This window comes from Haliotis rufescens, unplaced genomic scaffold, assembly GCF_023055435.1.
Source record: "Haliotis rufescens isolate VD_foot unplaced genomic scaffold, xgHalRufe1.0.p SCAF_4, whole genome shotgun sequence".
NCBI classification, from domain to species: domain Eukaryota; kingdom Metazoa; phylum Mollusca; class Gastropoda; order Lepetellida; family Haliotidae; genus Haliotis; species Haliotis rufescens.
In genome coordinates, this window is record NW_025964112.1 from 8,632,771 (window position 1) to 8,776,949 (window position 144,179).

The 144,179-nt window shown below is 40.0% G+C and overlaps 7 protein-coding genes across 9 annotated transcripts in view; 4 read left to right on the forward strand and 3 right to left on the reverse strand.

Annotated features, from left to right (window-relative positions):
- Window positions 1–5,480: 5,480 nt before the first annotated feature.
- LOC124135888 lies at window positions 5,481–7,445 on the reverse strand. The gene is made up of 3 exons (XM_048382338.1): window positions 7,134–7,445; window positions 6,063–6,109; window positions 5,481–5,907 (listed from the first exon to the last, which is right to left on the reverse strand). Exons 1-3 carry the CDS (start codon window positions 7,373–7,375, stop codon window positions 5,603–5,605), a joined length of 594 nt encoding a protein of 197 aa, XP_048238295.1. The 5' UTR covers window positions 7,376–7,445; the 3' UTR covers window positions 5,481–5,602.
- A 15,071-nt stretch (window positions 7,446–22,516) lies between these two features.
- On the reverse strand, window positions 22,517–40,071 carry LOC124135840 (GTP-binding protein Rheb-like). The gene is made up of 8 exons (XM_046501453.2): window positions 39,904–40,071; window positions 37,434–37,505; window positions 36,041–36,108; window positions 34,981–35,063; window positions 32,422–32,478; window positions 30,414–30,461; window positions 28,172–28,253; window positions 22,517–26,943 (listed from the first exon to the last, which is right to left on the reverse strand). Exons 1-8 carry the CDS (start codon window positions 39,950–39,952, stop codon window positions 26,854–26,856), a joined length of 549 nt encoding a protein of 182 aa, XP_046357409.1. The 5' UTR covers window positions 39,953–40,071; the 3' UTR covers window positions 22,517–26,853.
- A 205-nt stretch (window positions 40,072–40,276) lies between these two features.
- LOC124135839 (nuclear envelope integral membrane protein 1-like) lies at window positions 40,277–62,508 on the forward strand. Its single transcript, XM_046501452.2, has 8 exons — window positions 40,277–40,411; window positions 42,270–42,400; window positions 42,751–42,958; window positions 44,481–44,553; window positions 45,998–46,091; window positions 48,882–49,228; window positions 55,006–55,167; window positions 56,914–62,508. Exons 1-8 carry the CDS (start codon window positions 40,330–40,332, stop codon window positions 57,053–57,055), a joined length of 1,239 nt encoding a protein of 412 aa, XP_046357408.2. The 5' UTR covers window positions 40,277–40,329; the 3' UTR covers window positions 57,056–62,508.
- A 1,949-nt stretch (window positions 62,509–64,457) lies between these two features.
- Window positions 64,458–83,540, reverse strand: LOC124135838. 2 transcript variants are annotated; one of them, XM_048382570.1, is made up of 6 exons: window positions 83,255–83,539; window positions 73,231–73,372; window positions 70,401–70,547; window positions 69,592–69,618; window positions 65,338–65,651; window positions 64,458–64,905 (listed from the first exon to the last, which is right to left on the reverse strand). In XM_048382570.1, exons 1-5 carry the CDS (start codon window positions 83,316–83,318, stop codon window positions 65,600–65,602), a joined length of 432 nt encoding a protein of 143 aa, XP_048238527.1. In that variant the 5' UTR covers window positions 83,319–83,539; the 3' UTR covers window positions 64,458–64,905; window positions 65,338–65,599. The 2 variants fall into 2 exon arrangements, with proteins under 2 accessions (XP_048238527.1, XP_048238528.1); XM_048382571.1 differs by lacking the exon at window positions 69,592–69,618 and having other exon boundaries at window positions 83,255–83,540.
- A 289-nt stretch (window positions 83,541–83,829) lies between these two features.
- LOC124135837 lies at window positions 83,830–115,466 on the forward strand. Of its 2 annotated transcripts, none has more exons than XM_046501448.2 (15): window positions 83,830–83,967; window positions 86,025–86,682; window positions 87,643–87,834; window positions 90,771–90,873; window positions 91,559–91,704; window positions 91,965–92,117; window positions 103,819–103,910; window positions 104,085–104,249; window positions 105,000–105,059; window positions 105,493–105,563; window positions 105,995–106,125; window positions 109,869–110,223; window positions 112,567–112,812; window positions 114,094–114,280; window positions 114,636–115,466. In XM_046501448.2, the coding sequence occupies exons 1-15, from the start codon at window positions 83,919–83,921 to the stop codon at window positions 114,959–114,961; spliced, it is 2,934 nt and encodes a 977-aa protein (XP_046357404.2). In that variant the 5' UTR covers window positions 83,830–83,918; the 3' UTR covers window positions 114,962–115,466. The 2 variants fall into 2 exon arrangements, with proteins under 2 accessions (XP_046357404.2, XP_046357405.2); XM_046501449.2 differs by lacking the exon at window positions 114,636–115,466 and adding an exon at window positions 113,471–113,524 and having other exon boundaries at window positions 114,094–114,226.
- A 2,734-nt stretch (window positions 115,467–118,200) lies between these two features.
- On the forward strand, window positions 118,201–129,754 carry LOC124135887. The gene is made up of 9 exons (XM_046501557.2): window positions 118,201–118,310; window positions 121,620–121,839; window positions 122,607–122,752; window positions 123,539–123,668; window positions 125,258–125,376; window positions 125,826–126,015; window positions 128,577–128,716; window positions 128,958–129,051; window positions 129,500–129,754. The coding sequence occupies exons 1-9, from the start codon at window positions 118,262–118,264 to the stop codon at window positions 129,648–129,650; spliced, it is 1,239 nt and encodes a 412-aa protein (XP_046357513.2). The 5' UTR covers window positions 118,201–118,261; the 3' UTR covers window positions 129,651–129,754.
- Window positions 129,755–137,135: 7,381 nt separating this feature from the next.
- LOC124135836 overlaps window positions 137,136–144,179 on the forward strand; it is an 8,802-nt gene continuing 1,758 nt past the window's right edge. Inside the window, exons 1-8 of the mRNA XM_048382430.1 lie at window positions 137,136–137,280; window positions 137,932–138,133; window positions 139,019–139,152; window positions 140,519–140,648; window positions 141,130–141,248; window positions 141,853–142,027; window positions 143,216–143,355; window positions 143,775–143,874. Coding sequence (XP_048238387.1) covers window positions 137,232–137,280; window positions 137,932–138,133; window positions 139,019–139,152; window positions 140,519–140,648; window positions 141,130–141,248; window positions 141,853–142,027; window positions 143,216–143,355; window positions 143,775–143,874 — 1,049 coding nt within the window. The 5' untranslated portion in view covers window positions 137,136–137,231. The remainder of the gene's footprint in view (window positions 137,281–137,931; window positions 138,134–139,018; window positions 139,153–140,518; window positions 140,649–141,129; window positions 141,249–141,852; window positions 142,028–143,215; window positions 143,356–143,774; window positions 143,875–144,179) is intronic.

The window sequence follows — 144,179 nt, forward strand, 5'->3', positions numbered from 1 at the left end:
TTTATGTTATCGGGGGTACCGTAAATATATACATCATACCTAATAAACTGAGGGCCAAAAGAAACATTACCAACACTTGAAACAAAGATGCCAACCTGTTCAAAAACAGTAAAGAACACATCTCACGAATACAGCCTTCGTGTTCTCTGTCGTTTTTTGCACGTGCTTTGCGGATTTTGGGAGATTTTGAACTGCTCCAAGATGACCATTACCAGACTGGTCGCACGTCTCCGACAGACTGGCAGAACCGCAGACAGACCACGGAGTGGCAGACCAAAGGTCACGACCCCACAAGATGGCCGCTTTTTACGGGTACTTCATCTGAGGAACAGATTTCTTACTGTGACTAACAGTGACCAGACGACTACGACGACATAATGGTCTCCGGGCTTATCGCCCTTTGAACGGCATGACCTTGACCCGTCAACATCGACGTGCGAGACTGAAGTGGTGCAGGCAAACTCAGCGATGGCAACAAAGGGAATGGCGGCGAGTGCTGTTTAGTGACGAGAGCAGGTTCCAACTCTTCAAACCTGATGGGCGGACGCGAGTTTATCGACGACGTGGTGAACGTACGGCTCCTTGTTGTGTCCAGGAGGTGGAACCTTACGGGGGCGGAAGTGTGATGGTCTGCGGCGGCATTTGCGGGGACGAGAAGACGGAACTTGTCATCATCGAAGGCAATCTGACAGCACAACGCTACATTGAAAATATCTTACGGCCAGTGGTTGTTCCTTTCACCCAGCGTCAACAACGGACGGTGTTCCAACAAGATAACGCCACACCCCATAAAGCCCGTATTACTAGAGACTTCCTCAACGCCAACAACGTGACTGTCCTGCCGTGGCCAGCTCGATCACCAGATCTGTCACCCATAGAACAACTCTGGGACCAGCTGAGGCGTCGTCTTCGGAAACGTAAACATCCTCCCTTCACGAGACAAGCGTTGATCGTTGCCCTCCGTGAGGAATGGAATCGGATACCTGCAGTCGATGTGAGGACGCTTGTCTACTCAGTTCGACGCCGCATTCGAAGATGCATTGCCGCTCATGAAGGTCATATCCCGTATTGAACGGTCTTGGCCGTCGTCACCTTAAAGTTGTAACCAATGTTGTTGATCGAATACTGGACGACTGACCCCTTGTCAAGAAATGTCCCTGTTGGAGGTCAAGGACTTTGTTGTTGAATTAGTAAATTCGCATTTTACTGTTCTGAATGATGAATTTCTACACTACAATTGTTATTGCTGCTTCAAATTGTGTTGGTCATATTTGATCCTAGAAATATCGTTGGTAAGGTTTCTTTTGGCCGTCAGGTTATGATATTAATTTAAAGTTTTATATATACTCGTGTAAGATAAAAAGATGTCATCCATGCGTGAACGCCTAAATAAAATTATTTAAATTGGAATATTCAATATTATTTTTGCAAATCAGTAAGCTATTTATACGGAAGCATTTTAGGGCCATTTGTTTTTTCATCTTTTCTTGAAAATTCAAGATACAAACTTAAAATTTCAAGATGTTATGTTGAAATTTCAAGGTACTACGCTGAGATGTCAAAATAATGATCTTGAAATTTCAAGAAAATGAGTTATTATCTTGAATTTTCAACTTATGTATCTTGAAATTTCAACTTAGTATCTTGAATTTTTAAGAAAAAAAATAAAAAAACCAAATGGCCGTTGAAGGCTTACGTATTTTTTTATGACTAAATAATAACGTGGCCATTTTAATTGAAAGTCTCATGGTTGTTGTCAGTATTGTGTGTGACATTGAGACACGAATGAGTGAGTTGGGTTTTACACAACTTTCAACAGTATTTGAGCCACGTGGAGATTTCGGGCCCATACTTGTATGCACGACTCAGTGGATTGGGTGGCCAGGCTCGACGTGGGTCGCTTTTGATAATATTTATCACTGGTTTGCCTGATCCAGACCCGATTATTTACGGGACTATCATATAGGTGGACTACCGGTGTGTGCGGCAAACAAACAAATAGACAGTTATATCAGTGAGACCTCCGGTGTTAGCGCAGTGTGAGAAAAACTGTTTCTGTGTGTTGTTTAATGCCACACTCAGCAATTTTTCATCTTCAATCATACATGTATATGATGGCGGCCTGTCAAAAAGGCGAATCTGGATCTGCCTGGTCCAGATTCACTTTTTTTGCAGGCCGTCGTCATATACATGTCGTCGTCTGAAAACCAGATGGTCCTATGTCCACCTTTGGCCACAAACGATGTTTTTGTATTTTCCAGGGATTGATATTGTGTGAAACTATCCACGCCGTCGGGGTACGATGACACGCCACAACCAAGTCATTCATCGAGTCACCCATATGGTCGCTCTTGTTATGAAAGATAGTGGTCCTACAAATTAATTTTGTTCGGCTTTTAGTTTTGACTTTTCGCATACCATTACCAATTTTCATAGGTTCAAGTTTTGGTGGGAAACAATTTTAAGATGGCAGCCTCCACGACATTCTGTTACCGTGTGCTCTGGACAATAACTCCTTGAAAATAAACTTCTTTTCATGGTTCCGCGAGGCGGATAGGTTACAAATGGATGAACAAGCGCTGACCCGTGTCTTTAGTGATACATCGCTCTTCTCTAACATGGATAGACTTACAAACCCAGTCTCCCAAGCAGTTACCAATAGCACCACTAGGACGACCCAATACTGGACATCATCCACCCCCTAGTTCATTCGAGCACTTTGCGGCCTCACATTTACGGTATTCAGTTTGAGACTCGCGAAGACCTGGGGTAGAATAGGTCTTCAGCAACCATGCTTGCCATAAAAGGCGACTAACAGGATCGGATGGTCAGGCTCGCTGACTTGGTTGATGCATGTCATCGTGTCCCAATTGCGTGGATCGATGCTCATGATATCAATCAATGGATTGTCTGGTCCAGACTCGATTATTTACAGACCGCCGTCATATAGCTGGAATATTGCTGAGTGTGGCGTTAAACAACAAACAAATAAATAATAAATATTTAGTTTGATGCCTACATTTGTATTTGATCCTAACAAAACCCTGGGGTTGCGCTACAAGAATGTAAGACCAAGTCAGCGTAACGCTGGGTATTAAGATTGCCATCAATGACAACCAGTTGAGTTATGTCCTTTTTCGACCATGTATCCCACCCAAACCATCACACAGCCATCGCGGGGGCACGGATGGCCCAGTCGTCTGAGGCGCCGCGATTCGCAGTTCAGAGTTGCGTCCCTTGGGCACTTTCTTTCGCGTGGACTTCTGCTGCTGTTACTGCGATGTTGTGGTGATTGGGCAAACAAGTTCTGAGTGATATACAACAGTCAACACGGATGTGTTTTTGTGATGATTTTTCTTGGTGAACCATCGCAACACTTCACTCTTCTTCTTTTGTATTGTCGCAAAGCAAATCATCAATGACTACGAGCCAATAAGGGTCTACCCCTTTTTCTGGCAATGCACTATCAACTTCTTTCATACACTCTTCAAAAAAAGAAACGCATAGGTGTTTTGAGAATTCCAAATAGATTGTTTTCCCCAGCAATCGTCATAAAGACAATTCTTATGTTTGATTCCTGTTCATCATGTCATGTTTGTTGTGCATTCAACGCAAACACATCTCAAAATGTTTTTTTGTAAACGTTTATCAGCAAAAATGCAAAGGATGCAAGGAAATTGCTTTCAGAAAAAGTTTTCAGCACAAAGCACATGCAAAGTGTTGGAAACAAGAGTAGAGACACTGACTATAAAAAGACCGTACAAAATTCATCAGTTCATTACAAATCCTGACGTGAACGGAGATCGAAAAATGCCAAGATTAACTGCAGCTGACCGAAATATCGCCATTGGACGTTTGGAAGCAGGGGAGTCCCAGTCTGCCGTTACAAGACATTTCAACGTCAACCAAAGCACCATATCTCGACTATAGGATCGATATACCCGCACTAATTCGACTCAAGATCATCCCAGAAGTGGAAGACCAAGAGTGACCACCCCTGCCCAGGATCGGTACATCCGGTTGCATCACCTTCGGAATCGATTTGCTACAGCAACGGACACTGCAGGGCAAGTGCCTGGTATGCGAAGAATTTCCGACCAAACCATCAGAAATTGTCTGAGGGAAGTGGGAATTCGAGCGAGACGATCAAAAGTTGGATCTGTCTTGCGACGTCTACACCGTCAACGACGTGTCCGGTGGTGCAACAGAGTACAGGCATGGGATCTCAGGAACTGGCGACGCGTTTGGTTTCTTCAACGACGGGATGGAAGACAACGTGTATACCGACGTCGACATGAACGTTTTGCGCCGAACTGCGTTCGACAGGTGGACCGATGTGGTGGAGGGAGTGTCATGGTGTGGGGAGCCATATCCTACACGGGTAGATCACAGTTAGTGGTTGTCCAGGGCAATCTTACAGCAAACCGATACATAGACACCAAATTCTGCGTCCTCACCTCCTCCCAACTTCGGACTGCCAGAGGGAGCTGTTCCAACATGACAACGCTCGGCCCCACACAGCACGTGCAACAGTTAATTTCCTTGTTAATGAGAACATCAATGTCCTTCCATGGCCGTCCAAATCGCTTGATCTCAACCCAATTGAACATTCGTGGGACGAACTTGATCAACGCGTCCATCAACGTCACCACACATTGGCACAACTCGCCAACGCCTTACAGGAGGAATGGCGAAAGATTCTGCAATCTGTGCCAAGGAGTTGTCGAGCAGTGACGGCTGCAAGAGGTGGTGTGACCAGGTACTGACCATGACGCCCCCTTGTGGCTACACATGTGCAATGACTGAACTGAATTAATGCTGACAATGACAATGCTTTTGTCGATCACTGTGTCTAATTTCATTCGATTGTGTTCACGCATATTCTGTGTAGATACTTTTACATCCGCTTAATAAAATTTAACTTTGCGTTTCTTTTTTTTAAGAGTGTACTATGCACAAACTCAAGTGTGACACCTAAGGGTCTGCCATCTCTTCCAACTCAAGGAGTGGTTGCCATTCACTGTGCAAATGTTGTGATTTATCAAACACCTCAGGGCGATGCATGTGCCCCATACATGATTTTACAAAGGAATTTTTTCCTGGCCCTGTTGGCCCAGCAATTAACATAGTGGAAGGGGGTAGGGTCAAAGGTGAGGTCCTGACCTGACGTGACGTGTGTTCTTGGTGACTTGACACAAGGGCAACTGATACTTTCACAATTAACATAGTACAAGGGTGGCATAGGTGAGGTCATGACATCTTCATCACGTGTTCTTGGTGACTGATACCTTCAAGCATGACCTTCCTCTTATCTTTTTTGTTGTTGTCAAATTAAAGTAGTGTTTTGCAAAGAAAGAAACCTCAAACATGTTCAACTAGCACGAGCACAGACATGACAGAGCATTTACATCTCAACTCAGCCTCCACCCTCGGTTTGACACCCTATTGGAGTTGAGATAAGTCAAGAGACAAAGAGTCAGTTTAATTAATCACTGTTTAATGAAAAACAACAACAACATATATACATAGGAAATACGAATCAATGGACAACTTAGGAAGGAGTGCTTAACATGTCCCTCAAAGAACGTGAAACCTTCAATCTTTAATTCCAAACAGTTCTGACCATGTTAATGGCCATGTATATCCATTCAAATCCCTGAAACAGACAGGGCACATCACATGACCACTGGTAGTGGAGATAGCCGCCATGGAAGGTATCAATCGGTGATGGTGGTGGCACAACATCAAGCAGGGTGGGTGCGTCCACTTCCATGGGAGGTAGTGCTGCCAACTTGCGTGCTTCATCATCATTATCACTGATCATAATCACAGGTGGGTTAGGTGAATATGTTGGTTTCCACCACTGACTGTGTTGACCTGACATCGGGGGAAGGAATGATGGGTGTCCTGTCAATCATACAAGAAAAAGAAAAGTATACCGATGATAATAATTCATGCATTCGTAATAATAATAACAACAACAACAAGAAGAGTGTGCCACTAACGTGGCTATATCCCCCGCCCCTGTTGCAGAATTTATGACAATCTAAACAAATACCAACCTTTTTTAAGAGTCATCAGAAAGATGGCATATCCCCCAGGCAGCTGTCTGTAAAGTAACCACAAGTAAATGTGCAATTCTGTATTCTGTGTTTTTTTTTTTGCAAACAAATGACAAATTACAAGAAACAATAACTAAACAAGCTTTTAGTCACGAAGTCATCCATATTACCCGCCCATTTTAACACGTTATGGTCCCAAACCAGGTACTTACCCAACATTTCTCTTAGCCCATGTCAAAATAGCTGCAATGGAAATTCTAAAATAAACATTTCTAAAACTCCTTAATATCAAATGGCACCAGTTCAGTATGTGCTTTATATATAGACATGCAATCATTTTTCTGAATGTTTGGCAAAGAAACATTTGACAGTTTATTTGTTTTACTCCATAAGTAAACCCACCCTATATTAAAACTTAAATCCACCTTGGTGCCATGCAAAGTTTTGTAAGAAAGTAAAAAAAAAGTTTGGAACCTAATTCCATCTTGTTGCCATGGAAACGTAAAAAATAAAAATTTCTAAACATTCTAAATAGCAATAGGCATCAGTTCAGCATGTACCTGACAAACCTGCAAAGTTTCATGAAAAAATATTGAACTGTTTATGATATATGCTCCGGAAACGAACCCTACCCTCACAGAACCCAAGTCCATCTTGTTGCCATCGAAACGTAAAAAAAAAAAAAATTCTAAAATTTCTAATTAGCAATAGGCATCAGTTCAGCATGTACCTGACAAACCTGCAAAGTTTCATGAAAAAATATTGAACGGTTTATGATATATGCTCCGGAAACGAGCCCTACCCTCACAGAACCCAAGTCCATCTTGTTGCCATCGAAACGTAAAAAAATAAAAAATTCTAAAATTTCTAAATAGCAAAAGGCACCACTTCAGCATGTACCTGACAAACCTGCAAAGTTTCATGAAAAGATATCGAAACGGTTTCTGAGTTATGCTCCGGAAACGAAACGTGACGTAAGGACGGAGCCCCTTTCTATATGCCCCGCCAACTTTGTTGGGCGGGGGATAATAATAATGGCATACACATACAATAGAACAGAATGGTACTTACAGTTGTTCTTGATGAGACAACTTCCGTTGTCGCCTTTTTGCCGGTTTCTTCTCCGGGTTTTCTGTCACTTCCGTTTTCCTGTCTGCTGCTGTTGTTGAAGGTTCAGTCTTTTTCCGCTTCCTGTTTCCCACAATCTTTTCTTTGTTGGCCACAAGTTGTTCCACGCAGGGCACCCAGATGGCATACTCAGGTGGCAGCAATTTCGCTTCGACTATCCTTGTCTTGTCAATAAGATTGGACATGACTTTGCTTCTTGGACAGCAGCCGAAAAGTGATGACAAGACAGCGTCTGTGGTATTTAAAGAACTGAAACTCTGCTTCCTGATTGGACGAAAACCCAGGCTTTTCATTGGTTAAGAAACCAAGCTTCTCATTGGTTGGTTTCTGTCCCACACTCAACCCAGTTTGGCACAGACGTTGTGTTTCTTTTCAATAGTAAAATGCATTTTCAATGGGACAGAAAGCACACTCACTGTTTTGGCCTCTGATTGGCCGAAAATCCAAGCTTCTCATTGGTTGAATTTCGATCCACTTTTTCTGACCGTTGTTTCTTCCATTTGTTTGTTTGTTTGTTTGTTGTTTACGCCGCACTCAGCAATATTCCAGCTATATATGACGGCGGTCTGTAAAATAATCGAGTCTGGACCAGACAATCCAGTGATTGACATCATGAGCATCGATCCACGCAATTGGGATCGATGACATGTATCAACCAAGTCAGCGAGACTGACCACCCGATCCCGTTAGTCGCCTTTTACGACAAGCATAGTCGCCTTTTACGGCAAGTATGGGTTGCTGAAGACCTATTCTACCCCGGAATCTTCATGTTTCTTCCAAGTCTTCACGGATTTGAGTAACCCCCTGGATGCCACAGGGACATATATATATGTCCCTCCTCTACAACCCTCACTTTGAAATCGAATAAAATTCAAAATACATCATCCACACTTATACACTTTACAGTTTTGAATAAGGTGGGAAATTCCCTGTTCTGTGATATCATCCACTGGCATTTTAGGCCAAGCAAAAGTACTGAAAAGGACCTCTGAAAATTAGGTACATCGTAAATGTCGCCATTGTTTACATATTACTAAATCACCACTCTCGGCGTTATTTACAGCATGTTCTAAAATCTAAAATTTCGGATATTTACTCGGAGAAATGCATTTCAAAAACTGCATATTAGTGATCACCGGTATCTGTCTTTTATGAATTCACTAATGATCATTCCAAAACGTCTCCGATTACCCCAGAATCGTTTCGAATGTTTTGGAAAATACGCAAACACGAACGCCGAAGTGAACTCCGCCATATTGGATAGTGTTTACAAAATCACGTTTACGTACGCCGGTTATGAGAAGCCTGTAACATCACGTATATTTCAAATTCAGTTGCACTACATACATCCTTGAATTCCTCATACATTTTAGTATGAAATGATCAATGGTCTTTGTCAACAATACAAAGTGCCTAGATGAAATCAAGCAAAAAAAGTTAGGAGTGAAAACGAACGCTGTGCTCGAAAAACTGCACTTGTTGGAAATGTAAACAAAGCAAAATTCAGATTTTACACAGTGTAGCATTCTCTCCTATTTTGTGCTATCCATTCCTCTATTTGTTCAAGATATTGGCTCAAAATTTTCAGAATATGCATGGGAATAGGATTGTAGGAAAATTAGCGAAATTAAAATAGATACACTGCAATGATTTGATATTTTTAACAAAAATTGTCAAAGTTACCGTCCTGTGTGACGCCATGACTGACGCAAAATCACGCACAACGACAACGGTATTTATCGGAATTTCTGACTATTTCCGTTGGTTTCAATGAAAAATATTAACAACAAATAAGAGTACAAATATTGTCAGAATGTTTCTGATTACTTACATGTCACATTTATGTAAATACGATCCCTGAATCAACGAAAGTCCCCTCGTAAAATCCCGCGTACTGTTGACAGTGAACATGTTGTACATATTTGGTAATTTCTTTGAGGTGAAGGTCCTTGAATGAGAGTGCACACGATCATTGAATCATGCTGTTTACAGTTTCAGTTATGATGTAGAATTTGCATATCTTTTATACATTTTTTCTCACAATTATTTTCACTTTGGATATTTGTCAATGTTCAAAACGATATCATACGTAAATATAGGCCACAACATGTATGAACGAACCTTTGATAATCTCCTGTTTGTTTGAACATTGTTTACCTAAGAATTGAGAGGTTTATAGTGTCGAATACGATATTTCTTTCCTTTGGACAATTCTTAAGTGTTACAAGATGAAGTGTAAATGTAACTGCAGCATATGTACGTATTTCTTGGGATGTGTAATAGTCAATATCATAAGTTCATATAACCAATGACCATAAATGGCCGTTTCATTTTATTTAATAACTAAAACTGATTATATTACTTTAACAAAATGGATAAAAACAAATTGGTAAAATATATGCACACATTTCTGAAAGAATTGTTTTGGTCTTGGAATTGTTTTTTTTATGTCGTTTGATACACAGAACAGTGATATCTAACGATTCGCCAGGTGTGCGTTAGTCACAAACAATTTTCGAAATATTCCTCTCGTTTTGCTTTATAAAATCAATGGGCTCATTCTTTTTTCAATATTGTGATCACAGGATAATAAACTGTTTACTTTATTTCTCCAGGAATTGTAAAAAAAGTATCAATATAAAACCAATGCCAGGTACCCGTTGGTTCAACCTTATTCGATTATCCTGTTAATTCTATACCAACAGAGCTTTCTTCGCATCTTTTAGTGTGTAATTCTGAGACGAGATGAAGAGAAATACTGACATAATAATGAACAAATATATGTAAACTGAATATGTAAACAATTTGATAGTTTATCGTGTGTCTTAATTGGTCTAAACACGCACCTGTTTGGCATCAATTTACTTAATGAAATACCCAAAAGAATATTTCAAAACAACCAAAATTATATTCAATATTTCAGACATTATTTACTTGGTGAAAGCAGTCATTTTATCTTACGTCGAAAAAGCGTGAAATTCCGTTTTACATATCGAGATTGTCCTTACCATGAACGAAAATTAGGGGAGATATATATTAATCAAAATACCAGTGTCGTCTTTCTCCGACGTTATGAAAGACATAAAACAAGCCATGACGTAAAAAAGAATGGTGTTATTTTTTGGGTATTTCATTACATTTGATGATAAGGCTAGTGCTCCATTAATAATGGTTCAACATAAGTCAAATTGCACTTACACATTCAGGAGAATGTTGGAATCTAAGGATTAAGTTATAGGTTAGATAGGAGATCCATTTCTCTATTGCCTCTTTTTTATGAAGTACGATTTCATCATTACTAAATGTAAACAGTTTCAATATCGATATTGGTGTTGGAATAGTTTGGTTCCTCGAGAACAAAACACCATGAAAATATATTTCCTTATCCACAGCTAATTCTCCCCAAGTGACGTGAGTTACAATATACTAGTGCTAAGCATAGCGGAGTTATGCCCCCTTTTCTTTGTATGTGTGTAACCTCTCTGTCGCCTTTTGACGTCATAGAGAAAAATCAGTTTTCGTCATTTACGGCATGCTATTTTTGGAATTGAATGTTTGTCGTCATACAAACGCATATATAACATCATTTGATATGTAGTTATGTCGTTCAGATAATAGACAGTATTTTGTTCGCTCACAGTTTCCGCAAAGCTTCTAAATAAAAACAAAAAACGTCGCACAGTACTTTTATCGGTGTACGATAAAAAGCGGAAAAAATACTGTTTTTCAACACAGAATAAATTCTCGGAGAACACTTAGAAGTGTCTTTTTTTAAAACCGGTTTAATAATTACAGTTAAATTTACAACATCAAATAGGAACTTTACACCAAGTATGCGTTAATACACGTCATACACAAGTGACACCACGTATGTATGTATACACGAGTTACACCACGTATGTCCTGATACACGAGTTATACCAAGCATGTGTTTATACACGTCATACACAAGTGACACCACGTATGTATGTATACACGAGTTACACCACGTATGTCCTGATACACGAGTTATGCCAAGCATGTGTTTATACACGTCATACACAAGTGACACCACGTATGTATTGTTACACGAGTTACACCATATACGTACTGATACACGAGTTATGCCAAGCATGTGTTTATACACGTCATACACAAGTGACACCACGTATGTATGTATACACGAGTTACACCATATATGTACTGATACACGAGTTATGCCAAGCATGTGTTTATACACGTCATACACAAGTGACACCACGTATGTATGTATACACGAGTTACACCACGTATGTATTGTTACACGAGCTACGCCACCTATATGCTGATACACGAATTATACCAAGCATGTGTTATTATTTATGTGTACGTATACACGTATGTTTGTATTCACGAGTTACACCACGTTTGCATTTAAACAGACTAGGGCTGCAGCGATACAGGAAGGTCACGATACGATACGCATCTCGATATTCTGGTCACGATACGATACTCGATACTCAAGGATAAAAAACAAGACTTAAAGCATGTCAAGATTGAACCTTTCATGATTTTGGAACAGTCAAAATTATTCTATAATAACAAGACTACTGAAGTTGTTAAGCTTCGAAGTGGAACTTTCTCTAACTTTCCCTCAAAACAATTCAAAGTTCAAACACCAGAAAATAATTAATGTACTTCACCAGTGATACAACTTCAATGAATTTTGATGCAATAGTCGAAGAAATTGGATCTGAAATTATTGTTTTATCAGGAATAATATATTCCAATATCGTGTTACTTTAGTTGCAGCTTTTACTATATATATATAGTATATATATATATATATATATAATTATAAGAACCACAAGCGTAGCATTTTAATACTGGTATTGCTGTTGCAGGATATTTTTAGGTATGGAACAATTTGACCAGTCAACGTAGGGACTTCCCGCGCTACATGTATTTCGATTGCGAAAACGTTATGTTGACATATATTGGCCAAATTGCCACAAATATGACTTTTGACGAATCAAAGTATGGTATTTGTAATATATGTATCCATTCTGTAGCAACTAAAGTTCGTTTCAATGCGTCAAAAGCGGTAATCTGACCGTGGTTGCTGTATCTCTTCACACTCGATTTCACCTAACTTAATGAAAACAATATTAAATGAAATTTTGAATAAAAATGATGAAATATATTACGAACGCAAGTCCAGATATATAATGAACACGTTTTAATATCAAGATAGTATAATAATGGTATTGAATTGCGTACTTCAGTTCGGTTTTGCTGCCTGGTATTTCCGATGTTATGTGCTTGCGGTGATCAGGTGATGATGTTTTTTGAGGTGGCGAAAAACACCTGTCAGTGTAAAACCTGAGCGTATTAAAAATGTAAGTACAGTGGCTTCCATCGGTGTCCTCCCATTAGTTAGACGTCCCAATAGTTAGACAGCTTATAACAACACTTTAAACGGTTGAGTGCACACTAATCCTTAGGCTTGTCACCTCAGACTTTAAAATGGAATAGTCCAGATAAGATCTGACAAACAAAGCCAAGTACCTTTAAATAGATACTTTAATATTATACTTAACATTTAATAACTTTTACAGTTTATTTATCCCAGACGAAGCAAGTGTCCACAAGCATCTAAATATTCAATAGCAGACTTGTCACCCTGCTGCAGCTGATTTTTTAGGCTTACCAGGCGGTTCTCTGTCTCTCTGTAGATTCTCTTGCGGCAGCGTGGTGCCGCACCAAAGTTCAATTGCATCATCTTAGTCCTTTCACTGAACTCGACTTTCTGGATGACTTCAATGATTCTGTAGATGTTAGGGTGAACATGTGGCAGTAGGTAGTTCAGTCGGCTGTGGAATCCCTCAAGGTTGTTGTTGGTTCTGGGTCCATCAGTTCCGAAATGGTTCCACATCTCCAATGTGTGCAGGTTTGCCTCTCGCGGTTTCTGTTGTAAATATATCCATCTAATATCAACTGCTTACTTCCACGCCGAGAGGTGATGTACTCTACTTTCCTTAAACCAGCCATATCGATTCCGATAATGACACATACCCCAAGGTCATTTTTATTTGTTTGATGAGTAGATAATCTAAACTCGACTCCTTCAACTGATCATACAGTAAGACAATTAAGCTACTCCATAGTTTACATAGTTAATCTCATGCCTATTGAACCTGTGCTGAGAGTAAGGTAATTTAGGATAATTAAATGAAATTTTAACATACATACTCCCTAAACTGTGAGTCCCCTATCCCTACTCAGTACTTTAATCTAATTAGGACTGATCCATTACACCTGTAGGTATATTCCGTCTTTGCCCAAATAAAAATGTCTAACAATCGGGACGTCTAACTAATGGGACGTCTAACTAATGGGATATAACCAATCAACACAGAGTATACTAGCAGTGTAAACAAGCAGACTGCTGCTTGTCTGCTTGTTTACACTGCTAGTATACTCTGTGTTGATTAGTCATCCACTGGCTTCCAATTAGCTTAATCACCCCTCTGTGTCCATCAACTAGTCACTGTAACAACTTAGATGTCAATAAGTGTATATATACCTATGTTGTTTAGCCCTATCCATCACTTGCTTGATAAAGGTGTTAGGATCTACACCGAAACGTCGCACTAATTGTAATAAAGAAGTTGTTCATCCATAGAACTCGTCTTACTTAATACAGAGTGACAACACGTATGTATTGATAAACGTCATACACAAGTTACCCCATGGATGTATGTATACACGAGTTACACCATGTATGCATTCATACACCACGTACCTGTATGTATATATAAACGTGTCACCTTTTACGGCAAGCATGGGTTGCTGAAGACCTATTCTACCCCGGAATCTTCACGTTCCTTGTCGTAAAAGGCGACTAACGGGATCGGGTGGTCAGGCACGCTGACTTGGTTGATGCATGTCATTGATCCTAATTGCGTGGATCGATGCTCATGATATTAATCACTGGATTGTCTGGTCCAGACTCGATTATTTACAGAGCGCCGTCATATAGTTGGAATATTGCTGAGTGCGGCGTTAAACAACAAACCAACCAACCAATATATAAACGTGTGTATGTATACAAGTTACACGGCGCATGCATTTATACACGAGTGGTCAACACGTTTGTATGTATACACGAGTTACATCAAGTATGCGTTAATACACGTCATACACAAGTGACACCACGTATGTATGTATACATGACTTACACCACGTATGTGCTTATACAAGAATTACACCACGTCACACAATGCGAAATGCACACCCGGAAAAACGGGATCGAAAATGCACCAATCAGAAGACAGGACCAGAGTTGTGCTTTCTCTCCCATTGAAAATACCTTTTACTATGGAAAAGAAACACAAGGCTCGAGTCGGTTTGAAAAAACCTTGGCTCAGACCAAGCACTGAAACGGACCAATCAGCTTGCAGAGTTATCGACCAATCAAAACATGGGGCATTGCGATCCACTCCTCTACTATAAAAACAGCGAAGCCACTAACACCGCCACATGTTACTAGAATGTCGAGACCATGCCCCAGCCAGGGCTAGGTTAAAACAAGAATTGCAGTTAGATCCGTTATCTGTCATAGATCTCCTAAAGCCAAGAGATGCAATAGCGAAGGCCAAACTAACTCTATTTCTGAGAGATGGACAGCTGCTCGAACGTATATAAACAGAGCAACCAAGGATAAAAATGAAATCATATCAATATAAGAAAATAGAAATCATATCAATGAAAAAACAGAAATTATGTGAACACCGAACTCACAATAGATATGTGAACCCTTCTCACACACAGGAGTCCCAAAGAGGGACAGGTCAGCCGAAATTGCCTAGGCAGAAGGCGACCTCTTAAACACCTAATGCAACAACAACAACAACACCGCCACAGTTCTAGCAGAGAGATCAACATGGAGAAGTGGGAACTGGACCTTGTTTCGGTTGAGGTACCTCCTTCATCAACAGCATTGCCATCGCCTGTCAGAAAAAAGATGACAACCCATCCGTGCCTGTGCAGCGCAGCAAATATGTGGGTGAGGAGGTAGTCTCTCACGATCAAACGGCCCTTTTCAGGGCCACCCAACTGTTCCGATAGAACACTTTGATCATTGCAAACCGAAAAAAACAAACCCCCAAAGAACCCCACCCTCCCCGCCATCTTGGATACGCACGCCTCCTGGAACCGAAAGTGTCACCATCTTGGATGGTTACCAGAACCACTTCCGGTACTAGGTTTGCTCCGTACTAGGGTACACCCCAATACTACTGTCAATTGGCCCTAACACATGCTCTGTAACCACTTGAAGGTCCTTGAATGAGAGTGCACACGATCATTGAATCATGCTGTTTACAGTTTCAGTTATGATGTAGAATTTGCATATCTTTTATACATTTTTTCTCACCATTATTTTTACTTTGGATATTTGTCAATGTTCAAAACGGTATCATACGTAAATATAGGCCAAAACATGTATGAACGAACCTTTGATAATCTCCTGTTTGTTTGAACATTGTTTACCTAAGAATTGAGAGGTTTATAGTGTTGAATGCGATATTTCTTTCCTTTGGACAATTCTTAAGTGTTACAAGATGAAGAGTAACTGTAACTGCAGCATGTACGTATTTCTTGGGATGTGTAATAGTCAATATCATAAGTTCATATAACCAATGACCATGAATGGCCGTTTCATTTTTTTTAATAACTAAAACTGATTATATTACTTTAACAAAATGGATAAAAAAAAATTGGTAAAATATATGCACACATTTCTGAAAGAATTGTTTTGGTCTTGGAATTGTTTTTTTATGTCGTTTGATACACAGAACAGTGATATCTAACGATTCGCCAGGTGTGCGTTAGTCACAAACAATTTACGAAATATTCAGCGATTAGTTCTTGAGATATAGCGGCAACCCCCGTTTTCCAACTCCAAAAGCAGATTTGCCTGCTGTGACCTTGAAAATGGGGTCAAGGTCACCAAAACCGACTGGTGTCTGCGGAGTCTGTATATACACAATAGTTCCAAATATGAAAACAATCCAGTGTTTAGTTCTTGAGATATCGCGGCAACACCGTTTTCCAACTCCAAAAGCAGATTTGCCTGCTGTGACCTTGAAAATGGGGTCAAGGTCACCAAAACCGACTGGTGTCTGCGGAGTATGTATATACATGATAGTTCCAAATATGAAGACAATCCAGCGATTAGTTATTGAGATATTGCGGCAACACCGTTTTCCAACTCCAAAAGCAGATTTGCCCCCTGTGACCTTGAAAATGGGGTCAAGGTCACCAAAACCGACTGGTGTCTGCGGAGTCTGTATATACACCATAGTTCCAAATATGAAAACAATCCAGAGTTTAGTTCTTGAGTCCGTGGCAAAACCGTTTTCCAACTCCAAAAGCAGATTTGCCTGCTGTGACCTTGAAAATGGGGTCAAGGTCACCAAAACCGACTGGTGTCTGCGGAGTCTGTATATACATGATAGTTCCAAATATGAAAACAATCCAGAGTTTAGTTCTTGAGATATCGCGGCAACACCGTTTTCCAACTCCAAAAGCAGATTTGCCTGCTGTGACCTTGAAAATGGGGTCAAGGTCACCAAAACCGACTGGTGTCTGCGGAGTATGTATATACACCATAGTTCCAAATATGAAGACAATCCAGCGATTAGTTCTTGAGATATCGCGGCAACAAACAGGTGGGACGTACGGACGGTCGTGAATACTATATCCCCCGCTCCGCGCTTTCGCGCGGCGGGGTACAAAAAGAAACGTGGCATATTCTGTGATGTTCTAGTGACACTGGACTGGTCTAGCATTGTGTGCAGGAAGCAAGTTAGATTATACAAGTGGTGCCTGCGTGTACCTGTCATCTCACATTTCATCTGACATTAAATCAATGTAATAATTTTTATTGATTTGTAAACCTAGTTTTGTAATACAATTGTTGATGTATGCCATTTGTTGGTTGGTTGTTGGTTTCACACAAACTTCTTATATGTACAGATTGTAGGGTTAACCGACATGTAACTCGTGTGTGTGTGTGTGTGTGTGTGTGTGTGCTTGCCCACTTGAGATACCATGCTGGAGTTTAAGATGAATACCCCACTCAGACACAGTATACTGACTCCGTGCCGACCAGTCCTTGTTTTAGCCCCTTAATGCTGAGTGCCAGGCAGGGTAACAACAAGTACCATCTTTAAACGTCTTTTGGTATGACGTGGACGGGCCTTCCACTCTCCAGGCAGACGCTATTCCACTAGACCACGGAGTCGGTCCTAACACAAACAACACAACAGACCACCTTTCAGAACATTTATTACTAATTCTAAAGACAAAGTCTTCTACACAAATTTATTTACAAGAAATTTTACAAGGATTATGATGAATCAGTGTATGATACACGAGCAAGGTTTTTCTGGAATCAATAAAGCTACTAAGATAGATATTATAGTCATCACAGGAAAGTTAGAAAGATGTGATATAATTCTGTCTTTTAGGAATTCTTTACCAACACCATTATTATAATTCATAAAATCTTCAAAACCTTTACTTGTACATATGATAAATAAGTAAGACAAACACTAATTGTAAATAATCATAAATATTTATGAAATCTCATTCAATAATGTCAACATGCACCAATATTCCGCCAATCAAACCTGGTGAACACAAACTTAAATTGCACGTACCTAACTTAAAGTTAGTGAATGAATGCTGTTCAAAGTCACAGTCCAAAATATTTCAGCTTATTGCTGCAGCCTGTAATTAATCAATTCTGGACCAAACAAACCTGTGATCAAAAGCATGAGTCACATGTCAAGTCACCTGGGTGCAGTGACACAGTCAAGCCATCTGGGTGCAGTGACACAGTCAAGTCATCTGGGTGCAGTGACACAGTCAAGTCACCTGGGTGCAGTGACACAGTCAAGTCACCTGGGTGCAGTGACACAGTCATGCCATCTGGGTGCAGTGACACAGTCAAGTCACCTGGGTGCAGTGACACAGTCAAGTCATCTGGGTGCAGTGACACAGTCAAGCCACCTGGGTGCAGTGACACAGTCAAGCCATCTGGGTGCAGTGACACAGTCAAGTCACCTGGGTGCAGTGACAAAGTCAAGTCACATGGGTGCAGTGACACAGTCAAGCAATCAGGGTGCAGTGACACAGTCAAGCCATCTGGGTGCAGTGACACAGTCAAGCCATCTGGGTGCAGTGACACAGTCAAGTCATCTGGGTGCAGTGACACAGTCAAGCCATCAGGGTGCAGTGACACAGTCAAGTCACCTGGGTGCAGTGACACAGTCAAGTCACCTGGGTGCAGTGAAACAGTCAAGTCACCTGGGTGCAGTGGCACAGTCAAGCCACCTGGGTGCAGTGACACAGTCAAGCCATCTGGGTGCAGTGACACAGTCAAGCCATCTGGGTGCAGTGACACAGTCAAGCCATCTGGGTGCAGTGACACAGTCAAGCCACCTGGGTGCAGTGACAGCCAAGTCACCTGGCCTGAGCACAGGTACTCTTTAGTTTGCTCCCATCACAAATTTGGCTTGTCAAGGACTTTTATAAAAGAATGTTACACTTAAATATAAATAGTATCAGCATACATCCAACTGCAATGCTACAGGATTCACAATGCTGTACTGATGGTCAGACACATAACATACTATCACGTGGCTTGTTTGCATGCAATGTGAGATTTATTAGCCAAGTTTGTCATGCATCGTCATTGTGAATGAGGATAACAAGTCCTAATCCATTCTCTTTTTGACAAAGAAGGTTAAGTCTGACCAGAAGTCTAACTCCTTGCTTAACATGTCTGAGTGAAGAAACTATTTCCATGAAAATATAACAAATTTGGGATCTTCTTTTCTCCCTGACCATTACTCCTATAAGATATGAGACTTCACAAATACAAAAGTTTGATCTAAGTTTCAGTGCAACCAAATTCTGAAAACTGAATTTATGTTTACAAAAGATAAAATTTAAGTACATCATATAAATTGCATGTAAATTTTAACGAACATATCACCTGAAAACCACCTATGATGAGATGTTATATGATGAAACTATATGCACACTAGATACATGTCCATTGAAATGGCTGCAAGCATGGGAAAGATAAGGCAAACTATCTGTTAGCAATTCAAACATACTTGTTGATCACTGTATCAAAACATATCCTACTTGTCTCCCCGAGTTCCAATACAGCAGCAACAATGGTGGCCTAGTAATGCATTTTTACTCATGTTTTTATTAAGTATGGGGCAGAAGTAATTAAAAAATTAGGAACTTGTGACTCAATAGTTTTCCCTTGCTAACCATCTTAAAAATGTATGTGCAGTATTCTCATCAATGAATGATATGATGTATTCATCTCCCATTCCAAAACTATCTGACAAAACAAAACACTTGATTATCTCCAAGTAAAAAAATGTGATCGGTTTGCCAAACCGGCATTTTAATGTCAAGCTCATTTTGAGACAGGTCTCAGTAAAGCATGTTTTCACAAAACCAGCTTCTGTTTCTTATAGGAACAGTCTTCCTTGTCAAAATAATATTGAATATCACTGAAGCACCAAAATGCCGGAGCTGACATGTAGGGAAAACAAAATGCATAGTGGCAGCCATCTTGGATGAGGGGAAGCTTCCCTCATTCGAAACATGAAGTTCAAAGTTGTAAGTAGCATGGCTTTGAATATTGTGGCTAAATTCTCGATTGTGGGACATTTGGGCTGTAATTATTGATGACATATTCATATTATTTCAGCGTATTCTTGTAACAAATTAGTATTGTAGGATACATTGTCACTGAATAATTTGTTTGTGTTAAAGTGTTGGGATTACTGGATACATTGAATTAATCTTTTCGTCTTCACATTGAAGGCTGAGGAAATCCAAAGATACATCATTAATGTTTTGCACCACATAGAAGTGTGTCTTAGGAATACATCATCAATGGTGCCAAACCCTACCCAGAGCATCTGGCATTGCACTTAATTTGTCTCGGCATCCAATTCAATTTTTATTTAGTCATATCAGTGTATACATCTTTAACTAGTAAATTTGGCTGTGATTTTCACATAAAATGTTCATACACTTAAGGGTGAATTTTCTTGATTTGTCACTCTTTGAATCCAAAAAAGATGAAAAATAAATTACGCAGGGTACAGCCCAGAAGTATTGGCATCCATGTACAAGATAAACATATCATGGCATCCAGTGTACAGCACTGCCTCATCTGGAATACCACTTAATAGGACTTGGCATCCTGCCAATCTCATTAAAATCAGACCTTAGTTCTCTTGCCAGATCATGAAAGTGACAGTCAGAATGTGGTTTCTAACCATGCATCCTCGAAAACTTTAACACAGGGTATCCCGAACGATAGTTACGAGTTTAACGACTGAATCCATACAATCTAGACCATCTATTAGCCATTCCAGAATGTTCTCTTGTTCAGGTTTCATATTTTTAATCGAGAATTTCTCAAAATATGTTCCGTAGCGTAGTCTCCAATTTGAAATTAGCTGCCTTCTGATTGGTCATTCCACTGGTCGGTCAAAATTCGCACAAGGTCGGTCTGACGTGACCCGTAATGGGATGTCCTCAGATCTTTGTTTAGCTGTAGCGAGAACTAAGATCTGATTTTAATGCGATTGGGCATCCGGCACATAAAAGTGTGTCAACACCCTCATAATCCATGTGGGCAAACAGTAAGTGCATCCTAGGTCATCTTGGAAATGATATTCCGCAAATGAAACACAAGGGGTCATGACCAACGGACAACCAATCAGTAACCACAAAAATGACTACCAAATGTATCCCAGGATGTTCTCACCCATAGTGTAATAAATGTAGCAACATGACACGTAATACCAACAAATGTGTAATCTTGATAAACGATGTATGATGTCATGTCTTGAGAGTTATTTGTTTCTTGCTTAAGATAACTTCTCACTCGGTAATCTCAGAAATATTCCAGCTATATTACAGCATCAGCCTGAGAGGTAACTCTGAGAGACACATTTCTGAACAGTGAAATTGCCGTTCCTTAATCAAAATAGTCTTATAGTCTATTTCTCCCACTGAAGAGTCAAGATGAAACAGATTATTATTCATGCCTCAGGCCATGATAACTTAATTATTAGATTTCCATCTAACTTTGTAAAAAGTTGAAATTGGAGACAATTTAGTTTATATGTATGAATACTGGTGAAAACCTTATAATTGATTTATTAAGATTTTAAGCATAGAACAGGTTCACCTCAACAATCACCATACAAAGAATACAATATTTCATGATTACTTTTTGTCCTAACGAACAGAACAGCCTGCTAAAACACAAGCAAACTAATATCCTGTAAAGTCAAAGTATTTACAAAATGATAATACACCAAACAAAAAGTTTAGGATCCCCTGATTCTTACATACCATATTACTAAAGTTAATTGGTCATGTCATGGCAGATTAACTATAGTGATATGAAAGAATCAGGTGATCCTTAACTGTGTTTAGTAGTATACATAAGAACGAAGAAGCTTACACGAGGTAACTTTATCAGCAGATGACAGAATCCTTAACAATCAGCGCCACAACCATTCTACAAATCTAAACCACAAGTACAGTGTACCCTTGTCATGTAGAACTCCACAGAGGAAATATGCAGTGTTCGAAATACCTGCCTGCCCGACCGTCCGAGACGGGTTGATTTTAACTCGGGCTGCCAGATTTTCAAATCCCCCTGCCCGACGGTCGAGTAATATTTCATATGTGAAAATATTCCGATGATAAGCATTAATTCACATGTAAAGATGAATGATAAAATGTAACCAAAAAGAAACCCTGTTAGCTTATCCTGAGAAACATATGATTATAGTGGGCAGGCAGGTTTTGGTCAGGGCTGGCAAGTATTTCAGCTAGCCAGTCCTGTGGTCTGGCTGAAATTTTTGGGAGTTTCCTACCCTGAAATATGTAGGTGATATAACATCAACAAACCATATCATCTCTGATGCCCAGTCCTAGAACTCCAAGAGAATGTAAGGCCAGCCTCCCGCACCCCTCACTGGAGCCACGGGCATAACAGCTGATGAGTTTTGTCTGACCTCGTTACACCCCCATCAGGTGTTTGACTGATGGAGATTGGGAGGATATGTGTGCTACTGTCTAGTGCCGAATGTGATCAGCTCACACGTACTGCATGTGATACATGTATGAGCGAAATGTGGAGTTAAACAAAAAAGGGAGTGAGTCTGGTTTAACGCCCCTTTGAACAGTATATATTCCAGTTGTGTCACCTTGATGTTGGAGGAAAGCCCAAAATGATGCAAGTCTAAGATCCATACCTTTTTAATGAAACCCACAGGTACGTGTATGGTGCTGACAAACCAAGAAACATTATCAGGGCAAACTGGGATTTGTACCCATGATCATAGGTTTCTGACAAGCCTAAAGGACGCAACTCACAGCATATTGCAACGTCTTAGAGGAGTGGGTCAAACAAAGGAAAGCTAGCGCAGCAAACATAGTACAATATAACATAAATTAGAATATGTATATTAAGAACTGTATCACTATAAATGATTAAAAAAAACATGTTTCAATATATATGTTTTGGCAAACTGTTGCCAAGTCCAAGATTTATTCACCTGTGGTATGATAAAGCTAATGAATATTATGTCGTGATGATTAGGTAGCTCCAGATTTAAAGCCATACACTGACACTCTTTTCAAACTACACTTAATGTGATGATACATTTCCATATATATGTCCTTAATTCATTATCATCATCATCATCATCATCATCATCACTCTCATCATATTCATCATTATCCACATACACTTCATGTTCCCGTGGCAAGGAAGCTAACGGACTATAAACGTCCAGTTTCTACCCTTGCCGAACAAGGCTGGAATTTCATGGCTCAATTGTAGCCCCACCAGTGGCTATTACGAGTCATGTCCCTTTTATTTCTCTCCTATTGACCAATCAGATTCCACCACTCATATCACTTGCATTAGCTTCAAACAAAACGGCGGCGCTCATTCAAAACATTCTGATAGGTTAAATTGAAGAAAGGTTTCACAATCCCTGCCACACAGACACCCAGTGCATGTGGATTGGAACAAAACACTTAAGCACCTTGATTAAACACATGAAAACATTTCGAAAAAATGTCGACGCTAAGTTGACAGAAAACATGCTTTGCAAATCTGCAAAAATCTGCTAACAGGATGTCAATTTTGTTACGCTATTTTGATTGGACTCCTTAGTCCAGCCAAAACATAAAGCAGAAATTCCAGCATCGTTTGGACTTTTATTTAACTCCCTTGCCTTGAGAAGATGCATATACTTTGAAACTGAGTATAGGAATCTGGAGTAAAATTATACAAACAAAGAAAAACGTTTGGTTACATTAAAAATATCCAGTTGATTTAAATTTAATACACTATTAACTTCACATTAAAGAAAACATCAGGAGCAAACAATAGACATCTAGGAATATTAAAGATCAAAATCAAAGGAAGCACATTTTTCAATGATAAGTCAAACAATGTGACTGTCCAACAGATAATAAGGACCTTCACTAACACAAAGTGTCTCATATTTAGATGGTGATAAAGTCATAGCATCTTAGATCTACAGCACTACCTGGAACTGTCACACACAGTCATAGTACCACGGCGACTGTAGTGAGTGGAGTGAGTGAGTGGAGTGAGTGAGTGAGTGGAGTGAGTGAGTGAGTGGTGTGAGGTGGGTGTTACACCGCTTTTAGCAGTATCTAGCAATATCATGGTGGGGTTCACCAGAAATGGACTTTCTATACCCACGAGGGGCATCAAGCAAGGGCCTTTGGTGTGACAAGAAACTTACAAACCCTCGTATCTGAACCTAACATTGGCCATCAGGGAGTCTGTCTGAACCTAACATTGGCCATCAGGGAGTCTGTCTAAACCTAACATTGGCCATCAGGGTGTCTGTCTGAACCTTACATTGGCCATCAGGGTGTCTGTCTGAACCTAACATTGGCCATCAGGGAGTCTGTCTGAACCTAACATTGGCCATCAGGGTGTCTGTCTGAACCTTACATTGGCCATCAGGGAGTCTGTCTGAACCTAACATTGGCCATCAGGGAGTCTGTCTAAACCTAACATTGGCCATCAGGGAGTCTGTCTAAACCTAACATTGGCCATCAGGGTGACTGTCTGAACCTTACATTGGCCATCAGGGTGTCTGTCTGAACCTAACATTGGCCATCAGGGTGTCTGTCTAAACCTAACATTGGCCATCAGGGTGTCTGTCTGAACCTAGCATTGGCCATCAGGGAGTCTGTCTGAACCTAACATTGGCCATCAGGGTGTCTGTCTGAACCTTACATTGGCCATCAGGGAGTCTGTCTGAACCTAACATTGGCCATCAGGGAGTCTGTCTAAACCTAACATTGGCCATCAGGGTGTCTGTCTGAACCTTACATTGGCCATCAGGGTGTCTGTCTGAACCTAACATTGGCCATCAGGGAGTCTGTCTAAACCTAACATTGGCCATCAGGGTGTCTGTCTGAACCTAACATTGGCCATCAGGGTGTCTGTCTGAACCTAACATTGGCCATCAGGGAGTCTGTCTGAACCTAACATTGGCCATCAGGGTGTCTGGCTGAACCTAACATTGGCCATCAGGGAGTCTGTCTGAACCTAACATTGGCCATCAGGGAGTCTGTCTGAACCTAACATTGGCCATCAGGGAGTCTGTCTGAACCAAACATTGGCCATCAGGGTGTCTGTCTGAACCTAACATTGGCCATCAGGGAGTCTGTCTGAACCTAACATTGGCCATCAGGGTGTCTGGCTGAACCTAACATTGGCCATCAGGGAGTCTGTCTGAACCTAACATTGGCCATCAGGGAGTCTGTCTGAACCTAACATTGGCCATCAGGGAGTCTGTCTGAACCTAACATTGGCCATCAGGGAGTCTGTCTGAACCTAACATTGGCCATCAGGGTGTCTGACGTAACAATAAGGTCCGTCACTAGACTGAGAAATGAGTTGATTGTGACACTAGTCACTCAAGCTTTCAAATATACCTAAGTCGGCATGTCTGAGACTTGTAAACTTCATGACATTTCCTTGTGGCCTACCATGTTTACCATTATGAAGAAGACAACAGTCTAGCACATCATTTTTCGGACTTGTGAAAGGATTATTATTTCTGACACTTATATGTCTTATCTGCCTGGCACTATGACGGCGTTGTGGGACAGTTCCACACAGTGGCGACAGAGACACCAAAGCAAGCTGATCAACAGACAACTCCTATGTTATTATCCTTTACAATGTTTCCTGCATATGTCGTCCTGCCCCTGTCAGCAGTACATCCGGCAGGTCCACGCCTCCATGCTGCATAGTGATGAAGTGGGGATCAGGTTCACCATCCTCTTCAATGCCTAACAGGCTAATGGTTTGAAACACAATCAACATTTCTCACATGGCAATGATAGTACAACCACTAACTTTAGTTGGTGGCGTTCAATGACCTAAGCACCCCACCGCATCCCCTATAGACTAACATTTAGTCTCTGAAATCTTATATTACACAATATCCTTTTTGACTCTAAAAATATAAAAAAAATCCCTATGCATCCCCTACAAAAAAAGAAGATATTCTTCTGTCATACATTTTTTCATTCCAGAAAAGCAAACCATGTTAATGTCCATAGAATTTTAAGAGTTACATTTTCATGTCAATTTCATTTCATTTTTTTCCCATCTACCAGCTGCCTCCTGACCAAAGTCTTTAAAAAAAAAATAGACATGAAAATCAAGAACTGAAGGACATACTGTGTACAGAATATCAACCTAGTTAAAAAAAAACAGTTTGCAGTCTGAAATTTCTGTTCAGGCTTCCCTGGGTGCTTCAGAAAGACACAATAAGATGCATCATCCATTGTAATTGTATAAGTTACCTGCTATATCGGGGTCTTGCTAGCTATGTCATTAACTCAGGAAAACGTAACAGAAAGTTGCACCGATTCAGTTCACAATGACACTGATAAAGAAAAGTTTCCATCTCTGAACACCGAAGACAATGAAGTTTTCATGCATAACACCCTTCCTACTTTACACTTATTCCATTCAGAGAGAGTATCTGAAAATGTCTCACAAGCTTCTAAAAAATGATTAGTAAAGTTTTTTTCACCACAGAAGCACTGCATATTTGATGAGCAAACTGTAATACAATCAATCAGAATCACAGCTATATACACAGGTAGCAGAATCAGCATTCATTGAAGGAGAGGACTAGAGTTTCTTTATCATGATTATATACTTTTAATTTAGATACATGTTATGAAAAAATACAATTCAAGTCACAAAAAAGGTTTATTAAAAATAATATTATATTTTGACATGATAAGGTAGTAATAAGTAATAAAGTGAATTATTTTAATCAATATACTGGTATTTAACAAGAGAGTAATGTCATATAAGTCACATATAAGGGAGAAAAATTAGATACTCTTATATATATATATATGACATTCATCATAAGAAATGACAAGACAGCGTTTCTGAGACATATGTTGCCATGGTAACTGTAGACCCTCCTTGGTTCCAACTGTCCTTGTCTGTTGCAGAAGCATGTGATATGATGTAACGTGTATAACTACCAGAAGTCTATGATAACACACATCCACTCTTCTCTTGCCCTGTGTTTTCTGACCGCTCTATTCTTGTGATGATGGACTTGAAAATTTCTTCAACTCTCTGAAACGGAAACTAAATTATATCAACATTCTCTCTGGCAACACACTATCATCCATTTAAAACACAGCAAACAGCATGAGTATGAATACTGCAGCATGAATATGAAATTATGAATACTGTGAAATTAATGTGAAAAAATGCAAATACCTCTTCGATTAATAAAGTAATGCATTTTTATCAGAAAATAATTGAGTTGTCATGTCAGGATCACTGCACATTATGAAAACAATTTAATAATCTATTAAATTACAAAACACCAAATAAAAAATTTAGTGCTAGGCTGGGCACCATGTCAGAGTCACGTTGTTATTACAAATACATAGTTGTTTGATAGGCATTACTTAGAAGTTGACGGATGACAAAGTAGACACAATTTACGGATAAGAACCTCTTCTTACAACGGTATAAGGATATATACCAAAACCTCGCTGTTATCCATAAATTATGTCTTTTTTTAATACATAGCATTGATAATTTACATGAATTTATTTCATGATGATTCGTGTTACAACACTTAGAACCTATAAAATCTTTATCAGTTGATGTGCCCTATCTCAATTTAATATGTCTTTGTTGAAATTTCCTGCTATTGATTTCAAATGTCGGAGAGAAGTAAGTTTTGGTGAGGAAAGTAAACACTACTGTTCAATGAAACTGGTACTACTATGGTATTCAAATGCCTGATGTTGTTTGCTGATTATTGAGATGGCATTCATAAACTTCAAAGTAGGACTACTCACATTAATTTCAAGACAAAGTTTAGGCTAGGGGAAGGCATTTGCATTGATTTGGTGCTGCATTAATTTCATGATTTGTTAAAGTCACGTTATGACATTACAGGTGTAATGAGTATGGTTTAATGTCGCTCTGAACAGTTTTTCAGGTTTTCAGCTTAATTTGGGAGGAAAGACCCAAATGATTCAGGTTTCAGGTGTTAACCACCTTGGTGAAACCAACGAGCACGGGTATGGTGCCGACAAACATGGCAATCCAGGGTTCGAACCCACAACCATAGGTTTCTGGTGTGTGCAAGGGATAGTTCATGGAAAGAAAACATATTTGATCATATTTGTACGTAAAGCAGTGGCAATGTCTGTTTTATTGATGTGAGCTGAATGCACACATACTGATATGTTTTATTTATTTTCAATAATGAATTCCTACTTTCCTATTAATAGTTTACATAATGATGATAATAATCAGCTTATGTACAGTAAAAATATCCCACCTGATTTTCTTTAGCTGAAGATTCCAGAAATGGCGCCTTCCAGGAATCTGCTAATTCTTTGCCTTTTTCAAAGGACACCTCTCTGGAGCAGGAACATATACACATTCTACACTCTTCATATAAAACTGGACAGATATCATTATGCTTACTGATATTTCATGCATTCAGTACGTACGTCAAGTTGATATCATTTAAAGGATAGTGAAACTAGTCTCAACTTAATGTCTTCAGCATAAAATCCTCCACCAATATAACATGTCCGGTTGTGTGCAAGGGACAAAATATTGTAAAGACCTGCTCCGGAAATGAGCACTACCTCCATTTCCAGTCTTAGTCAAAGTCGTTGCTATGGAAACTAAAAAAAATCTTTTTTTTAAAAATACCAAACTATCAAAAGGCACCAGTTCACCACTAGACCTATCTATGTGCCAAGTTGGATGAAGACATATTGTACAGTTTTCAAGATCTGCTCCGGAAAGGAGCACTACCTCCATTTTCAGTCTTGGTCAAGGTCGTTGCCATGGAAACTCGAAAAATACATTTGTCAAAAATCTGAAACTATCTAAAAAGCACCAGTTCACCACTAGACCTATCTATGTGCCAAGTCTGGTTAAGATATCTCTCAAGGTATTTGAGTTCTGCCCCGGAAACGAAACATGATGGATGGAAGGAAGACAGATTGAAGGATGGACGGACAGCACCCATTCCTATATCCCCCTTCCACTTCTTGGTGGGGCTTAATAAAATCTCGGACTGTGATTCATCCCATTACCTGTCTTAGCCATACAATGTAAGTGTGTCCCCTGTACCCCATGTTGGTGGTGTAACGTTACAGGGACACAGTATTGTATCCCGATAAGAAGCCAGCCATTGACACAATACACCATTTTACAACCCCTGTATTGCGATACATACCATACATCGTTTCAAGTTATATTGATGTAAAAACATGTGAATAATAACAGAAACTGTTCCACAACCAGCTTAAGCAGATTCTCTAGCATACATGGCCCTCAAGTCTATATGTTTCTGCCCTACAATATCCCATCTTCAATCTCAGAAATGTAAAAACAAAGGATTCATGGTTGTGATTCATCTTAAAAAGAAAAGAATATCAACTTATGAAAAGAATGTACTGTATACCATTAAGCATTTGCGATTCTAATGATATAAGTTTTATTACAAAATTCATCATGTGAGGTGAGGTGAAATTGGGTTTAACGTCGCGTCCAAGATTATTGCACTTATATAGCGACATGCATGCACATGTGTCTGTGTGGTGTCTGTCTGTGTGTCTGTGTGTCTGTGTGTCTGTGTGTCTGTGTGTGTGTGGCTGCTTGTACTAGTCTGGACTGATGCCGATTTATAGTGCTAACTCACTGAGATACCATGCCACAGTTTAACATGAATACCCCACTCAGACACAGTATACCGACTCCGAGCCGACCAGTCCTTGTTTTAGCCCCTTAATGCCGAGCGCCAGACAGGGTAACAACAAGTACAATCTTTTAACGTCTTTTTGTATGACGCGGCCCGGGATCGAACCCTGGACCTTCCGCTCTCCCGGCGGACGCTCTACCACAAGACCACGGAGGCGGTCTCATCATGTGAAGTTTGCAGTTACCAATTGAAATTACTCTACAGTTTTGCATCATTTTTTTTAACGTTTTCCCTTTCTAATTCAAGATTACTGTTAAAAAAAATTCAAAAGTACATTAATACAAACATAATGAATGTATGTTACTATTTGTGTCTTTCTTCATGCAAGTTCATACTTTTTTGATAACAAAAAGGGGAAAAAACAGGCCAAACTGAATTTCTACAGAGAGTTATGGGAATTGAATTGCCGCGTGGGCAAGAAGCCACCCTAACTGTATACTGTACCTATAGTATCTGTATACCTATCATGTTGTTGAGACCCAACGGTTTTGTCACACCAGGTCTGTTGGTACTGATTGTGTATCATTGTGCACACACAGTGTAGAACGTTACTCATTCTGCCAATCACTGGTTTGCCTGACCCAGACTATTACAATGCTGAATATTGTTAACTGAGGCATAAAATTACGTTAATTCGCTCATGTACAAGATTGTGATGAACATGTAATACATGTGCTCATATTTAATAATATTTATTATTGTTGGTGAACTTTAATGTGAGTGAAATCACTGCTAAAGCTACTGCTGTGGGGGATGTCAGGTGTTTCTACTGATGTCCTAGAGTATTCTTTTGAATACATACCTTTCCATTCTAAGGTCACTTTTGTTACCAACCAAAACCACTGGCACTCTGAAACATCAACCACAAAATACATCTACATTATCATCATCATCATCATCATCATCATCATCATCATAATCATCATGACAACAACAACAATAATAGGATAATAATAACCTCCAGGTCAATTCATAACATGTAGTTGTTGATGATGTCCTCATGACAACAACAACAACAACAACAATAATAGGATAATAATAACCTCCAGGTCAATTCATAACATGTAGTTGTTGATGATGTCCTCATGACAACAACAACAACAACAACAATAATAGGATAATAATAACCTCCAGGTCAATTCATAACATGTAGTTGTTGATGATGTCCTCATGACAACAACAACAACAACAACAACAACAACAATAATAGGATAATAATAACCTCCAGGTCAATTCATAACATGTAGTTGTTGATGATGTCCTCATGACAACAACAACAACAACAACAATAATAGGATAATAATAACCTCCAGGTCAATTCATAACATGTAGTTGTTGATGATGTCCTCATGACAACAACAACAACAACAATATATAATAGGATAATAATAACCTCCAGGTCAATTCATAACATGTAGTTGTTGATGATGTCCCTACATCCTAACACATCCATACACGGAAGTCGACTGATCATTCCCCAGATACATTAGGTAAAGATTCATTTCCAAAACAAATGCTGTATTTTCCTTAAAGAGAACAATTATTATTAATATGATAATATTCAACTAAATCATAATGTTAATGGTACCAAAGATTGAATGTGTAATAATTTGTAATTTTGCTCATGGGTTGATTTGTTCTGCCAGCTGAATTTTTGTTTCAGATAAAAAAATATTTATTTATAAGAGTTTTGCTTTCTTAGTTATTTTACTTATCCTAAGAACACAGAAAATGAAAGATTTTTCTAATCATGCTAATGACATTCAGTCATTAATCAATCATTGATTGCTTTTTCAAAAAATGATTAATTTTCAAATTTCCACCAGTTCCCAACCCTACAACAATCATGCCCACTGCTCTCAGATACAGGGAACTGCTACATCCTAGTTGACACAGCTGATTCACCATGTCAAGTTTGTTGGTGGGTTTTTGTTTAACGCCGCACTCAGCAATATTCCAGCTATATGACAGCGGTCTGTAAATAATCGAGTCTGGACCAGACAATCCAGTGATTAATATCATGAGCATCGATCCACACAATTAGGATCGATGACAAGAATAAACCAAGTCAGCGAGTCTGACCACCCAACCCCGTTAGTCGCCTTTTACCACAAGCATAGTCACCTTTTACGGAAAGCATGGGTTGCTGAAGACCTATTCTACCCCGGAATCTTCATGGGTTACACCATGTTAAGGGGAGGACTGAAGAGGGGCCTTCAGGGGATTCTGGGTTACAATGGGTCCCTATAGAACTGTGCAGGTCATAAGAGGTGACTGTAGATCAGGTGGTCCCACATAGTGACTTGGTCCATAGTGTGTCATCATACGCCGGAGGCATGGTATGTTGCTCTCAATATCAATCACTGGATTGTCTGGTCCAGTCTCGATTATTTACAGGCCACCATCCTATAGCTGGAATATTGCTGAGTGTGGCATTAAACAACACCCTCACACTCACAGAGGCACACACACAGGCACAAACACACACAGGCACACACACACACCGGGGCGCGCGCGCGCGCGCGCGCGCGCACACACACACACACACACACACACACACACACACACACACACACACACACACACACACACACACACACACACACACACACACACACACACGCACGCACACACGCACGCACACACGCACACACGCACACACGCACACACGCACACACGCACGCACACACGCACGCACACACGCACACATGTACACACAGAGGCACATGCACACACACAGGCACATACAGACACACACACTGGCAGGCACACACACACACACATGCACACACAAATGTTTGTGTACTTACGTGTTTGTTCCCTTCATGTCCAGGATTCTGTCATACACAAACTGCACCACTTCAAAGCTGGAAATGAGAAACAAAACTGTCAAATACAACAAGAAAGTCATCCACATCCCCCTATAGGTTCAATAGAACATAACTTTCTTAATCTGGTTTTCACTTGATAACAAAATATATTCAAATATTTATCCTTGAAGGGTTTATTAAAATGTCATCACAAGCGGTTTCTGAGAAAACGTTTCCTGGAGTAACATGACTTCACTTTAGCATGTTTAGTTGATTACATGCAAGGTACATAAACACCACAAACAAAGTACGTACCTTGTATCAGAGAAAATCCCAAACACAGACAAAAATGATAAAACATATTCTGGGAATTGTAAGTTTTCCAATAAATTGTCTATCTATATATATTTATTCTATCTAACAATATGCATTTCATCCTTCTTCTTCCATCTAATGAGAAACATGCTTGAACAGAGTTTCCAGCTTCTAAAAAAACAATCCACCTGAACACATCCCAGCATCACCATGGTCACCTCCCAAACAAAAGGGTCGTAATCCTGTGTATGGTGACCTACACACCCTGATCACGTGCCTCCTTTGTCTGTCACTTCTTTCTCTTTCGTCCGAGTTAACAGGCTATAGGAGATAAGATGCAGGGATGGCCGGGTGGGCATGTAGCGTGTGAGATAGGACAAGTATATAAATATACACTTTAAAGGAAAATGTCCAAATTTAAAAACTTACCCTATCTCACACTATGCATTTATGCCACAGTTGGAAGGTGGGCGCAGATACCCTAGCCTGTAAAACTACACCCGTGAGACGTACACGAGGAAGCTGGTTCTCAACAGTTAAATAAATTAAATAGTTACACCACTGTCAAGTGTCGTAAATAACAAGAACTTGTGAGCAGGAAATCAACCATCATCTGGTGATACGATCCCGATACGCTACTCGAACGTAACAGAATGAGTTTGGGTACAACTTGCACAACGTGTTTTCACGTATGTCATCGTTCAAATGAACAACTGCGTAGCTGTTAAGAAACAAGCGATACAGAGTATGACTTATAATTGATCCTGAAGGGGGCTCCAGTCAGTCGATTCTACAAGACAGAGCATAACACTATCTCCCTAGGACAATAGCATGCGTCTGCTTGGCATCTCTTTCAAAGCTTTGCCAAGGCTTTTAAACATACCCAGGTGATTAAAGAGTGCCAATCTCATTAAAATCAGACCTTAGTCCTCACTATTGCTAAACAAAGATCTGAAGACATCCCATTAGGGGTCACGTCGGAACGACCTTTCATCCGACCAATCAGAGCGTCGCTTACCAGATCATGAAAGTGACAGTCGGAATGTGATTTCTAATCATACAACCTCGAAAACTTTAACACGGGGTATTCCGAACGATAGTTACGGGTTTAACGTCTGAATCCATACAATCTAGACCCTCTATTATCCATTCCAGAATGTTCTTTTGTTTAGGTTTCAAATTTGTAATCAAGATATGTTTCGAAGCGTAGTCGCCAATTTGAAATTAGTGCCATAAAGCACGAGAAAGGTGCCTTCTGCTTGATCATTCCATTGGTCGGTCAAAGTTCGCGCAAGGTCGGTCTGACATGACCCGTAATGGGATGTCCTCAGATCTTTGTTTAGCGGTAGCGAGAACTAAGATCTGATTTTAATGAGATTGAAAGAGTGCCATCACAAGAAGAGGATATCCAACATCCAATCCGATCTTCGAACCAATATCCGACAACACAAATACTCAAGGCAGGGCTGAGCGGAATAAATGTTCGTTTGCAACGGTCGTGCCTTGCGGCGACTTCGATGTTGAAACCAAAGTCTCTACAGACGAGCAAATCCACCCTCCAATAGGGAACTCGGTCTGGGAAACCTGAATAATAAAAAATCAATAAACACAAGAGGTAAGTTTATTTAAGATATAAGAAAGAGAAACAAACACCAAAATGTATTCTCTAATGATCAAACACATCACCACATTGTGGCAAAGAGAAAGAGAATGAAGTAACAGACAAAGGAGGCACATGATCAGGTTGTGTAGGTCGCTATGCATGGGATTAAGTGACCCATTTGTTTGCGGGGTGACCATGGTGATGCTGGGGTGTGTTCAGCTGGACTGTTTTTTCAGAAGCTGGAAACTTTATTACCAATCTCACCACTGCCACACTACCTGTAGATTAACAGTGCAAAATTGTACATAAACATCTAGCTAAACTTTCAACGAGGTCTCACGGCAAAGTTTTCTCTGAGCTCACATTTGTAACACCCTATACCAATCATAGCAGTCCAGGCAGGCTTTGAGTTCAATTTTGAGACTTACGAAAATGTAACAATGAGTGATTTACAGATGTATGAACTTTGCAACTTGTAGGAAAAAACAATTATTATTGACCAAATTATTATTATTGACCAAATCGATGTTCATTATGCAAGACCACTTACCTCATCACCTTGATTCCAGGACTCAGATCTACATATGTTATGACACACGGCACTGGTAAGTATTATAACAAAGCCATGTTGCAGCACTGACCTTTTCTGTGAGTTTGTCGAGTAAACCAGGACGTAGCCATCAATGTTGACATAGTAAGACTGAGGAGGTAGAGAGTATTCATCCTGTTCAAAGAAGACAAAAAATAACAATAACATGACAACTCTTGGACTAAGACTTGTACAATAGTGATGGTCTTATTAGCACAAAATGTGTGCAAACAAATTGCTATCAGTACTATTTTAGCCTGAGCATCACACTTACTCATTGCTATCAGTACTATTTTAGCCTGAGCATCACACTTACTCATTGCTATCAGTACTATTTTACCCTGAGCATCACACTTACTTGTTTATTAACTCTCAGCACGCTTGACTACCAAGCATGGTCTACCACAAGACCACAGAGGCAGTCTTGTCAGTCAAGTGTCCGCCCAGAGAAGCAAAAAGCTTGAAAGATGGTACTTGTTGTTACCCCGTCTGGCGCTCGGCATTAAGGGGATAAAACAATGACTGATCGACCCAGAGTCAGTATACTGTGTCTGACAGGGGTATTCATGTTAAACTGCAGCATGGTATCTCAGTGAGCTATCACTATAAATCGGCATCAGTCCAGACTAGTACAAGCAGTCACACACACACACACACGTGCATGCACGGCGCTATATAAGCGCAATTAACTTCGACGCGACGCTAAACCCATTTCACCTCACCTAACCTTGACTGACACAGGAATGTGACCTTCTGGATGACCTAAGCTTTCACAGGTAAATGTTTTCTTGCTTCCTTTCTTGGCACAACATTTCAGTTACCTTGCCATTTGGAAGCCTTCCCATAATAATGTTTCAAAAACTGCTGTAGAATTCACATTGATGTTTTTGCTAGCGATCAAGAAATTTCAGTATTTCCTCTCTGAAACAGACCCAGGGTTTCAGATGTTCATGTTCTAGGACACTGACTTTTTGTAATCCAAAATGTCCAAAGTGTTTTATTCAAATTTGTTAATGAAACAGAAGACTGTTGATCAAAATGTATCAAATATTGATAACATCACGAAAATATCCTAATAATAAAGTAATGCCATTTGTCACCAGCAAACGTACCTGACCAGCAGTGTCGACAAGCTGAAGGGCAAACTCCTGGCCTCGAATTGTTATCATTTTCTGAAAAGCTGCAACAAAATGTGTGAGATAAATGTCAGTGAACACATAATCATTGTAAGACTTGCAATAGTCATTGTAAGATTTGTAATAATCATAGTCATCCTGATCGTGACAGTATTTCGAAGAGCAGTTTCCTGAGCTGCAAATTGCCTTTGATTCTAGATCTCATAACCTTAAAATGATTACCCAGATAAGGGATTTATCTTGATCTGCTTAGAGGCGAAAACCATGCCCCAAATCTGCAGCAAATGTCAGTAAAACTTCCCAAACTGGAAGTAAACATTTCCCAAATCATGCTGTTATAGTTGTAACTAATGTTAAGGCTTTGTAAGTTGGCTTGTATTTCACTGACAGCAGGACCAATTCAGAGGAAGAGGCTTTAAGGATTAGCATTCCATGCAATGTTAAATTCAGTGTTAAATTCAATGTTAAAATACCTCTGAATTTAGGAAAATAGGAAACTTTAAAATAAATCCAAATTTGACAAAAATACTGATTTTCCTAATTTGCCAGCCCAGGGCACTCAGTTTGGAATTGTAGATAAATCTATGCAGATTTAACATTCTATGACATGCAGGACCATGAGGCCCGTAGTTTTTGACGACCAATGAAGAAGGAGCCTTGGCTGTCAAACACTATATTCCCTATTGTATTACCCATAAGGTTAGAAATAACCAAGTTAAAAAAATAGTAAGTGCACCAGTGCAAATATCACTTCATTATCAACCAGTGTATTGTTTGCGCCATGTGGACTGCATTGTTGACGTCCTTTGAATCGTATTGTGACATAAGGTCAGAATGACGTCACACTAGAAACGACGTCATACCTGGAGATTATTGACGTCATTTGACAATTGTGGTTTTCTAAGATGGCAGTCATGATCAGGAAAGGGGAACGCAAAAGAATTAAGAACTAATGGGTAATAAAGAAATTATTATACTCGCATGTGTTACACTGATTTTACAAAACTTGTGAAAGAATTCACGTATAACCCTCGCTTTCGTTCAGGAAATAAAAAGATTTGGTAACATCAGATTGACACACATGCTCACATAATAATCTCTATAAATGTAATGTTTGCACAGCAACTGAAATGAGTAGGGAGTGAGTATGGTTTTACGCCGCTTTTAGCAATATTCCAGCTAAATCAGGGCGGGGACACAAGAAATGGGCTTCACACATTGTACCCATGTCGGGATTCGAACCCGGGTCTTTGGCGTGACGAGCGAATGCTTTAACCACTGGGCTACCTGACCGCCCCTAAATGAAATGAATAATGAGAAATGTAATTAATATGGTTAATAGAATATTTGTGTTTCTAATTCTACTTACTGTTTTCAATAGTTGGGTCATATGAGTCGACAAAATGGTTCTCCACGAACTGGATTGTTAATGACGATTTACCTGAAATAAACCATCAGTGATAAATACATATTTCATGTGATATTTTGAAGTTGCTCTGACTTGCTGGAGACAATTACCCTAACTGGGCCATAGGTAGATCGCAACAATTCAACAAGGTATTGGTCCATCAAGTCACTTTGTTTCATGATTCATGAATCTTATCATAAAAAGATCTTTAAACAAAGAATACATGATATAATTAGGAAATCTTTCAAAAGTAAAATGCTTATATAACAAGGTGGAATATACCTCTCATGTCACTGGTCTTTAAATTGTCAAATGTCTATGAAGTGTGTCTTGGTTAGAAGCCTCTAGTGAGTAAGTTTGATGATGTTGATGGTGGAATATGGCAATACAGTGTTCCCTCTTTATAGCACGCTTCAATAAAGCGCTAACTCGGTTATAGCGTGCGGTAAAGTATGGCTCCCAAAATTTACCAACGTTTTTAAAAGACTCGAGTATTCCAATGACACAATGTTTCCGCCATCTCAGAATACATTATCAGCTGATCACCGCGATCACGTAACACCGGATATACCAGTCAACAAATCCGAACTGAAGTACGCAATTTAATCCTATTATCATGATTATTATAATTTCTTGTTTATTATTTATCTGGACTAATGTTTGCAATATATTTTATTAATTATATTCAAAATTACATTCAATAGCCGATTGCTATTTCGAGCTTAGTTTACGAGAAAACACACACGGTAAACTTAATCTCTGTATATAAAACAATGCCTTGGAGAGCAGGAAATATATTTTAAATGGTAAATGATCATGTCCAGTGATGTTTTATATAAATTTCATACTTTTATTGACCAAGTTTGTTATATACCTGTTTATGCACCTGAATTCGCTGAACGGATATGATGTGTTTTTTTGAAAGCGCATATTAATACTCAATAAATCTTTTTTTACACTATGAATCATAAACAACTTCTATTCTAATCTTTTTTTAAACTCTGAAACGTGCAACGTAGATCATGTTAGGTAGGCACAGCATATACACTGTTTTGTTGGTCATCTACCACCTTCGACTAGACCTCCGTTAAAGCACTGATCATCTATAACGCTCATCACTTATTTCAACCCTGAAGGTAGCGTTGTAGCGAGGGATCACTGTATAACATTGCTTACATTACATCAGTCCAATTACACACAATGCATTGTGCATTATGTCATGACCATATCATGCTTATTTTTGAGACACCATGGATATTAATTGCATCAAAACAATACATATCATTACAGTATCTAGTCATTGCTAGGTTAATGCATAGTAAATTTTATACTGTAAAGGAGTCACGGGTGGCTTAGTTGTCTGAGGTACCGCAATTCGTTGTGCAGAGTTGCGTCCCTTGGGCACACCAGACACCTATGATTACGATCGTGGAATCGCCCTGATTATCATGTTTCTAAGTCTGTCAGGACCATACTGATGCTGTGGGGTTTTACCAAAGTGGTAAACGTCCAAGACCTGCATCATTTGAGGCTTTCCTCCAACATCAAGCTGACACACCCTGACATAACTGGAATACTGTTCAAAGCTGCATTAAACCCAACGAACTCACTCTCACTGTAAAAGTAGATGTTAAAGGTAGGCAAAACTGACTGTCCTTTGGCAAATTTGTAATAAACCTTATTTTGTATATAAAAAATTGGAGCACCTTAAGAATTAAGCATAACAAATTCTAAGATATTTCATTTCTGACTAAATGGAGTAAGTAAAAGTGAAGTTCAATGATAAATTCCTGTTGTCAAATTATTTGATACTAAACCATTTCATCCTGCTCTCTTTATGTTTCTGTGTATATATATACACATGTCATGTAATGTGATGTATATGCACCTCTCATTACTTGGTTGTAGTCACTCCAGCGTGATAACAGTGTAAGAATCTACATTGAAACGTCACAATATGCTATAAACCAGAATTTGTTATCCGTAAAGTTGTATGTGTTTTTAATAGTACATATTTTGCAATATGACCTTGACTTTTCTTATCAGTAAATATGATCAACAATAAGTTTCATGTTGTAAGTCATAACAATAACACACTGCTCATTCATATTTTTTGGCATGTAGATCATGTTTTTGGATGAATGCCAACACTGCCACCTCGTCCCCCCTTACATGCCCCAAATACCTCACACAATCTCATGACGGTGAAGATGTTTTCTGGTTCCTGTCATTGTCCATGCATGTCTAAAAGTATTGCATACATGTTGCCAACGTATTTTTTCCCATTGTCCATTCCGATCATTTCCTAGGTAGATCTGTGAAGCTTGATGTATAGATTTACTACAGAATCCAGGTCAGGAAAACAGCATGATCTTACTGCACTTGTAAACAAGGTGGCCAACATTAATAAATCTTAAAAAATGACAATTACCAACAGATCTGTAGCCCATAATGGCTATTCGTCTTTGCTTGGGGGGCATTTTGGTAGACCCTTTCCACTAAACCATCCGTTCAAAGTCAAGAAAACGGTAAAAAATAACTCAATATTGTCTGTGACTGGATTTTTGATGCCGGAAGTCGAACTCTTCCGTTGGAGGAAGACAAATTATTATTAACCTCTAAAATAATGTCTGAACATGTTCTTGTTTTATAACACACGGTTGTCCGAATAAATTAGATGATGTAAACATATATACGATTTACTGTTCCATATGGATAAGTTTTCTATGACAATTCCGTATTTTTACACTGGCGGCTCTTTGATTGAAAAACTCATGATTTTGGGGTTTAGAGATTATCAATAATGGCGCTCAACTCGAGTGTAGGCGCAGTGAATCTTCTCTTATTTATATTTTGCATGCTAACTTTTAAAGTTAGCATGCAACGTCAGGACTGGTTAAATGAGTGTCAAACAGCGATGCATAACGGTCAAAAAGGATGTAAGAATAACCGTTCTTTCCATAACAGTGTTATAAAACAAAGTTGTAGAGTTTACAGATTAGGTTAGAACCCGAGATTCTAGTCGACGCCCAAAGTTTCCAAATCATGTGAAATTGTTGTAGCAATTTTATACTTGCCGTCTAAATGTCAATCACGTGTCTGATAGGTCATGTTAGCTAGTGCATAATGTATACAGTAATCTTACAATGTCGATGTGTTATTTATCCACAATGAAACTAAAAGTAATCTTGGTCAGGCTCCGATCAGCAAACAATGTATCAAACCTGACGTCTCCCAAGCACTTCAGTGGGAGATCGAAATGAATCTTGATGAAAACGTCCATTATAATCCATGCAGACTATTTGTGTTGAATGCTGACTTTTGTTTGTAATTGCTTGGATACAAGTGTAGGCCTAAACCAATATGCATATGGGATACTTCATAAAAATCTTACATGTTTTGTGTCTGCATTTTGAGCAGCGTTAGAAATTGGCACTAGTCCTATAGTCTTTGCAAATCCGTCCAATAGTTAAGGTATCATAAGGACGAGTAGAAATTTGCCAATTTTAAGGGTTTTTCTATATGTTATCATTGTAAGGACCAGTTGACTATAACTGTTAGTTTCTACCCCTGTTGAGTGAGTGAGTTGGGTTTAACACCGCTTTTAACAGTATTCCAGTTATATCGTGGCTTGTCAGCTTAATGTGGGAGGAAAGCCTGAAGTGATGCAGGTCTCAGACATTAACCACTTCAGTGAAACCCACGGATATGGTCCTGACAATCCTAGAAACATAATATGCATTTTGAGAAGGACTATAATATTTGTTGTTTGATTGTTTGTTCAGGGATTTGTTTTTGTAGTCTTTTCCATTGATTAGCAATATTTTGGAATATGTACATCATACATGCAATATTATATATCAGAAATGTGTTATTGTAGTTAAACAACAAATCATCATTAGTATAAATTTAATAGGGAGTAGTGCACTTTACCGGGTGCTATTTTTCAGATCCAATTCGCACTGTGGGGGCTAATCTAATTAATGCGTTAATTAGCTGACGCTCTACAACTGGACCACTAGCACTATTACATGTAATCAGTGCTCGTTTAATGGGTCATTAGCACCTCATTAACAAGCATGCATAATTCAGAAAACAATGAATTTAATATTTATTTCCTAATGAACTTAATCTTATTTTCTGTGCAAAATCATCTCTCAGGGAAGAAAGGAATGTCAAGAGCACCTTTGCCGTATTTAGAAGAGATGTACGTGTGATAAATTGACAGTCATATGGATAGATCATTAGATGAATGCACAGTACAGACTGTCCTATGTGTAACCATTGTAAGAATAAGAAAAAAGCTTCTAATACTACATGTAAGATAAATGGATTTGCGAAGCTATCATCGCAAAACAAAAAATAATGAATTATGAATGCGAGTTTCTCAAGTTAAGGAACCTTTATCGTGCTGTCTCACAGAGTCTCTTTATGCATCCGTCTAAAATGTTCCTATGGCAGAGGCAATACGAGGGAATTTATTATTCTTAATGTAAATTGGTTTGGATAGTGTGCAAGTCTACTATCAGTGTTATTCTCCATTAAAAAATCTTTGTTGGAAACTCAAACTGAATCCTTTTCCAGAATGGTTTAGCACAGTACTTCAAATAGAACACTTACAGCATTATGAACAATGATAAAGAAATATTAGTTCAAACTCTACTCATCGTCATAAATCTGTTTTACTTTTTATCATTAGTCGAAATTTAGAAGTTCAAATAAATATTTTTAAAAAAATACTTATGAAAATGTGTAGATGAGATCCTGATGCTTATGAAATGGCATAATATATTCCAGGTTACGTGTTGGGAGAGCAAGATGCTAAACTTAATGTGGAGAAGAGTAAGAATGTATTGGAACAACGACTGTTTGTCTTCTGTCATCAAGGTTACAAAAAGGAGTGGTACAGACTCTGGCTGAATCCTAAGGTAAACTGAATCAGGGACCATATCACATGATCATGTCTTAGTATGATGGTTGACAAGATACATGATTTTCCTGTATACTGTTGAATATATGGAGTGAAACATGGTGCTCAACGAATAGGAGGCCTTCAACCATGTCAACTCTTCAGATGGTTTTGGAGCAGAGATAATGAGTTATTGCTTACCTACTAACACGAGCATGTTGAACTATTATCACTTCAAAACGTGTATTTAATTGCATTCATCTATATATTAGCAGAATTGAAATAAGAACTTTGTCTCAAAGTTATGTTTGTTATAAATTACATCTTTTGAAAAAGTAGGTTTGTTCATAACAGCGGTGGTGATTCCAGATCCGAGTCCTGGAGTCTGAGCTGCACCAGGAGTTTAGTTTTGTGTATGGTGACAACTTTACCGACGTGAAGGAGCGCCACAAGTCCAGCTACTTCAGTCTGTGGAACTGGTGGAGAATTAAGGAAGAGTTCTCTTTCTTACCTTTCAATGTAAGCTGTCTTGGCATTGCCTCTGACAAGCATTACACGGTTGAGTTCAAAATAAAGAGTAAGTATGTTTTTTGTGAATAAAGTATTTTTAAATATCTTCCTAATCATCAGCTGTTTTGTCCTAGTGAATGTGAATATGGTGAATAATAGAAGGTTTTCCAACTGCATGAGGTGATTATTTATCTTTGGCACCATTCACTCGCTGTCTTATGAGTTATGTTTAGCAAGTTGCCAGAGCTTGCTATTTTTTAAAGTTATTTTCATGCTTCAGTTAGCAGGTTTAGCTGTGAAGCCACAGATGGCTGAGAGACCTGTGAGGAGCCATGTCTCGCTTATACAGAGTTGCCTCCCTTATCTATTTCAGGCCCAGGCTCCTTCCCAGAGCCTGACTCTTTGTTACCCTCCCATTGTGATCACTGCCCCCATTGTGCAAAAGGCCATTACAAGAATCTTGAAATTTACCCCAAAACCCCTAATGTAGTGACATTTATATGTGTGTGTATGTCTTTGGGAATGCTGTTATTGTTAATTGGGAAAGGCTTTTTAATTTTAAGACTAAGTTTATATTTCACAGATGAATTTCACTTCGTTTAATCAGATTGGTTTAACATGTTTAAGATTGCAGACTAATGGAAAATCACTTAACTTCTTCCATTCATTCTCACTATATTATTTACATGATAGTTGAAATGAAATAGAACTTCAAATTGACAAACCAAACAATTTAGCTGAGGGAAGTGGTTTCAGCATCACAATAATCATTGCTTGTTTGTAAACATAACCATGATATGGGATGGATAACTCGGGTACAAGGGTTGGGAGGGTCCTGAGAAATACCCGGGTACCCACAGGACTACCTGGACCTGTGGTTTGTCAAGTGATATCTTGTACAATGACAATAACAATCAAACTCCACGGTTAAACTTTAAGTGAGTGAGTGTTGTTTTACGCTGCTTTTAGCAATATTTCAGCAATATTACAGCGGGGTACACCAGAATTGGGCTTTTACTCATGTGGGGAATCGAACCCAGGTCTTCGGTGTGACGACCGAACCCTTTAACCACTAGGCTACGCAATCGCCCCTACACTTTGAGTGACTAATGTTTGCATTGCACACATTCCTTCTGACTTTCAGGTTTGAGTTAAGATAACACTGCAGTCAACTTCGGTGTATGCATGATCAGATCATTTTATACATGTATCTGAATAGGTTTTGCCAAGGCTCTAATAAGACAATTCCCAATCAGACAATTTGTACACAACTCTTTAGACCTACAGCGGGTACCTGGGTAGGGTCAAATAATAGGGGGTCTGTTACTGTGAAGATCATCTTGTAAGCCAGGATCCACAGTTTGCAGGTTCAATTCCCATTTATATCTCAGTAATGATCCTGAGTTTGTTAGCACCAAACCGTGCTTGTGGGTTTTAACATGTACCTTATGACGTGATGAATTCTGACTGAAATACTGTTCGACGCTGTGTTAGACCCAAATCACTCACTCACTATGCAGTGACCTTGAGTCATCTAAATGATGTTAACAAAGGTTTTGGGGTCTAATTTTCCTTTTTCTACAATGCAGATCCTGAATTATGGTTTGTCTTCTTTGTTGGCCTTGGCGTTGTCATCTTCTTCTATGCCAAATCCTGGAGCAGGTAATGTGCAGTGTTATCAACATCATGATGAACTTGATAAAACTTGTAACATGTTGCAATGAATACTTTCCATTACATCACATTGGGGGCATGGGTGGCCTTGTCGTCTAAGGCGCTGCCATTCGCTGTGCAGAGTTGCATCCTTGGACACTAGGGGTGAAACAATGCTCTGGTGCATCATGAATTTTCATGCGATGATCTATGCAGGATATATTTTTTCCTGTGTCGATACAAGAAGATACACTTTCTTAAATATATTACTTACTACTTGTTTAATGACACCCATCTCCCAGTCCAGCATTTTTGTAAGTAAAATATGGTAAAATGTGTTGTAATTGTCTTTTCAATTCACTATTAAAGATGGCTGCTACAAAAATGTCTCTACAGCTAGCTTTTCCTTTGGAACCTACTCTGAAATATTTATCAAGAAGTTTCCACGTGATTTGACGTAAATATGCGTATTGCGATATAAGTATCATATCCTGACGTGTGTATTGTGATACATATTGTATCGTGATTGTACCCCTATTTGACATGTCATAAACCTATGATTGTGGGTTTGAATTCCAGTTGCCTTGAGACATGTTTTAGGTTTGTCAGCACCATACCCATACTTGTGGATCTCAGAGCAGTCGTGAATGTTGGAGACTTGCATCACTTCGGTTTTTAAGCATTAAGCAGACATGCCGAGATGTGACTTGAATACTGTTCAAAGCAGCGTTAAACCCAACTCACTCACTCACTCACTCATATTTTCCTCATCTGCATCGTTTCATATTGGCCAAGAAGTTATGAAGATTTTTTTATAATAAATTCATTACTCACTCGCTCACTACAACAGGATATCACTAAAAGGTTTTCCTTTCAATGGCGGACCGCCTCCGTGGTCTAGTGGTAGAGCGTCCGCCCAGAGAGCGGAATGTTCGGGGTTCGATCCCCGGCGGCGTCATACCAAAAGACGTTAAAAGATGGTACTTGTTGTTACCCTGTCTGGTGCTCGGCATAAAGGGGCTAAAACCAGGACTGGTCCACTAAGAGTCAGTATACTGTGTCTGAGTGGGGTATTCATGTTAAACTGCAGCATGGTATCTCAGTGAGCTAGCACTATAAATCAGCATTAGTCCGAACTAGTACAAGCAGACACACACACACACACACACACACACACACACACACACACACACACATGCACCCCGCTATAAGTGCAATGATCTTGGATGCGACGTTAAACCCATGCTCGATTCTGCATTATACCAACACCAGTTGTACAAAAATAATAATTGTTCTTTTCAATGCCTTACCTTCCATAATGCTATGCTATTGGATTTGTTCAAGCCGTTAATGAGTCTTGTTCATTAAGTAATGTACAGAGTAGTCATTGTGCACTGTTGTGGTCTCATACTTGTTTTAAGAATGTAAATGTATCTCTTTTTGTAATTTCCAGAAATGTGGCCCTTCACTATGGTACTGGTATATCAGTGGGCGTGTTTGCCTCACTTCTCATCATTGTCTTCATCCTTAACAGATTTATGCCACAGGTAGGTGTGCCAGATGATAGTCAGTCTCAATACTGGCCAGACAAGCTTGGTAGTCAAAACAGTACTGGCTAGACAGGCTTGGTAGTCAAAATAGTACAGGCCAGACAGGCTTGGTAGTCATAAAAGTACTAGCTAGACAATACAGACTGGACAGACTTGGTAGTCACAATAGTGCTGGCTAGACAGGGTTGGTAGTCATGTTGGTACAGGCAAGACAGACTTGGTAGTCAAAACAGTACAGGCCAGACAGGCTTGCTAGTCATGATAGTACAGGCCAGATAGGCTTGCTAGTCAAAATAGTACAGGCCAGATAGACTTGCTAGTCAAGATAGTACTGGCTAGACAGGCTTGGTAGTCAAAACAGTACTGGCTAGACAGGCTTGGTAGTCAAAACAATACGCTTGGTAGTCAAAACAATACAGGCGAGACAGGCTTGGTAGTCAAAACAATACAGGCGAGACAGGCTTGGTAGTAAAAACAATACAGGCGAGACAGGCTTGGTAGTAAAAACAATACAGGCGAGACAGGCTTGGTAGTCAAAACAGAACAGGCCATACAGGCTTGGTATTAAAAACAATACGCTTGGTAGTCAAAACAATACAGGCGAGACAGGCTTGGAAGTAAAAACAATACAGGCGAGACAGGCTTGGTAGTCAAAACAGTACAGTCCAGATAGACTTGGTTGTCAAAACAGTACAGTCCAGATAGACTTGGTAGTCAAAACAGTACAGTCCAGATAGACTTGGTTGTCAAAACAGTACAGTCCAGATAGACTTGGTAGTCAAAACAGTACAGGCCATACAGGCTTGGTAGTCAAAACAGTACAGTCCAGATAGACTTGGTAGTCAAAACAGTACAGGCCATACAGGCTTGGTAGTCAAAACAGTACAGTCCAGATAGACTTGGTAGTCAAAACAGTACAGGCCAGATAGACTTGGTAGTCAAAACAGTACAGGCCATACAGGCTTGGTAGTCAAAACAGTACAGTCCAGATAGACTTTGTAGTCAAAACAGTACAGGCCATACAGGCTTGGTAGTCAAAACAGTACAGGCCAGATAGACTTGGTAGTCAAAACAGTACAGTCCAGATAGACTTGGTAGTCAAAACAGTACAGGCCATACAGGCTTGGTAGTCAAAACAGTACAGTCCAGATAGACTTGGTAGTCAAAACAGTACAGTCCAGATAGACTTGGTTGTCAAAACAGTACAGTCCAGATAGACTTGGTAGTCAAAACAGTACAGTCCAGATAGACTTGGTTGTCAAAACAGTACAGTCCAGATAGACTTGGTAGTCAAAACAGTACAGGCCATACAGGCTTGGTAGTCAAAACAGTACAGTCCAGATAGACTTGGTAGTCAAAACAGTACAGGCCATACAGGCTTGGTAGTCAAAACAGTACAGTCCAGATAGACTTGGTAGTCAAAACAGTACAGGCCAGATAGACTTGGTAGTCAAAACAGTACAGGCCATACAGGCTTGGTAGTCAAAACAGTACAGTCCAGATAGACTTGGTAGTCAAAACAGTACAGGCCAGATAGACTTGGTAGTCAAAACAGTACAGGCCAGATAGACTTGGTAGTCAAAACAGTACAGGCCATACAGGCTTGGTAGTCAAAACAGTACAGTCCAGATAGACTTGGTAGTCAAAACAGTACAGGCCATACAGGCTTGGTAGTCAAAACAGTACAGTCCAGATAGACTTGGTAGTCAAAACAGTACAGGCCATACAGGCTTGGTAGTCAAAACAGTACAGGCCAGATAGACTTGGTAGTCAAAACAGTACAGGCCAGATAGACTTGGCAACTGATTATATAAGTCCAGTTTCCACCCTTGCCGAACTAGGCTGGTATTATGGAGTTACATTTTCGCTGGACTAACGAGCCTATGCATAGTCCACTGACTATGCATTGCGCACCGAAATAGAAACCCGTCGTGCAGATTTCGATCCATTGCAAAGCATGTGCACCACCAACTCGTTGTCAGCAGATATTTTCCAAATCCTTTCATGTTTTTAATCAAGGTGCTCACGTGATTTGATGCATTTCACGATGTAAGACCTGTTGTATCACAATATAGATCTTGATTATCGATCAGATCGTCCTGACTGGGCGCCACCATTTTGTGCGAAGCAAACGCAAGTGATACGATAGGTGGAATCTGATTGGTCCATAGGAGAGGCTTAGAAGGGACATAACTGGTAATAGCCGCTGGTGGCGCTACGATCGAGCCCAGTAATTCCAGCCTAGTTCGGCAAGGGTGGAAACTGGACTTTTAAAGTCAGTTAACTCTCTTGCCTCAGGAAGATGGAAGAGTGAAGAACTATTTTCATAGAAGTCTACATTGAGAAACAGGCATTCATTTATTGAATATTATGTCCCAGTCTTCAAATCTATGACATTTCAATTTTCTTCTATATTTTCGCAAAAACCAAGAGGACCAGAAAGGAGGAATTTTGAACATGTGATCATGATGATGACCCCATGTAATTTCAGGTTTCTCTATGGCATCAGGGGCGGTCGGGTAGGCTAGTGGTTAAAGCGTTCGCTCGTCACGCCGAAGACCCGGGTTCGATTCCCGACATGGGTACAATGTGTGAAGCCCATTTCTGGTGTCCCCCGCAGTGATATTCCTGGAATATTGCTAAAAGTGGCGTAAAACCATACTCACTCACTCACTCACTCACTCACTCAAGGCATCATGATCGGCAACCAATTTGGGACTTAAAAATATGTTCATTTCTCCAGAACTATTTGAACGATTCAGCTAAAATGCTTTGTATTTGTTTCAGAGATTAAAGACCTTAGGGTATGGAGTCATGCTAGTGAGTGGATCAGCCTCTATGTTCATCCTTCAGAAAGTGTCCCACAAATTCAATGATATCCTACAGAATCACTGGCACATTGCCCTGGGTTATGTCTTAGCCACAGGGCTTGTGAGCTTCGCAGTCGTGTACAGATACGGCCCTATCAAAGATCCAAGGTCTCTCAACTTGGTGACGTGGACATTGCAGCTTGTTGGACTATGGTTTATATACATTGGGACACAGATTCCAGAAGCATCAATTGCAATCATGATCATTGTGCTGTCTGTGTATAAGTTCCCCAGGAGAATTGTCACAGGATTCACATCATTTAGGTAAGTCTTGCAGTAGCTTCACATATGTCCCTGTTTCCTGTCAAAGTAAACTTGTTCTTGTTGATTATTTTTCTTTTGTTGATGGTTGATATTTTGTGTGATATGGAGGACCTTTTGTTCTTATGTGTTAGAAGAAAACTCTTAAACTATTAACTCCTGGGGATTGTCTAATGCAGTCTGTATTATTTTGTGTTTCCAATATCCCTCCTGCCCTGAATTTTCCATCTTCCTGAGGCAAGGGAGTCAACTGACTCCAAAATTCCAGCTTCCACCCGTGCCGTACTAAGCTGGAATTTCCAGGCTTGATGGTAGTGCCACCCGTGGCTATTACGAGTTATGCCCTTTTATGTCCCTCTTTATTGACCAATCAGATTCCACCTCTTATATCATTTGCATTTGCTTCGAACAAAATGGCACGTCCAGTCAAGACGATCTGATCGATGATCAAGATCAAAATTGTAATAAAGGGTCTTACCTCGTGAAGTGCATCAAATCATGTGAGCATCTTCATTAACACATGAAAAGTTTTTAAAATAGAGGCGATAGAAACAAACTGTTTTAGTCCACTAGTCCACTAGTCCTTTTAATGATAATGTATAGCAATACCCTTAAAATGGCACATTTCTACAAGTCCTTATCATGCTTATAATACCCGGTACCCTAACTGTTGGGCAGTTTGGCAAGGACTACAGGACTAGGGCCAATTTTTAACGCTGATATCTGTCAACGCCCAGTTGACGGTATATTTCTTTGCAACTCCTGCCAAAAAAAAATTCCAGCCAAAATATAACTCCATTATTCCAGCCTAGGTTCCGGCAAGGGTGGAAACTGGACTTTTACAGACAGTTAACTCCCTTACCTCGGGAAGATGGAATTTTCATTCTCACATCAAAAAAGTTTTTTGGTCTCAATTTTCCCTGCCCTTGTGGAAATTGATGCCCTCATGTGACAAGAATAACACTCCCAGCATAACCAGCCGTGAAATCCCAAGAGGAATGTCTGCCCTATAGTAGACCAACCTCACGGGACCACCACTAAATATTCATCAGTGCATTATCAAGGTTTGTTGTTTTATTGGATCACCTCTGACCACAGGTTCACTCCTTCAATCACAGTCGAGACACATACTGTCCCTACACTCACTCACACCCTAGCCAACCACAGTAAAGCACTATTGATAGCAAACACACCACTCATTCCAATGACAATCGATCTATGTGGCTGTAAACAAAAGACAGAACACCAAATTAAACTCATGACGCATCTTTATTCACTAAAGTATTCGTACAACCACAAAACTTCATTCTATACCAGCAGTATTCCAAACGGTACATGTCATCACTTCACCGCTGATACGATGGGTTCCCACCACTGGTCCACAGCTGGTCCATGGGTACATGCGCCCAAGAGACCCTGGGGTCTGTCCACTGGTCCACAGCTGGTCCATGGGTACATGCGCCCAAGCGACCCTGGGGTCTGTCCACAGGTCCACAGCTGGTCCATGGGTACATGCGCCCCAGCGACCCTGGGTTCTGTCCACAGGTCCACAGCTGGTCCATGGGTACATGCGCCCAAGCGACCCTGGGGTCTGTCCACTGGTCCACAGCTGGTCCATGGGTACATGCGCCCCAGCGACCCTGGAGTCTGTCCACTGGTCCACAGCTGGTCCATGGGTACATGCGCCCAAGCGACCCTGGGGTCTGTCCACTGGTCCACAGCTGGTCCATGGGTACATGCGCCCAAGTGACCCTGGGTTCTGTCCACAGGTCCACAGCTGGTCCATGGGTACATGCGCCCAAGCGACCCTGGGGTCTGTCCACAGGTCCACAGCTGGTCCATGGGTACATGCGCCCCAGCGACCCTGGAGTCTGTCCACAGGTCCACAGCTGGTCCATGGGTACATGCGCCCAAGCGACCCTGGGATCTGTCCACTGGTCCACAGCTGGTCCATGGGTACATGCGCCCAAGCGACTCTGGGGTCTGTCCACTGGTCCACAGCTGGTCCATGGGTACATGCGCCCAAACGACCTTGGAGTCTGTCCACTGGTCCACAGCTGGTCCATGGGTACATGCGCCCAAACGACCCTGGAGTCTGTCCACTGGTCCACAGCTGGTCCATGGGTACATGCTCCCAAGCGACCCTGGAGTCTGTCCACTGGTCCACAGCTGGTCCATGGGTACATGCGCCCAAGCGACCCTTGAGTCTGTCCACTGGTCCACAGCTGGTCCATGGGTACATGCGCCCAAGCGACCCTGGAGTCTGTCCACTGGTCCACAGCTGGTCCATGGGTACATGCGCCCAAGCGACCCTGGGGTCTGTCCACTGGTTCACAGCTGGTCCATGGGTACATGCGCCCAAGCGACCCTGGGGTCTGTCCACTGGTTCACAGCTGGTCCATGGGTACATGCGCCCAAGCGACCCTGGGGTCTGTCCACTGGTCCACAGCTGGTCCATGGGTACATGCGCCCAAGCGACCCTGGGGTCTGTCCACTGGTCCACAGCTGGTCCATGGGTACATGCGCCCAAGCGACCCTGGAGTCTGTCCACTCGTCCACAGCTGGTCCATGGGTACATGCGCCCAAGTGACCCTGGGTTCTGTCCACAGGTCCACAGCTGGTCCATGGGTACATGCGCCCAAGCGACCCTGGGGTCTGTCCACTCGTCCACAGCTGGTCCATGGGTACATGCGCCCAAGCGACCCTGGAGTCTGTCCACTGGTCCACAGCTGGTCCATGGGTACATGGGTACATGCGCCCAAGCGACCCTGGGGTCTGTCCACTGGTTCACAGCTGGTCCATGGGTACATGCGCCCAAGCGACCCTGGAGTCTGTCCACTGGTCCACAGCTGGTCCATGGGTACATGCGCCCAAGCGACCCTGGTGTCTGTCCACTGGTCCACTGGCTCACCGAAAACTATCAACCACCAGTTAAATTACTACCGGTGTGCCAATACGGGACCACTGGTAATATACATGTATAAAAGGAGGATCCTAACCTAACCACATCAGTCCGGCGAGAGCACCAAGCTCGAAGCTAGTGTCTGATAATTTAGAGATTACCTTCAGCATGTTTAGGTGTGATCCCACACTTAATTGCAGGGATGTGAAATCTCCGCGGAAACGCAGAAAATCGGGTTTTTTATAACAGTAGTCCTCGTAAAAATATAATCAAAGATTTTTAAAAAATACTACGAAAAATATTATCATGTTTCTGGACAACCATCGCGGATTGTCCTGTTTTTGATCAGAGCTTTTTAGCATTATAATATGCCTTTATTATTATTCATGACACAATACTTTTATCGTTGAATCATAGGTTTTCGGACATCATAGGTTTTCTATCACGTGGGGGCTGGCATCACACAGAAATTGTAAATACTCAGAAGATGGCTTGTTTTTAAGATAAAGTTGTCTTTTAGTCTATAAGTGAATGTGACCCCCCAACAGTTCTCCTCTTTTTGGGGAAAACCTGCTCACACCCCCTAATTGTATCCTTAAGCTTCATATATATCGATAATAGCCATGATAGCCAAGTCCCTTCCACTCATTTACCCACCTGAACTAGAAATAAAGGAGATCAGTGAAACCACCTCATCTGTGTCATGATCAGATATATCCATGACAAATGTTGCCTCAATACTGCATGACAATAGGGATGACTTCCACTTTCAAATAGTCAGCTCTCCCTTTATCATGTTTATCATCTTATGACTCAGGCGCATACCGTATTCGACGTAATAAGCGCCAAGGGCGATCTCAAAATTAGAAATAGGGGGCTCTTATTAGAATATTATTTTAGTGGAGAAAAAAAGCAGAGTTAAAAGATAAATTTCATGGTTTATGCTGACAGCCTGAAATGTTTATGTACGACAGATATATTTTCCCAGAATTTAATTGCCCATAATTAAGTGTGCATATAACACACTAGTGCGTATTAAACGCGAATAAATAAGTCTTGTGTACATTGATCAATCGGAAGGGGTGCTAATTAGGATTGTTCACTGGCCAATATATTAGCAAATATCGCCGTGGGCGCTTATTAGAGCGGGGCGCTTATTACGTCGAATACGGTAAGTTGTTTGGTCAAGGTTACAACCTTCAAGGCCCCCGTGAAGCTTTCAGAAAGAGTTATGGTTGACATGTGGAGGACATTTCCAAGTTAAACCAAAGGTCACCTCACCACCATCATCTGGTATCATCATTATTTTATAGTAGTTCATTGCCACATGTTCATGATATAAATGGAATTGTACAATCGACTCAGCTTTTAGCAGGGATTTCTCATGCATATCTGAAGGGTTTTGTCGCTGGTTTTCAAATTAATATTGAATATATTTTGCCTTAATCCATTTATCACGATACTGAGGGCCGAGTTCAATGTTTTCTAAACTATGTGGTAGATATTTACAAGAACATTAAGAATGTGTGTTATTTCTGGGAGGGGAAATATTTAGGTTCGGGCCATCAGTACAACAACAAATTTGCGATACAAGTAACAAACTTTGTGCAGCATTATCTTTGCCTGTCAAATTAAAATCAATTCGTTTTTGGTTGTTATTTTTCCAAGGATGATTTTTTCAAACTTCACTCTCAAAACGGTGTAACAGAAATGCTAAATTAACTCATGTCTCAGAAATCACTGTCCACCAACTTCCCATGAGCTAAAGCCAAACAACTATTCTTTTGACGGTTACAGTCTTAGAGACGTATTAGCTTCAATACAATTCCAGGAATGTTAAAACTGGAGGTCTTGATCATATACAACGGAGCCTGACAATTACAGCATCACAAATACCCTGTACAGATTATAGTAGCTTCATGGGTTGATATTTATCTGTATCCATAATGCTACATGTATATGTGGTACTTACTTCATAACACAGAACTGATAACAAGTGATACAAGTGACAATGTTTACTGAGGCGAGGTGTTTTCTAGTGAGGCTGGACGGGATGAGAATCTAATAATTAATTTATTTTGGCCCTTGAAGGAATGTATTTGGTGAATTTAGAATCACAGGATTTAAATCTTGTACATTCATATGCAAACATTTGTTTTTCTCTTGTTATCCTCTTTTGTGTTCATTCACATAGGGGGATTCAAATACATACTTTACTATAAAACATTCCGTTGTTGTATATTTATGTATCTCTTAAGTTAGTTAAGCATTTTTATGCGTTTCCCCGTGAAGATCCGGGGTAGAATAGGTGTTCAGCTACCCCTGCTTGTTGATGTGACTAACAGATTGGGTTGTCAGGCTCCATGACTTGGTTGATGCATGTCATCATATCCCAGTTGAGTTTCCAGAGAATCCTCCTTGTAGGGCTGGGACGGGTAACTCAGGTACCTGGGTCGGGTGGGTGCTGAGTAGGACCCGGGTACCCACAGGACTACCCGGACCCGTGGTTAGTCACGTGATGTATTATTTAATGGCAAAAATTATCTAGTACTCTATGGTTACACTACAAGTCACTAATGTTCGCATTTCTTTCTGACTATGCACCCATTCCTTCTGATTTTTTATATGGTTGAATAAAGATATAACTTAATTCAACTTCAGTGTATGAATGACCAGATCATTTAATACATGTATCTAAATACGTTTGGCCAGGTCTATCCTAAAAATGTTCCCAATCGGACATTTTGAGACATCTCCTTAGACCTACATTGGGTACCCGGGTAGGGTCGGGTAATAGGGGGTTGGGTACCTAGGTAGTAAATTTGGACTCATCCCAGCCCTAACTCCTTGACATGTAAATGTGATGTTTGTTGTGCAGGTACAGGTTTTTCCGGCCGAAGATTCGCCTGCTGACAGAGGATGAGTTTATTATGCAGGGTCAGGTGGAAACAGAGAAAGCCCTGGAGGAACTACGGTCCTTCTGTCAGAGCCCGGAGTGTGATTCCTGGAGAGTCATCAGTCGCTTGAAACACCCGTCCAGGTAACCATGGTAACAGTGCTGACTGACATGGAAAGCAGTTTGATTGCCAAGTGACATAGAATCTAACAGGCTTGGAGGTTATGTGTTTCAAATTTAACTTAATAGAATGTACCAGACCAGAATAAGATTAAGTCACTGTGCCAGTGTATGCTATACATGGAAGGTTGTTTATCTAAGTTAAATGTCAAGTAACCATACAACTGTTGCCATGATAAGTGGCTCCACTGAAGGGCTTCTTCCTGTGGACATTTCCAGTTTTTTGTCCACAGAAAGACATTTGAGACAAGCCTGTGATTGCTTATCCCATGTATGTTTGTTTGATCTGGACATGTTAAGCCCAAGAACTTTCTTCTGAGTTTCTTGGTTACTAGGGGCGATCAGGTAGCCTAGTCGTTAAAGCCTTTGCTAATCACTCCAAAGACCCGGGTTCGATTCCCGACATGGGTACAATGTGTGAAGCCCATTTCTGGTGTCTCCTGCCATGACATTGCTGGAATATTGATAAAGGTGGTGTAAAACCATACTCACTCACTGCTAACAAAATTTGTATAGCATAATATTTGAATTATATTCTTCAAATATCTGAAGATTTAGAAAGTGTCTGAAAGGAGTGCCATTTTCACTTCTTCACATCCAACATGTCCACTGTCATTGGAGGAAAAGTTACATGTGTTAGTTAGTTTCTTTGAGACTGATGTCACAGTACTTTGTTACTTATCCTATCTTCCAATACCACTGAGATAGCTCAAGTCCCTCAATCAATAGCCAAACTCTTTATCATACTCCTCAGAGGTAAAAGACCCGTGAAGATTCCGGGGTAGAATAGGTCTTCAGCAACCCATGCTTGCCATAAAAGGCGACTGTGCTTGTCGTAAAAGGCGACTAACGGGATCTGGTGGTTAGGCTCACTGACTTGGTTGATGCATGTCATCAATCCCAATTGCGTGGATCAATGCTCATGATGTCAATCACTGGAATGACTGGTCCAGACTCGATTATTTTACAGACCGCCGTCATACAGCTTTTAATAGCTGCAGCGTAAAACAACCAACCAACCAACCAAATCACTTGTGTCAACAAGAAGGTAGGGGATTACTGGTAGTGCAGAAGCTGAGACATCAATTGTAGTTCTGTCACTGTCACACACTTTGAGTTTGACAGACTAGGATAGATGTTTAGGTCCTGTTCGTGCCATTACTTGGTATTTGAAATGGACAGACAGCAGAGTGTAGGCTCTTCATTTCGTACACTGCGGTGAGGAAGGAACTAGGCATGTATCCATATCCTGGTGGCTAGTTTATTCAATCCTTACAGGTTGTGATATAACTGGATATAGCTGCTAAGATCGGTACTCCCCAATACAGGTGCACAAAATCCAAGCAGTTTCGGCATTGATTGACACAAGCTTCATATTGGCATCAATAGACCACTTTTTCTTGTTTTTATGTCTGAGACTCTGTAAGGAGAGCAGATGCTCTTGGGTCTGAGCATGGCTGTTCCAGGAACCCCTGACTAAATGGTTTTGTCATTTTACTTCTGAGGAGTATGATAAAGGGTTTGGCTACTGATTGAGAAAAAAACTCACTGATAATATTGCCTTTGATATACCATATAAAAAGGAATTACCTATAAATTACTCATTTTAATTTTCGTGAATCAAGATTCCTGATACAGTCTGTTAATTGTGTTGAAGAGATGTACATTCTGAGAATACCTCAAGGATATATTTGTGGCTTGTGTTTCTAGATTTGCCAAGTTTGTGGAAGGAGATTCTCACATATCTGACTCAGAACTGTTGGATCATGATTCCGTGGATTACTTCTCCCCTCCATCTGACGATATCTCCGACGCTGAATCCGAGACAGACTTCCGTCTCAGCACTCCTTAACGACTGCCATCATTAGGAATGTGTAATATTTTCTGTATCAAACAGTGTGATCTATCATTTTGGGTCTGAGCACCTTCAGTCATGTAGAGGTCATACTGCTACAGTACATTTGAGTTACGGTGTATAATAGTCCCGAAGAATTGTGTATACAACCTTGTGTAGTCATGCGTTCAAAAGTAATGGTTTCCAGGGATTAATCTAGGTGTTCTTAGAGGCCGATATTTGACCCCAGGTCTACAGCAAACATCAGGACATATTTCCCAATCAATATTAAATCAGATCATTATGATAACTAATATTTCAGCCTTGCAAATGTGATCTTTTTTATTTCAATCAATAACAACAACAACAACAAAGAGAAAAGAATGAAATAACTTCATTGTACGTTATATCATTTGATGCAATGTTAAAGTAAGAAAATGAGGTCTTTAATAAATTTATATCTGCCAAAGGTCCTGTTTATAGATCCTAGATAAGTCCCTGGCATCTTACTTCTTACTATATCTTTCTGAAAGGTTGGTTATTTATCTTTTACTTTAAAGAACAAAAAGTTAGAAAGTTTGTTTGTATCATCATCATCGACATCATCATCATCATCATCATCATCATCATCATCATCATCATCACATTTTCAACTCTGATGACAGTGAGTGACTGGGAGTAGGGGAGACACAAGCTACCTTGAGAACATGATATACCTGGTGCTTACGATCCACCACCAAACACAGGTGAATCTGATCTCTTTGTTATCATGTCTAGTCAGACTTGTTATATGTCTTGATTTTCAGATTTCATTTTGAAAAATCCTGTTTGGAAGGTGAAAATTACAAATAATAACATTTAAGGACTTTTCATCTTCTTGAAAGGTTTTCTGAATATGTTACCTTGTTTGTCAAACCATTGTCATACTTCTTGCAGTTTAACATATTTTGTCCTCATTTTCTTTGAAATATTATATCTTTAGATGTTTTTCCCTCATGTTTCATTATGGGGCGTCAATGGATCTGTAAAGCAGTTTAAAACAAAGTATGGCCTCAGATTAAATGATCTTGCCAGTGAAATGACAATCAGTGTCAATCTTGTCACAGTTGATGTAGTTTTGAACACGTTTTCTTTTCATCATCATGTTTCAAATGGAAAGTGCTGTATGTTGCCATATGACCACTGAAGGAATCTTGGACACCATCAGTTACAGTGGACTGAATGATGCAGCCTTGTAGTGAGAAACTGTGTTATGTTTTGAAACGATTGTTATGTATATCTCACCATCGACTACAACAAGTTAGCTTTCATAACATTTATCAACCTCCATATTCATGATAGTTGCAGTGACCTAAAATTTTTGACTGACATTTTTGTCTCAGGGTAGTTGTTTGTAAAATGTGATGAGAGTTTTCAACTAATTTATGGCTGAAATCCTTCGTGGAATCAACCCCCACAGTCATGTGCTTCAGCAATAATATTTAAGTGTGTTTCTGCATGTCTATTGTAAGTAGAATGTATCTTCAAGTTTATCTTCATATGCCATGAACTGTTTTACATAAATTAGAATATTTATCATGATATGAATATACTTATCCTGATACAAATATTTTGCAAAGTCCCTCGCATTCACTCCCATAACACAGGATCCAAAACGTGCTTCTCCAACAGGGGGTGCTCTCCATCAGGTTACCTCCCTTGAACCTCCTCAAACCTGAAGTCCACTAAACATCGTCTGACAGTGGAAGGACGGGCGGGTCTTAGAGCTGTTGTATCTGTATAAATATTCTAATTAATTCAAATTATATCTCCTCATACAAAATATTGCAAACGTATCCCAGAACTGGCATTATCGTTACATGGACTAGACTTTGTCTTCTCGTGCACCTGATCTACACTTATCCCATACCACCTGTACTGTCTCATCCGTACTCTAACATGCAATGCTAGGCTCAGTGATTGAATACCTGTATGGTACATGATACATGACACCCAGAGAATTAGGACTTTAAATTTTAGCAAATCACAAGAAAAGCCCAACAATCCCTCATAATATTTTTTGTGACATCAGACATATATATGGTCAATCGACCTAACTCACCCCTTTCTGTAATGGTTAACCAACTGTTGTTTTCAGAGACAGTCAGATACAGCATATGCAAAAATACACACAAAGAATAAAATCTGTAGGCATTATCATCAAATATTCCAAGAAAGAATTGTCCAGATATTACACTATAACAAATCTCTCTTGTTAAAAATAAATAATTCAGCCTTGGAAACATGAGATAAAGATCAATGAGAAGGAAAGTGAGGGTTCGAGGGGAGGCAACTCTGATGAGTAAGCTGGTGAAGAGCATCCTGTGTCAGGCATGTTTTGGGCTTGGTCTTATAGTATTGAAGAGGGAGGGAATTTGGAGTTTTTGGTATCAGGAGAAGAAATAATTAATGGTTTGAATGAAGTCAACCTGCACATATTGATAATGATGGCGTCAGAATTCGGTTTCTGTTTCATCAGATGCATGTGTTCCTTGATTTGGCAGAACCCCCCTCACATCATTTGTACAATGTATATCTTATTTTTAAGAAAAAGATCATAAAAATTATATGTTTTCATATTTTCGTGTGATTTTTGTGAGTGGTAAATCAAAGCAAGTGGTGAACATGGTAAGGTAAAAAGAAACGTTTTCTCATCAAAGCTAGAAAATAGTGGTCTGGTCTTTTTTATGTGCTACCCTTGTGCCAAAATATCCTTTTCACCTGAAAGCAGAAATATTTGTCTGTCATGCAGGAATGTTTGTTATAACTCGATTGTATGCTTTTCAGTTTGTGCAAGTTTTGTTTAGTCACCCCCAAACCCATCAATAATAAATGATGTCCATTCCCTAATACGGAAACTATTACCGGTACCATGTGAATATGACACATCTATCATCAGTGTTTTAATTGTTTTAGTCATGGATTAGATTGGTTTTGTATTGCCTGTGATTCTCAGATTGAGTTATTAGCAGTTCATGCCTCAGTGGATCAGTTTATGATATTGCAATGTTTCAATGGTTTATTCTACTGACAAAAATCATATTGACCAAGCCCACAGACACCGGTGAAAATACCATTGTGTGTGATTAACTACTCAAAAGGAGTTCAAGAACGCTGATATTCTTTCATATTACACAGACTGTGGTTAACCTGTCATGGCATGACAGATCAACTGTAGTAATGGGAAAACATTGGGTGATGTTTAACTGCTTTTGAGTAGTATATATCACTACTTTGACTAAGACAATCTGTGAGTTATGAGATTTTTGCAACAGTTTTGCATTTAGCTTGATGTGTTTGGGCTATGTCCTGGTACTTAAACAGCCTACAACTGTAATGAATTGATTGATAGGCACTACTTGGAACTTGACATTTAGGTATGGATCCTTATACTGTTGGCAAGCAAGGCCTGTATGGGAATCACGCTGGTAGAGCCAGCAACAGTGTTTTAGTTTATGGTTTTAAGACAACTGATCTAATTTCTATTTTGGAATGTCCTTGATGTGAAAGGTTTTTCTGACCTGAATTCATGGCACAGTGTTATTTTCGTTCATTGTCTGATGTATATATTTTCAACAACTGAAATCTGGAGTCTGAAGTCACAAGGCCAGTGAAGCCAGTGAAGCTGAAACAAAGATATAACCATCCGCATGGATTTGAATGCATCCGATGAGCAACTTAATGTTTACATCAGTTGGAGTGTTGTATTTATTATTGTATTTATTATTTTAGCAGTGGTGACAAGACAGTTTACGCATACACTTCTCATCCCCTGCAGATATTATAATGTCATTTGGACTATCTTCGTGTAAGTAAGTTTGTAAGCTCATGACGTATATTGTGTATCTCAATTTTGGGTCCTGCTGCCAGTTTTGAAAGGGTCTGTCATTTGTTCGTCATTGTTCACCGTTTCAGCAGACATTAGAGTTAGATTGTACATGGCAAGTGGGTGTGGATTTCAACATACTGACTGTATTTGCCATGTTAAGCACCATGCTCCAATAATCTTTATGCCCTACTAAAACACTGAAACTTTAAATGACAATCCAAATATCCTTGTTTATATGACATTTTCTTAAGTTGGTTGGTTGGTTGGTTTGTTGTTTAATGCCGCACTCAGCAATATTCCAGCAATAATCAAGTCTGGGCCAGACAATCCAGTGATTAATATCATTATTATTAGTCGCCTTTTACGACAAGCATGGGTTTTTGAAGACCCACCCACCCCGGAATCGTCACGGGCCCATTTTCTTAAGAGAACAGCCACACAGAAGGGGTATATGATTGCCTTGTAACTATGATTTGATTGATATTCGAACACCGATTGTCCACTATCGCTCAATTTCTGAAAACAAATTTGAGTTGATTTGATCATGGTTTTAATAAGAACCCCATTTGTGAGTTTTCTGAGAGCCTGGGGTGGTTTATACATTGAATTGGTATGTACCATACTGGCATGCACTGAACCAGGATTATTTTAGTGTTTTGAATTAAATACTGGGCCCACAATTTAGGGTGTTAAACACCCCAGCAGCCATGTCATGTTGGACACAGTAGGTTGACAGATTGAACCAATGGGGACATCCAACCCAGGTCATGCGTGACAAGCAACCACGCTACCCAGAAGGCCACCTCTAACCATCTTGCTGCTGTTGCTAGGCTAACTGTGCTAAAATACTCCAAGGGTAATTATGCAAAACCTGTGTGCCTACTTTAGAAGTAGTTTTCTTTATTATTACGTGTTTCATGTTACTGTAATTTTTATATACACTCAAAACAAGCTAAAGAACACTCATGATTGCATGGCTGTGTTGCAATGGTGACCAACCATGAAAGAATAGCTATAGTCATGTGAAATTGGATGTTCTTTAAATTTGTTCAGTTGTATATTAATTACTTGCTGTTCAATGTTGAAAAGTTTCCTTGGGGCAATGAGTTGTTATTTCCATCCAGCATTTCAGATACTTTTCTCCTTTAATTTTTGGATATGAAAAGGCTGGGTAACTTTTCAATAGTGGCATGTAGCTTAGCCCTAAGTCCGGTTACTACAGGTACCTTCTGTATATCATACTATTGCCAGACTACATGTAGTCTGATTTCTAGTTTTATAGTTTTTCTTGTTCAGTATGCAAGGAGACAATATGGATATGTTACAAAGTGTGTTAGGGTTGATTTTTTTCTTTAATTATTTAAGAAATCCCTCATAAAATCCCCTAAAATAGAAATATAACAAAGAGAGGTTAAAAAATATTCTGAATCAATAGAGGTTATCCTGTGAGTGCATTTTGGGATGGTAGATATCCGGTATTACGAACAAATGTTGAATTTAGTGAGCCTCCTCACCATGATATAATGGAAACACTGTCCTCTTTGTCACATGTCATTCTTACATTCTAAGGTGGAAAATTCTCTCTCTCATAACTGTACATCACAAGTTCTGTGATTTGTGAATCGGACAACTGGTAATTTACATGTAGTTCCAACTGAAACGAAATGAAACAAAATAGAATTTATGATGTATTATCTATAGCAAAAGTCAACTATTTTTAGTTCAGGTAAAGACCCCAAACTGCAAAGGTCTACATGTACAGGTTGCTGTTTGTAAACACTTAAAGTAGTATCTGCTCATCTTTAATATAAACTGCATGTTTATACGTAATTGATTCCAGTGGATACAGTTTGTATCTATTAGCTTTATCCTACCAAGAAGCCTACCCATTATATGATGGGAAATTCTTTTTCTTTTTTATTACTTTTGAAAAAATAGGTGTTTATTGATTACTTGTGTATAAATGTATAAAGGGCAAAATCTACATGACCCGTTTTAACTGATACAATGTTATGGAAAATAATAACACCCCCCCCCCTCCCCCCCCTTCACCTTCATATGCTTGCATGTATTTACACAATTAGATCCGAAGAAGAACATTATGTCACTTTAGTTGCTGTATGGTTGAAATAATGCTGTTAAATTTTAACTCCCAATGTCGCTTTATGATCAAAGTACCTTGAATAACAAATAGTTTGTATTTGTATTTGAATCATGTTCAGGGATAAACGTTTCTTGGAACAGATCCTGTTTTTAATATCAGTGTGGAAAATATCATGAAGACATACCATTGTCAATAAATATTTTTTTACCAAATCTTGTGTTATTGTCCATTGTAGTATTGGTGTGTGGTTAAAATAACTCCAAAGTGTACACCAGTTTGCAGCAGGGAAACTAGAAACTGATCTTTAGTTGGTATTGTCACGTCAGTCACAGTTACCAGATCCGTCAACTGCTTGGTGAGTGAGTAGTTAGATTTGTCTTAAGGTCGCTTTAGAATTGTTTTTCAGTTTCTATCAGGATGCGAGAGGAAGCCCTGTGTGATCAGGTTGAAAACCCATGAACACAGGTGTGTTGCTGAGTCTGACAGACCTAGAAACTTCATCCGAGTGAATCTGGTAACGAACCCACAGTCATGTTTCTAGCTCACTAAAGGGAGGTAACTCTGCATAGCAAATTGTGGTGCCTGAGAGGAAGTGCCGCTGGTAAACCAGTATAGTGTATATATGATGTCTGCAACAAACTGGTGCAGATGAGTCACATGAGAAATACGCTGTGAATCCATTGGAGTAAGCGTCTGAATTCTGTTCACATTCTGGTATTCATACATATGCAAATATGCAGGGAATGGACATATTGGGGTGTCACTGAGCAACTGCTATTTGAATATGTAGTATTTTGTGTACTACAACATTTCACACTTGATGGCTTTATCGCTCAAGGTAGATGAGCACAGAATCTTTTAACTGACTAAATGGGACAAATCCTCAAAGCCTCCAGTCCTATTTACTGTAGTATTCATTTCTGTACAAGTTTAAAGAAAGTTCTTGTGTTTTATATCCATATCTCTAGAAAGTATCACTGACAAACAACACTCCATTCCTAAATTTTTAAAAAAAAAATGGAGCGTTCAAACAATAGAATGACGTCACAGATGTGTTTCAATTGTGATTGATGGCATATTGCGGGTGTCGGTCTATGGTGCCTATATGACTCATTTGTCAACAGTTGGGGCTTGGTCTTCACCAGCGAGTAACGAGCCAGCAATCACAACACTCCCTTTTATACCATTTAAGCCGTGGACTAATTAAACTCTGATTATAAGTGCCATTACGCTGATCGTTTGTTAGTTACAATAACACCACGATACAAGAACAGTGGCAACTGCTACGTGTGTGGCCTTTGGTTCCTTGATGACAAACACCGCCTCTGTAGTCTAGTGGGTAGAGTGTCTGCGGAACGGTGGGGGTTCGATCCCCAGCCACGTTCTACCGAAAGACGTTAAAATATGACTGGCTCGTTACTATCACAAACGCAGATACAAGACAAACCTACAAATTGGAATAGTTTATTGAATAAGCTAATTACAAGCTGGTAGAGCGAATAGGCACATTTAGGTTATAATCCCTTAACGCCGAGCGCTAAAAAAATATCTAAATACATAACGCCAATTGCACTATTTTGACAGGTCTCAATGACTCCATTCTTAATTGTAACCATTATGTGAACTATAGTCTAGTATTAAGGGACCAATCATATGATATTCGGGAGGGGGGATTACATCTTGTTCCCGAAAATTCTTGACGAAAATAACTATGCTTCTGCCTGTTGAAAACAACAACAAATTGTCTGCCACAAAAATTACGTTGTTGAAAGGTGTTAAGGAAGGCTAAAAAATCAGGCTCAGGTTTAAATAAAAAGAATAGCTGCTTTTGCAGCTGTAGCTGAAAAAAATATATAATCTCGATCCAAAACCCCAGCCCCTCCTACCCACAAGAACCTACTCATCACCCAACCACACATATAACAATGGAATGTATCCAAAACCCCAGCCCCTCCTACCCACAAGAACCTACTCATCACCCAACCACATATATAACAATGGAATGTATCCAAAACCCCAGCCCCTCCTACCCACAAGAACCTACTCATCACCCAACCACATATATAACAATGGAATGTATCCAAAACCCCAGCCCCTCCTACCCACAAGAACCTACTCATCACCCAACCACATATATAACAATGGAATGTATCCAAAACCCCAGCCCCTCCTACCCACAAGAACCTACTCATCACCCAACCACATATATAACAATGGAATGTATCCAAAACCCCAGCCCCTCCTACCCACAAGAACCTACTCATCACCCAACCACATATATAACAATGGAATGTATCCAAAACCCCAGCCCCTCCTACCCACAAGGACCTACTCATCACCCAACCACATATATAACAATGGAATGTATTCTCTGCAGAACACTACAATAAACCAGCAATATACAGTTTACAGACGTTCTGTGCATTGAAGCATAGCGTCAACAATTATATGTACACAAGGACCACGTCATTTCTGCATTTGCAAGAATCAAACGTTGGATCTGAAAAATTGGTGAAAAAACAAGTAACTATACAAAATACTATATAAACATGTCATCAGGTACACAGCTAAGTGTCTACAAAGACAAAGTTCATTGTGTGTATTCTTTTCGACCGTCTGCAGGACCAGATACAATGATGTGCCTGAAACAAGCAATATGATTTACGATCACAGATATGTTACATGAAAACATTCACAAATATGTCATCTCCTACCGTACATGTATAATTATGTTAAAGGGGGCTCACTTTCTACCGAGCGACGTGTTTTATAACTGGTGAAGGAAAAGCCGTGGCACGGGTGGTCCAGACCTAATGCAGAGTTGCGTCCCTTTGGCGTGTGATCTTGAGTTTGACTCCTAGTGAGTGAGTATGGGTTAACGCCGTTTTTAGCAATATTACAGCAATAACACGGCGGGGGACACCAGAAATGGGCTTCACACATTGTACACATTTCGGGAATCGAACCCGGGTCTTCGGCGTGACGCTCCAACGGTTTAACCACTTGGCTACCCGACCGCCCGTTTGACTCCTTGATTCGTCTTTTTATGTTTCTAGGTTAGCCAAGTCCCCACACGAGCTCATGGGTTTCACAAAACAGGTACACGTCTAAGACCTATATTACTTAGGGCTTTCCTACCACATCAAGATCCCACGTCCTGATATAACTGGAATACTGTCTGTTCAAAGCGGCGTCAAACTCAATTCACTCAGTCCCACATTAAGCTGACACGCCGTGACATAACTGCAACACTGTTCAAAGTGGCGTTAAAACCAGACTCCAATCGTTCTAGCATTAAGCTGACACCCCTGATGTAACGGATATACCACTGAAAGCGGCTGAAACCATTTCACCCACTCACTCCTTTTAATGAAATGCATTGTGTGTGCACGTTAATGACATGCTATGTGTAGGTATTGTTAGCGATAGCATAGTGAACATGTGTGACTATTGTGACAGGTCACGACATCATTTGACATTGTAGACAGCTTATTGGACGATTGCCTTAGTGTATAGATCGTACTGACTGCTGTGACATGGACTATAGGACGGGGCTGCGACCAGACAGTTGTTGTGAAGCTGCGAGGGATGTTCACGCATCATGTCACTGCCAGCAACATAAGGCAGCCTGTTGACTACCGTGTGACCTCATACAGTCATATACAGTGTGTGCATCTAGAATCAGTAGTATATGACTAAATAACACGAGACATTGTTATTAGTTTCATGTATTGTTGTTAGATAACATTCTCGCCGTGAATATCTGCAAAATTATTGATTCAGCGTTAAACAATACCCACTCACTCACTTAATGTAATGCCGTAAAAAAATGTATAAAAAAATAAGGGAAAAAAAAATGTAATGCCGTGGTCAAAAGATGAACTATTGCAGGATTGGGTGTAAATCAATATTCACCCGTGCATTTAATGCAATGGGCGTGTCAAGATGAATGTATATAGAAACATTGTGTTTACATTGAGAATGGGCTTATGTCGCATTTGGCATTGTTTCAATCCCATCTCGGAAACCAAGAATGGGCATCACACATTATATGCACTATAACACCCATGCTATCGTAATTATTTTGTAGTTATTTTTATTTGTTCATGTTGACTGGCTCGTTAACCCCTATTGTTCCATCTTTTTCATTGTTTGTGAAGCGGCATACAAATCACCACATTGTCGCAAAGAATTCAAAATGCTGGCATTCACTGTTTATGACGCCACAGACGTTACATGTGACGTCATTGCAACACTACCATGTCTGAGCTAATCTCTCCACTGGTAATCTGGAAACGTACATAATCTACGTTTTCTCCGAAAAATAACTTTGTGTAATATGTAGGAATATGTATATACGCAACTCGGATAATCTGTTCCTCGTGAAATAATGAAGTCCTCGCCAAGGCTCGGAAAATACACAATTCACTCGGGACAGATAAATCGTAATTCTTAATATCTAGTAGGTCATTCTCTGAAATTTACCCCATCGCCCTTGAAACCTCAAATTTCAGTTTCAAACTTCCTGTTTATGTATGTTACTGGTATGTCGCGAACAGCTGATGGTATAGAATTTAGTGCATTGTTCTGTATATTAATACACGATTTGGTGCATTGTTCTGTATATTAATACACGACCTAGTGCATTGTTCTGTATGTTAATACACGATTTAATGTATTGTTCTGCTTGTTAACACACGATATAGTGCACTGTTCTGTATGTTCACACATAATTTAGTGCATTGTTCTGTATATTAACACACGATTTAGTGCATTGTTCTGTTTGATTATACAAGATTTCGTGCATGATTGTGCATGTTAGTACAATATTTCGTGCATTATTGTGTGTGTGTTAACACACGATTTAGTGCATTGTTCTGTATGTTAATACACAATTTAGTTCATTGTTTTGTATGTTAATATACAGTGCATTGTTCTGTATGTTAATACATAATTTAGTGCATTGTTCTGTGTGTTGATGCATAATTTAGTGAATTGTTCTGTATGTTAATACATAATTTAGTGCATTGTTCTGTCTGTAAATACAAGCTTTAGTTCATTGTTCTGTGTGTTAATGCATAATTTATTGCATTGTTCTGTACGTTAATAGATAATTGAGTGCACTGTTCTTTCTGTAAGTACAAGCTTTAGTGCATTGTTCTGTATGTTAACACACGAGTTAGTGACATGTTCTGTATGTTAATACAAATTTAGTGCATTGTTCTGTCTGTAAATACAAGCTTTAGTGCAGTGTTCTGTATGTTAACACACAATTTAGTTCATTGTTCTGTATGTTAATACACAATTTAGTGCATTGTTCTGTATGTTAATACATACTTTAGTGCATTGTTCTGTCTGTAAATACAAGCTTTAGTGCATTGTTCTGTATGTTAATTCACAATCCAGTGCATTGTTCTGTACGTTAATACATAATTGAGTGCACTGTTCTTTCTGTAAGTACAAGCTTTAGTGCATTGTTCTGTATGTTAACACACGAGTTAGTGCATTGTTCTGTACGTTAATACACAATTTAGTGCATTGTTCTGTATGTTAATACAAGCTTTAGTGCATTGTTCTGTATGTTAATACAAGATTTAGTGCATTGTTCTGTATGTTAATACATAATTTAGTGCACCGTTCTTTCTGTAAGTACAAGCTTTAGTGCATTGTTCTGTATGTTAACACGCGAGTTTGTGCATTGTTCTGTGTGCTGATGCAAGACACGGAGATATTACAAGAGGCTGAATAGGAACGTGCTATCAACGAGAATGATGTTGATCCTGGTTATCTCTACTAGATTCAATACAAGAAGTAGCTATAGGCTGTGGCAGCTCCTTTGCAAAGTCGCAGCTGATAACGCCTTCTTAACTGATCTTAAAGATAACTGATCTTCTTCGAGAAATATACGGGGCACGGGTGTCTCACTCGTCCAATATACCTTAATTCCCTGTGCACACTTCCTCGCTTCGCCCTCCCTATTATTCTTGAAAGTCAGCATAATATACGTACTTGTTGGTTTCACCAATGTGGTAACACGTAAAATATATGTGTCGCTTTTGAAACGCCGTGATATAACTGAAACACTGTTCAAAGGGGCACAAAACCCACACACTCAGTCTTAAAGGTGATTTACATACCAGTAACCTTACCTAACTGTCATGCTTACTAGACTGATACGTAAAATTAAAACTTTCTTAAGTTTCTGTATTTCTTTCTGAATCTGATTTCATACATAACAACGATTGAAATACACTGATAGAAAGTATATGCTGACTAAAATTTCAAAGATCCCTTTTAAGAGTTTGTTCGACTTTCATAATGTCAATAGGTCATTAATTAATCCACCGGTAGACATTATAATCATCTAAAAATACTTGTGAAAATTCAGAATCTAAAAATGACAGGTCAATTTGCCATTGTCATTTTCATCAGTAGCATTCTAAACAGATGTGTCTATCATACTACTATAACAGGCAGTCTTAATGATGTGCATATTGGAGTTATCATGACCGATCAGCTGAGAATAAGTAAGAGCATCTCAGTCGAGTGCAAGCATGCCAAGTGAAGGAATGCGGTCCAAACCTGACAGCAGTAACAAAGGTTGTGGATCTGAAAATGTAATGTAAATGCCACATGTAATTATCAGCATGGTTCCTCCTTAGCTCATCTGGCAAATTTGTAAATTATGATTGACATTTGCTTTCCATACAATGCCTGATTGGTGACCCGAATCCGACAACCAAGCAATGTGGAAAATCAGTTGGCATTTCTATCTGATGATGATCAGCCATCGTCAGCCAAACATTACCTAGATGTTTTTTTACAGACATGTTTTGATTGAAGAGCTACATCTTTTAATGCCAACCCGAATAATTTTAGGACTTTTACCAACATAAATGACATTAATATAAAAGAACATTTCATTTCAGGAGTTTTTGGAATATTCTTTTTGCTCCACCCCCAACCGACATCTCTCTCATCACCAGCCTCCCGCACCCCCCCCCCCCCCCCCCCCCCCCCCACCCCCCACCCCCACCCCCCACCCCGGCGACTACCCGAAAGGCCTCCCGCACCATACACAGGCTAAAACATAATCCTTAATTCCATCACCGCTACAATAACTTTGATTGGTAAATAAGTGGACATATTTATTACGGTTCACCTTCTCAATTTCTAGGTTAGAATACGTCCTAGCATACTATGGTCTTAATGGATGTGATGGTCAGGCTCGGCGACTTGGTTGATTGCGTGTCAACTTAACTCGACGGCGTGGATCGTGCTCATAATATCAATCACTGGTTTGGACGGTCATGGCTCGATTATTTACCATCATATAGCTGGAATACAGCAAACAAACAGGACACTATGTTTAGATAAGCGAAAGTACGTACCTTTCTTCACTGTCCGGTTCTTTCTTGTCTGACACAGAGTGTGAGATGTTGTCGCTCGGCGTGCATGCCTTGATGCAGCACACGATGAAGATGATGAAACCGACGCAGGCAAACACGACGCCGAGGGTCGCCCATAGTTGAGCTCCTCTGAAACAAACCTTAATTTGTCAAATAAGTTATGTTTCACTGATCTTGACAGAATTCGACCCGTGAAGATCTGAGTTAGAATAGGTCTTCAGCAACCCATGCTTGCCGTAAAAGGCGACTATGCTTGTAGTAAGAGGCGACTAACGGGATCGGGTGGTCAGGCTCGCTGACTTGGTTGATGCATGTCATCGTATCCCAAATGCGTAGATCGATGCTCATGATGTCAATCACTGGATTGTCTGGTCCAGACTCGATTATTTACAGACCTCCGTCTAATAGCTGGAATATTGCTGAGTGCGGCGTTAAACAACAAACAAATATGAAAGATATTGCTGAGTGCGGCGTTAAACAACAAACAAATATGAAAGATATTGCCTAGTGCGGCGTTAAACAACAAACAAATACGAAAGATATTGCTGAGTGCGGCGTTAAACAACAAACAAACATGAAAGAATTCATAATTGTATTGTAACTGTAAAAGTCAGTGAGTTGGGTGAAACGTCTTTGAACAGTATTTCAGATTTCACGGACTGCAGCGTGATGAGGGGGAAAACCTCGAAATAATCCAGACGTGGGTGAAACCCACGAGTACAGGTATGGTGCTGACAAACCTAGAAACATAATCTGGAAGTAGAACCCACGATCACAGGATTCTGGCTCGTCTAAGGGACGCAACTCTGCGCATTTGACGACTGAGCAACCATTGCCCCAGGAACTACATATGTGAACGATGGCGATTGGTGGACATACCACATGCTGTTTATGTCAGTTACTTTGGTTGCATGTACTGGACACCCATCGTGTTCGTGACTACCATCACTTACCTTGCAGTTTAGGTGATGGGGAGCCGCATAATATTTATCCTGAATTCCAATATACCAGTAACTGAATTTATGATATCAATAAATTATCATTAATATCACGATATCGATTTCTAGATATACCGATTAGTGGTGTCATAACATGTAATTGGTGATTAGAATACATTGAATACATCGGTAATATTTCTTGACATAATCTGTATAATCGAATTTGTGATATAAAAATGCGTCATTTATTCACCTGTCAATTCTGTTTAAACATAGCAAAACCTACGCTCTGCCATATCATTTCCCGCCGGATGAGTCTAGGAAACAGTGTAAGAATGGTCTGTTGTTCTTAATCTAGGAACCACAATTTTACTAGTATATGTCTTTCTAGGAATCATTGTCCTAGGGTATCAGTTACTAGGAACCATTGTCCTAGGGTATCAGTTACTAGGAACCATTGTCCTAGGGTATCAGTTACTAGCAGCTATTGTCCTAGGGTATCAGTTACTAGCAACTGGGGGCGGTCGGGTTGCCAAGTGGTTAAAGCGTTCGCTCGTCACACCGAAGACCCGGGTTCGATCCCCGACATGGGTACAATGTGTGAAGCCCATTTCTGGTGTCCCCCGCCGTGATATTGCTGGAATATGCTAAAAGCGGCGTCAAACCATACTCACTCACTCACTCACTAGCAACTAATGTCCTAGGGCGTCGGGCTCTAGGAATCATTGTCCTAGGGCATCATTTACTAGCAACCATTGTCCTGGGATATCAGTTACTAGCAACCATTGTCCTAGGGCATCAGTTACTAGCAACCATTGTCCAAGGGCATCAGTTACTAGCAACCATTTTCCTGGGATATCAGTTACTAGCAACCATTGTCCTAGGGCATCAGTTACTAGCAACCATTGTCCTAGGGCATCAGTTACTAGCAACCATTGTCCAAGGGCATCAGTTACTAGGAATCATTGTCCTGGGATATCAGTTACTAGCAACCATTGTCCAAGGGCATTAGTTACTAGGAATCATTGTCCTAGGGCATCATTTACTAGCAACCATTGTCCTGGGATATCAGTTACTAGCAACCATTGTCCAAGGGCATCAGTAACTAGGAATCATTGTCCTAGGGCATCAGTTACTAGCAACCATTGTCCAAGGGCATCAGTTACTAGGAACCATTGTCCTTCGGCATCAGTTACTAGGAATCATTGCCCTACGGCATAGGTAACTGGGAATCATTTTCCTCGGGCGTTAGTCACTAGGAACCATTGTCCTAGGGCATCAGTTACTAGCAACCATTGTCCAAGGGCATCAGTTACTAGGAATCATTGTCCTGGGATATCAGTTACTAGCAACCATTGTCCAAGGGCATCAGTTACTAGGAATCATTGTCCTAGGGCATCATTTACTAGCAACCATTGTCCTGGGATATCAGTTACTAGCAACCATTGTCCAAGGGCATCAGTAACTAGGAATCATTGTCCTAGGGCATCAGTTACTAGGAACCATTGTCCTTCGGCATCAGTTACTAGGAATCATTGCCCTACGGCATCAGTTACTAGCAACCATTGTCCAAGGGCATCAGTAACTAGGAATCATTGTCCTAGGGCATCAGTTACTAGGAATCATTGCCCTACGGCATCAGTTACTAGGAATCATTGCCCTACGGCATAGGTAACTGGGAATCATTTTCCTCGGGCGTTAGTCACTAGGAACCATTGTCCTAGGGCATCATTTACTATGAACCATTGTCTTGTTGCAACAGTTACTAGTTACAGTTGTCCTAGGGCATAGGGAATGTTTGCGCTGAAGGATATGTGTGTGCGTGCGTGCGTGTGTGTGTGTGCGCGCGCGCGTGTGTGTGTGTGTGTACCTACCCGCCGCTGATGCCGCCTGTGTATCCAGTCACTGGTATCTTGTTGGTATTGGAACTGCCATGCGCAGTGGTCCGCCTCTTGAACCGAGCCACGTGGGGTGACCCATTGTCCGCCTCGGTCCGGTTCACCTCAACGTAAACAACTGAAGTAAACAAAGCCAGGCATAAACAGGGAATCGGGGAACATTCTCGATATACAGTTAATCAGTGATCCCTACAAATAGCGGAATTAATGACCAGAGCCATGTTTCACAAAGCGGTCTTGAACTACCATACTGCAACATAAATATAACAATCGTAGCGCTAAGCTCGCTTTGTGGAACAGGGCCCAGAAGAAGTATGAATAGACTAACATCTTGTCTCTGAAAATATATTAAAAATGAACCGAGAGACGTTCTTCATTTTCAGACCGATACTGCAGTAATCTAGACTTGCAAAATATTATAGACTTGCGTTGGCTATATTGGACATATTTGTTTCAGGGTCTGTATGACAGACTATAGTATGAATTAAACCCCTTATAAGGAATCATGGTGAGGGGTGACTGCCCATCTGAATATATTCCACGTCTATGTAGTTGTGGCCTAGATTGTGGGGTTTCAGAACTTACGGGCTTTATCGATTACATTGTGACACATTTGCGAAATATCGAAATTGTTTCAGTGGATTGATTATTTAATTTTCAGGCAACGGTTTTTGTTTTCATCTCGGACGATGGTTCGATCCCCGGTCGCGTCACACCAACGACATTGAAAGATGGTACTTGTTACCTTGCCTGGCGCTCGGCATTAAGGGTTTACATTAAGGACTGGTCAGCTTGGAGTCTGTATACTGGTTTGGTTTGGTTTGGTTTGTTGGTTAACGCCGCACTCAGCAATATTCCAGCCATATGACGGCGGTCTGTAAATAATCGAGTCTTGACCAGACAATCCAGTGATTGGCAACATGAGCATTTGGGACCGATGACATGCATCAACCAAGTCAGCGAGCCTGACGACCCGATCCCGTTAGCCGCCCCTTACGACAAGCATAGTCGCCTTTTACGGCAAGCATGGGTTGCTGAAGACCTATTCTAACCCGGATCTTCGCGGGCCGTCTGTATACTGACTAAGTTGGGTATACATGTTAAACAGTGGTATGGTACCTCAGTGGGCTTGCCCTACAGCTACAACACATAGGCACACACGCACACACACTTGAATCTTGAACGCGAAGTCACGCCCAATTTCATCGTCGTCGTCGTCATCATCATCATCATCATCATCATCATCATCATCATCATCATTATTATTATTATTATTATTAGTAGTAGTAGTAGTAGTATTTCTGACTACATTTTTTTATGAGTGTTTGTTACCCTACAGTGGTATGTTTGCCCCAACAGAAGCAGCACGTCTAATTATCGTTATGCAGCTCGTACAACTCATAACCCAGACACACTTATACTCAGTGTAGTAGATGGGATGGAATGTCGTTACGCTACAGTCTGACATTTCAGTGCCGGTCACAGAAATATTGTTTGTTGAAGGAAACCTGGACTATGTCGAATAACACACATATGTACAACACCTCCATAACAATCACAACAAGCTATCGGCGAGATATGGATGCACCCAATGATGTATTTGAAGCAACTATTTCTGTTAAAAATATGTTTGTCTGCTATGGACTCTCTGACCTTTATTAATTCAGTCGATAAGTCTAGCCTAATCAGTACAATACTCCCCAGGTATTGTTACCGTATTGTAACTAGTAACAACGACTACTATCCAAAACATGGTCCAACTGTTAGGGCGATTATTTTGAATAGACAACTCAGAATAATAGAAAATCCGTTTTTTTTACGAGGTAATCATGAATAACCTCCGTAACCATGGTTACATGTTGTCCTCCTGTAATGGACTACGTTTACGTAAAGGTCAAAGGGCACAGGTGACTCAGTGACAGGGTGCTGTGCAGAATGCCACCCATTGGGTGTACCAGGATCGGCGACCCGTGAAGATCCGGGGTAGAATTGGTCTTCAGCAACCCATGCTTGTCGTAAGAGGCGACTAACGGGATCCGGTGGTCAGGCACGCTGACTTGGTTGATGCATGTCATCGTATCCCAATTTCGTGGATCGATGCTCACGATATCAACCACTTGATTGTCTGGTCCAGACTGGAGTATTTACAAACCGCCGTCATATAGCTGGAATATTGCTGAGTGCAGCGTTAAACAAGTAAACAAACAAACAAACAAACAAACCGGGATCGGCTGGTCGTATGTTCGAGTCAATATTCACTCGATCAGTATCGTTGTCTGTAGCGGCCAATGTGTATGGCACCACGGGCTGTTCCCGTTATTGAGCGAATACGCCGTTAATTACCACCAAATGGGCATCTAAACTCACTCACTCGTTGTGAAGATAAGATGCACCACAAAGTGCACCTCTATCTACCTTTCCTTTTACGCTATTTCCTCCGATTCATCCAATCTCTCGGTAAGATCCGAAAACCGGAAAGCGCCCTCTGGCGGCATCTTGTTATATACCCCATTGGATAATATATATAAGAAAGTCTATCTTCCTACAACTGTTTACTTATTCACGAGTTTTGAATAACTAAGCCACGACCCGCTATTGTAGTATATAGACGACAGGGGGCGTCGTATCATGCAATGTCCTATACATCCACGTTAGAGCAAGCTTGGTCTTAATCCGCTACCATAAAAAAGAGACATCTTATATTGCACAGAAACAGCTCACGTCATTTACACGTTTGAAATAAGCGGACATACTTCAATAAAAATAATTTCTTTCCAATATGTCTGTAACAGATGTTTCCTTCTTGCTATCATGTCCATTTGTTCCCCGTATATGCAAAACTAAGCACATCAAACCAAGAATCGAGCCTCATTTAAGTACCGTTATGGATCAATGATTTGACTGATTTTATTGACATCGCTACGTAACATATGGCATATAAAGACGTGGACGCATGCTTCAAAATCAATGTTGATGAGAATAGGGCTTGCTGCATAGACTCAAACAGGCCCCTACCTGCCCTCCCACACGCAGGAATACAATGACCGACAGAATATTCTTACGGGAGTATAATTTGTACATTTTTACTGCCAGATCCGATTGAGGGTCAGTTCTGTCAGTTCAGTTTGTTCAATAGTACATATCAACAAAGGATTAATGTTCTCTACACGGATTTGTGCGAGTGCGTGCGTGCGTGCGTGCGTGCGTGTTTTTGACATACTAGAAAGTATATGGCATTATATTAAAGAAAACACATAATTGTTTTCACTTCGTTTTTTTCTATCTAAAAATTGATGCAAGTGCTTTCTAATTGGCTAACCAATTAAAATAAACAACGCCCACTAACGGATTATTGCTTCATGATTGGCTGATAAAATAATAGGCGGTGCTCTTATTGCATTATGGCGCTGAATGATGCCCCTGATTTTGCACTTTTGTCAATTTGCGTGTGTCAATAATTAAATAAGCAGTCTGTGAAGTTATTATTGTTGACATCTTTATTTAGAATTGATTTCAATTTGGTTTTGTGTTTATAGAGTTATATACTTATTATTGTTTAAAACCGATGTGCACAATTTGTGTAAATTCGCCTTGCTACGCGAGTGGCCTGGTCCTCGTTCCAAAAAGCGAACATAGAGCGAAGACGATAAAATAAAAGCGACAAAACTCTCATAAAAATATTTACCAAAAAGCAGGGTCGATTGTACAATTCTGATTATATCATGAGCATGTATATATGAATCACTATCAAATAGTGATGATACCAGGTGTTCGCGAAAAGGTGAGCGTATCCTGCCCCACCGGTGGCACCCGCCACAAACACATGCAAAGGCAAGTCAATTGTTCGCAGGAGAAAATCACGGGAACATGTGGTACAAGTCAAAATACGGAACCTTTTGAAAGCTTTACTGAGGCCTTGAATGTTGTAACTCAGATGATCAAACAACTTCTGATCAGGAGACGTATGACACTCTTTGAAATCTTGTTTAAAAGAGCATGCTCGATTGTATCTCAAACGTTGCGAAATGTAGACACCAAGCATTGAAGCTGCAGCAATATTGCTCGACATAAAGGGAAAGTTGACTTTTGGAAAGTTGAAGTCATCGAACGATATCAGATTATCGATCTATCTGAAGCTAAGGTTGAACTTCTTGGCCAAATTATTTTGTTTTGACTATGTCAATCCGAGCAGAAATTCTGATTCACATGCATAAAGAAACAGATCATCATGAAGGGAAGAGCAATGGGTACCCATGGGGATGCCTACTTCTTGCCTAAAGGTCTATGTTAAGGTGTGGGGGTTACGATCACCTTAGCGCTGAGATCGCTGCGTGGAACGGGAATCTTATAGTCTTGGGCCCCGTTCCACAAAGCGATCGTAGCGCTAAGATGATCGTAACTCCCATACTTTAACATAGACCTACGACAGACTTAGCGCTAAGATCGCTTTGTGGAACGGGGCCCTGGGTTCGAATACCAGATTCGCCCTCATTATGATTCTCAGTTGATTATCATCATACCCGTCCTGGTGGTTTTCACCTATTGGTAAAACTTAATATCACAGGCAACTATTTTTTTCATTTTTGATACCTCTTCATAATACACGTGAAACGTCATGGTAATAATTTCGGTTTTAAATTCATGATAACATATCTTTAATAAATTAAAAGGCATCATATCTACCTCACCAAATAAAACAGCAGGGTTTCCTCCAATGTATTTCCGTCACGTTATGATATTTCTTATTGTAGAAGGAGTTTTTTTTCAGGAAAAAAACACATGGGGGAAAGAGGAACAGGTGCCCAGTAGGGGTGTATCCCACACTTATCATAAGGTCCGACTGAAGAATATCATACTTTATGACTTGACTGACTGCGTGTCACCTTCACCCGATGATGTATGTAGATCGCTGCTCATGCGTTTAGCCACTGGGTTGTCTGGCACAGACTCTGTTATTGATAGACCACCGTCATATAACTATAGGATGCTGCGGACTGCGGCGTTAAACTACATGCATGCATCCACTCTCAGTTACAGGTAATGCTATTTCGAAGTATAAAAACAACCCCATACAGAAAGTGAAGATCAATTACTGTGTCATCCTACGGGCATTTGGACACAAACACAATCATGTATGAGTATAACCTTTCCTATCAACACAGGGGGTGTACACTAGGTTTATCTTTTCACATGTTGAGGTAAGTCAAGAAAAAAACATAGAGCTTACTTTGCTCAGTGAGATTATGGATCTTTTTATTTTTCCTTCTCCGTTACTTACTGTCAAAATCCACAAACGATGTTTTTTCATGGGGTATTTCACAAATCTTCTGAAATGTATAGGGCGGGGTGTGAAAAGGAAGAGCCTGGTCCCTTAGATTTGCGTAGTTTAGGAAATTAGGACTTGTTTGGTAAGATATGAACATAAGAATGCGAATTATAATCGTGTGTATGTCGTTAAGATGTGTACATACGGATGAGAATTATAATCGTTTGGATGTCGTTATAAGTGTGTACATACGAATGCGAATTATAATCGTTTGGATGTCGTTATAAGTGTGTACATACGAATGAGAATTATAATCGTTTGGATGTCGTTATAAGTGTGTACATACGAATGAGAATTATAATCGTTTGGATGTCGTTATAAGTGTGTACATGCGAATGAGAATTATAATCGTTTGGATGTCGTTATAAGTGTGTACATGCGAAAGAGAATTATAATCGTTTCGATGTCGTTATAGGTGTGTACATGCGAATGAGAATTATAATCGTTTGGATGTCGTTATAAGTGTGTACATGCGAATGAGAATTATAATCGTTTGGATTTCGTTATAAGTGTGTACATACGAATCAGAATTATAATCGTTTGGATGTCGTTATAAGTGTGTACATACGAATGAGAATTATAATCGTTTGGATGTCGTTATAAGTGTGTACATACGAATGCGAATTATAATCGTTTGGATGTCGTTATAAGTGTGTACATACGAATGCGAATTATAATCGTGTGTATGTCGTTAAGATGTGTACATACGAATGAGAATTGTAATCGTTTGGTTGTCGTTATAAGTGTGTACATACGAATGAGAATTATAATCGTTTGGATGTCGTTAAGTGTGTACATACGAATGAGAATTATAATCGTTTGGATGTCGTTATAAGTGTGTACATGCGAATGAGAATTATAATCGTTTGGATGTCGTTATAAGTGTGTACATGCGAATGAGAATTGTAATCGTTTGGATGTCGTTATAAGTGTGTACATACGAATGCGAATTATAATCGTTTGGATGTCGTTATAAGTGTGTACATACGAATGAGAATTATAATCGTTTGGATGTCGTTATAAGTGTGTACATGCGAATGAGAATTATAATCGTTTGGATGTCGTTATAAGTGTGTACATACGAATGCGAATTATAATCGTTTGGATGTCGTTATAAGTGTGTACATACGAATGAGAATTATAATCGTTTGGATGTCGTTATAAGTGTGTACATACGAATGAGAATTATAATCGTTTGGATGTCGTTATAAGTGTGTACATACGAATGAGAATTATAATCGTTTGGATGTCGTTATAAGTGTGTACATACGAATGAGAATTATAATCGTTTGGATGTCGTTAAGTGTGTACATACGGATGAGAATTATAATTCGTTTGGATGTCGTTATAAGTGTGTACATACGAATGAGAATTATAATCGTTTGGATGTCGTTATAAGTGTGTACATACGAATGAGAATTATAATCGTTTGGATGTCGTTAAGTGTGTACATACGAATGAGAATTATAATCGTTTGGATGTCGTTATAAGTGTGTACATACGAATGCGAATTATAATCGTTTGGATGTCGTTATAAGTGTGAACATACGAATGAGAATTATAATCGTTTGGATGTCGTTTAAGGGTGTACATGCGAATGAGAATTATAATCGTTTGGATGTCGTTATAAGTGTGTACATGCGAATGAGAATTATAATCGTTTGGATGTCGTTATAAGTGTGTACATGCGAATGAGAATTATAATCGTTTGGATGTCGTTATAAGTGTGTACATACGAATGCGAATTATAATCGTTTGGATGTCGTTATAAGTGTGTACATACGAATGAGAATTATAATCGTTTGGATGTCGTTATAAGTGTGTACATAAGAATGCGAATTATAATCGTTTGGATGTCGTTATAAGTGTGTACATAAGAATGCGAATTATAATCGTTTGGATGTCGTTATAAGTGTGTTCATTAGAATGCGAATTATAATCGTTTGCATGTCGTTATAAGTGTGTACATGCGAATGCGAATTATAATCGTTTGGATGTCGTTATAAGTGTGTTCGTTAGAATGAGAATTATTTTCGTTTGGATGTCGTTATAAGTGGTGTACATAAGAATGCGAATTATAATCGTTTGGATGTCGTTAAGTGTGTACATACGAATGAGAATTATAATCGTTTAGATGTCGTTATAAGTGTGTACATACGAATGCGAATTATAATCGTTTAGATGTCGTTATAAGTGTGTACATACGAATGAGAATTATAATCGTTTGGATGTCGTTAAGTGTGTACATACGAATGCGAATTATAATCGTTTGGATGTCGTTATAAGTATGTACATGCGAATACGAATTATAATCGTTTGGATGTCGTTATAAGTGTGTACATACGAATGCGAATTATAATCGTTTGGATGTCGTTATAAGTGTGTTCATTAGAATGATAATTATTTTCGTTTGCATGCCGTTATAGGTGTGTACATGCGAATGAGAATTATAATCGTTTGGATGTCGTTATAAGTGTGTTCATTAGAATGCGAATTATTTTCGTTTGGATGTCGTTATAAGTGGTGTACATAAGAATGAGAATTTTAATCGTTTGTATGTCGTTAAGATGTGTACATGCGGATGAGAATTATAATAGTTTGTATGTCGTTATAAGTGTGTACATACGAATGAGAATTATAATCGTTTGGATGTCGTTAAGTGTGTACATACGAATGCGAATTATAATCGTTTGGATGTCGTTATAAGTGTGTACAACGAATGAGAATTATAATCGTTTAGATGTCGTTATAAGTGTGTACATACGAATGAGAATTATAATCGTTTGGATGTCGTTAAGTGTGTACATTCGAATGAGAATTATAATCGTTTGGATGTCGTTATAAGTGTGTACATAAGAATACCAATTATAATCGTTTGGATGTCGTTATAAGTGTGTACATAAGAATGCGAATTATAATCGTTTGGATGTCGTTATAAGTGTGTTCATTAGAATGAGAATTATAATCGTTTTGGTGTCGTTAAGTGTGTACATAAGAATGCGAATTATAATCGTTTGGATGTCGTTATAAGTGTGTTCATTAGAATGAGAATTATAATCGTTTGGATGTCGTTATAAGTGTGTACATACGTATGAGAATTATAATCGTTTAGATGTCGTTATAAGTGTGTACATACGAATGAGAAATATAATCGTTTGTATGTCGTTAAGTGTGTACATACGAATGCGAATTATAATCGTTTGGATGTTGTTATAAGTGTGTACATAAGAATGCGAATTATAATCGTTTGGATGTCGTTATAAGTGTGTTCATTAGAATGAGAATTATAATCGTTTGGATGTCGTTATAAGTGTGTACATACGAATGCGAATTATAATCGTTTGGATGTCGTTATAAGTTTGTACATACGAATGAGAATTATAATCGTTTGGATGTCGTTATAAGTGTGTAGAAAAGAATGCGAATTATACTAGTTTGGATGTCGTTATATGTGTGTACATAGGTTCACAGCTGTACACAATGTAGAGGGAAGGCTACCGCGCGTTGTATCAGGACATGGGGTAACTACCAGTAATAACATTATTTGTACCCAGCAGTTTCTATGACACTACCAGTAATAACATCACTATTTGTACCCAGCAGTTTCTATGACACTACCAGTAATAACATCACTATTTGAACCCAGCAGTTTCTATGACACTACCAGTAATAACATCACTATTTGTACCCAGCAGTTTCTATGACACTACCAGTAATAACATCACTATTTGAACCCAGCAGTTTCTATGACACTACCAGTAATAACATCACTATTTGTACCCAGCAGTTTCTATGAAACTACCAGTAATAACATCACTATTTGTACCCAGCAGTTTCTATGACACTACCAGTAATAACATCACTATTTGTACCCAGCAGTTTCTATGACACTACCAGTAATAACATCACTATTTGTACCCAGCAGTTTCTATGACACTACCAGTAATAACATCACTATTTGTACCCAGCAGTTTCTATGACACTACCAGTAATAACATCACTATTTGTACCCAGCTGTTTCCATGACACTACCAGTAATAACATCACTATTTGTACCCAGCAGTTTCTATGACACTACCAGTAATAACATCACTATTTGTACCCAGCTGTTTCCATGACACTACCAGTAATAACATTACTATTTGTACCCAGCAGTTTCTATGACACTACCAAAATGACACTTATGAGTCATATATAAACATGTCCGATAACTTTCATTACAATATTTCAAAGTTTTCCTGGACTTTAAAAGTTGCCATTACGCGTGGCCACAAAGGGCACTTACGATAGTCCTTTGATTTTGGTAACTATTAACACATACTCTTCAGATTAACTGAGTACAACATGTGAAGACACACGCAACATACACAACAGAACCTGTTGATAGCATTGCGACGGAAACAATATGAGAGTCTATTCCCAAGATGATGTTGGTTTTATTTACGCAGATATCGCAATGTTAGGTTTGTAACATCATGGTCATCCGCACACTATCAACAGCGACAGTATAACTGCACAACGTAATAGGCATGGATTAGGCGATCTAATCGGTATGTGAGAGTGCCAGTTCGCGGACCGAGCGTCTCAACACTCGCGAAACCAGGTCGAATGAAAATGTGCATCACCATCATCAGAAACCTACCACACCGAAATATATAACATGGAATGCCTTACCTGTTGCCACAAGAACAGCGAGAACCATGCCAATAGGCAGGTAGCGCAGCGACCAATGAACCATGGCGGATCTGAAGGGGAATATCCTATGTAGGCTGCCCTCTGTTGTGTATGTGGTAAGTATTGAGGCTATCACCGGAAGATGTTAGTTAATAGCGACTGATCATTTAAAAAATCAATATCATATCACATGCAACGGCTTGCCCTCGTCTCTGTGGGTTCATCCCTTTGTAGAGAATTGACGCCCTGGCGACACAAGCTTGTGAGAGCTTTTGTCGACAATTAGTCATTTCTGCTAAATTGGCTTAATGTCTAAACCGTAGTATACATCTACTGAGGGCCCTACAGTAAGGATAAACTGTTAGATAAGAACCATCAACAGCTTTTCGTCTATATCAACCTGTCATATGTTATGTGACAAACTAAATTCACCATTCCCGTTTGAGCGATCACATGGACATGATAACTTTATGTTTTGTAAGCGGATGATGTCACAGAATATAGAGAGCTCCGCGAACGGACTATCGCTGCAAGGAGCTTGGATTAGAAGGAGTCATAAAGAGTTACTTCCCCTAGACCATTGGTTTGACAGGTGTACTTTCGGTTTGGGTTTTTCTCAGAACTGGTGCAACCAGTGCAGTCTTTCCACCTGCACGTATACATCATGGAACCTTTATCGTCAAACATAGCCGTGGATGTGGAATCTATGATCGGTAAGTGTACTAAATATACCGGACAAGTAGCTTTTACCGTCAGCCACAGGACCATGTAATAATACCAACAAACAAACCCGCAGACGAGTCCGAGTCTGTTGGTTATTATTATTAGTAACATGGTCCTGTGTGTCAGCGAAAGCCCATTTGGGTACCAGTTAAAATCAGTTAAAGCGAAAAACACTGCACTTGAACAAGCCGGTATGTAATCCTAATGCACGTACATTATGTGAGGTTTGATCGTTGTACTCAGTGCATTCGTAATGGACGGGCTTATAATTAATGCATGAGCTTAGATTTGGCATTGCTGACTGCACATCAATACACTGTCAGCTCGTTACGGATAATCTACCCCTGAAACACTACAGAGTGACGTCATAGTGCATTTAATCTGATTATGTATTTTGTTATTTTTGTGCAGTATTATAAGTCAGATAACGCACACGAAGGACGCTCGTTACAGATAATGATACCCATCTTTGAGTGAGTGAGTGAGTGAGTATGGTTTTACGCCGCCTTTAGCAATATTCCAGCAATATCACGGCGGGGGACACCAGAAATGGGCTTCACACATTGTACCCATGTCGGGAATCGAACCCGGGTCTTCGGCGTGACGAGCGAACGCTTTAACCACTAGGCTACCCGACACCCCCACCCGTCTTTAAAGCTCTACGGCAACTTGTTTATTGATCCTGGGTGGTTTTTAGAGTGCAGTCTTTTGGCTATAGGTATCTTCTTACTCTGAATTCAAAGGTCATGGTCATGCGGAATTTCTCTTGATCCCAACAATCTGATGTCAGCTCCATTTTCCAGTTATTCCTCACAGGTCATATAACTGGGAATCGATAAGCATCATCACTGATTTTTGATCACATGGTTACAATCGGTGCTCGTTCTTGCATCATCACTGATTTTTGATCACATGGTTACAATCGGTGCTCGTTCTTGCATCATCACTGATTTTTGATCACATGGTTACAATCGGTGCTCGTTCTTGCATCATCACTGATTTTTGATCACATGGTTACAATCGGTGCTCGTTCTTGCATCATCACTGATTTTTGATCACATGGTTACAATCGGTGCTCGTTCTTGCATCATCACTGATTTTTGATCACATGGTTACAATCGGTGTTCGTTCTTGCATCATCAGCACGAACGGAAAGAAAAAAGTCGTGTCGATGTAGTATTTAAAGCGCTCATGACCAAATGCACTGCGAAAGGTAACGTTTCGCAGTCACATGACTACCGATTCTTACCTTGATTGTAACTACGTGATCAAATCTAGCAAAATGGATATTTATTGAAAAGCGCACTTTACAGTTTTCATTACTGTATATAATATTCCTTTTAGCAGGAATGGTTTGTTGTCACTTTATGAATACAGATCTCCATTATTTAATCATAATCATTTTTTAATCATAGTTCGTGATTCTATAGCAAGTGGCGAGGGATATAATGCCGGCTATATACTGAGATACCATGCCGCATTTTAACATGTATAGACCCGTGAATATCGGGTAGAGAATAGCTCTTCAGCAACCCATGCTTGCCGTAATAGGTGACTATGCTTGTAGAGGCAACTAATGGGATCGGGTGGTCAGGCTCGCTGTCTTGGTTGATGCATGTCATCGTATCCCAATTGCGTGGATTATTGCTCATGATGTCAATCACTGGATTGTCTGTTCCAGACGCGGTTATTTACAGACCGCTGTCATATAGCTGAAATATTGCTGTGTGCGGTGTTAAACAACAAACAAACAAATAAACAAACAAAGAATACCCCACTCAGACACAGTGTACTGACCCCAAGCCGGCCAGTCCTTATTTTATTCCCTCAAAAAATAATTATTGTCCCGAAAAGTCTTGAAAATAATAATTATGATGCAGACTGTTGAAAAAAAGGTATTACCTGCCACAAAGATTACATTGTTGCAAGGTGTTTTTCTTAAAAAATTCAGACTCGATACAAATTCGAGCCAATGCTCTATAAAACAACGAGACAAATGTACATGTATAAGGTGAGCTACAACGTAACAGTGCAATATTGTCCACAGGATGTCCAATACAGTTCACTGTTGGAAAGGCTGAACCGCCCCCCGTCCCCGACATGTACCAATATTACTACCCAGTTGGGAACTGTCCCCCAGGGGATGTGACCCACGGATGCTGCATCCCAACCCCCTGTAATGTCCTTCTGCTGGGGTGTGGGGACGTAAGGTTCCTCCTTCACACCCTGGATGCACTGCGCGATCGCCTACTTGTCACGGGGCCAAAACCTACCCTCAACTTCCACTTGAATGACATCGAGGACGGGATACTGGCCAGGACACTCGTCATTCTGTACCTGGTTGACACGATCGATGTGAACAATGGGAATGACCTGAAGTTTCTGTGGGCTGTGTGGTACGATGTGCTGCTTAGCAAGGCTCATCTGACAAGACTGAAAGGGATTATGAAGGACCTTGTGATGGTCAGTTCCGGAGACCATGGGATTATATTTGGCTCGCCCAAAACACAGGAGAAGGTCGTCCATGCACTGAAATGTTGGGGGAAAAAGAAATTACGACCTGAAACAGTCATTAGTGACAGGAAGGACTTCTGTTTTGGTGACTACAGTTCAGAACAATACCCACAGACACCTACCCGGCGTGTAGGATCCAGATTCACGGAACAGCACCAGATGTTCGTTGACACTAAGAGTCTAAGCAACAGGTAATTTTCTCCTTTTTTCTGTGTGAATAATGTTTGTTTATCTGAACATTCTCACCGCTGGAGGTGGGGTATCTATCTTTGTAGTGCTAGCCCACTGAGATAATATCTAGGTTTAACATGGATACCGCACTCAAGATAGAGTACACTGACTCCGAGCCGACCAGTCCTTGTTTTATCCCCGTAATGACGATCGCCAGGCACGGTTGACAAAAAGTACCATCTTTTAACGTCTTTTGATATGACGCGGCCGGGGATCGAACCCCCGACCTTGCGCTCTCCGGGCGGACGCTCTGTCTACTAGACCACAGTGGCGGCCTCACCGCCCCGAGGTCACTGATGGTAGGCTTTACTTTGGGTCATCAAAAATGGGGAAGAAATGAATGAGGGAAGTTTGTTTTACGCCACGGTTCCGAGGACATATAAGTGAATGAGTGAGTTGTGTTTAACGCCGTTTTTAACAGTATTCCAGTTATATCACGCCGTGTCAGACGCGTGTCATGTGGGCATAAAAGCCCGAAGTGATGCAGGTCTCAGACGTTTACCACTTCGGTGAAACCAACGAGCACGGGTATAGTGCTGACAAACCTAGAAACATAATCGGGGCGAATCGGGATTCGAACCCACAATCATAGGTTTCTGGCATGCCCAAGGGACGCAACTCTGCACAGCGAATTGCGCTGCCTCAGACGACCGGGTTGCCCGTGCTTCCAAAGGACATAAGAAATGTACGTAGCGATTGTATTAATAAGATGGTAAGACTCAGTGTGGGACGTTGCTCATGATATCAATCACTGTCGTCGTAATATGGCCGTAATATGCTGAGCGCGACGTTAAACAGCTTTAAGAAACAAGAAGAGTTTTAATGTCTATTATTTACAACAAATATTCATACACAGGCGATTTTCCTTGTTAATACAATTCATTGTCACCTGCTTCCACTGACCGCATCATATGTCGCAGACTGCACGAAGAAATCTGCGAATACGTACTGTGTGGTGTGACCAGAGTCAACTCAGGATTAAAGACCATGCAGGAAATCCTCAAATCTTTCCACGCCAACCCAACGTTCTATCGCCCACAGGAGACGGTGTGGAAGGTGCAGGACAACTGCAGTCCCTTCATGTGTTACAATGTTGACTACCAACTGGAAAGGTTCGTAGAACACTTCTATTTTCACTTTATTACACTACACATGGGGGTGGGGTAGTGCCAACTTTATTTCTTTATATATATATATTTTATATATATATATATATAAACTCTTAAGAAGTAGGGAATCATGAACTTTAAATGTATAATTTCAATTATAAGAACAAAGCTGAATGTTGACGACAAACATCCGATGCAAGAATGTTTATGCCTGTGAAACTTAACATCAAAACGCACACCTATAGTTTACACGTGCCTCACGCAGAAGCGCCACTCACGTTGATTACACTCTGTGGACCATTATTTCTGTCAATCTTATTGATTCTGCTTATCATACAATTACTTTTTGATTTCATTCTAACGATGCGGTGTCGGCAACGCGCGGAGAAACTAAGAGCTATTGGCATGCTGGAAAAGTGGCAGAATGTTAAATGTTTCACAGTATATCATTAGCAGACTACAGAACAGGTACCAGAATACCTAATATGGTTCAGGGCGTCCCAGGTCAACGACAAGAGAACATGACCTGAAACCAGTTGAGTTCAAACGGCGAATCAAATTACAGCACACTTTAATCAGGCTACTGGATTGCGAGTTACGGGTCCAGAGATTTGGCATACTCTTCAAGCAGCTCTTCTCAAACTCGATGGCCACGTGTTGTGCCTCCCCTTACAATTCTTCATTTTTCCAGCCGACGCCAATGGTTTACACAACGTCGAAACTGGGGTAAACGTTGCTGATTTCCGGTTTTCAGATGACTCTCGACTCACTTTGCACTTCCTTTTAGGCAAGGTCGAGGCTCTGGTGATGTCGAAGTAAACCTCAATCCAAAATCTCATGACCGATTTGGCGGTGGATCGGCTGTGGTTTTGGGTGGAATCACTGTGACTGACCCAACTTGTTGTGCAAGGAAGGGTCACTGGGCATTACTGTTGGGACAACACACTGATGCCTTTTGTTTTCCCGTTTGCAAGGCCCCGTTTGTTTGTCCGGTTGACCTGTGTGGGTCGACGTCTTGACTTTCAGGACGACAACGCCCGTGCTCACCGTACACGAATCGTCAGTGCTTACCTCCAGCAGCACAACATTCCTAGAATGCCATGGCCAGCAATGAGCCCAGACCTTTCCCTCATTGGACACGCCTGGGACATGATGGGGAGACGTGTGCGTGAACGACATAGGCCGGCCATCACGTTGGTTGAACTTGGCCAAGCGTTGCAACAGGTGCGGGACAGACTCCCTCAAATCGCCATTGGAAGACTTGAGTGTTGCTTAACGCCGCACTCAGCAATATTCCAGCTTTATGTCGGCGGTCTGTAAATAATCGAGTCTGGACCAGACAATCCAGTGATTGACATCATGAGCATCAATCCACGCAATTGGGATACGATGACATGCATCAACCAAGTCAACAAGCCTGACCACCCGATCCGGTTAGTTGCCTTTTACGACAAGCATAGCCGCCCTTTACTGAAAGTATGGGTTCTATTCTTCCCCGGATCTTCATGGGTCTCGAGTGTATGAATGTTTGACAAATCATGGCGGTATTATGCACTACTGATCCAAAAACGTCAACTTACAAAATGTCCCATCTTAGCCCTGTCGTTCTTTATGACGTTGGTGGGCATAATATCTACTGTCATACTTCACTATTGTAATGTGTTCCCAATTCGTTCACTATTATCTTACAACTACACTGTGAAATTAGAACTCTTACAATTTTGGAATTTTTAAGTTATTTGCGGGAATCCCCTACTTTTTAAGAGTATATATTAACTCAGTTACTTTATCAGTATTCATCTGTTGAATGGCAAAGAAGTGGCCATGAAACGTCATTACAAAGAATAAAGAAGTTGTTATCCATAAACAAATGGAATGCCTTGTCCGTTTATTCTAACATTTTAAAACATGAATATGATATTTTTACTGTGCTGCTACAGAAGCAATTGTTCTGTCTTTCAATATTAAAATAAAAACATATTTCCATATTATAAATTGTGATTGTAACACGAACCTTAATTAAAATCGATATTTAGGAGGAACTTATTTACTGAGCGCATGACACAACAAAACTGTCGTTAGCAATACGTCTCCTCGTGCTCACCTTCGAAAAGATGCATGATATGAGGTGCCGCGAAACCGATCAATGGTTTCAAGGTACTCCAATAACGATGGTTCATTTTACGAAAGGGGTGGTCACATGTTCAAGCCCATTTCTCAGAAAATAAACAAAGAACAGGAAATATCACAAATTCAATTCTTTATCACAGTTCCTCATCTTACTTGTCATTTGTAGTTATGGGTATTTATAAAATACAAATAATCAAAATTAGAAAAGACGTACATACTGTGTCAACTCGCCTGAAACTGAGGTGGTGACGAGAGACGTCAAACATGTGCGATATTTTTAGACATGCAGCTTAGCTGGGATGGAAAAAGTTGTTTACTGTCACAGTGGAATTACATATGTGAAAGAGACCATGGGAATTAGCAGAAGAATTAACCTGGAAGTTAATCAGATCAGGGAACATACCTACTTTTATGTTACAATACATAATTATATGACATACATTCTGAATCATGAAGACAAGTGTTGGGTTCTAAACTACGTTTATAACGAACACGCTTGTAACGAACTGGCGGATATAACAAACTGCTTTTTGGTCCCGGACATTTGCTGTATATATGCTGTTTATGCTTATAACGAACTACGGTTATAACGAACTAAAAATAGTTATCCCCTTGAGTTCGTTATAACCGTAGTTCGTTATAACCATAGTTTACTTGCGGGTAGTTTACTGTACCAATAAAGCTGTTAAAACGTTATTAAACATATTGCATGCGATGTTCTACAAAGTAGCTGACAAATCTGGTTCCCATATCATATAGCTCTCCTGTGTTAGTAGACATCATTTCCACTCCTGTTGTGTGTGTGCCAGATATGCCAGCACTACAATCACGATGTCGACGTTGTTCCTGGAGACGCTGAAGAAGTGGGTGCAGACATATCAACACATCAGGCGTGACGGGTGGGATCTCAATGTAAATGTCATTCTGCTGTACGCACCATTTGATTCCTGTAACATGGAAGTCAATGTCCTAAACGAACACTGTACACTACTCAGCTTTTGATAGGCATAAAGTGTCCAGGGTGCCGTTGTACAAGTCAACCCTATCGCTACGACTGTCTTAAGTCCATGTTTAGGTGTGGGAGACAATCGACTCAGCGCTAAGATTGATTTGTACAACGGCACCCAGGACTGAATGTGATTGATCGCTGGGAGAGGTCATACGAAAAGCTTTCAATATTTGCCTTGGAACTGAATCATTTTCATCATCATTATAAATAATAAGTCATATATATAACATTAAGCTGCAATTTACGTATTGTAACAGCAATAGAATATCTCCATATCCTCGTCACAATTTAGTATGTAATGCTGTATTGATAAATGTGTAGAATGTTGATCCTGATTAAGTTTCATACCAAGTCAATCACATTCTGATGCTGGTTTTGTGTAAAGTTGTTAATATAATTATACTTATGTCAGGCTCTGTGACCTATTTGATCACAGTATGTGACTTCACTGTGTGTTATCGAACCCCAGGGCCGTGGATTGTTGCTCGTGTTCAATCACTCGTTTGTCTGGTCGAGATTCAAATATTTACAGACCGCCGAGACACGACGTGAACGCTAAGTAACATTCTCTCACCCCCTCCGTTTCAGATCAGTCTGTGGCTCGGTCATTGTGCGGATGTGTGTAGTGATGACTTACCTGAGGATCTGAAATTTGACTTCATCCACACAACCAACACGGCCGACAATGTAGGGATTATCCCTCTGCTTGTGACGTGTGAAGGCCGACTGAAGAGGTACGCATGAGTCCGTCACGTTGTGCATGTCCGTGGCACATACATGCTGAGTGAGTGAGTGAGTGTGGTTTTACGCCGCTTTCAGCAATATTCCAGGAATATCACAACGGGATGGGGGTACCGGGTCTTTAACCACTAGGCTACCCCACCACATACAATACACATACATACTGTTTCATTAAAGATGGTTGAGCGTTTTGTGAATAAGGTAGTCATATTCCGGCTTATTACAGTAACTGAATCTGTCGTTTTGGTTGCAGAGACAATGGTGTAGTTAACATTGAAAGCTACCACTGCAGCCTGTCCCATACCAACGTACCTGAGACACTGAACTCGTGTGTGGACCTTGCGCTCACGATGTATCCCACCGTCCTCGGACTACAGCTGGCAGAAAACTTGCATCTTGGTCACGAGTGAGTGCGGACACCTGGCTTTGTTGATTTACCATGTATTATAATAAGATCTACAATTGTCAGAGGACTCGAATCTTGGTCACGAGTAAGTGCGGACACCTGGCTATGTTGATTTACCAATTATTATAATAAGATCTACAATTGTCAGAGGACTCGAATCTTGGTCACGAGTAAGTGCGGACACCTGGCTTTGTTGATTTACCATGTATTATAATAAGATCTACAATTGTCAGAGGACTCGAATCTTGGTCACGAGTAAGTGCGGACACCTGGCTTTGTTGATTTACCATGTATTATAATAAGATCTACAATTGTCAGAGGACTCGAATCTTGGTCACGAGTAAGTGCGGACACCTGGCTTTGTTGATTTACCAATTATTATAATAAGATCTACAATTGTCAGAGGACTCGAATCTTGGTCACGAGTAAGTGCGGACACCTGGCTTTGTTGATTTACCAAGTATTATAATAAGATCTACAATTGTCAGAGGACTCGAATCTTGGTCACGAGTGAGTGCGGACACCTGGCTATGTTGATTTACCAAGTATTATAATAAGATCTACAGTTGTCAGAGGAATTGAATCTTGGTCACGAGTAAGTGCGGACACCTGGCTTTGTTGATTTACCATGTATTATAATAAGATCTACAATTGTCAGAGGACTCGAATCTTGGTCACGAGTAAGTGCGGACACCTGGCTATGTTGATTTACCATGTATTATAATAAGATCTACAATTGTCAGAGGACTTGAATCTTGGTCACGAGTAAGTGCGGACACCTGGCTATGTTGATTTACCATGTATTATAATAAGATCTACAATTGTCAGAGGACTCGAATCTTGGTCACGAGTAAGTGCGGACACCTGGCTATGTTGATTTACCATGTATTATAATAAGATCTACAATTGTCAGAGGACTCGAATCTTGGTCACGAGTAAGTGCGGACACCTGGCTTTGTTGATTTACCATGTATTATAATAAGATCTACAATTGTCAGAGGACTCGAATCTTGGTCACGAGTAAGTGCGGACACCTGGCTATGTTGATTTACCATGTATTATAATAAGATCTACAATTGTCAGAGGACTCCAATCTTGGTCACGAGTAAGTGCGGACACCTGGCTATGTTGATTTACCATGTATTATAATAAGATCTACAATTGTCAGAGGACTTGAATCTTGGTCACGAGTAAGTGCGGACACCTGGCTATGTTGATTTACCATGTATTATAATAAGATCTACAATTGTCAGAGGACTCGAATCTTGGTCACGAGTAAGTGCGGACACCTGGCTATGTTGATTTACCAAGTATTATAATAAGATCTACAATTGTCAGAGGACTCGAATCTTGGTCACGAGTAAGTGCGGACACCTGGCTATGTTGATTTACCATGTATTATAATAAGATCTACAATTGTCAGAGGACTCGAATCTTGGTCACGAGTAAGTGCGGACACCTGGCTTTGTTGATTTACCAATTATTATAATAAGATCTACAATTGTCAGAGGACTGGAATCTTGGTCACGAGTAAGTGCGGACACCTGGCTATATTGATTTACCAAGTATTATAATAAGATCTACAATTGGCAGAGTACTTGAATCTTGGTCACCAGTAAGTGCGGACACCTGGCTTTGTTGATTTACCAATTATTATAATAAGATCTTCAATTGGCAGAGGACTCGAATCTTGGTCACGAGTAAGTGCGGACACCTGGCTATGTTGATTTACCATGTATTATAATAAGATCTACAATTGGCAGAGGAATTGAATCTTGGTCACGAGTAAGTGCGGACACCTGGCTATGTTGATTTACCATGTGTTATAATAAGATCTACAATTGTCAGAGGACTCGAATCTTGGTCACGAGTAAGTGCGGACACCTGGCTTTGTTGATTTACCAAGTATTATTATAAGATCTACAATTGTCAGAGGACTCGAATCTTGGTCACAAGTAAGTGCGGACACCTGGCTATGTTGATTTACCAAGTATTATAATAAGATCTACAATTGTCAGAGGAATTGAATCTTGGTCACGAGTAAGTGCGGACACCTGGCTTTGTTGATTTACCATGTATTATAATAAGATCTACAATTGTCAGAGGACTCGAATCTTGGTCACGAGTAAGTGCGGACTCCTGGCTATGATGATTTACCATGTATTATAATAAGATCTACAATTGTCAGAGGACTTGAATCTTGGTCACGAGTAAGTGCGGACACCTGGCTATGTTGATTTACCATGTATTATAATAAGATCTACAATTGTCAGAGGACTCGAATCTTGGTCACGAGTAAGTGCGGACACCTGGCTATGTTGATTTACCAAGTATTATAATAAGATCTACAATTGTCAGAGGACTCGAATCTTGGTCACGAGTAAGTGTGGACACCTGGCTATGTTGATTTACCAAGTATTATAATAAGATCTACAATTGTCAGAGGACTCGAATCTTGGTCACGAGTAAGTGCGGACACCTGGCTATGTTGATTTACCATGTATTATAATAAGATCTACAATTGTCAGAGGACTCGAATCTTGGTCACGAGTAAGTGCGGACACCTGGCTTTGTTGATTTACCAATTATTATAATAAGATCTACAATTGTCAGAGGACTCGAATCTTGGTCACGAGTAAGTGCGGACACCTGGCTATGTTGATTTACCAAGTATTATAATAACATCTACAATTGGCAGAGGACTTGAATCTTGGTCATGAGTAAGTGCGGACACCTGGCTTTGTTGATTTACCAATTATTATAATAAGATCTTCAATTGGCAGAGGACTTGAATCTTGGTCACGAGTAAGTGCGGACACCTGGCTATGTTGATTTACCATGTATTATAATAAGATCTACAATTGGCAGAGGACTTGAATCTTGGTCACGAGTAAGTGCGGACACCTGGCTATGTTGATTTACCATGTATTATAATAAGATCTACAATTGTCAGAGGACTCGAATCTTGGTCACGAGTAAGTGTGGACACCTGGCTTTGTTGATTTACCATGTATTATAATAAGATCTACAATTGTCAGAGGACTCGAATCTTGGTCACGAGTAAGTGCGGACACCTGGCTATGTTGATTTACCATGTATTATAATAAGATCTACAATTGTCAGAGGACTCGAATCTTGGTCACGAGTAAGTGCGGACACCTGGCTATGTTGATTTACCATGTATTATAATAAGATCTACAATTGTCAGAGGACTCGAATCTTGGTCACGAGTAAGTGCGGACACCTGGCTATGTTGATTTACCAAGTATTATAATAAGATCTACAATTGTCAGAGGACTCGAATCTTGGTCACGAGTAAGTGCGGACACCTGGCTATGTTGATTTACCATGTATTATAATAAGATCTACAATTGTCAGAGGACTCGAATCTTGGTCACGAGTAAGTGCGGACACCTGGCTTTGTTGATTTACCAATTATTATAATAAGATCTACATTTGTCAGAGGACTCGAATCTTGGTCACGAGTAAGTGCGGACACCTGGCTATGTTGATTTACCAAGTATTATAATAACATCTACAATTGTCAGAGGACTTGAATCTTGGTCACGAGTAAGTGCGGACACCTGGCTATGTTGATTTACCAATTATTATAATAAGATCTTCAATTGGCAGAGGACTTGAATCTTGGTCACGAGTAAGTGCGGACACCTGGCTATGTTGATTTACCATGTATTATAATAAGATCTACAATTGGCAGAGGACTTGAATCTTGGTCACGAGTAAGTGCGGACACCTGGCTATGTTGATTTACCATGTATTATAATAAGATCTACAATTGCCAGAGGACTCGAATCTTGGTCACGAGTAAGTGCGGACACCTGGCTATGTTGATTTACCATGTATTATAATAAGATCTACAATTGTCAGAGGACTCGAATCTTGGTCACGAGTAAGTGCGGACACCTGGCTATGTTAATTTACCAAGTATTATAATAAGATCTACAATTGTCAGAGGACTCGAATCTTGGTCACGAGTAAGTGCGGACACCTGGCTATGTTGATTTACCATGTATTATAATAAGATCTACAATTGTCAGAGGACTCGAATCTTGGTCACGAGTAAGTGCGGACACCTGGTTATGTTGATTTACCAAGTATTATAATAAGATCTACAATTGTCAGAGGACTCGAATCTTGGTCACGAGTAAGTGCGGACACCTGGCTTTGTTGATTTACCATGTATTATAATAAGATCTACAATTGTCAGAGGACGCGAATCTTGGTCACGAGTAAGTGCGGACACCTGGCTATGTTGATTTACCAAGTATTATAATAAGATCTACAATTGTCAGAGGACTCGAATCTTGGTCACGAGTAAGTGCGGACACCTGGCTATGTTGATTTACCATGTATTATAATAAGATCTACAATTGTCAGAGGACTCGAATCTTGGTCACGAGTAAGTGCGGACACCTGGCTTTGTTGATTTACCAATTATTATAATAAGATCTACAATTGTCAGAGGACTCGAATCTTGGTCACGAGTAAGTGCGGACACCTGGCTATGTTGATTTACCAAGTATTATAATAAGATCTACAATTGGCAGAGGACTTGAATCTTGGTCACCAGTAAGTGCGGACACCTGGCTTTGTTGATTTACCAATTATTATAATAAGATCTTCAATTGGCAGAGGACTCGAATCTTGTTCACGAGTAAGTGCGGACACCTGGCTATGTTGATTTACCATGTATTATAATAAGATCTACAATTGGCAGAGGAATTGAATCTTGGTCACGAGTAAGTGCGGACACCTGGCTATGTTGATTTACCAAGTATTATAATAAGATCTACAATTGTCAGAGGACTCGAATCTTGGTCACGAGTAAGTGCGGACACCTGGCTATGTTGATTTACCATGTATTATAATAAGATCTACAATTGTCAGAGGACTCGAATCTTGGTCACGAGTAAGTGCGGACACCTGGCTTTGTTGATTTACCAATTATTATAATAAGATCTACATTTGTCAGAGGACTCGAATCTTGGTCACGAGTAAGTGCGGACACCTGGCTATGTTGATTTACCAAGTATTATAATAACATCTACAATTGTCAGAGGACTTGAATCTTGGTCACGAGTAAGTGCGGACACCTGGCTATGTTGATTTACCAATTATTATAATAAGATCTTCAATTGGCAGAGGACTTGAATCTTGGTCACGAGTAAGTGCGGACACCTGGCTATGTTGATTTACCATGTATTATAATAAGATCTACAATTGGCAGAGGACTTGAATCTTGGTCACGAGTAAGTGCGGACACCTGGCTATGTTGATTTACCATGTATTATAATAAGATCTACAATTGCCAGAGGACTCGAATCTTGGTCACGAGTAAGTGCGGACACCTGGCTATGTTGATTTACCATGTATTATAATAAGATCTACAATTGTCAGAGGACTCGAATCTTGGTCACGAGTAAGTGCGGACACCTGGCTATGTTAATTTACCAAGTATTATAATAAGATCTACAATTGTCAGAGGACTCGAATCTTGGTCACGAGTAAGTGCGGACACCTGGCTATGTTGATTTACCATGTATTATAATAAGATCTACAATTGTCAGAGGACTCGAATCTTGGTCACGAGTAAGTGCGGACACCTGGTTATGTTGATTTACCAAGTATTATAATAAGATCTACAATTGTCAGAGGACTCGAATCTTGGTCACGAGTAAGTGCGGACACCTGGCTTTGTTGATTTACCATGTATTATAATAAGATCTACAATTGTCAGAGGACGCGAATCTTGGTCACGAGTAAGTGCGGACACCTGGCTATGTTGATTTACCAAGTATTATAATAAGATCTACAATTGTCAGAGGACTCGAATCTTGGTCACGAGTAAGTGCGGACACCTGGCTATGTTGATTTACCATGTATTATAATAAGATCTACAATTGTCAGAGGACTCGAATCTTGGTCACGAGTAAGTGCGGACACCTGGCTTTGTTGATTTACCAATTATTATAATAAGATCTACAATTGTCAGAGGACTCGAATCTTGGTCACGAGTAAGTGCGGACACCTGGCTATGTTGATTTACCAAGTATTATAATAAGATCTACAATTGGCAGAGGACTTGAATCTTGGTCACCAGTAAGTGCGGACACCTGGCTTTGTTGATTTACCAATTATTATAATAAGATCTTCAATTGGCAGAGGACTCGAATCTTGTTCACGAGTAAGTGCGGACACCTGGCTATGTTGATTTACCATGTATTATAATAAGATCTACAATTGGCAGAGGAATTGAATCTTGGTCACGAGTAAGTGCGGACACCTGGCTATGTTGATTTACCATGTGTTATAATAAGATCTACAATTGTCAGAGGACTTGAATCTTGGTCACGAGTAAGTGCGGACACCTGGCTTTGTTGATTTACCAAGTATTATTATAAGATCTACAATTGTCAGAGGACTTGAATCTTGGTCACAAGTAAGTGCGGACACCTGGCTATGTTGATTTACCAAGTATTATAATAAGATCTACAATTGTCAGAGGACTCGAATCTTGGTCACGAGTAAGTGCGGACACCTGGCTATGTTGATTTACCAAGTATTATAATAAGATCTACAATTGTCAGAGGACTCGAATCTTGGTCACGAGTAAGTGCGGACACCTGGCTATGTTGATTTACCATGTATTATAATAAGATCTACAATTGTCAGAGGACTCGAATCTTGGTCACGAGTAAGTGCGGACACCTGGCTTTGTTGATTTACCAATTATTATAATAAGATCTACAATTGTCAGAGGACTCGAATCTTGGTCACGAGTAAGTGCGGACACCTGGCTATGTTGATTTACCAAGTATTATAATAACATCTACAATTGGCAGAGGACTTGAATCTTGGTCACGAGTAAGTGCGGACACCTGGCTTTGTTGATTTACCAATTATTATAATAAGATCTTCAATTGGCAGAGGACTTGAATCTTGGTCACGAGTAAGTGCGGACACCTGGCTATGTTGATTTACCATGTATTATAATAAGATCTACAATTGGCAGAGGAATTGAATCTTGGTCACGAGTAAGTGCGGACACCTGGCTATGTTGATTTACCATGTATTATAATAAGATCTACAATTGTCAGAGGACTCGAATCTTGGTCACGAGTAAGTGCGGACACCTGGCTATGTTGATTTACCATGTATTATAATAAGATCTACAATTGTCAGAGGACTCGAATCTTGGTCACGAGTAAGTGCGGACACCTGGCTATGTTGATTTACCAATTATTATAATAAGATCTACAATTGTCAGAGGACTCGAATCTTGGTCACGAGTAAGTGCGGACACCTGGCTATGTTGATTTACCATGTATTATAATAAGATCTACAATTGTCAGAGGACTCGAATCTTGGTCACGAGTAAGTGCGGACACCTGGCTTTGTTGATTTACCAATTATTATAATAAGATCTACAATTGTCAGAGGACTCGAATCTTGGTCACGAGTAAGTGCGAACACCTGGCTATGTTGATTTACCAAGTATTATAATAAGATCTACAATTGTCAGAGGACTCGAATCTTGGTCACGAGTAAGTGCGGACACCTGGCTTTGTTGATTTACCAATTATTATAATAAGATCTTCAATTGGCAGAGGACTTGAATCTTGGTCACGAGTAAGTGCGGACACCTGGCTATGTTGATTTACCATGTATTATAATAAGATCTACAATTGGCAGAGGAATTGAATCTTGGTCACGAGTAAGTGCGGACACCTGGCTATGTTGATTTACCATGTGTTATAATAAGATCTACAATTGTCAGAGGACTCGAATCTTGGTCACGAGTAAGTGCGGACACCTGGCTTTGTTGATTTACCAATTATTATAATAAGATCTACAATTGTCAGAGGACTCGAATCTTGGTCACGAGTAAGTGCGAACACCTGGCTATGTTGATTTACCAAGTATTATAATAAGATCTACAATTGTCAGAGGACTCGAATCTTGGTCACGAGTAAGTGCGGACACCTGGCTTTGTTGATTTACCAATTATTATAATAAGATCTTCAATTGGCAGAGGACTTGAATCTTGGTCACGAGTAAGTGCGGACACCTGGCTATGTTGATTTACCATGTATTATAATAAGATCTACAATTGGCAGAGGAATTGAATCTTGGTCACGAGTAAGTGCGGACACCTGGCTATGTTGATTTACCATGTGTTATAATAAGATCTACAATTGTCAGAGGACTTGAATCTTGGTCACGAGTAAGTGCGGACACCTGGCTTTGTTGATTTACCAATTATTATAATAAGATCTTCAATTGGCAGAGGACTTGAATCTTGGTCACGAGTAAGTGTGGACACCTGGCTATGTTGATTTACCATGTATTATAATAAGATCTACCATTGTCAGAGGACTTGAATCTTGGTCACGAGTAAGTGCGGACACCTGGCTTTGTTGATTTACCAATTATTATAATAAGATCTACAATTGGCAGAGGACTTGAATCTTGGTCACGAGTAAGTGCGGACACCTGGCTATGTTGATTTACCATGTATTATAATAAGATCTACAATTGTCAGAGGACTTGAATCTTGGTCGCGAGTAAGTGCGGACACCTGGCTATGTTGATTTACCATGTATTATAATAAGATCTACAATTGTCAGAGGACTCGAATCTTGGTCACGAGTAAGTGCGGACACCTGGCTATGTTGATTTACCAAGTATTATAATAACATCTACAATTGGCAGAGGACTTGAATCTTGGTCACGAGTAAGTGCGGACACCTGGCTTTGTTGATTTACCAATTATTATAATAAGATCTTCAATTGGCAGAGGACTTGAATCTTGGTCACGAGTAAGTGCGGACACCTGGCTATGTTGATTTACCATGTATTATAATAAGATCTACAATTGGCAGAGGACTTGAATCTTGGTCACGAGTAAGTGCGGACACCTGGCTATGTTGATTTACCATGTATTGTAATAAGATCTACAATTGTCAGAGGACTCGAATCTTGGTCACGAGTAAGTGCGGACACCTGGCTATGTTGATTTACCATGTATTATAATAAGATCTACAATTGTCAGAGGACTCGAATCTTGGTCACGAGTAAGTGCGGACACCTGGCTATGTTGATTTACCAATTATTATAATAAGATCTACAATTGTCAGAGGACTCGAATCTTGGTCACGAGTAAGTGCGGACACCTGGCTATGTTGATTTACCATGTATTATAATAAGATCTACAATTGTCAGAGGACTCGAATCTTGGTCACGAGTAAGTGCGGACACCTGGCTTTGTTGATTTACCAATTATTATAATAAGATCTACAATTGTCAGAGGACTCGAATCTTGGTCACGAGTAAGTGCGAACACCTGGCTATGTTGATTTACCAAGTATTATAATAAGATCTACAATTGTCAGAGGACTCGAATCTTGGTCACGAGTAAGTGCGGACACCTGGCTTTGTTGATTTACCAATTATTATAATAAGATCTTCAATTGGCAGAGGACTTGAATCTTGGTCACGAGTAAGTGCGGACACCTGGCTATGTTGATTTACCATGTATTATAATAAGATCTACAATTGGCAGAGGAATTGAATCTTGGTCACGAGTAAGTGCGGACACCTGGCTATGTTGATTTACCATGTGTTATAATAAGATCTACAATTGTCAGAGGACTTGAATCTTGGTCACGAGTAAGTGCGGACACCTGGCTTTGTTGATTTACCAATTATTATAATAAGATCTTCAATTGGCAGAGGACTTGAATCTTGGTCACGAGTAAGTGCGGACACCTGGCTATGTTGATTTACCATGTATTATAATAAGATCTACCATTGTCAGAGGACTTGAATCTTGGTCACGAGTAAGTGCGGACACCTGGCTTTGTTGATTTACCAATTATTATAATAAGATCTACAATTGGCAGAGGACTTGAATCTTGGTCACGAGTAAGTGCGGACACCTGGCTATGTTGATTTACCATGTATTATAATAAGATCTACAATTGTCAGAGGACTTGAATCTTGGTCGCGAGTAAGTGCGGACACCTGGCTATGTTGATTTACCATGTATTATAATAAGATCTACAATTGTCAGAGGACTCGAATCTTGGTCACGAGTAAGTGCGGACACCTGGCTATGTTGATTTACCATGTATTATAATAAGATCTACAATTGTCAGAGGACTCGAATCTTGGTCACGAGTAAGTGCGGACACCTGGCTTTGTTGATTTACCAATTATTATAATAAGATCTACAATTGTCAGAGGACTCGAATCTTGGTCACGAGTAAGTGCGGACACCTGGCTATGTTGATTTACCATGTATTATAATAAGATCTACAATTGGCAGAGGACTTGAATCTTGGTCACGAGTAAGTGCGGACACTTGGCTATGTTGATTTACCATGTATTATAATAAGATCTACCATTGTCAGAGGACTCGAACCTTCGTCACGAGTGAGTGCGGACACCTGGCTATGTTGATTTACCATGTATTATAATAAGATCTACAATAGGCAGAGGACTTGAACCTTGGTCACGAGTGAGTGCGGACATCTCGCTTTATTGTTCTGCTCGGCATGATGCATCTGATTTACAGATGACAGTGGACTTGGGCCCGCTTGCACAAAGCGATCTTAGTGCTAAGACGATCTTAACTCCCAAACTTTAACATAGGCTTACAATAGTCTTAGCACTTAGATCGTTTTGTGCAAGCGGGCCCAGGACCTTGGTCATTAGTAAGAGCAGACACCTGGCACTGACACTTTCTTACGATTATGCAAAGGATTTGTCGCTTTTATTAATTATTTTTAATATTATTATACATGTCCCGATTTGCTGGTGAATTTGAGTTTTTGATACCCGAGATTTTCATTTGTAACCCACCGCATTGACATACTGCGCGTCGAATTCCCCACAACAGCAGCATTTGTTGTATCAACATTCTCAATGCAAAAGAGGTAATTTTCTTTACCACTCTCTTTATGTTCGTAAACAGAGCTGTGGCCCTCTATATTTACTTGTATCATATTTTACCGTGTTTCTTCAGGTGAACAATTGACTTCCCTTTGACAGATGCCATCGGTTAAACAGGATAAGTTCACCTTTTTGCGACGAACTGGTGTCATCACTATTTGATAGCAATTCATAAACACATGCTCATAATATTGTCGGGACAGTACCATGGCTGTGTCGCTTTCATTTATATGTAAACTAAATCATAGCTTTGATGGGTCACTTGATTGTCTGGTTTGTTTACAGGCTGACGTCGCACTGCTGCTGTGCTGTGTCAGGCAATAAATACTTACTTTTTTATGCAAATGGTAGGAATGGCTACTTGCAGGGCAGGACATGCTTACCCTTTTCGCGAACACCTGGTGTCATCACTGATTTTCAGTGGCCCATTCATATGATTTCCTAAGCGCCAAGTGGAATCTGTTTCGGCAGAAAGTCTAGGCTGGTTATTCTTATGATTGACAATTTATATTTACAACAATTAAGAAATCGGAATATGTTATGGATGTAAGATGTTCGTCGCCATTAGATAACCATTTAATATTATGTGGGCTTTTTGTTGGATATAATATTTTATTGATCACTGCTCCAATAATATTTACACCTTTTTTAAGAACACCAAGCTTGTCCAACGAACATTTTGTTATTATAAAACTTGTGGCAATGCTTTATCCATGCTGTTGCTTAGGCGCCCATTGGAGAGTGGATTCTTTGCGGGTTGTGGACGTTTGATTCTCAACTGGAAAGTGGCCCCAGAACCATCAAAGTTGACACTCACAGGTAAATATTCAGAAGTAACATGACCATTGTCAATCTTTCCATGATGTGAGTATATTCTGGTGTGAGTATAGTCTGGATCAAGTGTGTTTATTGTTTAAATTATTTATATTGTCTTAATATTAGCTAGAGGAAACTAATAATAAACGAAACTATTGAATATATTTCTCTTTTCAGGATCAGACGAAGTGTCCAAGTGTCTCCGGGCAATAGTTCGCCCCAATACTGACAGCAAGGCGACCATGGGCCCATTGAAATTCAAGGGTGCAGGCTTTACAATTGTTGATACTACTTCAGTGATAAAGCTTGTAAAAAGACTTGTGCAGTATGTGGAGGGAGGAGGTTTGTATTTGTCAACCAAGTGACCGACCGTTTGATATCCGCGGGGGGTGGAGGGATACATTGTCCCAGCGAATGCTTGAAAAAATAATTTCGCTTCGGACTTGAAATAAAAAGAAATTGTCTGCTGCAAAATCATATTGTAAATTATTATTAGGCTCATAGTCTTTATTGAAAGGTTTCTCCATAACTGACGAGCTACGAGGAATTGTGGTGTATCTTTTGTCATAGGTCCTGAGTGAGCGAATTCCGAGTTTCGAGTTGGTTATTTTCTATCTTACCCATAATCAAATTTACTGCTAACGTTCCTAGATTCCATCCATAACCACCTTCGGAATATTCATTATTTCGTCAGTCATGAAAAAAATACATTAACAAGGTTACAAGGCATATATATACCTAACACTCATGACTCCTTATCTCAAAATGTCCAGCTTGACACTGACCAAGTCGGAAGTGACCAATGTCACATGGTCGTGCGTCGAAACTGAAATATGATTCTCTTTAACGCTGCCGCGTGCCAGGCCGGATAGTTTACTAACCTTCTGGCTGAATGTTATAAAAAGGGTGTCTGGCTGCTTTATCGCATCCACAACACTATCCATTTTATGATAACAGTTTTCTTTCTGGTTCAGTTGATGGAACAAATTGGTTAAGTTTGAATCTCTTCTCTATATTGGAAAGTACAATGTCATTAAATATCATTTTCTATAATTACGCTATCTGATTGATACGTGTTGACCTTATTTGAAGGAGAACAGATAGCGAAGATAATTGAAGGCTTTCTGATGGGACCACTTCCTGCTTCATTTGGTATGTATATCCGTTTGTTACAGTTTGTAACGAAAATTTATTTACTCGTAACTCGCAAGGGAAATTAGTAATCATTTGTCCTCTGGTTCTATAAAACCCCATTGAATTTGCTTTGAAATATAACATACCCAAATGTAATTGCTCGGCTCCTACGTTGAGACTTAGTATGCATGCCCGTATTGAAGCGCATGTCCTTGAATCAGTCTAATCTTTGAAAAGAACGAAGTTACGTATTCATGGTCTGAACACATTAGGCCAGTTTAGCACACACTGCTAATTTGAAAAAGCTGAAAATTTGCTTGATAACGGTGTTAGAATCAACACCGAAACGTCGCCCAATTGTAATAAAGAAGTTGCTCATCCATAACAATTTTGTCTTAGTTACCATTCCAACTTCTAAATGCCACTCAAAGAAGTGAATTTGTGTTGTTAGGGTTCTTGAAGGTCGCTGCTGATACAGCTCTGGACGCAGGGATGGATACGTTGAGTTTGTCAAATCAAAAGGTGTTGTTTCAAACTTTAGTTTTTACACGTTTTCAACTACTCAAGACACACGCCATCCATATACAGTAAAATACGGTTATAACAAACACGCTTTTAACGAACTGACGGATATAACGAACTTACTTTTTAGTCCCGACTATGCTGTTATGTTATGCTGTATATATGCTTAAAACGAACTACGGTTATAACGAACTAAAAATAGTAGTCCCTTTGAGTTCGTTATAACCGTAGTATACTGTAATTTAAATTTCATGAAGCACACTTCTTTCCCGAGAATCTATTTGCGGTTCCTAGTCCTTTAAACAATAAAACCCTGATGAAATCGCAAGGAGAAGTTATTCATTGTTTTCGAAAGGCACTAAATATATATATAATGTAAATTTGCTGCACACCTGTTGATTGATGTATTATTTCCTTCAACATGGGTCTAGAGCATCACAGAGTACATCGATCGTTATGAAGTAACGGTCAGTGTCAGCCTTGACCAAATGAAAGGACAATTCACCTGTGACTACAGCAGCGACAACCACTTCGCCATCGTGTACACATTCGAAGATTGCGGGTAAGCGTAAATAGTAAGGTGTCTTCGAACACACACACACACACACACACACACACACACACACACACACACACACACACACACACACACACCATCATCCCATGGTTACTGGCTTACATCCAGGCCAACAACGTGCTCCCGTTCACGGTACCCTTACACGACCTAATCACGTGTGTATCTCCCGGAGGGGTTTTGTGGGGAGATAAGCTACCTCCGGCGTATGCAAGGTGCCAACACACTAATACATACAGTGCCGACACACTTGTCGTGGCCAGTGTTCCCAGATCGAGGTGTGTTGAGTGTGATACTTTTGGAGACTCTGTATTCGGACGTGTCACCGGGGAGTGATGTACCGCCGATCTAAGTCCAGAGATTCTGAAAAGAAAGCTAAGTCAGCGAAGAAACCTACTGTCGCGTCCAGTCCTCTTACTGCTCCCTCAGGACCGACTCCGTGGTCTAGTGGTAGAGCGTCCGCCCGGAAAGTGGAAGGTCAGGGGTTCTATCCTAGGTCGCGTCATGCCAAAATACGATAAAAGATGGTTCTTGTTGTTTCCATGTCTGGCGCTCGTCATTACAGGGCTAAAACAAGGACTGGTTGGCTCGTATGTCTGAGTAGGGTATTCATGTTGAAAAGCGGCATGGTATCTCAGTGGGCTAACACTATAAAATCGACATTAGTCCGGACTAGTAGAAGCAGCCACACCGCCACACACACACGTGCATGCACGTCGCTATATAAGTGCAATAATCTTGAACGCGACGTGAGGCCTCATTTCACCTCACCTCACCTCTTCGCTGCCTCAGACTCCCTGGTGCCTGTTTTATTAGTATAACGGGGCTGTGTTCCAATGATCAGAGGTGTCACAAAATGCGAATAAAGTAATAAAGAAAACGTGGTAATAGGCTCACAGGTTTATTAATAACGCCCAATTGTACTGATAGATGACAATAAAATATCAGATAAACACAATCTGCGCTGACAAAGGTCATTGATTAATTTCATCAGCGCAGATATTCAAGCAGCTTCATCAAGCAACTGTGTTACGAGATAATTACATTTTGTTTGTGTTCATTGAAACTTCTGCATTCTGATTAGCTGAATTGGTCACGTGTAATTGCATTCATTTCCCAATGAATGTAAAAAATGAAGCCACGCCTACCAAAGCGGACTACTTTGATTACTACCGAATGTCTGGGAATCCAATATTACAATTGAGGGAATTCCTTTTCTCCTCACGTGTTTCGTCATGCACAGAACATTAAGCGAAATTCATGCATATTCGTTGTCCAAACAACTCTTGGAGAATGAAGGCCGAGAAGGATTAAAACCGCAAACGTGCAGGCTCTCTCGCCTGTTTTTTCCGGCTCGCCTCGGTTCCACAACTTTCATGTCTTCCGGTTTCATTTCTTACTAGCATTTTTCCAACTGTGTCTTCCTAGTGTCAGGGAACTAATGTTTGAATCTGGCGGTAACTGACCATGTCATTTGAAACAGCCGCCTTCTCCCGAACGTATTTGTTCCGGTTCATTACAGTCTGACTGTTGCTGTTCTTCTCGCCTCTTGCCTTGATTGACAGGTCCTCTGAACTTTGTTTATATCATCATCTCCGTTGATTGGCTACTGATATGTAGGCGTGTCAAGTTATATGCATGAATTAAACAATCACCTGATTCATGTCACGCTACAGTTTGTATTCCTACACACGGAATGTTTATCAATCTCGTCATTTTTGTCTGCTTTGATATATACAACTGTTTTTGGTTAAACTATTAAAGATAAAACATGTGTTCATTGTCGAATTTAATTATAAGCATTCATACGCGGATTCATACAGTTTGCAAGTCGGTTTTTCGATTCTAACCTCAATGAACTGAAAAAAATACACAATCAATCCTTAAAATAGAATGAGTGGCTAAAACAACACTTTGATAAGATAACGGTGGGTAGACTGCCAGTTAAGTGAGTCAATAAATTCAACACTCTTAATAAGTGAATAACCTCAGCTGGGTTAAATAAGGGGAAATAAACGGAGGGCTTATCCCTAAAATAAGTCCCTTAGACTACAAAATCGACAGGGTACATCGGAATATTGAAATCCACAAAAGATTGGACTGAACAAGGAAATACTAAAATTCCTAAATAACTAGGCAATCACGGGAAGGTTGGTTATCCATAGTATTACAAACCCTTGTCACCCAGTTTAGTTCAGTACAACCAGACTAAGTCTGAATCTAGATCGAACAAAGTCGGAAACGACCGTGACCACTCCAGTAGCGGGACAATCGTGAATTTAACGAAACCTGGAGGGTAAAGACACAAGGTCCTACAAAATTTATAAATATACAGCGCGCGGACGTCAGCGTGAGCTATCTCTCCTAAACGGGAGTACACACTCGACCCAGTTGTTAGTCAGTAACCATAGGGATGCTTGGGTTTGTTCGGGTGAATGTTTGTTGTTTTAGATGCTGGAAACTTGGTTCAAGCACAGTTTCCACATAAGATCGAAGTAGAAGGAATGCATAGTGCGAGATAGGAAAAGGATACTGAACAACTAAAGTTCCTGTGACATTGAATAAGATTTAATGCAAAGTTATGTTTTTTACCAAATCTGAAACAATTTCGGTTTGCAAAAGATAAAAGATAATTTCCCTTTACCACTATCAAATGGGTCCTCTGTCTTGCTGTAATCATACCATACCATACCATAACGCTGCCGCCCCAAAACCGATCTTCTTCCATGACACAATGATTGACGTAACGTTCACCTCGACGTCGGTACACTGGAATCCGTCCATCGCTGTGGCTGAGGTGAAAACGAGACTCGTCAGTGAATAGAACTTGTCCCCACTGCATGGCCGTCCAGCATAGACACCGTCTGCATGACTGTGATGTGTTTGACGTTGGTTTCCTGTCAAAATGGGACGTCTAGCGGGTCTTCTGGCGACAATCCCTGCACATCTGAGGCAACGACGTACGGTTTGAGAAGATATTCGTCGAAGGCCAGGGATGCTTCTTGCAGTCACTGTTGTTGGCTGGAATCGATTTCGTACGTGTGTTGTTCGCATCCAGTTGTCTTGTCGATTATTGGTTACGCGTGGCCTGCCACTCCGAAATGGTCTCTGACTGCATTCGTCTGTTGCCAACGCTGCCATAAACACCAAATGGTGTTTCTGTAGACGTTAAATTGTCTTGCAACATCACGTTGACTCGATCCTGCTTCAAAGATACCAATGGCTCGTAGACGCTCATTTTCGGACAGGCGTGGCATTTCGTAATGTTGAATAATTGTGTAATTTTGTTGTTTTTCTGAGTGGTTGTTGTCAGCACGATGCTGAACAATGCATATGGAATCCCATTAACGCACATGTTTTTATACCCATTCTAGGGTAGTGAAATGCATGGGGCTTGTATAAAAGCCAACTTTAGCAGGTGCGTTTTTGTGACTTGATTCCATACATATACTACAATATTGAAAACCAAACTTTACTTGTTTGAAAAATACACTAAAATATTGGTGTCACAGGAACTTTTGTTGTTGAGTATATATAAATATGCAATTTATACTAAAATTTTCAGTTTTTCCCACTGCCAACAAACGCTTCATTTTTGGCATATTACTGAAGAAACTATTAATTTAAAAAATCTCCCCCTGAAATGGATGCTACCTCCAACATTAACAGGACATTACTCGAGACATTTCTCAAATACTGTACTTCCTCAATGTATTAATGTTTTCTTTCAGCACTGTCGTGTTTAAAACTGTAATCAACTTTTCGTGCGCAGTTTCCTTAACCACAAGCAAGACACAGTTCTCACGAAAACGTGGTTTCATAACTAGCACCTTCTTTAAAAATGAGGAGCTGGCTTTTGGAGACCGGATACTCCCGAAACAGAAGCTCTCCATCACTGATGTAGCTGGGCTGCCGGAATTCCCAGATTCCACCTTTGGAAAACAACTGATTCACACACACCTTTACCGTATCTACCCTATTAACACGGACAAGTCTATCTTGGAGCTGGATAATCCCAAACTCGCACATCAATTGCAAGGCGTCATTCAGTTCCTCCTCCAAAGGGTCGCCGAGAACAGGAGCAGGGTACGATTTGGATTTGTGGCTCAGAACATGAGCTGGGCAATTGTTAATGTTAACTACCAAAACAGGATCAGGGAAAGGTTTGATGTTGACACTAAGGACAGGGGCAGAGTAAGCCTTAACATAGTAACCAAGAACCCGAGCAAGGTAAGTGTTGACATAGTGGCCAAGAACCCAAGCGGGGTAAGTGTTGACATAGTGACCAAGAACCCGAGTTGGGTAAATGTTGACATAGCGGCCAAGAACCCGAGTGGGGTAAGTGTTGACATAGTAACCAAGCACCGACGCAGGGTAAACCTTAAGGTAGTAACCAAGAACCCGAGCAGGGAAGGCGTTGAGGTAGTAACAAAGCACACGAGCAGGGTAAGCCTTAACATAGTAACAATGCACACGAGCAGGGTAAGCCTTTCCATAGTAACCAAGCACACAAGCAGAGTAAACCCTAACATAGTAACCAAGAACCTGAGCAGGGTAAGCCTTAACATAGTAACAAAGCTCACGAGCAGGGTAAGCCTTTCCCTAGTAACCAAGCACACAATCAGGGTAAGCTTTACCATAGTAACCAAGAACCTGAGCAGAGTAAGCCTTAACATAGTAACCAAGAACCCAAGCAGAGTAAGTGTTGAGGTAGTAGCAAAGCACACGAGCAGGGTAAGCCTTAACATAGTAACAAAGCAGACGAGCAGGGTAAACCTTAACATTGTAACCAAGACCCCGAGTAGGGTAAACCTTAACATAGTAACCAAGCACACGAGCGGGGTAAGCCTTAACATAGTAACCAAGAGTGAGTGAGTGAGTGAGTGAGTATGGTTTTACGCCGCTTTTAACAATATTCCAGCAATATCACGGCGGGGGACACCAGAAATGGGCTTCACACATTGTACCCATGATTGGTACTCATAATTATAATTGAATTAACAGACGAGGTAGTATACAGAGATTACTGGCCTAGTGTGTTTTCGTACCTAAAATATCATATATTAGAAATACAAATTTTATAAAACACAACACATATATTCCTGATATATGATATTAACGATAGGAAAACACACGAGGACTCATGTGATGTGATTCTTAAAATACTAAAATTCTGTAGGCATACGTGGATGCAAAGTATGTGGACCTATATGATAAATGGGGCGTTTCACTCGAACACTATATTCATACGCAGTTATTTCTTTGAGCGACATTACGTCTTGTACCCCGATTCTTTTAAAACTGACATTATATGATAATAAGAGTATAACCCTCGTGTTTCCGTAAATATTTAAATTACAAATACAAAATTTGCGTTATTTACACCAAGGACGCCCATAATCCATGTTTAATTCCTAATATGTGATATGTATGCTCCGGAAACACACTCGGCTAATAATCTCTATGCAGGTAGATACCAGGTAGATATTTTATGGATGACAACTACCTATTTTATTTTGACGTTTCTGTATAGATTCTTATACCATTGCCAAGCAAGAGTGAAGTAAGACAGTACAGTGCAGGATTATATACATATCATAAGGATTAACAAAAACAATGAGTGGGTATGGTTTTACGCCGCTTTTAGCAATATTCCAGCAATGTCACGGCGGGGGACACCAGAAATGGGCTTCACACATTGTACCCATGTTGGGAATCGAACCCGGGTCTTCGGCGTGACGCCCCCGATGAACAAAAACAGCATGAGGTTGTACATGATAGGGAGTATCAGAATCAACACGGGATAATGGATGGTTTACATCGTGACAACAGAAAGAAGCCAGCTGTACGTGACGGGGTACAGATACAGATGATGAAAGCTGGAGTGTTCTGTTGTTTTTCCAATTCATTGTAGGCAGATGGGATGAGATATCCTTATCTCTGTTGATTGGGGGCTTGTGTCGGCGGATTTGAACTACTTCTGCTAGTTTTCGTTTGGTGAAGTCATGAAAATTGTTTGATAGGATTTGTCCTTTGCCCGACATGAAATGTTGTAAGGGCAGTTTATAATGTGGTCTGCGAAACGTCAGAGTGAAAGAACATAAATCATCTACCACCAAATCAGACCGAAAATCAGCCATCTTCACTCCATAAATAATCTGTCATTATTTTGCCTTGTCAATGTGGAACTAACGTAAATATTAAGTCAACAATTTATGTACGGGCTAGACACTTACGATAAAGGGGAGATAGTTTGCGGCGAGGTAACTCTTGCAAGACAATAGTTCCGTCAAGTGTTATGTTCACTGCTGTGAAATATCAAGTGTTATTTTCACTGCAAGGAAAATACCACTTTTCTCAACTTCAGAAAACTCGGTCTTTCACACTGAAGTATATAATAAATCTGGATATGTACCTTTCTCTCCCCAGACCAAGGTCCTGTGTGTACCCATGTATCTCCAGAGTCCTGATCAAATATACAAGTGGGCAGGGGTTTTCCACGTGGAGGGGGTGAAGGTGTGGGAGGAGAGGCTGGCTATGTTTGTCACCTGGTATGACTTCGAAACGGCATGGATGTTATTGAAAACGGGGAAAATAACTCGTGAAGACATAATGAAGGTTGTGGTGGATGTCGTACCGGACGAACTGCTCCCTCGCGTGGACAAGTATCTGCCGGTGAGTGTACATGCTGAAATACTATACAACAGAACTAGTGACATGTTAGTCCTTAGTGACAGAATTGAATAATTGCTTCCTCGTGGTTTACAAAAGATACATTGTTCCCAGGTCATGCTTGGATGTCCTGAGTTATATTACCATGTGTTGTCACAAAAACTGGCTGCCTTGAAGCTTTGTCCGAAATTGTTTACTTTCTCTGACAAAAGACAGCCTTGGAAAAAGACCACACGCAGGCACATTCACATATAGTCACTATAGATTTAGTTTTTCTGAGTAAACGGACAGAACTTTATTTACACTCAACCTGGATAATCGGCATATGAGGTACAAATTTATAAACAATATATACTTTAGATGACGGTATGGTTTACGTGGAAGGTTTTTCAGTTTTCTTAATGACCTTGCAGAACGTACATTCTTTTAGTGACATATACATTTTTTTACAATTAAAGTTGCTATATCAGATAATCTTAAAGAAATGTTAGATTTATGGACAAGTTTATGGAAGAACTACTGGGTTAACCATTATAAACTATAACCCGTCTCTTTAAAGTACTTTCCAAACATTCTATCCATTTATGACAGCTATTGTTTGTACCTATTTCATTATATAACATTTAATATCGGATTCTTGTTAATTTTTATTCCTTGCTAGATAGGAGCTCGGCCTCAAAACCTACCATTCGACATTTACTAGAGTTTATTAAAGGTACTCTTCCAAGTTCTCCTTTTAACATGTATGAAGGTGTAGTTTTGTTTATGGAAAGTAATTTACGTCAAACATTAACATAAACAGATTCAATATTCACAACCAAATAATATAATTGGTTTTACCATAGAACCGAAGAGATATAGCTTTATTAATAGATTAAGTTTCTTCATGTATGTAATACAAAGTACATGACCTTAGTGGCAGATTCACAATTTGCTTTTGTAAAGGTTTGAATAGATTTATTGTTTGTAAAATGAATACCAAGATATTTATAATCGTGAACACATTCGATTGGTGAGACATTTATTAATATATGTTTAGTCTTGTCTCTTTTTGTACCACCAAAAACTCCTATTATTAACAATGATACGACTACGTTTCCCATCAATACCTTGTGCTAATAAACCTATAAGCCAAACATTGCCAAAAGTTTTTTTTTGAAATCGGTGAAACCACAATATATTTCTTTCTTTCTATTTTTTAGAAACTTGTTGAATGACGATTTCTTTGGGAAGGGTACTGTCCTGCTTCTGAGTTCCACTGTATGTTAGATATTTGTTCTTCAGGGTTATGAGATGTTGTCCAGGATACTGAGACTGAACAGCTCACGTCTTCAACAGGAAGGCCGCGACGAGGTCCGCTGGACGTTCAGAACCTACGTACGACCTCGCTACAGCTATCTCGCATTCCGGTTATTAGTGAAGGAAGTGAATCTGAGTGCAAAATATGGGGATTTTCCCGCAGACCAAGACAGTAAGTATTTAAAACCTGTAAACAGTACATATTAGAATTGTGTGTCGGACCTGATAACGTATATCTACTTCTTGCTCTGTCTGCCTTCGATAATTGTTGATTATCAAATGACAAATACTGACGTAAAGAAAAAGAAGAAAGGCTAATTAATGGGGTGTTTATTATGAAGTTTGTAACTTGAAAAGTCAGAATATTCGGCCAAATAGTGAACACAGTTGATGCCGTAATGACATCCAGTCATCGCACTTCTCTGAAGACAATAATTTGTGTGTTCCTTAATTCCTTCTTCCTTCCATCAGTATAATTATGATGATAAACATGCTAACCATTATTACCAGCTTTAAATATTGTTCAGATGCAAAAGAACAAATTCATAGGATGCTGACTGATATGCACGATAGAGAAGTCTCAAAGGAAACAGTGGACGAGTTGTACGAAGAAATGAGGAAACACGTCCCTGGCTACAGCGGATATCCAAAGACAGTAACCCCTAGACAAGGGGGAGCAGCCCCCTGTCAGGGCAGCACGTCCAGGCAGGAAGCTTCGGATAATAGCTGCAGCAGCTGTGGAAAGGTGTCCAGTCAGTGCAAAAGATGCGTAGGGTGTTTGAAGGTGACCTACTGCAACAGGGAATGCCAGCGAAAGGATTGGCCAGGTCACAAGAAGAATTGCAAGAAATAAACTTCACATCCTTCTTCAAACGTTGTTACACATGAGCATGAAGTTGTGTCACGAAGGGTTTGGTAATGCGTGGAATGACGATGTGTGTAGATGCCACCATGTAACAATTATCTTTCTGTGAAGATGTTTCACGCTGTTCTTTACAAATATTTCAGATTTTTTGCTCTATTAAGAATCTGGCAATTCCTTTGGTAAATCCGTACCACGTGACGAAATAATACGTTTCAATGTAGACCCCGAAATCATGTGACTGACATTGATCTCGTGTATTGACTCGTCACATGATCAGTATTGACATGTCACGTGATGAATATTGACTCGTCTGCTAGAAAACAAGATGGCGTCTCGTACGAACACTGCGCGGTTTGCATCTCAGTTACTGTAATGAGTGAGTGAGTTTTGTTAAACGCCGCTTTTAACAGTATTCCAGTTATACCGTTGCGTGTCAGCTTTATGTGGAAGGAAAGCCCGAAGTGATCCAGGTCTCAGACGTTTACCACTTCGGTGAAACCCACGAGCACGGTTATGGTGCTGACAAACCTAGAAGCATAATCGGGGCGAACCGGGATTCGAACCCACAATAATAGGTTTCTGGCATGCCCAAGGGACGCAACTCTGCACAGCGAATCGCGGCGCCTTAGACGACTGGGCCACCCGTGCCCCCCCAGCTACTTAAATGAAAGAGGACTGTTTAAAGACTTCATGAACTTTAAAGTAAATTTCGGTGTAACAAAACGAATGATTATCCTTAACGAGGTAAATATATGAATACAAGGACCATCGGACCCCATCCCTTAGGCTGTCTGACCGGACACCCCCCGGCTGCCCAAGTCAGACCACCTCAGGGGTCGGGTCCTCGGGTCCTTGTTTTCGCATATTGATCTCGTCAAAAGTAATTATTTGTATACTATTTCCTTGTATATCTTTTCACTACTCAAGAATTTATAAGTCTCATTTATGAATCTGTATGTTACGGAAGAAACGTCACTGGTGGTCCAGTCGTCTCAGTTGCAGTTCCCTGTGCAGATTTGCGTCTCCTATGCAGGCCAGAAACCTGGGTTCGAATCCAGGTTCGTCCTGATCATGTATCTGGGTTTTTCTGCACCAAACCTGTGCTCGTGGGTTTGAAGTGATAAACGTGTACGACCTGCCTCACTTTCAGGCTTTCCCCACATTACCTGAAGCGGCCGCGGTTCGACTCGATCAACTTCACTGTTAAAACTCACACTACTCACTTAAACATGAGAAAATATTTTAAAGTGTTCGAGCCGGACTTGCCTTGAGACATCATTTTGATTGGTTAAAATCGCCTACATAGTACCTGTAGACACATTGAAGCGTAGGCGAATTGGTGTGTAGGCGATTTGAGAATAACCCAGGCCATGAACTCCCGAAGGTGTCATAATCGGAAAATTACAGAGAAATACTGACCGTTTTGTCACCCGCTATCGATTCCCTTCATTGTGTCTAACTTCAGTATCACAAAGCAATCACAGCATCGATGTATTCGCGACGGTAGCCTTCATGAATTTGTTAAAATTTTCTGAGCTTTTGGTGTACATTTTGACCTTGACAACACCATAACGAAAATGATCGTATGATAATGTAAATTGAAGAGGCTAGACATTTTCAGTTATATTTGTAACTATATGTTACGTGCACAACCGATTCTCTGGCTTGCACGCAAACGCACACACAGAGATAAGGGTCAGTTATTCAAGGTGAAGTGAGGTGAAATAGGGTTTAAACGTCGCGTTCAAGATTATTGCACTTATATAGCGTGTGTGTGTGAGTGAGTGTCTGTGGCTGCTTGTACTAGTCCGGACAAATACCGATTTATATGCCGCAGATTAACATGAATACTCCACTCAGACGTACTCCACTCAAGTACCATCTTTTAACGAGGTCGGGGATCGCAGTTATTTATGAATCTCTCTCTCTCTCTCTCTCTCTCTCTCTCTCTCTCCCTCATCGTGTTTTGATGAAGAATTACTTCGGGTTTTTTCACAGGGGCATTAGATCCATTGTTTAGTTGGACAATGAACAATGCGGTTGTTTGATTTATTTCCTTCTTAATAAAATTGTGAACGCAAATATTGTTGTTATCAAATAAAACACACCATGGAACTCCCTCAACGTGAGGTGAGGTGAGGGGAATCAGGGTTTAACGTTTAACTTCGTTCACGATTAGTGCACTGGTGCCACTGATCGGGCAGGATACGCTCTCTTTTTGCGAGCACCCGTGTCAACACTAGCCAATAGAGACTCGTAAACACATGCTTATGGTAGTCGTAATCCTAAAATCGGTTCTCCCTTTAGTAGATATTTCAAATGAAATGTCCATTTTATTTACAGAAACAAAACGAAGAAAACTACAAGGGACATTGTTCAATCCTGTTTAATTATGTACAGAATATGCTGGCTTACAAATCGTGACCACAATATAGTCATTATCATCACGTTTGTTTGTTTGTTTGTTGTTTACCGCCGCACTCAGCAATATGACGGCGGTCTGTAAATAAACGAGTCTGGACCAGACAATTCAGTGATTGCCAACATGAGCATCGATCCACACAATTGGGATCGATGACATTCATCAACCAAGTTAGCGAGCCTGACCACCCGATTCCGTTAGTCGCCTCTCACCACAAGCATAGTCGCCTTTTACGGCAAGCATGGGTTACTGAAGACCTATTCTACCCCCGGATCTTCACGGGCTTCATTATCATCAAACCTTTCATTCAGTTACTAGTATCATTAAAAACGAATTATCAGAATTAGTTGTTATTCATACATAGTATATATGTTACAGTCGATGTGTAGAATCTGATTGACAAATTGACTGAACTATCTGCTCATTTAGTTGACAGATTGCCTACAAACATTAAGAAGGTCAAAAGGACGTAAAAACATCACCACAGACTAATTATGCTTGGATCAGAAGCTAGAAAAAAACCCAATATACATTTTCAGTCTATTTGTACCAGAACTGAAACGTTGAGGCTTTTTGTAAATTGTAGTGAAAAGTTACTTTACACAGTGAGGGATTTTACACCTGGCCTGTTACATATATTCGTGACAAAAAACGGTTCTAGAAACAAACCTAGTTGTTCTCATGGATACTTTTTCACAATACCGTTATCTTTTGTCATAGAAGTTAAAAAATGTAACGGCGTATGGCACGTACACACAGGTGTCTTTGTAGTCTACCAGATGTTACTCTCTACACTGATAACAATGTCTATTTCAAGCACAATATAAATATAGAGGAACTTTCTTTTGTTGGTGACATTTGGAACCATGGAGCTTTTGTGCCTGTTCGTTTTTATGTTGTTTTCGACGGTTTCAGGTACGTTTTTATGTCTGTCAAACCGTCACTAAAAATGTCTCGCGTGTGGTGAAAGCGAGTGAGTGATTACTGCTTAACGCTGCACAAACTCTTCGCACAATGGTATTGAGGAATTATCCATTTAATAGGATTGAGGGTCTAAATCAAATAATAGGGGCGGTGAAACACGTGACCTGAATTGTTCTCTGATGCCTTCGAGAATCTCGATAAAACTTCGCCTACATTTGTTTGTTTGTTGTTTAACGCCGAACTCATCAATATTCCAGCTATATGACGGCGGTCTGTAAATAATCGAGCCTGGATCAGACAATCCAGTGATTGACATCATGAGCATCGATCCACGCGATTGGGATACGATGACATGCATCAACCAAGTCAGCGAGCCTGATTACAAGATCCCGTTAGTCGTCTCTTGGTCGCTTTTTACAGCAAGCATGGGTTGCTGAAGACCTATTCTAACCCGGATCCTCACGGGTCCTTCACATACAAGTAATTCCAGTTGAATGACTCAGTTCTCCTAAAGCATCATGTCACGTGCACTCACAAGACTTAACCACAGATTCATTAAAAAGATTTAATCCAAATAAGGTAAAACAGTATGATCAGATGTTACTTACCATGTTGAATAACTGGCGGTTTCAGAAGGTAGCAGACACAAGTAAACTGATGCTAATATAACATTATGTAAAAGAAGATTCATTGGTACTGTAGAAGTCATTCGTGTGCCCAAACAACTGTTCTGTTGCTAATGTATGAAAAACTTGCAAACATCCCTGTCGATTATAAGCCCGTAACTCCCATTACTCTCTGCATAGTCACACAATGTCAACAGGTGCACTGTGTCATCAACACTGGTTTATATACCCGTCGCAGTAAGTGTCAGCTTAAGCTATCTTGAGTTAGTACCTCTTGACACTGCGAATTCTCCAGGATAGTCTCATGTGACTTTACTTCGTCCCTTGGTTCCTCTGCAAATATCGATCAAACTTAACTTACAAGTATAGTCTATAAATGTGTCATCAACACTGGTTTATATACCCGTCGCAGTAAGTGTCAGCTTAAGCTATCTTGAGTTAGTATCTCTTGACACTGCGAACTCTCCAGGATAGTCTCATGTGACTTTACTTCGTTCCTTGGTTCCTCTGCAAATATCGATCAAACTTAACTTACAAGTATAGTCTATAAATGTGTCATCAACACTGGTTTATAAACCCGTCGCAGTAAGTGTCACCTTAAGCTATCTTGAGTTAGTATCTCTTGACACTGCAAACTCTCCAGGATAGACTCATGTGACTTTACTTCGTTGCCTGGTTCCTCTGCAAATATCGATCAAACTTAACTTACAAGTATAGTCTATAAATGTGTCATCAACACTGGTTTATATACCCGTCGCAGTAAGTGTCAGCTTAAGCTATCTTGAGTTAGTATCTCTTGACACTGCGAACTCTCCAGGATAGTCTCATGTGACTTTACTTCGTTCCTTGGTTCCTCTGCAAATATCGATCAAACTTAACTTACAAGTATAGTCTATAAATATGATTTAATTTCTCAAATATTGTGGAAACCGGTTTGGTTTCTCTAAGCATTAACACTAATTTTGCGTTGCTGTTCACTGAACGTCCTCAGGCAGAATTTGCTGCGTGTGCGTGCGTGCGTGCGTCTGTGTATTTAACGCCTCAATCGGCAATATTCAATCTATATGACGGCGGCCCGTACCTAATCGAGTCTGGACCAGACAGACCAGTGATAGATATTATGAGAAGCAATCCGAGTCGTCGTGGTACGCCATCAACGAAGCCATTAAAACCTGACAACCACACACTTTTAATAACCTCTTGAGACCATTTCCCACGCGCATTATTCACTTGGTCCAATTTAGTTGCCTCGTACGCCTAGCAATGGGGTGCTGGGGGCATATTCTCACCCCAGCCCAACCTCTTGTGAACACCAACGCAAGATTAGGTTCGTTAGCAGCCGATTATGAGGACCGGACGGTTACAGAGTGCGACTTGTGATTGTTGATTGTATGTCACTGTACACCGACATCGTCGATCATTGGTTTCACTTGACAGAGCTCGATGTTTTACTGTCCGCCATGATGAAGGTGAAATAATGTTGTCGGTGGCGTTTAACAATTTCACTAAACGCGGCTTTTAGTTCTTCCTACCGCTAAGCAAAAGATCTGAGGACATCCCATAACGGGTCACGTCAGAACGACCTTTCGCAAACTTTGACCGACCAATGAAATAACTAACAAAAAGACGACATTGGCCAATCAGAAAGCAGCTTTCTCTTGCTATGCTATGGCATTGTATTCTTAGGTACCCGACCCACCTGTTCCTCTGTGTGTGCTGTCTGTGTGCTGTCTGTGTGCTGTCTGTGTATGTGTGTGTGTGTGTGTGTGTGTGTGTGTGTGACAGTGTATCCTCGAATTACTGACCATGTGAGTGCGCGCACGTGTATGTGACATTGTATTCTTGAATAATAATGTGTATGCGTGCGTGTGGGAGTTATCTGTTTATACTTCTCGTCACTGACAAGTAAAAAACGATTATGAATTCGGAAGTCGTATTTGCAGACAAGCATATGACAACAATCTTACCACGAGCTGAAATTTTCTTGTAAACAGTTTAATTTTCTGACGATATTATATTGAATCTTTCCGCGCTCCTGAGCAATTCTCAATAGATAACACAATCTACGAACTATGGATATGAGCAGATGTTTGAGTTGGAGGGCACACTTGGATCTACTGATCGGGGTCATAATGTCAGGGGGTAAGGGTGGCCCAGTCGCCTAAGGCGCCGCAAGTCGCAGTGCAGAGTTGCATCCCTTGGGCACACCAGAAACCTATGATTGTGGGTTCGAATCCCAGTTCGCCCCGATTATGTTTCTAGGTTTGTCAGCACCATACCCGGGCTCGTCGGTCTGACCGAAGTGGTAAACGTCTGAGACCTGCATCACTTCGGGCTTTCCTCCCACATTAAGCTGACACGCCGTGATATAACTGGAATACTGTTCATAGCAGTGTTAAACCCAACTCACTCATTCACTCACTCATCATCATCATCATCACTTCGAAATGTGAAGACAATACGCAAATCACTAGATAAGCTTATATTGTTTTTTTCTTTTTGTCTTACCATGTCGACCAAATTGTTTAAACCAAGGGTACATTCTACTTGCTGAACAATTATCGCTAAAATCATATGTTGTGCTAACTAATTTGCTGTAAAACCGATTGAACGATAGCTTGTAGCTCTCCGTACTGCATGCAGTCTTTACTGATCTCATTACATACAATTTCAGGGAATAATGGAACCATAGATGTCATCGATCTCACCGACCTCGTAAACTGCAACGATTCATCAAGTATTCTGACAGTGAACCAGAAGTGTTTTGATGTGTACGGTGTACCCCTCAAAATGCCAGCCGCGAGCATGCTTAGCAACCTGTCCCATTCACCAACTGAATTACTGAAAAACCTGATGAGCACGTTTGACCCCACTTCAGCAGCTAAAGTTTGTAGGTGTGTATGAACAATGCGTGGAACATGATCACGTCTCTCAGGAAGTGAGGTTAAATTGGGTTTAACGTCGCGTCCAAGATTATTGCACTTATATAGCGTCGTGCATGCACGTGTATGTGTGTGTGTGGCTGCTTGTACTAGTCCGGACTGATGCCGATTTATAGTGCTAGCTCACTGAGATACCATGCCGCAGTTTAACATGAATACCCCACTCAGACACAGTATACTGACTCCGAGCCGACCAGTCCTTGTTTTAGCCCCTTAATGCTGAGCGCCAGACAGGGTAACAACAAGTACAATCTTTTAACGTCTTTTTGTATGACGCGGCCCGGGATCGAACCCTGGACCTTCCGCTCTCCGGGCGGACGCTCTACCACAAGACCACGGAGGCGGTCTCGTCTCTCAGGAAGCTGTTTGTGGAGTAGACAATGTTTCAGATACAGATCCCGAACCAGATATTCCTTCTAATTTTAACTATGAGTCTAAATATTTTTGTTATAAAAACACCTTGCAACAACGTAATGTTTGTGCCAGACAAGTTCTTTGTTTTCAACAGCCTGAAAAAGAATATTTTTTCTCAAACAATCTCTGCGACAAGGTCGTTCTCTTCTACTGTTAAATCAAAGTATTTCAATCAGAGGTGGCTTGTGTGGTTTCAAACTTCTTATTAACCACTCCGTATTTTCCAAACTTTTGGTAGAATTCACTTTAAGATTTTGCAAATTGTTCATGCAATAACGGTGTCGTATACAATTGTGTATTTTCAGTGATATTGACAGTTATGTGAAAGCGAGCGTGTGTAGCAGTCGGGTATCCAGAAAGTGTTCACTGGATGTACCCTTCTTGAAGGATATGTTTCCATCGGCAGACAAAATACGGAAGACAGAAGAGTATTCTTGCGCAAACGTGGGCAGTATGTATGTTTTTTAATACATTTCTTTGTCTAAAAGACAAATTGACTAGACATATGTTGTGAAAAACCTATGCTGTCTTCTTGTTTTATTATGTACCTTGATAGAAGTATAGGATCAAACATGATACACAGAGATTAAGTTAAAAATAACTTTTAGGAATAACTATAGGAACCGTGTCTTTGAAGTATTTATATTAATAAATTAGTTAATATAATTTGAATTGTGATTGAACATTCAACTAAGAAATGGTGGATGTTTAGAAATATATATCCATCCAATGTGATGCTTTATCATTTTATTGTGGCATGTATTAAAACGTGCCTTGATTGGCAGAACGAAGTACAAATGTCACCTTACGGGATACGTTCTCAGCCAGAGGATGTTATACTCGACATAGCAGAACCATTTGCTCCAGTTGACTTCTGTCTTGTGTGACAAAAAGAGTATCGAGCCACATCTTCCTTCACCATCATTAAGTACTTTCGATTCCAGTCATATCATCCCTTTCGTTGTGTAAAGAGCAACAGGGCGATTGGGAAGACAACTGATGACAACGTTCGCTCGTCTCACCGAAGGCTTGGGTTCGGTTTCCCTCTTGGATACAATGTGTGACGGCTACTTCTGGTCTCCTCAGCCGTGATATTGCGGGGTAGAAACAGACTCACTCGCACATACACAATTTAGTTCTCATATGTACAACACATAAACGCCAGACTAGATGTCTGTTCAACTGATTAGTGTTGTGGTTTCGTTGCATAACCTTATGCGTGTGATTGATTCTAAAGAGGTCAACCAAACCTGCCTGAATGAAGTTTTGCCGAAAATCGTTGATTGTGCCAACATCACCGGCGCCATCAGCATCAGCGATCCACTCAGTATCAACATAACCGATTTAATGCAGAGGACGTTATGTGCGTAAGTTACTATACTTCTATCAGATATTAATCCTTCAGATAACACAAGTATGTGTGTGCGTTATGAGTGCGGCATTCTTAGTGTTGCTCTGTCGTTGAGGAACGAGCATACGTTGAAAACGTTTCTGTACCAAAGGTCAGATTAAACGGTCATTAGGAATAACAACAAATATAAAATCCAACTTCGGCTTTCAAATTCTTCTTTGCCAGAAGGACAAATTCATTTCTTTTACTAATGCACCCACGCGCCCACGTCCATAACCACGTCAACGTCCATAACCACGCCCACATCTCCGGCTACGTCCATAACCACGCCCACTTTCACGTCCATAACCACGCCCACATCCATGTCCACGTCCATAACCACGTCCACGTCCATAACCACGTCCACGTCCATAACCAAGTCATTAACCACGTCCACGCAATAACCACGTCCACGTCCATAACCAAGTCCACGTCCATAACCAAGTCCACGTCCATAACCACGTCCACGTCCATAACCAAGTCCACGTTCACGTCCACGTCCATGTCCACGTCCACGTCCATAACCACGTCCACGTCCATTACCAAGTCCACGTCCATAACAAAGTCCACGTCCATGTCCACGTCCATAACCACGTCCACGTCCATAACCAAGTCCACGTCCATAACCACGTCCACGTCCATAACAAAGTCCACATCCATAAACACGCCCACTTTACACGTTCTCGTCCACTTCCACATTTACGTCCATGTCCACGTGCACGTTATCGTCCACACATCCACGTCCACACCAACGTCTACACACCCACGTCCACATCCAAACACCCACGTCCACACACCGATGTCCACGTCCACCTCCACGCACGTCCACGTCCACCTCCACGCCACGTCAACATCCACATCCACATCCACATCCACATCCGCATCCACATCCACATCCACGTCCACGTCCACGTCCACGTCCACGTCCACGACAATTCCCTTAGTGCATGACAAGCACATACTACCTGTTCGGTTTCTCTTCATCGTATTTCCTCATTGTATTTTGTTAGCGATATTCTGTCCATGAACAGGTTACAGAACAAATCTGCTGCTAACTTTGCCAACAGATTAATGATATCAAAGGTTAAGGACCATGATAAGGAGGCAAACGTCATAACATCGAAACAGGTTAATGTATATTCTTTGAATTCCATCACTTGATGATACACTTACTGACGAAAATGTGGAAATGTTTTAGTCTTTGAGAGCAAGAAGGTTGTCATTTAAGATACAACCGAAAATGAAATATATCCTTCAATTAGCCTCGTTTTTGGTTATTTAATGTTAATTTGTGTTCGGGTGGATATGAAAATAGGTGATCTCCCTTCAGGACGTGTTGAATTCAAGTAGAATTTCTTTCACATAAACCAATCTACCACAAAGTGGACTTAAATTTCCTTCACTTTTAATATTCATTGGTAGAGCAAAGGACACTGACAAATTGCAGGAAATAGCTGTTCAATTCTGATGGCATTGCGTCAAGGAAATCATTAACTTTACGTGATTTCAATTTTGAAAGTGTTCTTGAGTCATCATTTAAATGATGTATTACAATATGCATGGCAGGTCAACACAGTTGATGATGGTATGTGGCCGAAGATTCATGCCTGCTTGTGGTCAACTCAGCCTGCAGATGTTCGAAGCATCACAGCCAGACACAAGCAGCTGCACTTCGATCTCTACACGTTCGTAAGATAAGAGTGAGTGAGTGAGTAAGTTTGGTTTGGCGCCGCTTTTAATAGTATTCCCGTTGTATCTCGGCGTATTAGCTGAATGTGGGAGAAAAGTCCGATTTGATGCAGGTCTTAGACGTTTACCACCGTGGTGAAAGCCACGAGACGGGTTTAGACATGCTTAGAAACATAATCAGGGCCAACCGGGATTCGAAATGTTTTGGCACCCTTGATCTACTCAACTACGTCATATCATAAACTATATTGCCCGTTATAAATTGTCCCTTTTACTTCACTTAAATTCACAAAATACTATTAAAGAAACATAAGACAAGCGGTTTACATTTTCATTAATTTTCTTAATTAATTAGGAACCCTTTCAAACCATCTCTGCCTGTTTGCGAAGTTACGTAATGTAAGCCTGTGATCTCCATATTGATGTTTCATATTACCTTCATCAGATGTCAACACTACCGGTGTAGATGTAGTCCAGGTGGACTGTTCAAGCGATCAAACCATCCGAAAGGGCTACCTTCAATGCTTAATGAACAACGGGATAACGCTCCTTGTCCCGGAACAACCATCCAGTGATGCCACAAGTCAATATATCTTGAACGCAATGACATTGGACGAAAACAAGAAGCTGTGCAGGTAAACATTTCCTTGCTAACCCTGTCACCGATTCAACAGCTTACAGCTGTGCAGGTACAAGTTTCCTTGCTAACCCTGTCACCGATTCAGCAGCTTACAGCTGTGCAGGTATAAGTTTCCTTGCTAACCCTGTCACCGATTCAACAGCTTACAGCTGTGCAGGTTAATACTTCCTTGCTAACACTGTCACCGATTCAACAGCTTACAGCTGTGCAGGTACAAGTTTCCTTGCTAACCCTGTCACCGATTCGACATCTTACAGCTGTGCAGGTACACGTTTCCTTGCTAACCCTGTCACCGATTCAACAGCTTACAGCTGTGCAGATACAAGTTTCCTTTCTAACCCTGTCACCGATTCAACAGCTTACAGCTGTGCAGGTACAAGTTTCCTTGCTAACCCTGTCACCGATTCAACAGCTTACAGCTGTGCAGATACAAGTTTCCTTTCTAACCCTGTCACCGATTCAACAGCTTACAGCTGTGCAGGTACATACTTCCTTGCTAAGACTGTCACCGATTCAACAGCTTACATCTGTGCAGATACATACTCCCTTACTAACCCTGTCAGCTATTCAACAGCTTACAGCTGTGCAGGTACAAGTTTCCTTGCTAACCCTGTCACCGATTCAACAGCATACAGCTGTGCAGGAACAAGTTTCCTTGCTAACCCTGTCACCGATTCAACAGCTTACAGCTGTGCAAATACATACTTCCTTGCTAACACTGTCACCGATTCAACAGCTTACAGCTGTGCAGGTACATACTACCTTGCTAACCCTGACACCGATTCAACAGCTTACAGCTTTGCAGGAACAAGTTTCCTTGCTAACCTTGTTAATCATTCAACAGCTTACAGCTGTGCAGGTACATACTTCCTTGCTAACACTGTCGCCGAAAATGCAGCAAAGAGGGTTTGGATGATCCTGACTACAAACAATAGATCCCACCAACCTCGCTCTTCCCTCAATCGGTTATATTTACCAATCATAATGGGAGGGCGTGGTTTGATCAACGTGGAGGCTCTTCATAATAGAATTGTTTTGTGCACTTTTGCACACATATATTTGTCTGGTGATGATCCTCTTGATGAAAACAAGGCATTCAACAGTTTACGTAAACGAGCTAAGGATGCGGGACATAATCTCAATGTCAGTGTTGATTTTGTTGATAGTTCTGTACTGCTGGACGGTACAGAAATGAGTGTCAACCAAGCGAAGTGCCATATCAAATCGTCCGAGACTCAGGTTTTCAAGGAGAGGCTAGCTGAACGACCACTGCATCGAGTTTATGTGCAGTTTATGATCAGCAACCCTGCATGGTCCTTCGCCTGGATGAGGTCGACTGGCCTGAAAAGTGAAACAGAAACAGAAGGCTTTCTGTTTGCTGCTCAGGACCAGTCACTTCCCACTTGAAACCGTCACTGAGTGATTTGGCATCAAAATTTAAATATGAAATGTAGAATGTGCAATGAATTTAATGAGACTGTCCAACAGATTGTCAGTGGATGCCCAGCTTTGGCACAAACACAGTGTCTTAAGCGACATATTGGAATGGCCCGATCACTTTATTACCGTCTCTGCAATGCTTGTGGTTTTGACACAGAGATCCATCCATGGTACCACCCTGAATATGTAGAGGGCATCATGGAAAATGATAAATACGAAATTCTTTGGAATAGGCCCGTATACAGCCTCAGACATATCCAGGCCAACAAATCTGATCTTGTCCTTTTTGATAAATCCAATGAAATCATTTATATCATTGAATTTTCTGTCCTTTTTGACACTAATGTGATTGACAAGATTCGGGAAAAACATGGCAAATATGCAGACCTCGCTTTCGAAATGTCACGCTTGCATCCCTAGTACCAAGTTTTCCCACTCCCCATTGTTCACGGTGCCTTAGGTTTGGTACCTCCTAATCTGTTGACTGACATTGGGAGAGTACCCGGGTTTGCTGCCAGGAATACATCCCTTCTGACAAACTTGGAAATGCAGTGTTGGAGAGTCTTCACATTCTCCGAAAAGTTCTCGATGGGTTCGACTAGGCAGCGCTTCCTCAATTCTTAATATATCATGAGCATGCGTTTATGAATCACTATGGAATACTGATGATACCAGATGTTTGCGAAACAGTGAGCGTATCCTGCCCCACCGGTGGCACCCGTCACAAACAAATGCAAAAGCAAGTCACATGTTCACCTGCAAAAACACGGGAACATATGGTACAAGTCAAAATAGGGAATTGCATCGGACATCATTTTTGTCACTGATGCGTCAAATTTGGAATGGCCTCATCACGACTGCCATATATTGTTTGCTTTACTGAGGCCTTGAATGTTGTAACCTTGATCAAACAACTTCTGAGAAAGAGTCGTATGACACTCTTTGAAGTCTAGGTAGAAAGCTGCTAGAATATTGCTCGACATAGGGGAAAGTTGACTAATGAAAAGTTGAAGTCATTCCTCTTGTCATACAGTATTGTGGAGAGTGTTTTGTCACTCTGAATTTTTATGCATAGATCTAAATAGTTAACACAGATTTACGTTCTATATCGTACAGTAATCTGAAGAACTACCAGCTGGCAGTGAACTGTACTCTGTGGGTACAGAAGCAGTGCAGTGACCACGTGATGAAGCCCACGGTGGCCGACTCCCAGACAGTGCAGGACGGCTTGGCTAAACTCTGCGGCCACATTGGGGGTGAGATATACGACAAGATGTCGATCTGTTATTTATATGTGTATCTTTTCGAAAAAGGAAACGTATATGGCTTACCTGTCAATATTTAGACGGTAAAATTTGACATTTTTAAAAAGAATTAAACATCCAAACAGAAACAAAAGCCATGTGTATTTGAGGAGAGGGTTACCTGCAATTAATTTGAACTTGCTTTAATTTCGGAATAATACACTCAACCATCCTTACGATGATCTGTTCCTAGATTTCGACACCAAGTGTGTTCAAAATGCACCTAAAGCAGCGTGCGGCAGTAAACGACGCTCTTTGGCTTCAATTATCCTGAGACATCTGTGCGAGTAAGTAAACTTCACCATTCGGATGAATTCCCACTGCAGTTTTAAATCATTTTTTGTCAGCTCAAAGTTGTATTCACGTAGATACTAGGTAAAGGAGTCAATGCTCGTGTGTAGCAGCATAGAATATACCAAAGTACTCGTCATAATGTGTTACAAATATTACAAAAATATTTAGACAACTTAATAATAATCTCCACGTGGTCAGGCATTAGCAACGATCCATGCCGCGGTGACGTGGTGACACACACTATTTCCAGTCAGACATTGGAACTGCCAGATGCTAATTAAACGTACCGACAAGCTACAAGGAATATACCGACGTAGAGAGACACGCTTCTGTAAAACGGGAACTATTTTAAGAATTTTTTTTTTATGCAAATGATATCATATGATATTTCTACTCAGGATTGTATGTGGTAACTCTGGAAGTGCGTTTGCTTGTTTTCAGTGACACTAATGCCACCCAGAAGTGTCTGGTGTCTGCAGTGAGCGGCTGCAGCAAGACGACCGTCAGCATGTACAAAGATGTCCTGCTCAGCCAATCCCCGTCTATGTGTCTGAAGACAAAGATTGGATCAACGTCGGCGCTGATTGGCTGACAAAAATCCTACATGACAGTATAAATACGCGATTGTACTGCAGTTAACCAATGATTCAACCATCATATATGAATATATGGATATATAAATAACATGCGCAAACATATGCTGTTTCGTTTTCTTTTGCATTTGCCCAGTCTAATTGCAGTGAATATTTTGTGGTTTTGCAACGCTGCAATCAGCAATGTTATTCCTCATATGACAGTAAATATATATGTCAGTAAATAATCAAGTAAGGGCCAGACAAACATGTGGTTGATATTATGAGTAACTTCATATGCAGTCGGGGTACGGTGACACGCTACCAACCCTTCTGACTGAACCTTACCATTCAATCAATGTAGTTACCTCTCACGTCAAGCATTAGGGAGCTGGGTTCCCAAGGACTGTGAAAGGTTTGTCTTATTTTGAGTATAACAATAAAAACTCCAGTGAGTGAGTGTGCGTGCGTGCGTGCGTGCGAGGTGTGTGTGTGTATTTATGCGTGCATGGACATTCGGATACTAGTTGACGTTGTTGTATTTAGGCTCGTATACCTGACACAAGTCCGACCATGAAGCTATTGATGTGCAGGGCCAGGTTTATTCTTTATTCAATGAAAGAAAGAATTGTGATTATGAGATTGTTTCAAGAAATAACTCAAAACGTGCAATTGATCTGTAATAAATGATGTTTGTAGGAAAAAAAAGACAGAATATTTCGAACAAAAACAGAAACTGTTGGAATCAAGCATAGATAATTCTAAAACATTTTGGTCATCGCTAAAAGCCATTAAACCAAATAGATATTGCAAAAATGACATTGATATTCAAGCCTGGTTTGAGCATTTCCAGGAACTGTTTTCAGTTCCATTTAGCCATGACAATAACAATTTATTTGACATGGAATTCATGGAAGATAAAGTTGACAGTGTAACAGATGATATTCTTGAATGTCCAATATCTAGAGAGGAAATTATTGACAGCATATCCAACCTTAAAGATAATAAGGCATCTGGAAATGATAATGTGATAGCAGAGTTTTTTAAACATTCCTCAGACATTTTAATACCATATTTGGAACTAATTTTTAATATCCTTTTAGAGAGATCATATTTTCCAGATAATTGGACAGTTGGCATTATTGTCCCTCTTCACAAACAGGGCGCAACCAGCGATGTTAATAATTATAGAGGCATAACTCTCCTAAGTACATTCAGTAAGATATTTACTTCAATTATTAACAAGAGACTTGTTTTCTGGGCGGATTCTTTGGATAAGATAAGTGAGTCACAAGCAGGTTTTAGAAAAGGATACTCCACCACTGACAATGCTTTTATCCTATATTCTATAATTCAGAGATATCTATCAGTGAAAGGAGGGAAGCTATATGCTGTATTCGTAGATTTTGCAAAAGCTTTTGACTCTGTGAAAAGGGATAACTTGTGGTCACACTTTCAAAGACATGGGCTGAGTAGCAAAATTGGAAAGTTACTATGCTCTCTATATAAAAATGTGAAGGTATGTGTACGGAACAATGGCGCTATATCGGATACTTTTGTAAGTAGCAGGGGTGTCCGACAAGGGTGTATATTAAATCCCTTCTTATTTTCCTTTTTCATAAATGATGCACTGATGGAATACAACTGCACCCCAAAACTATTAAATTATTTCTGCTTCTTTTCGCTGACGATATAGTCATGTTCTCGAGCACAATACCTGGCCTGCAAAAGCAAATACATGTATTAGAGAGTTATTGTGACGAGTCAAAACTTACTGTAAATATGGATAAAACCAAAGTTGTAGTTTTTAAAAATGGTGGTAACATATCCAGAAAAGAAAAATGGTTTTACAGAAGGAAGCCTGTAGAAGTTGTTCCATTTTATAAATACTTAGGCTTGTGTTTTACAAGTAGATTAACTTGGTCAAGGAATGCACATAACATTTCATTGCAAGCCAAGAAAATTTGTAGGCATATTAAAAAGTCTTAGAGTTCTGGAAAATGTTACATATGATGTTTATTTTAAAATATTTGATACAAAAATAAGCCCGATGCTATTGTATGGATCCGAAATTTGGGGCCTAGAACATTTGGATGTTATTGAGAAAATACATTTATATGCATGTAAACGGTTCTTGGGGGTAAAATCTAGCACAGAAAACGCAAGGGTATATGGTGAATGCGGACGGTTTCCCATGTATATCAATAGTTATTTAAAGGTTATTAAATACTGGGTCAAGCTATTAAATATGCCATCTTCAAGATACCCGAAAAAATGTTATAATATGATGCTTCTCTACGACAGCCATGGGAAACAAAATTGGGCATCAAAAGTTAAAAACATGTTATACGAATGTGGATATGGTTATATTTGGTTACAGCAACATGTAGATATGCCACAACATTTCTTCTCCCGTTTGACACAGACTTTAAAAGATATGTACATTCAAAAATGGCATTGTTCTTTGTTAAGTTCTAGAAAAGCAAACTATTACACTACATTTAAGACTACTATTATACTAGAACCTTATCTATTAAGTGTAAATTTACATAAGTTTAGAACAGCTCTTTCTCGATTCCGTTGTGGCTCACATGATCTATCTATTGAAACAGGCAGATATGAAGGTATTGCAAGAGAACACAGACTTTGTAGGATTTGTAAAACTGATTGTACTGAAGATGAATATCACTTTTTATGTGTATGTCCAGTGTATGAAGATTTAAGAGCAAAATATCTAAATAACTATTTCTACCGCAACCCAAACGGTAACAATTTTTGTAAATTAATGACTTGTGATTGTACAGAAACTATTAGAAATCTATCAATGTTCATTTATCATTCCATGAAACTAAGAAAATGCATGAATTTGTAACACGCCCCACACATTGTACTATAGGCCTTTGGCCTCATAAGTACCATGAATAAAGATTGATTGATTGATTGGTAATAAACGGAAAATTAACTGCATTCAAATGTATCACGCCTCGGACTCAAACAAACCATTTCAACGATTAGACACCTGGTCCTCGTGCTCTAACCTATACGTTAAATGTTGGGGAAAGACATTCAGGACAATTTGATAAAAATGAAAGCAAATGTCATCTGAAGGTTACTGAGAAAAAAATATGGGACATGTTGGACTTCCTCCTTGATAACATCCATGTGAAATTTGAGGGTAAGACATTTTGGCAAGACGTACATGTAGGCATCCCCATGGGCACCAATTGTTTTCCACTTCTTGAAGATCTGTTTCTTTATTCATATGAATCGGAATTTCTGCTCGGATTGGCAAAGTCAAAAGAATGTAATTTGTCCAAGGAGGTTTAATTAAGCTTTAGGTATATCGATGATCTGATCAAATCGTTAATACCATTCCACTGATTTACCCACCTGAACTAGAAATAACGGAGACCAGTGATACCACCTCTCCTGTTTCATATTTAGGTCTGCAACTAAAGATTCAGAGTGACAAAACGCTCCCCACAAGACTGTGTGACAAAAGGAATTACTTCAACTTCCCAACAGTCAACTTTCCCCTTATGTTGAGCAGTATTCCTGCAGCTTAGTGTCTACATTTCACATCTTTTGAGGTACAATCGAGCATGCTCTTTCTACAAAGATTTCAAAGAGCGTCATAGGATTATTTGATCAAGTTTATAATATTCAAGGCATCAGGGAAGCTTTCAAAAGGCTTAATGGCAGACATTTGGAGGACATTTCCAAATTTGACTCAACAGTGACAAGCATGATGTTCGACACAATTACGCAAAACATTTCGTGAACCCCTTGTGTCATCACTATTTGATAGAGATTCATAAATACTTGCTCATAATATAGTCAGAATCATACATCGACTCTGCTTTTGGCAGATATTTCTAATGAATATGGAAAGGGTTTTGTACTTTTATTTCGCTGGATACGATTCACTCATTTATAGTATCATGAATAGTATCTCTATCAAAGTGTAACGTAATGTGTAAGAGTGAGGTATTGAATTTCCAGCAGCAAGGACCTCTCGCAGTAGGTTGTAATGACATTTCAAGTGAAATATATGAATGATCAGATTTATAGCTGATACCTATTGATCAATATCTAAAATTTTGATATTTAATTTTATTACTAGGATTTCTAATAATGGACTTTACATAAGACCAAAAAGCTTTGGGATTTGGCTTACTAGAGTTGACAATATCTACAGCAAGTGTATTTGCATAGACGGATGATTTAGAACGACAAACCTCTCTATACTTATTTCTTGTACGTCTAAAACTATGCACAAAATCAAGATTTCCTGACAATCTAAACTTATCAAGGAACAAATACTTCTCAGTTTTTAATGAGTGACATTCGTCATCATACCAAGCTTCATTTGTGCACATATTCGAAGTTCGACATTTTACTTTCATATTATTTTAACCTGCACACTGCTGAATTGTAGTAGATAACAGTTCTGCTGCCTCTGAAGTGTCATGATTACAAAGAGAACTAAAATAGTCTACATCTATTTTTTGAATATTCACATTCAATGTATCAATAAAATCTGCTGCCCGAGCTTCCTTCCAGATATATTTATCAAACTTGCTTGGTATAGTCTCTGATTCTGAATGTTGAAGCGATGGAGAATCACCAACTAAGGAACATGATATAGGAAAATGATCAGACTCTGCACGTGTATGAACACAAAAATCCTAAATAGACCGAACAATGTCGTTGAACAGACAATATAATCAACTAAACTGGCACCGTTATTGGCAAAACAGGTAATTTAGAGCCATTTATATCTCCTGGAAAACGACCGTTAAGAATATGCATATCAAATGTACAGCATAGACCGATAAGATCTTTACCATATTCATTAATAACAGTGTCTTGAGAGAACCTCGTAGTATTAAATGTATCACCTGAATACTCCATTTCATTTAATGTTAAGATATATGTTTAACTCTTATCATCGTCAGATATAATAAAATCTTGCAAAATGCCAGTTCTTGCATTTAAATCTCCTGCATGTATAATAGAAAGATCTTCAAATTTACAAAGTTTCGTAAGTAAACATTGCTCAAGATAATCAATACCTCTAACATCATGGATATCAGTCTTTGTTGACGTAGTTTCAGGATGTACGTAAGAAAACAAAAGTAAAGTATCACGTGGTAAACCAAAAAATACGTGATCAAGTATTATAAATATACAGTCGGTACAAGTTAAATCAACATGTTTAACGCCTTTAAGAAGTTCATATTTGACGAAAAGAGCGACACCACCTCTGGTATTGTATTCACGAAAGTCTATCATAATATTTTGATTGGGGAAGCTTTGTTTCATATCTTCTTCAGAACAGTTAAACAAAACAATTCAAATGAAGAGCAAAACCCAACGAAGGACTTGTCCTGCAACTTGCGATTCAAACCGTTAACGCTCCATGACATGAACGAAAAGTTTCTTCATTTACCGTTACAATCCACGGCCCGGCAGAGATCCTAGCTGTAAGTGCCACGTGCGGATCCGCCCCCACCATGACCTCCACGTGAACGAAACGAGGGACGGCCGCGGCCGCAGCCGCAGCCGCGACCTGCGCTGAATACCATTCTATTAATCTCAACTGGTCTTTCATTTTCAAGGTCTTATGTGAGAACCTTTCCATTTTCATAAATCAGTTTATCAAATCTAACTGTCTTTGAATCATCCATTATTGTTTTTAACATTTTATGCTTATTTCTAACGTTTTATGAAGAGTCTTCCGATATACTGTATGAAGTACCTTTGAGTCGTTTAGCATTTCTAAGGAGAGCCTCTTTCGTACCATAGTCTCTAAATTTGATAATGAGAGATTTACTGACAACGTTCAATTGCCATATCTGAATCACCCATTTCCAGATTGTCCTTAATGATTTTACGTACTATATCTTCACAATCTGTCCATGTCTCTGATTGTTTCTCTTTCACAACACCGTGGAATAGCAGATTATTTCTACGGCTTTGGTTTTCTATATAGTCCAGTTTGTCTGTGAAGACAGTGTTGTGTTGATTTTAGGTTACCGTTTTCTTCCTCGAGTTTGTTACATCTCACAGACAGGGCGTTAACGTTGCTAGTAAAAGAGTTAATCGACTTTGGCAGATTCATTCTTTATCTCGGATAGAAGCTTTTCAAAGTCTGAAGTTTCACATTCCTGACCCGTTGTCAACTTGAGCTGTTTCGTGTTTGTTGTACTGTTACGTGTTTCAGGTCCTGGGTTAGGTTCGACGCCAGAACACAGCAGTAACATCGATATGATACTCAACACTTTATATGAAGTCGAAACATCATCTCGAGCTGTACTTATTGTAGCTTTTGATAAATCTGCAGGGTGTTGAGGAAGGAATCCTGATGCTCTCTGGACCAGATGATACGACGGATCCGGAACAGAGAGAAAATTTTGGCAGAAGTGTATCCTAAATTCGTGACATGTAAACCATGTCGAGGTATCCGTTTTGGGGAATGGATATGGGGTCTGATGATGTGGTTCTGTGTGGAATGGGAACGAGTCGGCAAGTGATAGTATTGCGGTTGAAAGTGTTGTTGATATGACCCATAATGAAGTGAGTAACACCGTCGTGAGCGTCACTCGGTAAGCCAGGTCTGTAAATGGCGTCCACTTTTAATTGGGGTCAAAGGGAAGGAGTTTTGGAGTTTTGTCCCTCTTGGTGACAAAGACATGTCTTGAAGTGGTCAGAACCCTCTTTCCTTTCCCTTCAGAAATCCATCTTTGACTTACAGAAACAGTTCTTGTATTTCACTCTTTCGGCTGTGGAGAGATATACACATTCAGCCACAAAAAGTTAGGGGATTTTGTTGTCATTTAGTTATGACAGATTCACAGATTCGATAGAATTTGTATTTCTTTGTAGTGTGTCCGTAAACCCTGCCATTGAAATACCAAACGTTCTCGATCAGGGGATGGGTCTTGAGACGATCAATTAGAATAGCCTTTCCTCTAATGTCGTCATCTGCAAGGCCTATTGACATGTTTTCTTTCAACTGTTTCCTTGCTTTAAGAAGTCGTACAATTCCGACAGTATAGTCGTCAGTCAAGTTTGTATTTGGGGAAGTGAAATGTTGTAAACTTCAGATGACATTTGCTGTCATTTTTGACAAATTGTGCTGACCTCGAAAGATAGATATGCAATTCTATCAATGGTCACCATGTTTTGTAACAAAACCCCTATGGATCAAGGAATGAAGTTTTCCTAAGTTTTGACAGAATTGAACTTGATTCTTATCTGAGATTGTAAAAAGTCAAGCAAATCCTTTGAGTTTTAGAGAATCCACATTAATAATTCCACTTCCTTATTGTATGAAGGATAATGGTTAATCTTCAAGACAGGAATTTGGTGGTACATTTGCTGTACCCAGAGATATATCTCTCTTTGTACAAAAACAAATGTTTCTAGTTCAACGCACACTGTCTTGCACAATACCTTTTATCTATTTTGAAAGTATGCCATGATTGTATTCAGGCAGATGTTACAGGCGACACGGATTCCCACGTGGGTGTGTATCAAGCCCTGCATATAATATATGTGCAGGGAAACGTGTATGTTCATTATAAGCGCTGGCAACCATGAGGCTCTTGTTCCTGTTCGTGTTCCTGCTGTTTTCGGTGGTTTCCGGTAAGTTTATTTACGTCTCTGCCTTTTGAATAGTAAAATGGTTAAATGGGATATTCACTCCATAAACTGGGACGACGTGGTGTCATCCAGTTTTATTAATCTGTTGTTACTATTCGCTAGATACTGGGTCCTGGGGGTGCTTGGGGAGTCTATAGGATTTTGCTTTTGCTGAAATAATGGATCATGCAAACACGAACACTATGATTTATGAGTGTAATTGTAACATATATTTCTCATCTAATTTGGGGCGGTGGAGTAGCCTGGTGGTTAAAGCGTTCGCTCGTCACGCCGAAGATCCGGGTCTGATTCATCACATGGGTACGATATGTGAAGCCCATTTCTGGTGTCCCTTGCCATGATATTGCTGGAATATTGCTAAAAGCGGCGTGAAACCAAACGTACTCACTCACTCATCTTATTCGTGTTATACTGAGAACATCTTTGGTGTTATGGCGACTGAAACTCGAACCCTACCATTTTCTTGCGTAACCCGGCACACCCTGTACCATCGCAAAACGTGATACAAATTTGCAAATCTCTCGAGCACTAATATATCTGTTTCTTCCTGTGAAAGCTAAATTTTAAATGCGAGGATGTTGATTTTGCAATAAGCGAGAACAAATTAGAAGAACTCATTGAATAATTTTCCAGGGAAGAATGGAACCTCAGATGTGATCGATTTCTCCCAACTAGTAAACTGCAGCGATCTACAATCTGTGTTGTTAATTGAACAAAAGTGTTTTGAAGAATACGGCGTCACCTTCAAAATTCCATCCTTAAGCGAAATCAACAACTCGTCCGGAGCTGCATTATCGTCTTCGATAACCCCAGGTTATTTAGATGACATGTGTAGGTTAGTATGAACAATTCCTTTAATAACACTTTAATAACATCAACAATCATACTTCATGCTACTATCAATGATGATTGCGGCATTGGAATAGCGAAAAACAAGATCAAATGATAATGATAATTGAAATACTACCATTATGATTTTAGTGCAGTGACTGATGTTTTACGCCGCAGTCAAGGATGCCCAAGTATCAATGTATGAAGTCGAATATTGACCGGGCAATCTGGTGACTGGCGTTGTTGATGCATATCATCGAATCCCAATTGCTCATGCTGTAAATCAACTTGATGGTTTAGGCTCGATTATTTGAAGACTGCCACCCTAAAGCTGGAATATTGCAAATGTCAATAAAATCAGACATCCCAATAGGTTCATGTCAGAACGACCTTTCATCCCATCAATCAGTTAACCAGATCGGGAAAGTGACAGTTGGAAAGTGTTTTCTGATCATGCAAACTCGAAATGGTTAATACGAGGTATTCCGAACGACAGTAAAGGGCTGTACGACTGATTCCATAAAAGATCGTCTTCGTCTCGCTTTAAAGGATAATAAACATTTGAAAGTGACTTTAACAGAAGAGAATTGACTATAGCCCGTAGGAAGTACTTGACAATTAATGGGATGACCTGAGAGCTCTGTTTAGCGGTTGGTATATTGCTAAGTGTGGTGCTAAACAACAAACAAAAAAACAGAGTAGTATTTGACATTAACCCTGCTCGAACGACAGTATGGTTGTGTATGTTTCTGCAATTGCGTATCTTTTGATAATATGATACAGAATATATGATACATTCAACTTTTTTATAACATTGTTGCAAAACATACGAAATGATTCTCGTTCATGTTGCCCATGTTATAACATTGTCATTTGACGAAACGTTCAGGAATCTTGACGGTTATGGGAAGGCCGCTGTTTGTGTTGGTAACATAAACAGGAAGTGTTTAAAACAGACTGATACGTCTCCGACGGCAGACAAGATAAAGAAGTGGCAAGAATATGCCTGCGCCAACAAGGACAGTGAGTATAGCGTAATTGTTAACCACTGACAAAGGAATTGGACACAATTGTCACCGGATCCTATCCGTTATGTCAGTAATAGACCATAGTAAACGCCAGAGAATAAACAGTCTTGATTATCTGCTCAAACAGATTCAATTGGTCTTAAATCACCTCTGATAATGTGACATGTATCAGTGTTACGAAGTTTCCAACATGAAACGCAAAGCTAATCCTAGAAATGGGTTTGTACAAGCTAAAATTGTGAAATAAGTAAATGACCAAACATGATTAATGTATTTTATTCAAAAATACAGTTTTATATTTACAATCAAAACAGGCAGTACAATGGTCAAACAAATGGCAATAGCAGTAAGTATCAGGCCTCACAATATATTTCCGATCACTCACGAATGTCCAAAAAATTTCAGTCGAATGTCGTTAAACAATGCTGCCTCTATTTTAGAATTCAAAATGGTTTTGGAATTCGGTAATTTCAGATAGGTATCCCGTCTGTACTTGATAGGTAGATAAAATGCAAGACAGGTTGTAAAAGACCTCGAATCGCACTCTTGTCGCTCTTATATAGGTACAACCACCCTTTTAGAAACTGTCCAAGCTCCAGCCTTTGGTGTCTACATTTCACAACTTAAGTTGTACAATCGAGCATGCTCTTTCCTTCAAAGAACGTTATGCGACCCTTGCGCAAACTTGTTTGATCAAGGTTACAACATTCAAGGCCACATTAAAGCTTTCCAAAGCCGTCCTCTTTCCTTTCTTGTTACCATAAAAAATTCTGTTGTAAGCTGAGTAACTCGTGTCGAAAGTTACTGTTGTATCCCTCCAACATATTTCTAGCCATAAAAGGGACATTGAAAGCCACAGATGCGTTTTTAGTTCGACATGTCAAGTCTTCAAAACGTTTTGTGCAGGATGTATTTGATGTAAAGTTGGATTGAATTCAGGATTAGTTATCAAAACAGGATATGTTTTGAAATTTTTGAACCACGTAAGATGTGTTCGAAAGAAAAATGTTCGACATGCTTGTCTGAAATATATTGTTTACTGATAAACCTCGATAACTCAACCTTCATAAACTGAATAAATTGTTCAAGGGGATGTACAAGTCCTTTTGGCTCTGTGATATCAAATCACTCGAAACTACAACCAGCTCTATATATAGTACTTCGAGGTTTCTCGGTGCACTAATTCATTTTATTGATGTCAAATTGGTTTCCACCTTAGATGTTAAGAAGCTTGCTATCTTTTTTAACTTTACCATAGGCAACCGTAAGAACTTATACCAGTACATAAATAAAACAGTACTGTTTTTATAATCCCCGGCTATCTAGTTGTTTAACTATTGAGTACGTCATTGTTCCTCAAGAGCTCAACATGACCTGCATGGTCGAAGTGACGTCTAAAACGGGGGACTGTGCCGATGTCAGCAGTTACATAACCACCAATGATTACCTTCACCTCAACATTACTGAGTTGATGCACAAGATAGAGTGTTTGTGAGTAACTTGTCGTCAAATACTAATATCCTTCTTTAAAATGATACAACCCGTGTGCGTGAGTGCGTGTATTTATCTCATGACCACCATTCTTAGTTTTTATGGAAGTTCACAGGCAGGAAAACATTTGTGTAACTCACATCAGGCCTGATTAAAAGATTATTAGATTCTTGCTATCATTTCTTCCCCAATAGTCGTACATGGTATTATAGAAAGGCTGATTGATATCCATGAACAGGTTCTTCCGATATTTACTTTTCCCCAAAACTATAAAACATCGAATCTTTGACATTCCATCATTAGCAACTAGAAGATATCAACCTCATTAAGTCTTGACATGAAATACATTACATTACAATACCAAATCCGTTGAAAGTTAATTTGATGTGTCTTGTACATGAAACAGAGCTATAACCCCTCACAATCTCATCAAAATCTTAATTATATTAAAGGTTGATTTCATTTGAATTATCTACGTCAGGTCAGCACAGATGTCGTCGCTATGTGCCCGAAAGTACATGCCAGCCTGTGGCGAGGCCGCACTCCATATCTATGAAGCAAACGTGCCAAACAACACAGACTGCTCGTCATTTGCTACAGGTTCGTCACAACAGGACTGACAGACATCCTCACACACATATGATCAGTAAAACAGCAGATGGATTAAGGAGATGTAGTTGTATGCAAAGGCTATTAATGAACATTATATTAACTCTGTTGTGTGTTGAGTAAAGTTGTAAATAATTAAATATAGTTACTAGTATATACGATCTACAGCCTGAACGTTAAACTGTACCTGTCATACTCTTAGGGATGCTGGCGACGTAACATTATATATTCAACTTTTCTCAAAACCTAACTGTCATATCATTTTGGTGTTATTTGACTGTAAAATATTCTCATTCATTTATTGTTGCAAGAGCTTTAGATCGATGTTCATGATATCAATCGATGGATTATCTGTTCGAGAATCGATTATTTACAGACCGCAATCATATAGCTGGAATATTCTGAGTGCGGCGTTAAACAACAATCAACAAACAGACAGACACACAAGCAATTTCTGGTATTTGCCATGTGCATACACATTTTCTGGTCGTTTCATCGAGTAGGTTTGAGAATCATTTATAAACAAGCCTTCCTGTAAATACATGTACCATGGCATATTCCTACGACTTGATATTAATTCATTCACTTCCGTCAGGCCCAGACATCACCAGCGTGGACTGTTCCACCACTGAAAACATCCGAAGCAGCTACCATCAATGCTTAATGTACAACAGTGTATTGCTAGATGTCCCGAAGCAACTAACAAGTGAAGGCACAAGCCATTACATTATGAACGCTATGGCAATGAGTGAAAGCAAGACGATGTGCAGGTAATTTTAAGAAATCGCTTACTACCACCTCGAACTCCTGTAGTTACAAGTGTCTGTTTTCAATATCAATATAAAACATCAAAGCCAAAGAATAACCAGTCTCGAGTATCCATTGGACCAAAAGGCAAGATATCAGTTGAAATTATATGAATGGATCACGGAAAACCAGACATCGCGGGTAAGGGATTGATCAATATTAACAGTTTTACAAATTAAGACAGGAGACATGTGAGAAAAGTAAAGTTCTATTTACTAATGTGCAATCTCAACCAGGATGACAGCGGTATTTTGACCGTTATATCTGAGGGTGCGCTGCTTCTCTGGCGTCTGTTATCTATCGCCGTCTTTTCCATAAACATTTTCTTGATGTTGCTTCAATTGTCGCCTGAAAGTGTACCAAGAATTGAGGGCATGGTTATCCATCCGTAAAGAAGCGGAATTTCGTATGCGTACAGAAAATAGCGTATCTTCCCGAGGCAAGAGAGTTGACTGACTATAAAAGTCCAGTTTCCACTTTTAAAGCCAGTTAACTCTCTTGCCTCGGGAAGATGAATAGCGCGGCATAGATCTTAAAGTCTCCAAAATATATTTCTCCATTTTCAGGGTTCCTTTTAAAATTACGTATATAAAAACACATACATCTTTATCTTTTATCAACCAGTAACATTTTTGTCAATTGTATGTTATTACAAAACTTTAAGTATAGGATTATTCGAATGTACATCTAATTCATGCTTCGGAAATACGTATTTTGAGAACTTTTAAAATCATTTTGCTTCCATTTACTATCTTCTGAATTTTCTTATGTAGAACTAATGTAAACATTTTAGACATTTGAGAAAATATATTACCAAACAAGCAGGTGAGCTACGTTTTTATGAGACGATACTATTGAGCATTTTCACACCAGGCACAGTTGACCGATATGAAATGATTTTCAAAAAGGGCACATTAAAGGGAACGTGAACTTATTTCAGAAGCAACTATCCCAGCATGAATTATAGAATGACTAAATAGTACATGTTACATATACAGAATATACATAAACATACAGCGAGCTCCATAAGTTACGTTCTATATCGTACAGTAATCTGAAGAACTACCAGCTGACAGTGAACTGTGTGTAACATACACAGAATATACATAAACATACAGCGTGCTTCATAAGTTACGTTCTATATCATACAGTAATCTGAAGAACTACCAGCTGGCAGTGAACTGTACTCTGTGGGTACAGGAGCAGTGCAGTGACCACGTGACAAAGCCGATGGTGGCCGACTCCAAGACAGTGCATGACGGCTTGGCTAAACTCTGCGGCCACATCCAGGGTAAGATATACGTCAAAATGTCCATCCGTTATTTATACGTGTATGTCTTTGTTGAGACTCGAGACGCACACAACATTCAAGTTCCATAATTATACTTGTGTAGAGGTTGGCATTTTCATTTTTTTTTAAACCCGGTGAGATTTGAAAGTCATTTTGAAAGTATACAGTGCATGGATACAATATATTTATTTTATTTCAAACTAGTATATACTAATTTAAATCCGGGATATAGAGTCATACATGTCTTCGATTTTTAGACGTGTTGAAGGTGGAATTTTTAAAACGGCGATATTTAAATTTAAAAAGGAAGAACTATGTATAATTTAGAAAAGGCATTCTTTTTTATTTAATTCAAAGTTGTATGGTATTTTTATTTAAGAATGATATAGTGAATCTTTCTTATAATTGTCTGTTCCTAGATTTCGACACTCAGTGCGTACAGAATGCACCTAAAGCAGTTTGCGGCAGTGGCCATGGACTCCAAGCTTTGGATTCAACTAGCCCAAGACACCTGTGCGCGTAAGTAAATTTCATCAGAGATCTTTCGGTTCAAAGACACCATGACGGTCTGAAGAATGCTTAGTACCTTATTAAATATTTCTATGTTAGATCAATGGTGTATTCACGTGGATAATTGGTAAAGAAGTTGCATGCATGTATTGAGCTGCAAACAATATAGCAGGCTCTACCGTGTTTACAACCCACGGTGTCACTGGTAGTCCAAAAGGATGTCACAGTATGCCTGAACGCAACTTTAATCAGGCTGAACTCAGTAATATTCCATCTAGATGCATTAACCGGGGACCTATCAATAGTCGTGTTCA

What these genes read in the sequence shown, in the direction of transcription:
- LOC124135838 (XM_048382570.1), bottom strand. Translation starts at nt 83,318, where the DNA reads ATGGTTCATTGGTCGCTGCGCTACCTGCCTATTGGCATGGTTCTCGCT. An exon ending in ACAGGCGGCATCAGCGGCGG is followed by an intron (nt 70,548 to 73,230) that starts GTAGGTACACAC and finishes GGTTTGTTTCAG; the next exon opens with AGGAGCTCAACTATGGGCGA. An exon ending in GAACCGGACAGTGAAGAAAG is followed by an intron (nt 69,619 to 70,400) that starts GTACGTACTTTC and finishes TTACATTTTCAG; the next exon opens with ATCCACAACCTTTGTTACTG.
- LOC124135839 (XM_046501452.2), top strand. Translation starts at nt 40,330, where the DNA reads ATGCTAACTTTTAAAGTTAGCATGCAACGTCAGGACTGGTTAAATGAG. An exon ending in GACTCTGGCTGAATCCTAAG is followed by an intron (nt 42,401 to 42,750) that starts GTAAACTGAATC and finishes TGGTGATTCCAG; the next exon opens with ATCCGAGTCCTGGAGTCTGA. An exon ending in CGCTTGAAACACCCGTCCAG is followed by an intron (nt 55,168 to 56,913) that starts GTAACCATGGTA and finishes TTGTGTTTCTAG; the next exon opens with ATTTGCCAAGTTTGTGGAAG.
- LOC124135840 (XM_046501453.2), bottom strand. Translation starts at nt 39,952, where the DNA reads ATGCCCCCCAAGCAAAGACGAATAGCCATTATGGGCTACAGATCTGTT. An exon ending in TATGGGCTACAGATCTGTTG is followed by an intron (nt 37,506 to 39,903) that starts GTAATTGTCATT and finishes GGTTTATTTCAG; the next exon opens with GTAAATCGTCATTAACAATC. An exon ending in CTTCAGCTAAAGAAAATCAG is followed by an intron (nt 26,944 to 28,171) that starts GTGGGATATTTT and finishes TTTCCGTTTCAG; the next exon opens with AGAGTTGAAGAAATTTTCAA.
- LOC124135888 (XM_048382338.1), bottom strand. Translation starts at nt 7,375, where the DNA reads ATGTCCAATCTTATTGACAAGACAAGGATAGTCGAAGCGAAATTGCTG. An exon ending in TTGTCTCATCAAGAACAACT is followed by an intron (nt 6,110 to 7,133) that starts GTAAGTACCATT and finishes GTTACTTTACAG; the next exon opens with ACAGCTGCCTGGGGGATATG. An exon ending in TCTGATGACTCTTAAAAAAG is followed by an intron (nt 5,908 to 6,062) that starts GTTGGTATTTGT and finishes TATGATTGACAG; the next exon opens with GACACCCATCATTCCTTCCC.
- LOC124135837 (XM_046501448.2), top strand. Translation starts at nt 83,919, where the DNA reads ATGGAACCTTTATCGTCAAACATAGCCGTGGATGTGGAATCTATGATC. An exon ending in TGAGTTTGTCAAATCAAAAG is followed by an intron (nt 105,564 to 105,994) that starts GTGTTGTTTCAA and finishes ACATGGGTCTAG; the next exon opens with AGCATCACAGAGTACATCGA. An exon ending in TCGCCGAGAACAGGAGCAGG is followed by an intron (nt 110,224 to 112,566) that starts GTACGATTTGGA and finishes TTCTCTCCCCAG; the next exon opens with ACCAAGGTCCTGTGTGTACC.
- LOC124135887 (XM_046501557.2), top strand. Translation starts at nt 118,262, where the DNA reads ATGGAGCTTTTGTGCCTGTTCGTTTTTATGTTGTTTTCGACGGTTTCA. An exon ending in GTTGTTTTCGACGGTTTCAG is followed by an intron (nt 118,311 to 121,619) that starts GTACGTTTTTAT and finishes ATACAATTTCAG; the next exon opens with GGAATAATGGAACCATAGAT. An exon ending in ACTCTGCGGCCACATTGGGG is followed by an intron (nt 128,717 to 128,957) that starts GTGAGATATACG and finishes ATCTGTTCCTAG; the next exon opens with ATTTCGACACCAAGTGTGTT.